The sequence below is a fragment of the Panicum hallii genome, chromosome 9, assembly GCF_002211085.1.
Source record: "Panicum hallii strain FIL2 chromosome 9, PHallii_v3.1, whole genome shotgun sequence".
Taxonomy (NCBI): domain Eukaryota; kingdom Viridiplantae; phylum Streptophyta; class Magnoliopsida; order Poales; family Poaceae; genus Panicum; species Panicum hallii.
Window position 1 is genome coordinate 9,989,815 of NC_038050.1, and position 137,049 is coordinate 10,126,863.

Here is a 137,049-nt window from a genome sequence, read left to right on the forward strand (position 1 = left end):
TACCACCTTTAACCGCATCCGTGAAAACTAGCGACGCCTTGGCGTGCGCATGCCGCACCACCGCAACTCTGGTCCTCCGGCATGAAGCTAACTGTCGTCGTGGAGCCCAGCCGGCACTCCCCCCGCCGCCGTCACTGTCAAGCTCGCCCTGTTCCGATCGCCGACGGTGCGGCACTCCTGAGAGCGTTTTCCTGACGGCTGCGCCGGAGTATGTACATTAGTTTCGCCAAATATTAAGGCCAACCATTTCTTCTAGAAGCTCGGAAATACAGCGACGGAGCTCCACTAATTAAGCCCTAAATGCTCCTCGCAAAAAAATTAAGCCCTGAATACAGACAGATTAGGCATCTGCTACAGAGAACATAACGGATTAACCATGATCTGCAACTCAGCAAAGCAAATTAGAGCGTACCCTTTCATCTGGCTGCTGAGGTTAAAATTATCTAAGGGTGGATGCTAGAATTGGGCCGATTTATTGATGGGGCCGAAAGTGTTGATGGTATCTTTATGGGCCGAGGCCCACTGGAAGGGGGAAAAAATGCGGATGCTTGCTGCTCCTTCCCTCCTCTTGTTAGCGACATCCTGCTAAAAAAACGCAGATAAACGTGACACCTGCAACTGAGATTGCCTCTTGACCAAATCACTACACTCTCGGAAGTGCTTGGTTAGTGGCCTCGAGCTGCGTACGTATGCCGTGGTTAGGCCTAATAATTGCCCCGGGCTTGGAGATTTCGGGCACGCCGGCACGACGAGCGTTCGTGCTTTGCTATTCCAGAAACGGCGGCGACAGGTGCTTTGGACGCGTGTCTTGGATCGAGGACGCGTCGTGCCGGCAGGCTTATATATATACGCTCCGATCCCCTACTAGCACGTCCTAGACTGCTAGACACGGAGAGACAGTATTCCAGTCCACCGATGCATCGAATCGATCCCCATGCCGCCGCCGCCGCCGCAGGCTGCAGCCCTGCGACGCGGCGCGAATCCGCGGGGGCCGCCGGCGCACGTACGGCGTGACGGCGACCGGTACCTTACTCCCCGACCCCCGTATCCACATAGGGCCCCCACGCGCGAAGCACACGTGGCGACCGGGTGTCAGGGCTCGCTGCCTGCCTGCCTGACACGTCGGCCGTCCGCAATAATTTACCTCGCGACCATCTGTCAGTACGATCGCCGAGCCACGCGACGCGACGCGGCCGACGACGTTCCTCGCCGGTCGCCGCCGCGACACCTGCTCGTTGTGCGTGCGTGAGGTCAAGCCTGCACCAGCCAGTCACGCTTCCTCGTTCGTACCGTGTGCGTGGGGCCGGGGACAGACGACAGGCAAGGATCCCCCCCTCCCTCGTGGCGCGCGTCTGTCTTGGTCTCGGATTGGCAACCTTGCCTGCTGCCACTCCGATTCGTTCGCAATCGGAATGTCTGAATTCTTCTGCGACGAGAAACAAACGGGCTTCTCCGATGAGAAACCAGTACTGTGTGTTACTCTAGGGCCCCTACTCCCTACAGCTCAGCGTACAGGCCCCCCCTTATATGTTTTCGTAAACGAAGATTAGGTTCTTGTTATGTCCTATCTGTTTGGCCAGCGACAGCACATTGGCACTGGCAGTCCCTCAACCCTCTATTCTCTTTTCCATGCCTCCGAATTTTTTGAGAAATACAGTACGCAACCGTAGCTCTATGAAAACACGCACGCAATCATACCCCTATGAACATCTTCGATAGAATGAACCGGCAAATCCTCAAGATTAACGAAGTCACCACAGAAGTCTCGCTGCCGACGGGAACATCGCCTACCACTGAAAATATAACGCCTCCAAATTTGTTGATGATCATCTCACACTTTCGATAATGCTTCCGGCCAAACTACACCGTGTGGTGCAGTGCGTGCTTCAAGTTTGGAGTCTTCTCGGAGCTTGTAGGGGCGGTTGCGCCGCCGTCTTCCCGCTCACCAAAAATCGTCTGTGGCATCCCGCGCACGCGAGGGCTGCCATGCCCTCCTCCCGACTCAGGATGGCACGACGTGTCCGCGTTGGATCAACGTACGCCCACGTTCGGCGCCGCCCGGGCTGCCGTGCCTGTATGTACAAGACTGCAACCTAACGTAAGAAGCTAGCTAGCGCGTGTACAGATGCCGGTCCCCGCAGCACGCGCGCGCGGCCACTGGTGCCGATCGATCAGTTTCGTACGCGGCAACGGTCGCGCGCCGTTCCGGCGAGGACGACGCATGCACGTGAGAAGCGCGCAGGCACCGAGACTCCACCCTCTGCTGCTATACGATGGGTGTTGCCAACCGCACCGGATGAACACGAGGACGGAGGAGCGCAGCACGCGTGATGACGAGCATCTATCTATACTCTAACGATCTAAAATAATTGACTACACTCCTCACCTAGAAAAATTCTCCCTACCCTTTACAGCGGACCCACCCGACAGGGACGAAAAACGGCATGCATAAAAATCGACGATGCAAAATGGTTCCGCCAGAAATCCCATTTTTTGTCACCCACGCGGCCTTTTACCCACCCGCCGGTACCCACGCCAATCCCGCCCCGTCAATCATGTTCTCTCTACCGTTTCCTTCTCTGTCCAACCCGGCACCCATCCCCTCCGCTTCTGATGGCACCGCCTCTCCCTTCCTCTCTCCCCTTGCTCCCTAGCCAGTCTTGCGATCCCCTCCTAACTTTCCATGCAGCAGCCCCTTCTTCTTCCCCTCCATCAAACTCGGCCAGAGGTGTGGAGCAGGAGCAACCGGAAAAGCAGAGGTGCGGCGGGATGGGCGTGGCGGCTTGGTAGAGAAAGCAGGGGCGGCCGGATCTCGACAGATTCCTTGTGAATCCGCACGTGGAAGTTGTTGCCAATAGCCTCGCCTGCAGGTCGATGGAGATCCATCCCCAGGCGGATGAGGCGAACGGGGCCGGATATGATGGGGCCGACGGTGGCCGCTTGTGAAGAGGACGAGGAGATGCAGCGGAAGCGGCCCTGTTCCCCGACGGATGACGTGCCATCCTCTTCCACACACCACCTTGCTTGCGGCGAGATAAAGAGAGACTACCTCGAGAAAGGAATTGGAAAAGTTGGCGCTATAGGAGCCGGCCGTCTGGGCGAGCGGCGAGTGGGGTGAGACCTTGCGGGATGCGTTTTTTTATTCTAAACAAATCACATCACGACCGGGTCGAAATTTGCTGGGACAAATGGCCAAACACAGCCCAAGCTCATGCGTTAGCATAAGCTGCACCACGTCGACGACATCGAGGTCGCACTCTGGGACCTCGTCGTTGCCGAGGCTGACTGCAAGGCCCCATCCTCGCCCCCGCTTCATAGGGTCCGCGCCTTCGAGGTCATCGGGATCACGGGCTCCACCTCCATCTCCAGGTCCGCCAGCACCAGGGAGGCTGCCGCTGACTCGCACAGCGGCCCAGGTCCGCGTCCTCGCCCCATCTGCACCCGCTGCCGCTGCCGTCGTCGAGGCCCATCAACCTGGAGGCGCAGGACCCACCAGGCGTCGCCGATGGGTGGGGTGAGAGGATGACGTACGTGCCCAGGTGCGTGATTTCCTTTCTTCAGAGTACATTTCTTCCTTCTCCCAATTTCTGCTAAGTTGATCGCGCCTCCCCTCCTCATCCGTGTTGGCCCAGCTCACAATCTAACTAAATACTCGCTCACTTGGCTCTACCGAGACGACGATGGACACAAGAGAATTATATGGCACTGCACACCAGCACCCAGCCCACAACACTTGTATTTCACTTCAAACACACAAGCACGTACAGACTCTAGACACCATACTGAAGCACTGCGACACACGCACTAGCACCTTGCTTCACTTTTATCACTCGCACACACACTGTAGGATTAAATAGCACACACACTGTGCCGCACACACCCCCACTCACGCACGCACAGCACGCTAGCACTAGCCACACGTCCTCACGTCTCTGGCCGCACGAACCGGACAAAGCTGATGACCACGTTCTGCATGCAGCCTTTCGAGGTGATCACCACTAATCCTACTTGACCAAGTAAGCACCTTCTTGGCCCTGAAGAATAGTACCACCAACTCTCACCTGCATGCACAACACTCTCCACTCAAGAAGATCTCGGGGCTCCTCTCGTGCACACCTGGTCTAGCGCACCTCCTCAACATGCACTAAGCCATGCCGGCAGCAGATCGCTGCATCCGTAGTCTCGCAGCACACCCTGCTGTTCTACACGCATACTGGACGTGCACACTAACACATACGGCTGCACGACTCAGCCGAACATACTAACACAAAAAACACACACTTAACTCACAAACACTCACTAAACTGATCAAGATTAACTCTAACAATCCATCCTCGCCGCCCCTCTCCTCCGAGGGCTTGCAAGCTCCTCCCCCTCCCTGTCCCCTCCACCGATGGCCTATTGCGAGCATGATTGTGGTGGACGCGGCCGCATCCCCTGGTAGAGGAGTCGGGGGGCGACGGTGGCGAGTAGCTGAGGAGGAGGGCGGAGGAATCGAGGCGGCGGTGGCGAGGAGCCAAGGAGGATGCCACACCTGGAGGATGGGTTGCTCCATCATCTCTGGGCTCAATGCCCTCTACAACGTCGTGACGGGCAGCAGCAACGTCTGGATTGCCGCTTCCGCGTCCTCCGCCAGATCGATGAAGGTGGCTTTGCCATCATCTACCTCATCATGGAGCAGCAGCAGCCTCCGACGCCGCGCTCGCCAGGCGTCACGGTGCCCACATCTCAGGTCCGGGGTATGCTCCCTGCGAGCTCATGATTTGTGATTTCGTCTCAGTGAGCCTACTTAGTGCTGGATTAGTTCATGAAATTGACCCAAAATGAATATATCCGTGCCAGCAGACGGAAGTCGGGACGGACGCGGCGGCATCACATTGGAGGAGCGGACGAGGTGTGACCACGTTCCTCGGCGATGACGGAAGCCCGGTCGTGGTCTCACAAGGGGCGCCGGCATCGTGACCCGCGTTGAGATGCGCGGCGACGGCAGGGGACTTCCCCTCATCGACGAGCACTGAACGTGGCCATTGCCTCCACGAGCGTCAGGGCGAGGATGTCACCACGTGATCAGGGAGGCCGGCAGCGGCAGCAGGCTCCGGAGGCGTCTTACAGGTTACAGCGGTTGAGCTGCAGGCAAGAAAAGCGGGCGCACAATGGCGTGTGAGGTAAGCCGTTCGACGGAATGCTCCAAAAGACGCACAGATGCATATGGTATCCGTCGTGCTGCTCTGCATGCTAGGCGGCCATGGGCGATGGGGAGGGGGAACATCGACTGGTAGGGCTGCTCCATGTTGGATTAGTTGGGGCTCCTGCTCGCGGCTGGCCTGCTCCTTCAGGAGCAGTAATTTTGCAGTGATGGACCTCATGTCAGCTTTAGGGTACAGTTTAAATTTTTAGCATCCATTGTTTTTTGGTTAGCCAAATAATTTTTCTATGTAATGCAGTAAAATACGTTTTCTGATGGGAATAATATCAGATGCGGGGAAGTTTTGAGATGATTGGGTATTCTAATTCTGCATGGTTTTAAGATCATAATTAATTGCGTGTTCAATGTTTGAATATTGATAAGATTTCCTGAGAAGTGCACTATTTTCCTAGCATGCCTAACTCTGATCAGAGCTACCAGGACCGAGTGCAGTTATAACTGCGACTGCAATTTATGCAATACCACCAACATCTGCCGTTCAATAACTAACCAATGCTCCAGATTGATAGTACCTCTCCAGACTCTTCCTCCTCCTCCATCCACTGCATACATCCCTCGACGATTTGCCTGCCTCATTCCATTCACACCATCAAAACGAAATCACTCTAAGAGTCCAAGTTTGCACTGCCCTGGCCATAGCTAGGAGAGCGGATGTATGAGCAGCTTGGTCAAAACTCTCTACTTGTGTACAACTTCTTCTTCCTCTTCCCTCCATCAACCAATTCTTCTTTGTTTCTCTATCGACTTAAATCAGAAAAAGAAGAGAAACCAAGAAACATCAGCGGAACAAGATCACCGTCCCCTGTTCCATGCAGTTCATTTGATTGGCCCCGCTCAAATCCATCAGATCACCAATCCGTTCTCATCCGCTTCGTTTCCTCGGAAGATATGATGTGGGTGTTCTTGGAGTCGTTCGTACCTAACCCAGCGAGGCAACTCTTAGCGTTCATCCTGTAAATCTTGAGCAGCTCCAGAGCACGGCCGCCGCGGCCAGTCGCGCTTGGCCTTCGTCATCTTGCCCGCCATGTCCGCGAAGTCCTCCTCCGCGTCTTCACACAACACGGCGTAGTCCTCGGTGCAGGCCGTGCAGCCGACGGCGGACCTGAGCACAGTGAACAGGGGAAGAAGAGTCTTGGGAGGGGGAAGAAGAAGAGGTGGGCCAGCTGTAAATCTGGAGCGTTGGTTCGCTTTTGGATGGCAGATGTCATTGGTACAGCTTAGGTTGCAGTCGTAATTATCACTGCATCCGATCCAGGTCCCAGCTACATATATGTAATATCTTAACATAGCACATTGTTCTTATTTTGATGTGTTCCAGAAGGATTGGATTGGATAGTATGATATTTGTATAGGAGTACTTGTTGCCGGGCTGCTGAATCAAAAAGCAAATAAACTCTACTATCATGATCTAGATGTAATTCTTGACATATGGACAATATCTTTATAGATGCCCAGCTAACCAGGTCATGTTTGGCATGGCTCAACTCTATCTGAAGCAGCTTCACTCCAAAACTCCAGGTGGAGCTAGCTTTGGGTGGAGTTGGAGCTGTCTAAATTGGGTGTTTGGCTAGAAGAGTATTCCAGGGTAGATTGTCATTATTAACCCAACTCATAGCCCCACATGTCATCCTGCACACTGCGTTCTATTTTATTCATGGCACTTGTTATTTGTGGGACCCACCTGTCATCCTTTTTTATTTTATGTTTTATTTTTTTCCATGAGCCTTATCCTTTCCTCACATCACATAGCTGTCAAGCTCACTCGAGCGCCACCCGCCCGCTCCTGGCATGCTTTTGCAGGAACTTGTCCGTGGCCGCCGCTCGTCTACGCTGGCCGTCCACTCGCTTGCGTCGTCCGCGGTTGCCGCTCGCCTGCGCTTGCTGACCGCTGGCCCCTACCCACCTCTCGTCTTGCCTTCGGTCTATGCTCATGCACCTAGCCCCATCCTTACACCACCCGCCTGCCCCTGGCTCTGCTCGGCGCCCCGCCTCCGACCGCCCGCTTCCACGCCGACCGCCGGACCCTCGCGCCCCGCACGCCTGCACCACACCGCTTGCACGCCGGCCGCCGCTCTCTTGCCTCTCGTGCCGGTTGTCGCGCGCCTGCTGCCGCTCTCTCGCCCCCACACTGGCCTGCGCTCGCCTATTACCCACCGCCTCCTCATACTGCGCCGCCCGCCCTCGCGATGCTAGGGAGGGAGGCGGCAGGCAGACACAGAAAGGAGGGAGTCGTGAGGATAGAGTTGGGGGCGACGGGGGCTCGGGATAAAAGAAAACAAACCGTTTTCCGTGTAATGGGTAGCATTGGTGGTTAATTATCTCAGAACTCCATGTCTAGATCTATATTTGAGGGTCTTGGAGCTGCAAAAGAGGTGCTTCAAAACTCCAAACCCATTTTCACTATTGCTTCAAAGTTGGGGACGCTTCATAGAGTTTTGGAGCTAAAATATTTGGCTAGAAAATTGATTGGAATTGGTGGAGTTCAGCTTCAGAGTCAGACCAAACATACCATCTTTACCAACTCTATTCAATTGAGCAGAGACGATGTATGTATCCTCAGTGTTGATCACCATATTTGTGTTTTTGGTAGAGCGCTTCCAACAGCTCCACCGCTGTTTTTAGGAGAAGCTTGACCAAACGTCCAACATCAAAAATGCTTCAAAACTGCTTCGAAACATATGGAAATTATTTTTCTCTTTCCTCTCGCTTTACCTTACACAACTGTAAAAGCCGGTGGAGCCGCTCCGGGTCCGGCTCCTTACTGCTACAGTGCTCGAATGGGCCCTTCCTACATGGCTGTCAGACATTTACCAACTTGGTGATGATGCCGTCGTGTTAACGTCGAGGCCTGCACGGCCGGCGGCCGGGCGCACGAGCACAGGGCCGCCGCCCCGCGCTGCCGCGGATGCGACGCCAGATGACCCACGGCCCGTACGGCACGACAGGCGGCGGAGATCCTCTGCGCTCTGCTGCTCCTGAGCCCCGGTCCTGCTCCGCACAGGCGGCGTGAGGGCCGCCTGTCCGCCTGGCACGCCGCCCTGCCGCGCGGATCCCGTCTGACCAGATCCCGCCGCAGCATAGGAGTAGAATAGAAGCGGCATGGCACGCGCTGCGCCGTTGCGCACCTTCCGCGTGCAGCGGCGAAGGGATCTGGGAAACGGGTTGCTGCGCACCGCACGTGCCGCGGCAGCACGGGTACGGGCGTACACGTACAGCGTACAGACGAGACGGACCCCGCCACGGCCGCCATAAATCTCGACCGGTCGCTGTGCGCGATGCACCTGTAGCCGCTGCGTCCGAACGCCACCATCCATCTCCACAGCTGCTAGCCCGCTACAGCTACGTGAACGTGCTACGCTACTGGTAGTCTGGTAGATAGCGGCCGTTGATTCGTTCCTTCACATGTCTTGCTGGTTAGGAAGAGTAGTTCGGGTTAAGGTGATCCGATGGACAGCAAGTGAGCAGCTGTAGAGGCTAGAGTGGAAGGAAATAAACAACGACGCCTTCCAACCCGGCCACGTTGGCCGGCGGGGCTCGCAACGTGAAACCAAACCACCTCGCCCCGCCGCTTGCCTGCTGCTACTTGGCTTGCCCTGCCCACTTTTCCTCCGCCTGCCTGCCTTTGTCGCTCTCAGCACGCAGCCAGGCAGCGCAGCGCATTTCCCCTGGGTCTCCGCCTCCCCTCGCCCCCTCCTCGATCTCTCCTCCCTCCCCCCGCGCCCCACCCCCACCCCGCGCCGACTACCAACCGCATGCGCCATGCAGCCCGGGCCCACCTCGCCGGACCATCCCCCGTCGCCCGCGCCCGCGCCACCGGACTCCGAGGTGGCGGACCCCGCGCCCGACGCTGACGACGCCGCGGTCAAGGCGGAGCCCACGGCGCCGGCGGCGGGGCCAGAGGAGGAGGAGGAGAAGGAGAGGAGGGAGACCAGGGGGAGGAAAAGGCGGCGCCGCGGCGGGCCCTCCGCGTCCTCATCCTCCCCCGCTGCGGCGGCGCCTGCGCCCGCGGGGCCGCGGGGCCTCGTCATGGTCAAGCGGGACCTGCTCGCGCGCTGCATGACGTGCCCGCTCTGCCGCCGCCTCCTCCGCGACGCCACCACCATCTCCGAGTGCCTCCACACATGTGAGTACTCCACTCCTCCCGAGCCTCGCCGGGCTACTCCTCTCCACGTAAAATCGTGATTCGTGACGAATCCCACGTCCCGGAGCCTAGGATCCGGCCCGTCCGGTCCGCGCACGTCGGCCGGCCGCCCCAACCCCCCGCGCTCCTCCGCGGCGCGCCGCGAGGCTCCCGGACGTGGGGATTTTGACCCGCCGCCGCCGCCTCCCTGCGCCCACGGGACGTGCGCCGCCCCACCACCGCGTCGGGGAGGATTTGGTGGTGCGCGTGGCTTCACGTCACGTGGGCTGGGGAGGACTCTGCTGTTCTTGCGTCCTCTTAACGCTTCACGTCAGTTATAGCTCTGTTCGTCGCAGTAGCTAGCCTCTACGTACACGGGGACCGGGTCGCGAACTCTGGCTCACGAAAATCGCCGCTACCTGCGCAGCTGAACTACGTGATTCCGTATTACTAGTTTCATTCCTTTCGGCTTTGCTTGCCGTGGTTGACTAGCTCCTTCTTCTTCAAGTTTCGTATTACTGACTGTTTGGGTGAGATCTTATTTGTTCTCGGGGCACGTAAATGGCAGCTCTCCCTACATTTCTTCGTCGTTTCTTTTAGCTAAACCTTCTATCTGAGATTCTGGAAAGCTACACATGTTTTCTTTTCCTCGACAGTGTTCTTGCATCGACCTACAATATCCGCTACTCAGCTTTGTTACACGTGTGAGATGATCGTGTTCCAACTCCCAGCGTGTCCCCTACATCCTGCAATGACAGTGTCATACATAGTGTCTCTGTAATTTGGTCACCAGGATTTGCAATTGTGGACTCTGGGGTAACTAGTGCTAAGACGGCACTCGTAAAAAGCAGAGGAAGCAGAGCAAGTCTGCAATAGCTACAGGAAGATGGTACCTTATGATTACAAACGTGGATCTTTGCAGGAATGTTGCAGGCTGCTAGTTCGGTGTCAAACCTGCTTGCTTAATTTGTCGTTGAAATCATCTGAAGAATTGTGTATGTTCATCTTACCTAATGCAATTCGTCTTTAGTTACATACTGGAACGCCTTGAATATGTGTTACTTAGCTGTTCCTACACTGTTGCTAGTTTTGTGATTCCATTTAGTGGAGTTCAACACTGATGACTACTAGCATAGATTCTGTTCCCCCCCTAGGTCTATTTAACATGAAGGTTTCTGACCCATCCTACCAGTAATCGCACCACTCAGTGTATTGTACAATTCAGCAATACAAGCAGCTGGAGCTTGTTCTTTTTTGATGAAACAGGAGGGGTAGAACCCTACTGATTAATGTATATTATTAGGAAGCAAAATTACAAGAGAAAAAAGTAAAAAAGGTTACAAAGCCTCTAGCCAGTCAGTCATCCAGGAAAGTAACTAGCTTTCGCTCTATGGATAACCAAGGCGAATTCATGGAGGGTGAACTTATTAGCTCTACACTCTTGAACAGTGGGGTTAACAATGTTGAAGATCCAATCACTCACTTCAACAGTTGGAGCCTGCTCTTAGTGTAACAATTTCACTTGCTGTGGAAACAGCATCACTGATTCCTTTTAATTTGAAAGTTGTTTTTTTAAACAAAGTAAAGATCTAATCTTTGCATTCTGCTGCAGTTTGCAGAAAGTGTATATATCAGAAGTTCAATGATGAGGAAGTAGAATGCTGCCCAGTATGTAAAATTGATCTTGGCTGCAGTCCTACTGAAAAGCTTAGGTATACTTGTACTCATGATTCTGTACATTTTATCAGCTTTACTTATTCCTGTATGACAGCACTCCAATTTTTTTTACTGCAATGTTTAAGTTTGCCGGAATCCTAATTATAGTGTGACTTTACTCTTGTTTACATGTGCATATCCTGAAAGAGATGCAAAAAGATGCAAATCGTTAATCTTATTTATTATCTGGCTTCCACATTCCATAGGATACCACTGCACTTTGTATTTTCCCATATTTCATTTCACTATGCAGATGTAGTTTGACTTAGACCCCTATTTCGCCTCTATGATTTGAAACAGAAACCCACACTGTACATAATACTCTAATATAAAAAATACTTTCTTTTCTTTATCTTCTGTAGTGTCTGTTAGATTGTGTTGGTGCCAAATTTTGCTCTCATTTACTACTTAAGAGTTGTTTCTGAGATTTCTTGTCACTGTTGCAGCTGATGCAAAGTTCATTAGGATATTGCGAAACCTTATGTTTCATTTGGATCACAAATGCCCAGGACTAGTTTAATTACTGCATGATAGTACATGCCTTCTTTAGTTGAAAGACAAACAGTTTGTGAATATGTAGGTATCATTTTGCACTGCTATATGCCTTTCTTATACTTAACTTTTTTGCGTTTTGGATTTTGTGGTTTTCAGAGCTGACCATAGTTTAGAAGATGTAAGATCGAAACTTTTCCCGTTCAAAAGAAAGAAGATTAAGGCAGAAGAAGTTCCATCTCCTATTTCACTTCCCACTAAAAGGAAAGAGAGGTCTATCTTTTCACTAGTTGTCAGTACATCTAAAGTAAAACCAACAGGCTTGACTGGACGGCGAACAAGAGCAGTTGCCAGGAAAGCTGCTGCAGCTGCTGCTTCTGCTTTGCGAGGCCTTGGTCCAATTATTGAAGATTCTGTGAAAAAGGAAATTGATAGTTGTGACAGTCATTCTCACAGTTCAAGTTTGCCTGCTAATTCGAACAAAGCACCACAAACAAGAAGACAGGTAAATGACATACTCCTTATGATTCGTATCAGCTGCATCTCATGCTAATAGCTAGTTACAACAGATCTAGCTGTAAAGTCATGATTTTGCATCTTAAACTTTCAAAAGGTGCAATAGCTAGAGGAATGTGCATACTAGAAGTAACTTGATCCTAATGGCTGCAGATACCATCAAATTTGGAGGCATCTAACCACTCCAATAAAGATACCGAGGGTGATAGTAAGGAGTTGGCAGACAAGGCTGAGCTTTGGCAGCCTTTAAATTGTTTAGTTGAAGCTGCGAACAGGACAAAGTCCTTTAGGTCAAGTTCACAGAATCCAGTTGTTAAGGGAGATCAACTAAACGGCTCTCCGAGTAGCACATATGCTAACAAAACCAAGGCAAGAGAAAATCTGCAGAAGACGAAAATTGAGGATGACAAAAAAGATGTTACCGTGCCACCGGTGCTGCCAAAAAGGAGAGGTCAGGGTACTACTCGGAGGAGGAGAGAAGTTCAAGCTCCAGCAGATGCAAAGCCTGATGCTGCAGCTGCACAGAATGAGAAGAAGTTCAATTCCATATGGTTTTCACTGATTGCCTCGTTCGACCAGTAAGCATTGCCAATTCGTCATAGAATCCTTTTTTCTTAACATCCAGCAAAGTAAATACTAAATAGCAACACAGTTCTTTCTTATCTTCTTCTTGTGCTCTAATTACTTTCAGGCAAGGAGATCCACCTTTACCACAGATACCTTCCCACTACTTGCGAATAAAGTGAGCTCAACTGTATCCAGCTTTTTCTCAAGATGCATAAACAGCTTAATGCCCTAGATCTTTCCATACTTGACCTTGAGTCAAGTTCTTGTTTATTTATTACAGTTGACTGTTAGTGGATACACTAATGAGAATCAATAACAAAACTATAGAGAGAAAATCTAGGAACTTCTGTTAGAAGGGGAAATAAGAACATGGATACTTCATAGGTTGTATGACAAATACATTTGCATTGATTACCTTTACAGGGACCCTATAGGGAAGTTGAGTTACAAAAAACAAAGAAAAGAATTTTTACACATTGCAGTAAGATGTGCTATAAGCAGCACATCAACAGAAATTGTAGAACATTTTGTTCATAAAATTTTATCTATAAGCCTATGGAGGCATATGTAAATGATGGTCCTAAGGTGGACTTGAATTTTCAGACTATTCTTGTTTCCGCCATTCCTTGATACCTGATGTTCATTTATAGATGTGGCATGTGCTGATAGTGGAATTAAATTACTAGCATTATTTTTACCTATTTGTAAATGTGAATGGTATGCCTTCAGTAGTACAATTACATGATCATATTAAGTTCTGTAGCATCATGTTTATGATATTGATTACTGGGTTTTGTATTATTTTGTGAATTGATATTCTATTATTTCTCACTAAGTCTGATGTGCTAATTGTATTGCCACAGAGATGGAAATGTACCCGCTTCATCTATCCAAAAGTACCTCGTGCATAAGCTTAGTCTTCCAAGTGAGTCTGAGGTGAGATATGAGTCCTGAGTGTCTTGTGCATTGCTGGCTAACTGCTTGCATACACTTATTTTTTCTCCTATTAAGATTTAAGAAATACCAATGCTTGACTGGGATTTGAGTTATCAGTATTTTTTGACAACACGGTTGTCATATGGACTATGGAGGTGAAATAATTGCTTCATTTTTTTATATGGGATACTTTTTTTTTCAATTTGGACAGTCAATTGAACTAGTTAAAGTGGCATCCTGTATTAAGGGGCATCATATGGATAAGTTTTAAGTTTGGGGTCTAGATGCTTTAAGGGCTATCTGGAATGATGAGCGAAACTCGAAAAATATTAGCTTCCCTCAAGTTTTCCCCCCCTAGATACAAATCATACATGGCACTGCATATCTTTAAGCTGTTCTTTACAGTTTCACCTGATGGTCTCTTGGCACGATCATTTTCACCTTTTAGACATATACTTCGATTCTTTTTAATATAGCTGCAATGTTACTCTTCTATTCAGTTGGGCTTTGTGGAGGACTGCTGTAGGATCTACCGGTCATTATTAATAGTCTGAATAGTTCTTAATATATTTCTTACAGGTGGAAATAAAGTGTTGCGAACAGACAGTGAACCCTATGCAACCTCTGCGGAATTTAGTAGAGCTGTGGCTGAAGGGAAAAGCGACACAGACAACTCAGACCATGACCGGCTCCTCCGCGAAAGAGTTTGTAATGGTGCTGACATACGGACGGCCAAAGGCCCCTGCATTGTGAAGGCACCATGCAAAAATTCAACCCATTCCCCCCCTGAGGCCGCCATATCCAGCCATTTGTTGCCCCGTCTCATGAGGTCATCAAAGATAAGTCTCCCTGACAGCCTTACAATATGCAGTGGCTGGCTCAGAGGTGCCAGCCCTTGGTGTCACATTCATGTATTCTTTGATGTTATAGTATATGTTGTTTGATTCCCTTAGGATGTATTTTTCTTATTTATTATACATCGATAGTGGTATAGATAGAAAGTTGTGATTGATGCTTGTAGGTATTATTGATGTTTTGGTTGGACATAAATTATATAGAGAGAGAAACTTGTAGCCTTTGCTTGTAAGAAAGAGATGACTAGAGTTGATGGCAAAGTGCCTTTCAGCTGTACCGTGAATTATTGTAACACCAAATTGTAACCCCTCTATTCATTTTTAAACTTGTGGATGGTCTATTGTTCGGATCAATTCATACATTACTTTCCTTGTTTCTGGAGCTATCGCTGGCCTTGGTTTCACAGCCAGTTAGCTAGGTATGTCAAAAATAAAGAATTGACCAGGTATGATTTGGTTTGTTTTCGTGTACTATGTGTCTTCAAAACTCTTTTTCAGACAAGAATTCTGCGCAATTTGCCAGGCTTGTTATGGTGGTACTGAATAAGGCTGCTCCCAGAAGTTTATCATACGCATTCGAATAATGCGTAGAAGTTTTCCCCCGACTTGGTGTGGAATTAGAAAGAGAAAAAAAAAACCCCGGTCAGTCTAGATATACAACTTTGGAATCCGCATCCAACATCTCAAAGAGTCTTATAAAAAAGAAATATCTTAAATAGTTAAGAGTTGCATAAGCTCAATACTTAGTTTTCAAAAAATTAAGTTCGATCCAACCTCTCGGAGGTTAGAGTAAAATATACCGCCGGATCTTAAACTTTTAAATACACATTCAAATACTTAAACTTGCTAATCGTATCACATAAGCTCCAAATCACAGTTGTTAAGCTAAATCGAAAGTTATATAATTTGTCAAAATATAATATTATATACAAAATATACACGCAAAAAATTATATTTACTTGTACAAATATATTCAAATACAAAATATCCATATAAAAAAATTGTAGAAAAATGAGACTCATATGACAAAATTTGTAAAAAATTTAAAAATAAAATAAAAAATAAATTTTGAAGGAAATATTGAAAAAAAATTTGGATGTAAAGTCTTGAAACAAAATTTTGGAGAAAATTATGATAATATAAGAGTTGAGCTTAAAATTCAAAAATAAAATTTAGACCCACATGTAAGTTCTACATTAGCATAAATATTTCCGCTTTATAATTTAAAATGGTAATTTGTACTTCACAAGATACAATTAGTAAGTTTGTGGATTTAAATGTGCATTTTGAAAGTTTGAGAAACTAGATGACACTACGAGTTAAGTTTGAGGACCGGCCGTGCATTTTACTCTGGAGATTATATGATATTGCATTGTTGTAGTCGAGAAATTCCAATATTTAATATCAAATTTGCAGATCTCATTTCTTTCAATCCTCAATTGGTAAGCCTTCGAATGCGAATTGTTTCGATTTGGAAATTTGTCTCCTTTATTTCGTGATTTTCTTTTTCATTCATTTTCTTTTACACGGCACTCAAACTGACCGTTTTGCCCCTGACCCAATCGGATCGAATCGGTCCAACCGGCCGGGCGCCTCCTCTCCCGTGCTCTCTCTGTCCGTCTCTCAATCGCCGCTGCTCCCCCTGCCCTCCTGCCGGCTGTCGGCCGCCGGCTTCCGCTGCTGGCCCCTCCCCTCCCGCCGGCCCTCCGCTGGTGCCCCCTCGCGCCGGCCCCCGGCAGCATCAAAGGTCTCAAAACCCTTCTCCTCCCCTTGCGGCTCCCAGGCGAATCGGAGATGCAGCAGGTAGAGTGACGGCGGTCAAACCCTAGGCCCCAACCCTGCATCTCCTCCCTAGGCTTAACCTGCTTGCAGTTTTGTTCTCCTTCGTATCCACGCGCGTCTGATCCGAGTGTGTCCTCTTTGCGCTGGACGATTGGTTCCGCAGGGGGACGGCACGGAGGCGCAGGTGACGTGGGAGGACCAGCAGAACATCAACCGCTTCGGCCGCCTCAACAACCGCCTCCACGAGCTCCAGGAAGATATCAAGCTAGCCAAGGTAGATTCAGTGCCACCTTTCTTCTTCTCCATGCACCATCTCCTGGTATTTGCACTACCTGGCCTATTTAAAGTGAGGCTGAAATGAGATTGCGAGTTGTAGGTTCTGAGTGGATTTACTCTTTTAACAACTAGTGAGGTACCGATGCAATTCCTCTCTCTCTCAAAAAAAAAAAGTACCGATGCAATGGGTTTCTAGGTTCTTAGGGTTATGTTACGCTGTTTGTGCTGCACAATTCACTATTTAAAAAAAAATGCCGGAGAGAATATGTGCATTTCCTGATTTGTTTGCAAGAATGGAGACAGTAACTGATAGGAATTTTAGGATCCCGTGGACTTGTGGCATGTTGTTTTTTCTTTTCAGGAGGTAGTATCAGGTAAAGTTGTGAGTCTCATTCAGACAGTCCTTTTCTGAGAAATGAACTAGTTTCTTGATTTGCTTATCTATTCATTTGACTTCCACGACTATTTCTGTCATTAAGACATGGCACTATGTTATTATGTTATCTATGGTTGTATGATGGGCGTACTTGGCTATAATTTGCTCGGGTGATGGGTTTTGTTACAGAAAGAATTTAGCTTTTTCAAGGTTCTATTCTCAGTTACTTAAATAGAAAATACTAGGGTAGTTTGAGGTCTTGCCCAGGAAATCAGGGGCAAATGCTGAATTTTAATTTCTTGGTATTTTGGGTGATTTTGTGTTATGAAAGTCACTGCTTTCATCTTTTTTTTGACCTTTCAGTCAGCTTGTCAACCCCATTGTGGCTTTGGATCCGAATTGGTGTGCTTAGTGCTTCCACCTCATATAAACAGTTGCTAACTGTAGTTACTACATAGTACATAACGATGAATGATACTTTCTTCAATTCATGCTCTTGTACATATCTTGCCTATTCAGCAACAAAAGTTCCTTGCACACGTAATTGCTAGTGCTTCCACCTCATATAAACAGTTGCTAACTGTAATTACTACATAGTACATAACGATGAATGCTACTTTCTTCAACTCATGCTCTTGTACATATCTTGCCTACTCAGCAACAAAAGTTCCTTGCACACGTAATTGCTATAATACATTCTGCCTAGTGCCAGAGAACTCTCAACGAGTATGAACTATGGAGTTTTTTTTGGGTATAGTTCCTTTTTTTTTGCACATTCTTGACGACTGCAATGAAGATTCCATGCTGACTTGGGGATGGTTGAAGGAGGATTTCTATAATTGATGTCTGCATGTCATTTTTCTTAAAATCAGTCAGTTTGCTTTTGGTTGTTCTATGTCATAATGGTTGGATCGAGGTTGGTGATTTAGTATCCCAAGCTGAGGAGATTTTTCAGTAATTGAGGTAGCATGTGTATCAATGCCTGTAGTCTTCTGAATTGGTTATCGTGAGAGGTGTTATGCTAAGAAATTGCTGTGAATGGGCTGCCAGGGTGATTAGTTTGTGTCCTCCTGCGGATAGGTCATTGTTACATGTTGAAATGTATACAAATTAGGTATTTGGCTATATCCTCCAGTTTACCTGATATATTTCTTCTCTGTAGGTTTTCATCAGATGATTTCTAAATCCATGATAAACAGACATGTTTTCACCTTTTGTCTTAATAACAATCTTTGGTAGTTGGTACTGGTTGCAAAGATCACAATGTTTCAGTTTTTCTTTCACTTTGTTCCAGAAGTATATCACTATCGATAAGTAGTGGAAGATCGCGAAATTAGAACCTGACTTCACATCCCTTTATAATCTGGCTGAGTAATTCTTATATTTATATAACAGTACAGCTAATTTCTTATGGAGGGTCCTGTTGCAAGTTTTGTAATGCAACGGTTTTCATGTTTTTTGTGGCATTTCTTGCTAGAATTCCTTTGTTTGAAACAGCCCCCAAAACACTCCTAGAACACCTTAACCTTAAATGCCATTTTCTTGTTTACCCTGCGTTGCAGGAAGCAAATGAAAACCTTGACGATGCTGGGAACGAGCTCATCTTGTCAGATGAAGATGTGGTGCGCTTCCAGATTGGGGAAGTGTTTGCCCACATGCCAAGGGACGGCGTCGAGACTAGGCTGGAGCAGATGAAAGAGGACGCGGCGAAGAAGCTGGAGGGGCTGGAGGAGGAGAAGGAATCCATCCTCGCCCAGATGGCCGAGCTGAAGAAGATACTGTATGGCAAGTTCAAGGATGCCATCAACCTGGAGGAGGATTAGCAGGGAGCAGTTGAGCTGTTGCGCGTTCAGTTATACACCGCTCTTTCTTCTTTCTAGTTCGGGCGCTGCTTTTTGCTAGCTTGTGTAACCGAAGAGAGTTTGAGCTTCAGAAGCTCGTTTATCCCATGATGCATGAACTTGGTCGAAGTGAATGATTTGGTTCGGAGCGTGCGTATGAATTGAAGCGAGTGGCGGCCGTGAACCTGTGGAAGTCATGATCTTTCTGTCTGTTTTGATTTCACTCTTGAAGATCGCCAACCTTTTTTTTCCGAGCAGACATGTCGATCAAAATCTTTGAATCTGTGATCCATGTGTGCAAGAAAACATGACTGAAGCACGTCGTGTGACTCTGCTGTAGTTGCCTGTGGTTGTTGCGTGTGCTAGTTTTGCCGTGTGAATTATGTCCGTGGCAGTCCCGTGCCGGAGCCCGTGCACGCTCGACGCTCCAGCACGAGTGAGAAGTACATAAAATAAGACACGCGTGAACTATAGATACACGCATTTCTGACGCGTATCTTAAAGGTGATTTGAACTGGAGAAGGTTGACGGCGTTGCAAAAGGAAAATGTAGAGGGAAAAAAACTTTTGAGTGAAATTTCACAGGTTGCCAACTCGCCATCACGCACGCGCGGGGAGAGAGAGAGAGAGAGAGAGGGAGGTCGGTCTGTGGCCGGAGGGAAATGCGTGTGAGATTCCAGCCCAGGTCCCTGTCCTTTTCCATTGACCGACCTTTCAGCAGCTCCTCCCCCCCGTGGATGCTTCACGCCTGCAAGCTGCGGCGCTACAGGAACACGTGATTAGATGCAGGGTCTGCCAATAACGCATCTTGCCAATCATATATAGATATACAGATAGATATATATAATCGTATTATTGTCGCGGCGGCGATGCTGTACAGCGAATCAACGGAGCCCCGCACGCCACAGGCTGGGAACTTCCTCCCGACAAGCATTCCAGTCTTAACGATAGGAGCATCCATCAAGTAGTACTATGTTTGTTTTGTCCTAGAAATAATTTTTAGATCTAACTTAAAATGTCGAACATTCTTGGGGGGGGGGGGGGGCGGAATTGTAGAATGCCGAACTACCACGAACAAAATGTAGTATATCAGTAAGAAACAAAATTACGTTCAAGTATTATAAGGTTTGAGACTTCTGAATTTTACACAAGTTCATATAAAAAACATTTTATTTGCAAAAAGTCCGAAGACAAATCCAATACCCATTTCGTTAGTTTTTTTTCTATGTAAGCATGTATTTAGATAAAGAATACTATAAATCTAAAAAAGTTAAAATAACATATAATTTAGAACGGAGGGACTATGTTATAGTATAATCATAGATACATATGATTCTGTTATCACGATAATGCTATACAACGGAGCCCCGCACGTCATATGTTTAGAATTTCCTTTCGACAAGCATTCCCATCCTAATTATTATATTAAGGGTTTATATATTGAGAAACAGAAAGTGCTTTTGGTATTTATATCAAACTTACAATGTAGAAGCATCACAAACAAAAAACTAGACTGGAAAAAAATCCAAATAAATACCATAGTGTTTGTACAAAACATTTCATTCGCACAAAAAGCCATGGAAAATTCTATATTCTAAGCCTATAATAAGCATATATACATAGATTCAAACTTCTTTCTTTAGACCTGAGAAAATGATGTGATCCTAATCCATCTAGATAAACTGACGCGCTTTGCGCAGTTGCATTAGGTTTGAAGTCAGCCAAGTGGACGAGAAATACCCTTTTCCGAAGACAAAATGCATTTGAGTTTGGTAAAGTTTACTCTTGCTCTAGTATCTAAACATAAAGATGCCCTGTCCAAATCTGTCTATCTTAAAATATACTTCCTCTCTCTCTCTCTCTCTCTCTCTCTCTCTCTCTAAAAAAACGAGCCCCAAAGTTTACTACATATCTGCATTCGGTGGTAGTGCTTTCCATGTGAGCGTAGCAATAGTCAACAAAGCCAGCTTTCACACTGACTCATGTCTTTGACATTTTGACCCCAACAGGTCATCAACCCATCCTAAACAAAGCTCCACATGGGCAAACCCACATCTCCAGCCGTCCATCGCCTCCAAAGCTCATCACCAACGGCCAGGATCAGATCAACTGTCACAGTTTTCTAATCCGACCCCGCAATAAACTACTCCGCGGGCGTCCTCCTTTTTCAAAGCGGGAGGGACCCGGCTGCTATTTTATATAAACCGGCGTCTTTGGCTGCGAAAAAAGAAATTGGAAATAAAAAATTTTCCTCCTCCCCTGCGTCTGGTCTTCTTCGTCCCCTTCTTCGCCTTCACACCTCCCTCCCTCCATTACCATCCCGTGGGCGACGACCGCCGCCCTCCGACCGCCGGGTCACGGCCCTGGATTCGCTCCCCGGAGTCCCCGGATCGTCTCTGAGGTGAGCTCTTGAGCTCGGGCGGTGCTTTTTGGGTACGAATTTCGTGCGGTTTGGTGCTTGCCTGGGCGAGTTCTTGGTGGGGGAATCTCTGGGGTGGCCGTGCAGTTGGGGTTCTCGTGTCCGTTTTGATGCGTCTGCACGCAAGAAATCGCTGCCCCGGATCGTTTCTTGCCGCGGCCGTCAACGTCGGTCTCGACGCCCGTTCCACTCCCGCCGCTTCTGGGATTTCTTGCGGAGGTGGCTCCCTCCCGTGATCCGCTCACGAGTTGCTTCCTTGGTTCTAAGCTTGGTGCCATCTCCGATGGCTGTTGCGTGGTGTCGCGATAAAAAGAGCTAAGCTTCTGAGCGTTTCTTAGGATCTGAGTGAATTTTTCCTTCTTTTTTCTGATGTCCAGATCTGCTGCTGAGGGAGTTGCATATATCCCGAGGTGCCTGTGAAGTGTTCAATTGAGGCTTCTGTTTGTTTTTCGTGCGTGTATAATGGAGGAAGTGGAGGAGGCAAACAGAGCAGCCGTGGAGAGCTGCCACAGGGTGCTCGCTTTGCTCTCCCAGCCGCATGACCCCGCACAGGCTAGGAGCATAGCTCTGGGGACGGATGAAGCATGTGCCAAGTTTAGGAAGGTGGTCTCCCTGCTCAGCAACGGAGGTGTGGGAGTAGGAGGAGAAGCAGGACCGTCAGGAACAAGCGGAAGCCATCCTAGGGCTAAGGTTGTCAGCAGAAGACAGAATCCAGGGTTCTTAACTCAGAAAGGCTTCCTGGATAGTAACACCCCAGTGGTGGTGTTGAACAGCGCACATCCTTCTCCTAGCTCCGCGCAGGTCTATCCTAGGACTGGAGCGTTGGATGCACAGAGCTTACATCCTCTTGGAGGACCTCCCAAGCTGGTTCAGCCTTTGTCTGCACATTTTCAGTTCGGCAATGTGTCTTCACGGTATCAGTTCCCGCATCAGCAGCAGCAGAAGTTGCAGGCTGAGATGTTCAAGAGAAGCAATAGTGGGATTAACTTGAAGTTTGATAGCACCAGTGGCACGGGGACAATGTCATCGGCGAGGTCCTTCTTGTCGTCTTTGAGCATGGATGGTAGTGTGGCGAGCCTGGATGGCAAGTCATCGTCATTCCATTTGATTGGTGGGCCTGCAATGAGTGACCCAGTGAACGCACAGCAGGCCCCAAGGAGGCGATGCACGGGTCGTGGGGAGGATGGGACAGGCAAGTGTGCTGTGACAGGGAGGTGCCATTGTTCAAAGAGAAGGTAAATCTGCTGCCCCCCTGTGCTTATTATTGATATTACTATTTTCAATTCAAAATTGAGTATCATCAGTGTTCTTTTCATTTCAGTAGGAAGTTGCGGGTGAAGAGATCAATTAAAGTTCCCGCCATTAGTAATAAGATTGCCGATATACCACCTGATGAATACTCGTGGAGGAAGTATGGGCAGAAGCCAATTAAAGGTTCCCCTCATCCTAGGTATGGACTGAAGTATGAGTAGTCTACATCTTCAATGCATGCATGTTCTTTATTAGATAATGCTTTGAAAATAGCTGCAATGATGCCACAATTAATGCCAACAACATTGACAAATAATATGGTACTAGGACGTATTTCCATGACATACTCAAGTGCCTTCTGATAAATAATGTACCAATGATAATCAGAACAAGCTTTATCCGAGTGAATATTTCTTCAGATGCTATCTGCATTTGTTTTCTATCTCCAAGGCGCTTCGATATAGAAGAGGTGTCGATACCTTAATTGCTGTGACATTAAATTATTGCTCCATGGATGATGTTGATCTTTCTTTCCTGCGCACTTTATGGAAATTGCTCAATCATGGTGCTTAAAGTGGGCACCTTTTTTTATTGAACCGAGATTATGCTGTGATGATTCATTATCTCCATAGTCCCTCCACCATGTCTCTAGCTTTAATATCTTGATGGAAGGTTACACATTAATAGTAACCACATGAATATAGTGTTTTTTGACTTTTTTCCATTGAATGACCCAGATCTTTGGCTCTTTTTAGCTCACATTAGTTGCAGAAGCACCTATTGTATTTCTATTCTTTATCAACAGCCTACCATGATGCTATTATAATACTGGCATAAGACCAACTCACTGTTTGTTTGAATAAAATGCAGGGGTTACTACAAATGCAGCAGCGTGAGGGGCTGCCCAGCAAGGAAGCATGTCGAACGGTGTGTAGATGATTCATCGATGCTCATAGTGACATATGAGGGTGAGCACAACCATACTAGGATGCCAACTCAGTCTGCACAGGCGTAGGGAACTCCTTGATCACCAGACCCTATTCAGGAAGTGCCAACAACCCAGTCCTTGTCAGGGAACAGCTGCGCCGGTCTTGTTAACAAGGATTGCAAATTGACAAAGATGAAGCCGTTCCGAGCTGCTGTTTTGTTGTTTGGCCTCCTCACCTACATGATTTGTAGCAATAGTCCAGTGGGAGAACACAATATTTTCTTCTCCGTGGAGTTATCACAATGATGACAAAGAAGAACGAGCCGTTAGATAGGACAGTTGTGCTGTTGCTCATGGTTAAGTGTGAGGAGTTGGAAGGGAAGATAAAAGTTGGCGGGAAAGGGGCAGTTATCTTAACTTTGTACTAAAAGGGTCGGGAAAGGGCAGAGCAATTTTTTCCTGAGTTACCCTGATTTTTTCGTCCCTTACCGACCGTGTACCAGGATAGTGTCAGAACTGAAAAGAAGTGCACAAAAGCTGCTTTGCTATCATAGCATTTCATTCATTCATTCATAGTTGAGTAAACGGGATTACTTATGGTCCTAAAGTTAAAGATTACGTTGCCTTTTGTATTGTTCCCATTTGATTATATTTTAAGAACAGGCTAAACTATTATGGTTCAGAATGACTTCTTATATTTATTTAAATCCTGTTTCCGATCAAAAGCTTAGTGCAAAACATAGAAAGATGCAGGTAAAATGCATGCTATTTGACCCGTAAAATTGTAAATTGAGATGAAGTGATGGCATAGCATCAATTTTGCATAAATTCTGACCTCCAGATATCATCATCAGGATAGGAATGTGTTATATGCATGGCTGCTGCAATAATTTTGGAATGGTAGGGGTGCGCAAGGGATCTTCTGGGCTCTGGGTTAGTGGCAGGCATGCGTGCTTGCTGCGATTGGCATGTGACTTGCTGGAATGGACTGCTAGCCAGTGGGCATCTAGAGAATAATCGGCACACATGCTCTGACCCTGGGGAAAGAAAATTAAATAAATAACCATAAGTTCCAGGCTGCTTCCTCTTTAATGAATTCATAATATATAGCAGGAACTCCTGCAGTATGAGAAAAGAAATTAATAGCCACTACTATTCAGTTCAGACATGTACACTGGATTTCTATGGGCCATGAAAAACTATTTTGGATTTCTTCAAGTTACCATTTCTTCCCGGCGATAGTTTTTTTAGTTATCCCAACCATATCGCATAATGCACTGGCAACGGTCGGTGGGACCAACTTAAACAGTGCTGAAGTCCTGTACGTGGGGGCCACATCATACATCATTTGGACAGGATCATCTGAGCACGATGGACTCATGCTGATGTTGCATACAGGTAAATAATTAGAACAGTATGTTTTTTAGAGGAATCAACGGGGCAAGAAGCCCATCTAAACTCGAATTCTCAATCAATGGATCGAAATGCAACTCACAGGGAATTTGCCAAGTGGATTCGTGGTAAAGTGTAGTGAGTGGGTTCATAGACCAATTTCGGATTTCTGCCCAAGACTGAATCTCGGATAAGTTTCAGGGAATACAGATTCGATTGAGCTCGGATATCTCAGTCCAAAGTAAGGTAAATCCCATTTTCTTAAATTTTCCGTCAGTATTAACCATGAGTAACAAGGAGTCATGAACCGTATGATTAGGTCAAACTTGGATCTTCTAACCATCTGCTGGTAGTTGCTGTCAAGCGTGAATAATTGTTTTCAGATAAGCATCAGATCTCTTTCTTCGGGGGGCCCTATGTGACATCGACTTGTTAATTTCAATTCGGTCATTTGGTTGATCGGTCTCATTGCGTTCAATCAATGTCCCACTCGTTGAACTCGTGTAGTTGACGAGAAGGCACCTTCTTTCTATTTTCCCCTGTCTTTGCGTGGAGTGGGTGAGGTTGGGTTTGGGGGAGATCAGGCACTGATCTTTAATACGAGATAGACTAAGGCTATCTTTCTTTCCTTATCCTTATTCACGTATGTTTTGTAGATAACCATAGCTAACGTTTAGGTCTATAGACCAACTATAGGACATCCACAACCATTAAACCCAGAAACATCTAAGCAGGTGTGCAAAGGATTTTGCTAGTGGATCACCGCAACACTAGTATTGTTTTAGTTAAATTTGTTCTGCACTCAAGAATTGCACTGCATTTTATCCAAACAAATTAGCTAAAGCATCCGGACGGACACACCTCAATATTTGATTCCTGCATGCCACGCACAGACATTTCGCAGCTAAATCTGTCGATGCATGCGTGCTACGAGGCAGCAGTGGCAGCAGTTTGTGCCTCCGGCTCGGTGCCGTTGGCGGCGGCCGCCGCCTCCTCCGCGGAGCAGATGGCCTCCAGGAGGTGGCACTGCGCCGTCTTGGTCCCGCCGTTCGCGGCGGCCTCCTCGACGGAGCGGATGGCCTCCCGGAGCTGGCGCTGGGCGGCGGCGCGCGACGGCGAGGCGATCATGTCCTCCCAGATGGAGCGGGAGCCGCAGGTGGTGGTGCCGTCGGGGTAGAGGTCGTGCACGGAGGTGGCGTTCTCGTTCAGCCTGCTCACCTTCTCCAGGCAGTCGATCTCCCGCGGCTCCACCAGCAGGCTGCTGTTGAGCCCGTCCTTCCACGCGATCAGCTGCCAGCATTCATCATTGCATATATATATATATATATATATATATATATATATATATATATATATATATATATATATATATATATATATAAAATTCGAAAGAGGAATCCATCAGTATAAAATCAGCTGATCATCAAGCAATCGATGGATCACTGCAGCACACAGTGATAATAGAAATGTTAATTACCTGCGCGGATCCCAGGGAGTTGGTGCTGAAGAGCCTGGCCCCGTCGACGAGGCGGCTGTACCTCTGGAACGCGGCGGCGAAGCGCTTGTGCGACTGGAGCTGGGACCTGACCCTGACGGCCCGCCTGGTGACGATGGCCCTCCTGATCCCCCTGGCCACGGCGAGGTAGGCGTCGCAGACCACCCCGACGACCTCGATCCGGTAGGGCCTCCGCGCCCCCGGCGGCGGCGCGCCGTCGGCGTCGTCCTTCTCCCAGTAGGTCTCGGTGACGGCGCCGCCGTCCCCGACCTTGTAGCCGGCGCCCATGCGGTGGCGGCGGCGGTGCACGGCGCGCGCCATGGCGATGGTCTGCTCCACGAAGGGCTCCCACGACAGGGTGCCGTCCAGGATCACGTCCCGCCCCTCGTTCAGCGCCGTCACCAGCAGCGACGACGCCGCGTCCGTCGACGACTGGTGCACCTGCCGGCCCAAACAAACAGCCCAGTCAGCAGCAATTCAGCTGTGGACCACTCGGACCAGCCCACTTTTACTTTAGCCCGTCGATAGTCCAAACTCACTCCTGTCCAGTTAATTTAAATTTGGGCAGAGCGATGTCGTTCAACTCGCTGGCATAGGCCTTCCAGCAGTCTGTCTGCCACACTAGTGTCTCGGGTACGTGGACCCGGCGTGTGCGTGATCCAATAATGGCGCCTAGCTAGCTTCAGTCTCCCCCGGCCCGTGAAGAGCATCAGATCGAATACCGGCCCCTCCACGTCAGCGGTCCTACGTGGACCCGGCAAAGATACCACAGCTTGCTCCTCTTGTTCCCTTTTGTGTGTCACTGGATTGGAAGGCAGGACGGCTGCACATGCATGGACCATCTCTCAATCAACTAGAAAAGCGTGGACCATCTTTATGATTTGCTAACATGTGAAGCAGATGTAGTATTTAGAAATATAGATGGAGCATAGAGCTTTCAGCGAGTTGATGTGGTCAAGGCCTCATGGACGAGCGTACGTGTGATCCTATGCAGCACGCACAAGCCCATTTGCTACTTTTCAAATCCGTTTCTAGCTAAGCTAGTGTCGGTCGGCCAACTGCGACGACGATGCAACGGCAGCTCCATGTGCGGTGCCGATGCACGCACGGTTGGCCACTCGTCCTTTTCTCGCTTCCAACCATAGTTTTCTCATCAACCACGTCAACAACCATCTAACCTTCCTTCAATCAGCCAGCGACTTCTTTTCTACTACTGGCAGCATGCTTGTGATGCCTACGATCGAGCGACTCGATCCCTAACCTATCGGAAATGTGAAATAATCAGCTGATCGAACAGTTGTTCATCATGCAGCAAGGGAGGAGCTAGGGACAGAGATGGGCAGCAGCAGCAGTGCTGACGAGGACGCCGATTGAATGCAGTAGCAGTGGATGAGGAAGATGGAGGCAGAGGCGGTAGGGTAGGGTATAGGGTGCACGTACGAGCTCGGCGGTCTGGAGCATGTCGTTGTGGTGGCCCATGGAGCTGATGGCGCGGTAGATGACGTCCGCCTCCTTGAACGCGTCCGCCTCCACCACCACCGCGTTCGCCCACAGCGCCTCCTCCTTGATCTCCTTCAGCACCGTGCTCTTGCCGGCGCCCATCCCGCCGCCCATCAGCAGCAGCACCGGGCTCCGCTCCGAGTGCGCCACGGGGGCCATCACGTCCGTGCAGTGCGCGTCGTCGCCCACGCCGCCGCCGCCGGCCGCCGGGATGCCGATCGCCTTCATCTCCTCCACCAGCGTCGAGAACACGCGCGTCACCTTCAGGTCACGCGTCACGCGCTCGAAACGCTGCTTCCTGTCCATACATATTGATCAAGTAATTGATTAATTAGCTGCTTAATTTCATGTTCATTTTAATTGGTTACTGTGAGCTCATGTTTGCACTGAGCTTCAGGTCCAACAACCGAAAGTTAAATGTGACAGTATAATAAGATCACAAAAATCTGGAAAAAAAAACAACTTGATCATGGTGATGGCATTTGCATTGACCCGCTCACTAGCTCAGCTAGGCAAGCCATGATTGCGCCACCTAATCTATTCATCAGCTTGCATTCCATCTTTAGTTTTGTTTTTTGAGGAAATTAACAATCAATTACACCTTACACTTTGTCATCTGGCCACAGACATGCGCTAGTAGGTATCAGTGTTGATCTGCTATTTGTCAGGACATGATGGCAAATGGTCTGTAGGTGTCAACGTACTGTTTGTTATCAGGTCCAGTTCAATAGTATTGACTGAAAGATAATTGATGATCGATGCTAATCTGGGCCCAGATAGCATCTGCACAGTTCTGTGAACAGACCACATGATGCACGCAGTTGGTGAGCCTGGCCTACTACGTACACCATCATGTAGCCCCAAATGGTCCCATCACGCCACTAATGATGACTGCTTATCTTATCTCAAAATTCTTTTTTTGGACTAAGTAAAATGAATTCCCTATTTTTTCCAAGAAGGCCGCGCAGCATCTCTCTTGAGGGTCAAAAAAATTTAATTGGCTAGATCAAATTTTCAAACGAAATAAACATATTGTCGATGTGTCCGTAATAAAATTTTGGTAGACCAAAATGTAGATTTTGCTTTACAGGTACAAATAATACTCCACATAGTCAATTATGCCATATACAACTAATATGCCTTTTGCAACTAAATTATAAAGACTTTGGTGGTAGGGATTTCATTTGGTCCTCCAATACATGGATGCAAATCGTTAGTGCTCTCATCATTCACAGTTATTATTGATGTGGACCTAATGAAGAGCATTGCAAGATGTCATATTGATGCGAGGGCGTTTCCCAGGTACTAAAGATTTGATTTTGCATCAATAACAACACTATTCGCTTTTGAAAAATATCTAGTCAGTCAGTCTTACTGCTGTAAAAACTGAATTTTGTTTTTGTGTGTAACCGTGTTCTTAGAAAATATAGGACAGGGACAATAAAGAAAACAAGAAGCTGCAATCGGGTCTCACCTTGTTGCTTCCATGAAGACGTTCCTCAACTTCTTTGTGGTACCGCAGTCCGCTGTCAGGGCCTGCGTGCGTGAGTGACGGCAAAGTTATGGAGAAGTCCTTTAGACGTACAGCTTGTAATAATTGTGTTCAAAATTTTTTCCGCGCCTCTTTCATTTGACAAGGGGGTTATCAATCATGCCTCTGAACAAAAAGCATCTGAAGTGGTTTCCACACACACACACACTGACACACATAAGGAAAAAAAAACCATGGGAGTTGAGCTTGACATATTCCTTTTACGTACAAAGTTTCTTTTGCGTTTTTTTTAAAAACTTTCATTGTCATTGGAAAATTGTATATGACTATAGGACAAGTAAAATCTATGATACGAAGATGTCATTGTCAGAAATGCACTGGCATTTGTGTAGCCAATTTAAACTTCGACATACGGTATGTTTTTGGGGTGCCCTAAAACCATTCTAAAGTAGAAAAATATCTATTTTCTTTATTTCTTTGAGATAACGTAGCTATGAATATGTGTCCTGGAACTCTTGTGCTATCACTTCACCAAAATGCGGAGGCACTACATACCGAGCTGATGAGATAGGTAGCATGGTCCCAATGGAACGCGAAATATCCCAGGATGCATTTGTCCAGCTCCTCTAGGAACTTGGCATAGAGGGACTCGGCATCCTTGGCATTCGCGAAGAACCCGTAGATGTCCTCCATGCAATTCTTGCTGCTCCTCAGGTAGTTGTTCGCCAGTTTGCAGAGCTGCGGGCACTCGTTGATGTCCTCGAACCCCATCTGCCTAGCTGCGCATACAAAGATGAAATTCTAACGATTTTAACACAGGAATTGTACTAGTACTATTGTGCCAAAAGAAAAAGAAAAAAACCCCCGGAGATGAAAATCGGACAGCCGTGGTGAGCCCGGGCGTCGCCTAGCCTCACCGCTGGTCCATTGCCATGTGCATCTGATCACCATCAACTCGTGTGTCGGATGACGGCGACAACGGGGACCCAACACTCAAGGTAGGCAACTCAGTTCGACGCTAAGCTAATTGCCATGTTGCTCCCTTATCATCGTCGCTCTCCCAACAGACGCTATCCTTTTCCATTTATCGTTCAGGAATCAGGATGACGCGCCGTAGATAGCTACGTTACTATTTACCATGCACACAAACCGCGGTTGGCGCATCACTCCATGTCAGGAATAAATGAGATTTGTAGAATTTGACTATTTCCCATGGAAACATCAGCGCTCAAATAAGTCATTGAAGGAATGATGCTTAGGTTCCAATACCAGTATCTTATTGGTGCCATTAGAAATGGCTACCATTTATTAGTAACTTGAAGTACCTAAATGGTTTCAACAAAAGAAAATCTCTGACGAACTTGACATGGAAAAGGCAGAACACAGCGAGTAAAGAAACATTCAAAATCCCGTTCAAAAAAGAAGAAGAAAATTTCAAAATCCATCCTGCACCTTTCCCGTTTCAGATGAAAGGCATTCTTTGTTTGTGTGCGTTGTGGTGGATGACATGAACTCTGCCCATGATTTTTGCAGAGACTAGGAAAAGCCGCGGCTACTAATTTTGTCGGACGGCCGGGGCTTTGACTTGTTCTGATCATTATTCAAGCACACGAACTGAACGATCCTAAAAGCGTGGCAAGAGAGGCGACTACCGAATCTCCCGCCTCCACGGACAAGAAGAAGAGAGGAAGAAGAGAGCCGCAAATCAGAAGAAGAAGAAGATGGGAAGAAGATCGAGAGAAGGATCACTGACCGACGTAGTGCGAGAACTTCTCGAGGTCCTCCAAGCGGCCGGACTTGGCCACCCGGAGCTTGGGCATTTCGGCCATGACCGCGGGCGTCTCCTCCTTGCTCTTGGGCCCCCTGATCCGGCGCCGCGCCAGGGCGGCCACGGCCGCGACGGCCCCGGCGGTGGACAGCGCGGCAACGTGGAGCAGCAGCGCCTTGGCGAGCCCACCACCATCTGCAGAAGGAAAACACGTACGCGCCGGGGGGGGGGGGGGGGCGACAATAAGAACAAAAGCAAAACAGGCCAGAAAGCCATGGAATCGGAGGAGGAATAAGAACAAATGCCCGGAAGGAAAACGAACTGGTGGGGGGGGGGGGGGGCGCGCGGCCGGTGCTCCTTGCCTTTGCCCATGGCGGCCGGACCGGACGACGGCGCTCCTCGATGTGCTCCCGGACGTGGGGAATCAGGATCGAATGGGCGGGGACGGGGCGCACCAAACCCCCGGGTCGCGATCCCGGGGGCAATCGAAGGGGTGCTGCGTACTACTACTAGTAGAGATGCGGAGGCGATCGAGGCTGGCCCGCTGGCGAGTGGTGCCCGATGGCGCCTTCCTCCCTCTTGCTCGCGCCCACACCGCACGAAAGGGACGGCGCGGGCGCCGCGTATTTATACCGGATCAGCCGGGGGAGGAAGGTATCAGAGGAGAAGACGCCGCCTCTGATGTACTTGTCCTCCTCCTCCGGCGAGCCGAAAGCGATGGCACGCCTGGTGTTAGTTCGTGCTGCTATTTTACTGGAGGTGATGGCTGGCTCCGCAATGTGCAGTGCATGCTGTTGTATGTTTTACTCGAGGGTTAAGTGGTTATTAACAATGCATTAATTGCATGGCGTGAGGTCGTGAGAAATGTGGTGTTTTGACCGGTTCCTCTTTTGGAGGTCGACATGGATGATGATTGATTGGTTCATTAACCAACTGTATTTTTTTTGCGAAATTAACTAACTGTATTTGGCAGATCAGGTAGTTGTGACTGCCTGCTGGTAATGGAGGTGGCATGTCATCTTTAAGCAATGCAATAGACAAGCCATTACATGAGTTGTCGCTTGCTTGGTGATTAGTTGACCTGTGTTTCGAGAGAGAGAGAAAAGTTGGATCAAGAGTATTGCGTACAAGAGCCTGTTAATTTGATTCATAATCATAATATCCATAGGTTGCCATTTGTTTTAACCAAACCGTGTCTAATGTGTGGCTAACAATTTATTCACGCGAAAGTATACATAGCACCTTAGGTTCTGAGTTCGACTACTCGTGGCAGCGAATTTTTAGAATTTAACGGTGTTGTGCTTTCAGCGGTAGACGATATTTCCGTCGATAGCGAGATGCCCGTAATGATTTTGACAATCTCGAGGATTTACCAGCTCAGTCTTTAAAGATGCTCGTCGAAGTAAGATTTGCCTGCTAATAACCAAGCAACTTAAAGAAGCAGCTATGGCATCATATGTAAGGTTTTAACATGGCAATCGTCACCTACCAAACATAAACTTCATACCATCATCCCAAAGTTGGAGAACGGACCACGTATGGTACTGCCCTGTTACACCTTCTCTTTTGCACGGATTTCCATAGGAATACGTACTGGTTGGAGACGAAACCCGTCCTCCTGGTTCTAATTATTCGTCCTCTGTATATATATAATGTATAATATACTCCGGTGTGAATGTGATATACCCAAGAAGGTCGTACTATATACTACTATATGATGTGAATCAGCGCGGCATCATCGGGAGAAAAGAAAAGAAACCATTCCCACTCTGACCCAGAATATACTATAGACAATCTTTTCAGGTTTTTAATTTAAACGGCCGAACGTACCAACTTTATTATCTGTTTTGTATGTATACTAGCAAATATACCCGTGCATTGCTATGAGAACCCATGTAAATATATTGATTACATATAAAAATATATATCATACACTATATATATTTTATAATAATATAATAGTACGTGTCGGTTGAGTACTACAGCCTCCTTCTATTTTACTTTCTATTTTACTTGCCAAATACTAATTATAAACGATTTCGGACCCTTAACCCAACATATGGTTATCTGGATTCCGATTAGAACTCCGATTGACGAATTATTGCTCGCTTTGGTAACAGTAAAGATGGAGATAGAGATACAGATACTGGTCGCTCTCTGCGGTTGCAACTGGCAAACTATAGTATGAAATGATGACCCCGCTGATTATCAAATCTCCCCGTCGCCCCGAAACTGAAATAGAAATGAAAACGACCATCGAGCGAGCCATCGGTGGTTTGCTTTTCACGACGACGAGAAGACTCAATAACCGATCGAACAAGCAGCAGCAGCAGCTGCGGCTGCGGCTGCTTCTCCGGGCACGAGGCCATGGATGGGCGATGGATGGCCGATGGCGCTGTCCGATCGATGGATCACGTTGGGAACGACGAGCAGCCATGGGCGACGACATCGATCATCACTCCAAATCTGCTTACAAACAAACAGACAGACAGACAGACAAACGCACAAACTGGCAGATCCAAGATGTGGACTTGGAGAGGGCATCGCAAAGCGTCGCCCGCGCGCGCGCATCTGCTCAGATGCAATTCATTTTTGTGAATAAAAGAAGGGCTCGTCCGAGCTGGATGGCCGATCCGTATCGCATCATGGCCGATCCTGCTCCACGATATTCATGGAAGCAACAGGCCAGCGACCTGATATAGATATATAACATATATATCCCATCGATAGACCGCATGGCGATTATCAATGCAATTTTAATACTCCGTATAGTGCATGCATGTTTGGTCGAACACTTACTTTATGAGCAGACAATGGGTTTGATCATGCTTGCTGCCAACACATGGGCCGCCTAACTGATGGGCAGGCCCAATAGCCCAACATGTCCATGGATCGTGCTAGCTGGCCAGCAGAGACCATAATGCGATTTGAAATGCACACGTGGTCGTTGACTCGTTTACCTTGGTGCAGCAAGGGTGGACACAGCACAAGCATAACCGCCTGCTTCCAAACAGCCGTGCTTATTTCTTACTAGAAGAAAGGGCGGTCACCGATCAAAGAACAACATAAAAAGGTAAAGCAAGCCGCAAAACTGAACAGTAAACAACATACTCTGAAAGAGACAGCTTAACACCCATAAAAGAATATTCAAGGTGTCCATGTCTCTAAAAAAAATCATAAGAATGCCAAGCAGCGAGCTAGCTAGCTAGCTAGGGCGGCCTGGCCTAATGCCATTATTCTCGAGCCATAGCTTGTTTTAAGCTGAGTTCATCCAAAAACGACGACTAAACTACATGCTGGCTAGCTAGCAGGACTGGCAGAAGTTTTCTACAAAATGTGTAAGCACACCATCATATTGAACTATGTGTACACCTTCAAAAAAAAATGTGTTAAACTATTAGTTAAAAGCAAGTCCTATATTTTTTTTCCTTTTTGCTGAAGCACATATATGCATATTGCAGGAACTTTTTTTTCTTGCATAAGTTCCTACATGTATGCTTGTAACAATTTTTGACAATATTTTTTCCTGAACTTTGTAAGTTTATGTACCCTACCTAACAACAACATGTATAAGGGCAGGGATAATAAATTAAGCTTACAAATGCGTTCCCCCCTAATTTGCTGGCTGGGGTACTTATGTAGAGGAGCCTGCCTTTTCTAAGTTATCGACATGAACTCTATCTGTCTGGATGGGCATCTGTAAACGACATCATTGTGCTAGCTAGCTGGCCAGCAAGAGGTGCACTTTCTGTCTTTCTTGGTGCATGATGTCACACTCACACCACCCTAGCTGCTTAAGAATGATGGTCTCCAATAAGAGAGATGCTCACGTGGTCGTTGACTCCTAGCTAGCTATAACCTGTATGGGCCCATGCAAAGCATGCAGGAGAGGGATGATTAAGTAGTGCGAGCGATCGAGTTAGGCTTCTAATCACGGCATTTAATTTTTTTTTCTCTCTCTCTCTCTCTCCCGGCATACACGTTTGGCTAGCTAGCGAGCTAGTGATAACTGGTGTGAGTGACGTAACGGCATGCGTCTTCTTGAGCTTTGTCTGAAAAATAGAGACACATGTTTGAATCTCAAAGAGACCTACTAGCTGGCTAGTGTCTGAAACTCTGAATGGCACTGCCGGTACGGTGGGATCAAAGGGTTGGCAAATTACGCACATTAATGCTGAATCCATGCCGATTTTTAATTCACCGAACAACATGTACAAGATCACACACACACATGTATATATATATATATATAGCAAACTTATATAATGATAACAATAACTCACCAACAATATATTCTTAAAAAAATCACCAACAAAACGAAACGCCACGGCCATCTAACAGCTACATGTGAAGCGCCATTATTAGTTCGGCAAGCAATACGTACTGCGAACGACATGATCAAGATCAGGTGGATGAGCATGAGCTAGACTACATGCATGGACGCAACGCAAGAGCGAGAGCTAGCATGCGCAACATGTGTGTGCATAATGCATGTGGCATGCACCCTATACATATATATAACCTCACAGAAACAAAAAAAAGAAAAACAATCAGTGACGAGCAACGACCGAAGAACAAATGAAGAAAGAGATCGATCAGCCTCTCTGCACTCTGCAGGCGTGCATGTATGCCAGGGCGGCCGTCTAATCCGTCGTCTGGATTGACGAGTTATTGCTGCTCGATGTTGTCTGGCGGTGCGGGCACCGGCCGCCGCCGTTGTTGGGGTTGCTGCTGCACCCCGATGGTCCAGCGGCATCGGTCGTCGCCGCCGTCTGATCAGGCTTCGTCGTGGCAGAGATCGCCGCCGCCGCCGTCGTTGCGCGCACGACCGCATGCGGATCATCACCGGGCGCCGGCCTCCCGGCGGCGACGCTTCGCACGGCCGACGAGGCCGCGACGAGCGCCAGGACCAAGGCTGCAGCAAGTGCCGTGGAGCTTAGCCGGAGAATAACCTTGTTGGCCACCATGATCGATCACGGCCACCACCCTTGCTTATCACACCTCACTGTACCCGTGAGCTTCTCTTGACACTCCAACAGGGAAATCAACTGTTTCTTATGACAGACGAGGTTCGTTCCTGTAAAACTCCAAATAACCTCTTAAAATACTTTCCTGAGAGGGGCAAAGTGTGGCGATCAAGAGCAAGCTAGGGTGGAGGCTGGAGAGGTCTTGTTCCGGTTTAGGGAGCTAGCTAGTAGCTATGCATGTGACCCGGGCCATCTATATATATGGCCGCAAAGGGAGCTACTAGGATGATCACAGTTAATTGTTTATGCGTCAGATGATTAACGAGCTGGCTAATGGCCATCAGAGACAGAAACGGTCAGAGCTCCGTACGCGGGGATTAGGAAGCCAAAAGCTCGAGGACCGAGGAAAAACTAAGCCTGATCGGTGCGTGCTCAGTGGGTGACTCCAAATTTGCGGCAGCCACAACTGCTACTCACTCACTGGCGGCCTTTTCTTAAGCTCGACAAAACCCTCGCCCGTGTCTCTGTCACGCGGTTTAGAGCTTTGCTTTTGCTCCCCACCGACCTGGCAGGAGACCGACCTGCGGTAACCTTGCCAGTGGAAATGGTACGGTTGAACCACACGAGAGATCAAACTTCGTTCCCTTTTCCATTTTCTTTCCTTCATCAGAGACCAGAGTGACCGAAAGAATTGAACATGGCAGGAAAAAAGCATGCGGATCAAAACGTGAATGTATAAACAAGGAAAAGGTGGCAGATCCGGGTTGAATTTAGTTTACATGAGTGTATGCATGGCATGATCGTTTGGGAGAGGCCTTGTGGTAGATCATGGTGTTTGGGTGAAACAATTTTCTTTTTTGTAATTTTAGATTAAAAAAAAGGTGTCTTAAACAACACTATCTTTGTCTGCAAATTAAACTTCAGCTTCTCTAACACATGAGAACATAATACATTTATACGTTAAATAAACATATAATAAGTCAAACGGTTCTTCAACTTCATCTTCAGTGTCCGCAGCAATATCATTGAAGATATGGCATTAGAATTCGCTTTCAATTCGTTGTCTCGTGTCCATTATTGTCGATAACATGTTCCAAGCTCTAGGCTCTAGTGTCCATTGTTCATCGATGGGTATGTTAACTTGCCGAGTGCTAGCTCTGCTTTGTATTCAATCAACTGTGCAATAGTCCCACGCACATATATTTCTTCTGTTTCACGCAAGCCATACTTTTCTAGTAGTCATTTATTCCCAAAATTTCCCAATTTCATGCTTTGGTAATAATTTTTTATCCAATATAGTTGAGTTCCTCGTGGAGTTTTAGGTTTAGAGGGTGTTTGGACCCAAATGCTTATATCTAAAAGTGCTAAACTTTAGCCCTACCTCCTCCAAACAGGAGTGGTAATGGGGTGGATTAAATTTTAGCGAAGACTCAAAAATTTTAGCATGGGGTATGAGTGCTAATCGGTGCTAAAGTTTAGCATCAACTTTAGCCCTTAGTTGCACATCCTGTATTTCAGGTGCTGGAATTTTTTTTCTATTGTCTGAAGCAATGTAATCAATGTTGATCCCTAATATTGCACATGTTTCGATTTTCTCTCCGTTGTTCTATATTAGCTCATAGGCAGATGTTGCAGAAGTTATCATTCGATGTTTCAAATGTAGATTTTTTGTACTACGGACCGTCACCTGAAAATTACACTTGAAATATAGTAACTCTCTTTATACTGTGCAAGACAGTTCGATGGGATTGCAATCTTCACAACTGTGTCTGTGCCTTGGTCGGTTATGGCACAATTGTGTTATTTGAATGTTTTGAGCAGACAACCCAACACAGTTCGTCGCTACTGTTTCATCTTTTTGCAGACCAGAACTCTTGAATAGCCGTCCGAAAGTTGCAAATTGCTTGGAATGTTCCTCAGCAATAATGCCCTGTGATCTGAAATGACGGGAAATTTAGTGGAAGGTCGGCACATGTTTCGTTCTCCAGTTGTAACAAACCTTTCACGGTCACATCTCACCGATCAAAAACATTTGAGCATCTTTAGTTTGTTTTGTCCCCAAGTTAGTCGCCCATACATATGTGCAGCCCGACAGAGAAACATGCGGATAGTCTCCAAGTAGCAAAGCTATGCGGTCTGAGGCAACGGGTAACCAGTGGCCGCACCACCATGTAGCGGGTCACGGTCATTGCAGTCTCAGTATCAGCTGGCGGTACGTGCTCCATGCAACAGAAACATTGGTGTCGACTGCATGGGTGGACCACGAACATACCCCAGAACACTTATCAAACATGCACCACATAAACGTGTCTCTAATGTAAATAGTCTTTGTCAGACACCAAGGTAACAGGAGGGCATGCCGCACTGCGCTGTCATTATTCGGCAACAAATTCCTTACCATAACACAAGAAGAAAAAACAAACCCTTGGCTTACTGCTAGTGCCTAATAACCATAGCTGGGAGGGTAGGTCGGGCCACCGTAGCTCCCTCCGTTGTACTGCGGAGGTGGCCCGGCGGCAGCCGAAGAACCATAGGACGGAGCACCTCCATATGGTGGTGGGTAAGATGGGTAGCTCGGATCTACTGGTGGTGCTGGAGGGTTAGAAGCCGGTGGTGGGCCTGGGGGAGCAGCTTCTGCCATGAAATTCTGCAAGTAAAGGGTCAAATTAGCTAACAGAAATGAGGTCAAAGGAATGTGTGAAACATGTTTTCATAAAAGCTAATTACGGTGCAATATAGCATACTGAAAATTCCAAAAATTAAAAGCAGATTAGCATACACAGTACCTGGACCAGTTGCTGGGCCGTTTGAACTTGGGATGCAGTCCCAATTATCTCCACAGTCATCTCTCCAGGTGCACCTCTGCTTTCTTGAATAGTTACAGTTGCGCCACTGTGCCTGCGGATATAGCTGATACTAGCACCAGCTGCCCCAATCACAGCATCAGCATAGGCAAGGGGAATGTGCATGTTATGTGTCACCTTCCAAAATACATAAAAATCAGTAGCTGATTAACCCAAATAAAAGCACATATCATCTTGAGAACAAGTGCAATAGAACCAACCTGAGAACCTGCATGAGAGGGTGGTTGATTTCCTGCAGCAGGAACACCGCTTGGTGGGGCCTCACGTCCATATGCAGAAATACCATAGTGTGGCTGCTTTTCCATAGGCACAGGGGGGACATCAGGAGGAGGATAATAATTGTCTTGCGGCCTTGGAGGCATGAACTGCGGATTTCCACCGAAACCTGGACCACCTGGAGGTAGGTTTGGAGGAGGGCCCCAGGGTTGAGGAGGGCCCCAATGCTGGGGAGGTGGCATTGGTTGCTCCCTCTGCATACTGTGCATTTTCATCTGCAGAGATAGAAACTTACAATCGTCAGACACTGCATGCAAGACACTTGTTGCTGACAGGAATGCAAGATACCACTTACATGTGTTTCAAATAGTGGAAGAACACTGCGGTCGACAAGAAACTTTCTTAAGTGACCTGCTATCAATTCCACTGCTTTGTGGACACCAAGAGATTCGCCTTGTATCTCCACAACTCTGTCATCATTTAACGCGACAGGAGGAACATTCTCTGAAGAAAAGTATAACACACTGAATTAAAACCACAGACATTAATATTCACATTGAAGGATCAAAGCACAAGTATTTACATGTACTGCAATTGAATTGGTATCACTATTTTCTCATACTCACTCAACTGAGTTGCAGGTCACAACATATAACTACGAATGCAATTCAGGCAACATATCATATATCCGAAAGAGGAAGAAATCCAGCATATGTAGAATAGAAAAAAATGCAAAAACTTACCAACAATTCGTACAGCAGACTTTGAAGAATCTTGTATGGATTTAATAGTTGCTCCCTGCTTTCCAATAAGGCTGCCAGCTTGCGAAGCTGGCACTAGAAGTCGTGTCGGTCCGATATTACCAGCACTTCGTTGAGGCTGACCAGATTCACCATCTGAACTATCAGTTATTCTTTTATGAACTCTAAGTAAGCCATCCATAGCTGGAGATACCGGTGCATCTGGTTCATCCTTTGCTGAAATCATTACCTTGAATGGCAAAAACGATAACATTCACAAAATTAATTAACAGTTAAAAAGAGATATTACCAGAGAAAAATATTAATATTGCTTAATGATTAGAACTAGATGAACTCAATGAATGGCATACAGTATGATGATACTATCATTCACAAATATATGCGTCAGGAACAAGTATAATGAAACTTTACCGATTGGGTTATTTACTGGTACATAATCAAGAGATCACATTTGCACATCAGATGCATCCAAGTTAAATGATGTCTCCCTCCACAAAAGAAATAAACTATGATTTTACTGGAGTATGGTTAAATAAGGACGTCAAGTATACATTTACCACCTTGAACTGCATAAAGTTATTCCCAAATATCATGAGATGATATCCTACTTAATCTCAGGTTTACTTAGTTCATACTACAATAGTAATTGTAGCAGTCAGCACACAGCAATAGATGCATCTGATGCTGAAATGGCTTTACAGACAGGAGCTCCCAAAAGTTCAGAAGAGCATTCCATCCTATGCATTTAGTCAACAGTGGTGTGCAGTGTTCAAGAAGAATGGATAATCAGAAGAATCGTTTGTTATTCAGTTAGCAACCTTCTTTATAAAATTTACCCCCTTCACCAATGGCTATTGCTTCATTATTTTAAATGTGTCAACTTGTTTTATTTGTCCTCCACCAATGTCCAATGAAAGAATAAATGTGTTTCATTCTCTTTTACTCACTTGTTGGATAATGTATATAGCATGGTATTTACATTTTCTTATAAAAAACTTAATTCCAGAAGACAAAAGAAAACAAAGAGTTCCATAACAGCACTTCTCCAAATGTAGGCATTTTTATACTTTTCAAGGCAAATTTAGTACCAATAATTTTAAAGTTATGAAGTGCATGTGGTATATTCATTTACAAAGCAACTCTTCATGCATTTTTATCATTTTCCCTTTTCCCTTTAGTAATTCACTTGTTCCTTTTAGTTCAAAAAAATAAAAAAAAGGACGTGGAATTACCAGATAGCTTATGAAGCATCTTGAAAGGGATCTTCATCCAATACTCAAATGACCTATTCATATTTGCAGCACAGGAGCATAAAACTGGACTTTCAGAACCATGTCAGTTCACCCATTTCGGAAAGGTTGTTATGTTTGGGACCTTAGACTGCAGTCACAACCTGCAAACATTAATCTGTGTTATCATTATCAAAGCTATTCAATTTTGGCCTTTGGTGGATGGTCATATTTTGTTCGAAGTCAGTTTTTGAGCTACTCCCTTTATAGTGGATAACTTAAATATTTTTAGCTTTTTGAGTGTTGTCAAGATATTAACTATGTTCCTAAGTTGAATTGTGGCACAGCTATTAAGTTCCAATTAGGAAGTAAGGATACTCTTGACTAAGTCTTAGCAAAGATGTAACAAACTATAAAAAAGAATCATGTGACAGCTCCAGTGTTTGATAAACTGTGTGACATTGTGATTATCAAGAAAAACGGGTCCACGTAAGTATTGCTCTGGACCACTGGTAACGAATTGCTTAGGGTAGGACAAATTTTCAGCACACAACAAATGCTAGACTACATAGTGTTTGTTGCAGATTACAGGCCATCTCTACTGCTCATGGATATACGCATATAAAGAAACAAAGGTACAGATTTGAGTAGAAGTCTGAATGGAAAGGGCACCTAAAACCTGCATCCCTATTGAGATACCTAAAACCATGTTACCATGATGCTCCTTTGCATCACTACAATTTAATAAATTTTAAGTATTTGGACATTTGTTGTGAGTAGGTTAAAACTTTATGTAATGTATCTTATGAGATATGACATGCTACGTGCATGGTTAAGACCTGGTACCCAATTGTATCCTACAGTTCAAAAAGATGGATTCAATTCATAAAGTATTGAAGTGAATGTCAGAGTTGATAATCATACGCTAAATAATTGTCATTCAAATGCTTTTTATTCCTATGTAAATACTATGAAATGTGTGTATGCATATATTATATCCACTAAAGACAATGCAATCCAAATTAATTCCTGAAAATAGATCGGATAAGGGCTAAGCACCACTGCACTGCATAATGCATATCCCTTGACGAGACATAGAAGAATCAAACCCATTCCTTACACAAAGATGTTGATTGCTTCCATTATTTCCATTATTGTGAAACTTTTCCAATATAATGAAGCACATTTGATACAATATTCAAACCCACACTAGGTAAGGAAATAATACCAGTTACAGTTAGTGCTGCAAGCCCTCAGCTAAGATGGAACAAAACAGTTCTTAAATTTTCAAGAAAATTGCAGATTTTGTTTTTAAGATTCACTAAAGGAAATTCAGCTGTTCAACTAACAGCTTTCTTTCTGTTTTCCCCCATTACCATGATGCTTTAAGGTGCAACAAGAAACAACATAGTCCAACTCCAGCTTTCAGGCCTTATTAAGCACACAAAAACCCTTCCAGAAACCCAGATACCAAGATGAAATGACTAAATGTGAGTTTTAATTACTAAGTCAATATATCATATATTTGCATATGTTGGGCCACTAGGAAACTAAGTAGAGGAGTATCAGCATGTACTTAGCTGATCACTTTGTACCTAAAAATGCATCATCCAAGAAAACAAACTGAACTTCATGCATGAACCTGCTACACCTAATGACACCACGACATAGTTACCTAAAAATATATCACTTAGTAGTTTCATTGCTGGCTGAAGCAATGAGACTACTAACTTTTAATCAAATACACGATTCCATGGGCACTTACTGCTCTTTCTGGTACACCAGGTGGGCCATCAAGTATTTTGATGCGCGCTTTGGACTCCTCACACATCTTCTTGATAAACTCCCCTTTGCGGCCAATGATAGCTCCTACCTTCTGGGCTGGAACCAGTATACGAAAAACACTCTCTCCAGGCCAACCAGGCCATCTGTTATCTTCAACATTAACCTGCGAGTTGTCCTGTTGACTCGCATCCCCACTGTATGCATTCTCCAGCTCTTCCTGGTAAGAATTTGCCGGCTCCTCATTGTACTGATTCCCGGTTTCCTCACTGTACAAGTTTGCCTGCTCTTCATTGTACAGATTCCCAGACCCATCATCATATTGGGCACCAGGCTGTTCATTGTACTGGTTACCCAGATCTCCACCATATTGCTTGTCTACATCCTCATATGGGCTTGGCTGTTCTCCGTCGTAAGGATTTCCAGGCATCCCGCCATCATCGTGTCCAGCAAAGTTCTCTACTGGCCCATCCATATTTTCTAGCCACAAACGAAAAGGCAAATCAGTTAGAAATCACAAGTCATGTAAGTATCTAAGTTTGAAACGGATCCAAACATATAAAACCACATCAGAACAGATAGTGCCACCGGCATCAGAACAGACACTGGCACCCGTTAATCAATCCGAATAGCAAGTATCAGGCTGCGGGCGCATAAGCAACTCATGATTACCACAACAGGCACTCGGCCTTAAGTCCAAATCGAGTTCATTTCTTCCCCCCATAAAACAACTTCCCCCGAACCTGCATCTCGCCATGGGCCCATGACCAAACAAAAATCTGGTGCCCCAAATCAACGCAGGGTACACTAATCGGTACACGCCGAACCCTAAACCCCAAGCTGCGCGACGCGCCGTCCCGGCAATAGTCCGATCCCTTCGCTAAAATCGCACGCACAAGCCACGAGCGCTCGGAATCTGCCAAATCGCACCCGCACGCGCACGGGCACGGGCACGGGTCCGAATCACGAGGGGGTAAGTGAAAGGGGGAGACCGGGAGAGGGCGGTACCTGAGGGAGGGGAGGGGAGGGGAGGCCCGAGGCCACAACCCCGGCGAGGAACTGCCGCCCGGGAGGCGAGCTAGGGCCCTAGGCAACGACTCGGGGCGGCGCGGGATTCGGGTGCGACGAGAGGAGCGCTCGTGTCGCGGAGACCGGAGGCGGAGCGGAGCCGTGCGGCGTTTATCACCTGCTGCTTAACGGAATAAAGGTAGACGGCCCGGCCCGGCCGCAGTACGAAAAGTTTGCCTGGGATGTCAGGGTAGGTGATTTCCCTGGCCGTTCGATCACGGCAACGGACGGCCCTGGTCCATTCGAAATCCTCTAGGGTTGCAGTCCGTCTGATCAAAATGATTTATGCAGGTGTGCAGACGCCACGCGTTGTTAGGCGAGCTTTTTGTCAATTTACTAGTTTAAACAACTGGCCTCGTCAGATTACCATAATAAGCATTGTCATTTCTATTATTCTTACTACTTATCTTTTTACCCTTCATCTCTCCATCTTATCTGATCTTCAACTTCTTATTCCTCTCCGTCCAGACCAAAGTCTCCATCGAAAGCCAGCCATCCTCCGACGAAGAGCGCGACGAGGAGGTGCCTGCAGCCGCACACACCCAAGCTCGTGCGTGCCGCCCAATCACACTTGCGCCGCTTGAGCTTGAGCTCACCCGGGAATAAGCAGCTAGCCGGTGACACTTCTCTTCCTTCCCCGTCATTCCTCTTCTCCTTCTATGTGGTTGTGCCACCGTGCCGAGTCGCCTATGATCCTCCCTGCATCCCTCCTCCACCATGGGGCCGCGCCATACCCTCACGCGCCTCCCTCTTTTGTGTCACCCATGCTCCATCCTCTGCGCGAGCTCGCACCCATGCCACGCGACGGTTATGATGACAAGCAAAAATGAAGAGCGGGACACGCTGTTCGATTTGCCGCAACAGCCGGCGGAGAAGAGGCTTCTGTGCACGACAAAGGTCAAGCGCCGCTGCCTTGTGTGTGCCATGGCCGCTGGGAACAAGGTCGCCTTCCAATTCACGCGGCGCACAGAGGAGGAAGATGGGGAGGAGGTGGAGAAGAAGAATCTGACAGGTGGGGTTAGGGGCAAAATAGTTGTAGTAGTTGGATAATCAAAATGGCAATGTTCCAGGTGGTAAATGAGCGAAGCTAACCTTTACATAGGTGAAGCCGGTGGTTTGGACTGGCAAATCGGTAAAAAACACTTTTTGAGCTGTGAGTAAATCCACCACGTCAAGGAATGTCTCCATGGAATATGATGCAATGGTCCTTTCCCTATACGACTATACATGTCGTCTGAAGTAAAATAATTAGGAAAATTAGGGATTGCTTAGGAGGGGCTCCTCCAAAATGACTTAGTCAAAATCGACGAAGTCGAAAATACTTACTTCATCTAGCTTCTAGCTTATTTTAGTCTGAATCTATAAAATACCTTAATGAGTGTCTTAATTTACACAAAATTAGTAAAATCAAAGTTGGAATAAGCTTGCCAAACAGTATTTAAATCTTGTTATGTTCTCCTCGCGTAAGCTCATGATAAAGCTATGTCCTGACAAATACAACACCCTCATGTCACATTACCGCTTTTCATCCATTGAGTTATTGGTGGGCTACCTTTGCTGCATGTTTGATCGATCCTTTATAATGCAATATGTTGGAGTCATCAGTCCTGACTTTTTTTACCCCTTTGTTGATCCTGTCCCAACCAGTACATCCTTCAAAGGCCATGCTTGTCGAGCAGTTCCACTCTAACTAAGCATTGGATCGGATTACCTCCATCGCCACAGGGCCGGGGCGCGCCTCCGGCGCCTGTGTCTGCTCTCGCCACAAGACGTCCCTTTGGCTTAGCGGCGGCACCAGGGTTGACGATCACGTCCGGCTTCAGCACTCCGGCCGACGACACGAGGCTCGGACCCCGCGACGAGAAGCCGACGACCACGGGCGCCGGCTGGACGCCCGTCAGCGTCACGCCGGGCGATATGATGGCCATCGGGTTCGCGTCGGACTCCCCATACATGAGCCACGGCGCGCCGTTGGCCAGCGTGCCTATGCCCGGGCGCCCCTTGTTTCCGGCGGAGCATGCGAGGAAGACGTCCTTCTCCATGGCGCTGTAGGCGCCCGCGGCCATGTCGTCCTTGAAGTAGGCCGCGAGGTCGCCGCCATCGACGCCGGCGGAGACGGCCGGCGTGTGCACGTTGACACCGTCCTCCACGGCAGCCTCCATGGCCGGCCGCCAGGATGTCCGCGCTGTTGCACCCCACGGCCCAGCACGCCTTCTACGCCGCGACGCGAGCGCGGGGCGCCATACCATCCTCCGGAGTCACGTATGTCGAATAAGGGGGAGAAGCTCTCTCTGTAACTGTAACCGTATCCATGTCCTCCAATGACCGGCCTCTGCCGAACGTTAAGATCAACCAAGGCCTGTTCGCTTGCAAAAAGAACAGGAACGAGAGTTCTTCTTCTTCCTTCTTGTTCCAGCGGTTGTGTTTTCTTCTTCCTCGTCTTGTTTTCCATGGTGGCGTCCAGGAGCGGGTGAGCAGGCAGGTAATAACACGCTCCAGTTGAAAGCGCGGGGGCTTGGATACGGAACCCGCCGCGCAGGTGTGGCCGGAGGAGCCGCCGCCGGAGCAGAGTTTTAGCGCGCTCTGTTGACGGATGAATCCGCCGGTTGCATAGCGACGGCCGCCTGTGGTAGCGCGGCCTCATGCGCCGCCGTCTCGCTGGCCTCGAGAGAAGGGGGTTCCTAAAAATACCCAACCAGATAATTTGCAATAACACCCCCAAAATGGATCGCGATTATGGATCACGATCCAAATCAGGGGATTTTTCGAAAACGTAAGAGTAAATATTTATAATGATACCCCTAATTTGGATCGCAACTATTAATCACGATCCGATATTGTTTTCATAAAACCCCCTACTTATTTACAAATAGGCCCTCCGTCGTTGCCATGTGGGCAACTTCACCCTCCTCTCCTCTCCGCGATCCAGCGCCGCCACCGTCCATCCGCTCCGCTGCAAGCGCAAGGCTCGATATCCCCTCCCCCTCCTCAAGCGCTAGCTCCAGCTCTTCGCTCCCATCCATCCCCTACCTCGCGCCAAGGAGCCAAAGTGCGCGCAATCGCCGCAACCGAGTCCGCATTCCAGGTACGCCGTATGCGTACGCCTCGCCGGTGCTGCTTTGATCTGTGCGCCGCGCTGAGATGCTGCCTCCGGTGGCGGTGGGTGCCGAATGGTGTGGGCGTCCAGCGAACATCTTAATTTGGTTTACTTGTGGACATTTGCACTGAAAGAAATTTACGCATTCGTTTCTTTTGCTTCACACTACATTGTTTCAGCTTAGCAATTGTCTGCAGTGACATACTTCACCATTTTCAAGTTCTATCCTAAGATCATTGGTTACTTGGGTGCATTCATTGCCCAGAAAATACATAGAAATCAGCAGCAACTCCTGTATCTGTGTGGAAGGATCTGATGGAGAAAAACAAAGTCCTGTGTGCCTGACTGAATATTGAGCATTGCCAAACGTAAGAAATATACTATTGATCTCTATCTCATCAGTTCCAGACTTGCAGAGCAATGAGCCCATGACTAGCATGGGTGCCAGAAAGCTACAGAGTTGTAAAAATCCCTTTGAAACATGAAGATATTATTTATGGCAAATCTTACAAAAAAGGATTCAAAACTGCGGATGCACGTGAATCATGTTTGCTTCTTTGCAACAAGATGTCCGTTGAAATTATCCAACAGCCTTTCTGCAGAAGCGGCGAATCTTGTTGGAGGAGGGTTTGTCTCTTGTTGAATGGGCATTTGACCTTTTCGTGGGAAGGGTCCTGCACTCCTGCAGTGGTCAGTATGTGTTTCTTCAGATGTAATGGTCGTCTGAATCCGGAGATATATGCGTGCAGGTGGTAGTCTAGGGTCACATAGTATGTGATTCCAACTCTTTTTTGCTGGTAACCCCAATGGAATTGTAGAAGCTCTGTTATAGCATTATCTGTAAAAGCTGAGATGGTTTTCTTATCTTAAGGAAAAAAATATTTTGTTCGTTATATGCCCAGAGAAGTAGAGCTTTTGTTAGTTTATGGTAGGCCGTGGCAACAGGTTAGATGGAGCTGGTGAGAGTGTAGGTCTTGCAAGACAGCAAGATGATGAACTATGAATTGTAAAGCTGGTGTCTTTCAGTTTTGACAGGTGCGAATGTTCAGTTCGCTGTTGCGAATGTTAAGCTCTTCTTGATTTCTAAGGGAAAAGAACAAACAAAGCAGAGCACCACTGCCTGCTTCTGGAGTCGTTTGTGAAGCCATGTGAGCTTCCGTGGTGCCAATGCACCCACACTAAAACAAAATATCAGTGCTAATAGCCATGCATCTGACGGAAATGCACCTCTCAGCTAAAAACTATGCACCCAGCACCCCCTCTGCCCAGCCTGTCAACCGTCCAGCACAGCACCAAGTCTCATGACCAAGACCAATCCCAGGCTGAATTTTGTGCACAGTCATGACATCGATCAATCACAGGCTGCGAATCATCTTCGTCCATGGTGGATTGGTGGTTGTGGGGGAGGAGGAGGAATTTGGGTTGTCTGACTTGTTCTGGACGCTGAAAGCTTCAGCCCGACTGCAGGTTGATGCTTTACTGTCTGAACCTATCCATTTCCATCAGGGATCGTATCATCGAAGATCATCGTGGATCAGGAAGCGGTGTGAATGCTCGCTCCGCATGCCCAACAACTGTCTTCCTCGTATTTTCATCCATGGTGGTGGCGGCGACCAGGCGAAGGTGAGCTCTGACAGTTGGAGGCGGCTGCTTGGGTGACAGAAGCGGCAGCGCGTGTGTAGCTGATGGTGCCGGCGTTGGATCCGCAGTTGATTATGCTCTGTATACGACCGGAGGGGCTTGATGCATCGCTGCGGCGGCCGGACGCCGGCGGCATATCGCCGGCCTGGACATTTTCGGAACCCCCCAATCGCGATTATTAACCGCGATCCAATTTAGGGGTTGTGTGTAAAATATCCGGACCATCATTTTGCACCCAGACCTCTGAATTGGATCGCGACTATAGATCGCGATCCGAATTGGGGGGTTTTTGTAAAATACCGGGTTGTAATTTTATATAAAGCCCCCTGATCCGGGATTGTTTTATAAGCCCTTTCCTCCAGATAGGCAGCCGCTCCTTCTCCCCGTTCGGCGATCCGCCGCCCTCTGTCCACTGCAAGCGCAAGGCTCGGCCAATCCATGCCCTGCCCATCCTCAAGCCCTAGCACCAGCTCTTCACCCACCTGCCCCCGCAGCAAGGATCGAAAGCTCGCGCATTAGCCTCATCGGTGTCCAGGTACGCTTAGGCCTCGCCAATCCGCCACGGCGCCGCGCCGGGACGATGTGAGGCCTCCGGTGGCGACTTCCGCCGGTGGAGGGACGCGATGGTTATTCTCCCTTAACCCTCCCAAGACATACTATGTTACAGAATACCTGAGTGATTTGCTTGATCATACCTGAGTGAGGCGTCTCCCAACGCAGAACCAACCGACGAGCAATGGCGTGCGCATAAAACGATTTTGACATGTGCGGCATTATCATTTTGAAAACTAGTGATAGCGAAAACCTAATGAAACTAGCGACATGGCCATTACGTTGCTTTTAAGCAAGGTTTTCAACATCTCACCATGCCACTTGTCCACAACCGGCACTCAGCTTTCAGCTGGTCAAAATCCATCAAAATTTGGCTATCCAAAACCCTAGCAGTGAGTAAACCAATTGACTCATGGCAGATCAATGAAATAACCTAGGACATGTTTAAGCCAGAGGCAGCATGTGGTACTCGGGGCATTTGACATCGCCTAAAGATATGCCGGAATTTAAACAGGGTGAAAACTGAGGTCACACGTGCGTGTCAAAGGCACCAAAGCATTATTTGAGTACAAGTTCCAGTACAGCTACTTGCAACAACACTCTACTTATCAGTACAACATTCGCCGGCATAAACACAAAATAGTTAGACAAGAAACAGGGCGGCCTGTGTCCTCAGAGCAAGATTTCTGGGCCCTTTTGTCGCTCATTTGCTAGCTCCTTAAGCCTCTCAGTCACCTTCTCAGCAACATGTATGTACGCCTGCGCCGATGCAGAGTTTGGTGAAGATATGACGATAGGCTTGCCTTCATCTGAACATGTTCTGATGCTGATTTCTAGAGGTATCTATTGAAAAAAAAGTGGAGTTTTGTTGATCAGATATCATAAGTATATTTACAGATGAACATAGATAAACTATTATCTTCAACATTCATCAGATCTAAATAAACAACAGAATGTCCCCTATATCGCAAGTAGTAATAATTAAAGCAACAGTTGCATGCTCCCAAAAAAATCAATATTTTCTAATAAAAAAAGACACAGAGCACAGTGGCCATAACTGAAGAAATTTTGTGCATATTCTAATCAATCGTAACAAGATTCACTCACCTCACCAAGTAATTTCATATCCATTTCCTCCGCAGTTCTCTTGGCTCCACCTTCCCCGAAAATGTACGAATTCTCACCGCATTTTGGGCACTTAAAGCAACTCATATTCTCTACTAATCCCAAAATCTGCCAAAACAAAAAACTCAGTTCTGCTGGGAAGACTAGACATACTGGAGAATGGTAAAGGAAACATGAAGCTAAATATTTTCCATTTGTAAAATGAAATATGCCCTTTTCAGGTGAAAGTGTGATGCCTTCAGTTGTTGAGCTGGTATGCAATTGACTACAAAATAGCATCATGTTGAGTTTCGCAATGGAAAAAAATGAAGAGGAAAGAGAATGTAAAGTTGTAAGTTAAAAATAAAAATATATCTGAAAATAATATTAAAATAGGATATGGACAAGCAGTTAAGAACTATACAGGAACTTGAACTTTACGGAACATGTTGGCTCCTCTTCTAGCATCAATTAGAGCAATATCTTGAGGAGTTGAAACAATTAATGCACCTGCAGAAAACACATGGGAAAAATTCAAAAAAATTCAAACCAACATTTGCAACTTCATAGCCAGATGTATATATACCAGATAACCGAAGCCTTTGTGACATTGATAGTTGAGCATCACCAGTGCCTGGAGGCATATCAACAACAAGAACATCAAGATTTCCCCAAGCTACTCCCCTTGTCATCTTCTCGAGAGCACTCATTACCTGATACAAAGGGGGAAAAAGCAGCATTGAGAACATAGAACTTAAACGTGCCAAAAGAACACAAAATTCGAAATAAAAAAATCACAGTATAATTTACAGGAAAAATGTCCAGTAAGGATACTGAAAAGTTAACAGAAGCACATGGAAAGACAAACCATAGGACCTCTCCAAACAATTGGTGCATCTTTGTCAACCAGAAAACCAATAGACATGCATTGCACTCCGTGGTTCTCAGTTGGAATCATCTTCATGTCTGTAAACAAAATATAGTCACGAATTTACAATGAACCCACAAGGACAGACCATGGTTGCAACCATGAGCAAAATGACACATTTGTATTTTTTTTTTAGAAAAAAGTCCATCTTTTTCATTGACATGTTAGAATGATAGTATCCAGGAATTATAATGATAGACAGGGAATCATAAGGTCAGGCTTGTCAGATTAATTGGCAGACATCTTTTGAAAATAATGCAGAATGCTCTTCCAAAAAGCTATATTCAACTTATAACTCAGGTAATATAGAACTTGAGACTGTGATGGATGCAAAATGTTTTTGTCATGTAAATTTAAGAGTGCCTGGAGTTTAGTTATTGAACTGATTTGTTCAGAATGTAATAAATTTGATTTGCAGTTTCAACTGAACCAAAACTACTGCAATGAGCTAAATTTCAATCATTTAAGTAAATGGAGCTACCTGTATTGTCTAGTCAACATTTAGGCTAAAGAAAGTAATTTGAATACTAAAAGTAAACAAAGTAAATTGTTTTACTTCACCATATCTGGACACACCTAAGCAATCTGGCTGCAGGATGAGAAAAATAGACTACAGAACAATAAATAACCACTAACCACAAGTCTAGAAAACAGACCTCTAGCTGATTCTTTCAGCATAGAATTAACTTGTGATTTTACATGAGAAAGGTTACATCAAATCGACCTTTCTTCAATTTCTCTGGTATAATTCAGTTTAGATAAATAAAAATTGCAGATGGGAACTGAACAAACAGCATATTTATTAGTTAGAATATGGAAATATGACGCAGCACCATGATAAAAAAAAGTACCATAACATTGTCCGCTTTAATATAAAAATGTCCATTTTGTCTACTCTATGAGACTATGACTTGTTTTGAAAGAGATTTAACTGATACCTTCACTTACTTCAGGCTTGGCATGGAGATTCATCATTGTGGGAATTGATGGACCATATATGTCAGCATCTAGTAAGCCAACCTTAAGCTTAAACTCCTTGGAAAGTGCTACAGCAATGTTAACTGCTCAAAAAGATAAGTGCCAAGATGAAGGTAAAATTTGAGGTAAAATGTCCCATGCCATGATGTTTACGCACGAGCACTGTAAATTCACAATCTTTAATTAGATCAACTCATGAAAAAAGTGGGCTTCCCTATGCGTGTGGACTACCAAGAAGAAACATTGCAATCGCTAGCCATATAGGGATTACATTGTGCAGTAAAGCAGAAATTATGCACCTTAACCATTGGTGTCTATCCTCTCCATACACCTATTCATATCTAATGGACAATTCGTCTAGCACCATTTCTGATTTCTCATTCAAGATAGTCAATTGGAAGAGTCTTCAATCTAGCGGTATTTCTGCATCGATGTGAATTCACAAATCATAACTCTAACTCATCGCCCTTCACAACCTTGCCCACTAAGACCATGTTCGGATTGGGGGTATTGCTTAGGAGACTTTCAAGATTTAATTGGATTTTGTACCAAATTCCATGGATTTGGATTGCGGAACCATGTTCCCAGGCAACTCCAGCGTGCAGAAAAGAAAGTTGGAAACCTGCAGTGGTCGACTTGCCGACTCCGCCTTTCCCGGAGGCGACCGCGATGATGTCACCTACGCCGGCGATGGAGGGGCCGCCTTTCGCCAAGGCGCTGTAGGATCCCCTACCTCCAAGCGAGCCCTAGACAAAATGAACTTTAACATTTGGAGAAACTAAGCAAACAATTTCGGGGTCGAACGAACACAAAAAAAAAACTGCGGATTTGCAGAGCGCTTCTGGTGACTCCCTGGCCTCACCGCGCGACGAGAGGCGATCCGGAGCATCGAGAAGATATTATTATTCCACTGCACGGCGAACAGGGGGGCCAATCGGCAGTGGCTGTAGGCAGCGCGGAAGAGGAGGAACGGTGGCGGCGCGGGTGGCGGAGTTAGGCTGAGCCCTGAGCCGTGGAGGAACTGGATCGGCTGCCGTAGCCCGTAGGCCGGTAGGTAGTTGCCGAGCCAGAGAGACCGAGACCGGGAGACGTCTGCGTGTATCACGAACCATCCGATCTCAAACCAACGCCTCGGATCCTGCAGATACTGCCAGGCGCCGTGGGGTTTTCGCGCAAAATCGCCTGCCACGGATAGCAAACCGTTTGATCATGGGCATCGTGAGCTCTTTGTTGCTACTGCTTGAACTGCGATGTGTATGCTCCACTATTTTGCTCAATGCTTATACGTGATCCCTCGAAGCCGCTTCAAAAATTTTCTTTAAAATAGACGTTGTGGTTCCTTAATTTTATCCCAACTTTATTCTGAAGATCAATTTCGTCAATTAACTTTCAAATTGGCCATTATAGTTCTTCAATTTTTATTTTAAGATCAAACTCGTTCTTATACTAATATTATACTCCATAATAATATGATATAAATAAAAATATCGTTTTACCCATGGTTTCCTTTTCCCCTCCTCAATTTTCACCGTGTCACTGTTCGCTTAACTTATAGTGCTACGTAGTTACGCAATAAGCAACTTTAATTCTCTCTATGCATTTGCAATATAATACGATGCATGGGTAAATAAAATTCTATGTTCCAAATTAAACACTTGTGATGTTTAGCTCTTAAATAAATTTAGAAGGGGAAGGAGCTAAGGGTAAAGAGGACTTTTTGCATAATATTAGCTTAAGGATGTGTTTGACAAAAATGAAAAACGAAAGTTGGAGGACTATATTGGCCAATCTGAAAATTGAGAGATGAATTTGACCCTTGGCTCAAAGTTGGGGGACTAAAACGGCTATTTTGTCTTTTTTTTTCTAATTAAGCTGCATTAGTGATACTAATCTGGATTTAAAGTGAGCAAAATGAATCAGAGTTGCCGGATCCTGTCCAAATCTGAGGGAAAAAACAACTTTAATTTGCAGGACTTGGCCTTCCATGGCTGCTGTCGCCTCTATTGAGGTTGAGGCTATGCAAGGAAGACCTGGACACGTTCACAACTTCACATGAGCGGGTTGGAGTTCATTTCGTTCCCCGGGAGACAATGGGTGCAAAAGAACACTTCCTTCGCTAGATTTGGAAGAAGAAAGTATTATTTGCCCAACACAAGTTTAGCCTGGCATGAACTATCAATCGTGCAAAAGTGCAATGCCCCATCAGGTTTGATATCCTTGCCCAGCTGACCTGTCCTTGCCGAACACATGTTCTTTGCAACCGAACAAACCAGAAGTTGACCCGTCTTCCAACCACTCCAGTGACCATGTCATGCATCCATCAGATCAGAAAATAAATTTCAACAAATCTGCATACGAGCAGTCACGTACAGAGAAACTGACTACAACTTCCATATGAACCGGGCAGGTCTCAATTATAAATTGCAAGAATTAAACAGAACAATAAGGTACCTGTTCTAAAAAAGACAGTCGCCATTGTACGTATGACAACAGAATTAATCGAATCGGACTTGTCTCAAGCAGTCGTTAAGTATAAATATACAATATAATACTTTCATGAGTAAAATACAATTCACTAAAGGGGAAGTTCAGCTGCAGCTTTGTACACCAAGAAACGTTGAGTCAACAACCAAATTCAAAAAAAGAAAAAGAAGAAGAGGGTGGGGAGGGGAGGGGGATTTCAGCCAGAATTTTGAATAAAAACAAGAAACGAAGCGTTATTAACAACAAAGGGTTTGACTTCCCAAAATCATCATGCAACTTCGGAACGCTATGGCATATGCTGAACCTTCAAGCTAGCATTGGAAAGCTTGCTTAACAAAGCACTGGGACTACCTTCTGATGTTTCATTGGGGGCAAAAATAGGATCTCATAGCTTCATGTATCATCAACCTGAGAATGGAAGACAAAGCTTGGAAATGTAGTTGTGATGTCCCTGCCCAGCGACATTATGATTAGAATCTGAATGTGAACTTTGAGCTAGGCAGAGAACAATAAAGAGCAAAAAAGAAATAATTACCAAGACCGAGTTAGAACATAACAATTTCTCATGCCTCAAAGTTAAAAGTAAAAAGTAAAAAGATATGAGATGATGACTAGATAACGGTTTGCCATGTCCCTTCGAATCAAGCACTACCACAAAACAATTTGGTTGAAACTGAACCATTAACACTAATTCCTAAATCATTATTCAATGCCTGTCCCTTGAGTGATAATTAAAGGCCAAATGCCATGGAGAAACCAAATACATGGCTTCTTTTTTGTGGATGATGTTATGGCCATCGTTCATTACTTCATCGTTGACTGAATTTGATATGTCAGCAGAACCCTTCCTGTCATTGACAACTTCAGAATTACCAAATTAGAAAAATGTTTAGCTATGCCAATCAGCTGCTTGTCCAGAGGATTTGCTGCCTGCCAAAGTTGCCTAAGTGGAAAGGCGATTTACTCTCACCAGGTGGAAGATAGTGGTCAAAGCATTCCCTTCAGCCATGGCGATTTATCAATTATTGGCTATGAAAAGTGCATAAATGGGTGATTAAAGTATCTTATGACTAAGTCAATAAGGATGGCAAGTCCTCTTCATGGAATAAAGTTTGTCTGCCAATTGAAGTTGATGACTTTGGTGTCCCAAATTTTTCGATAGATCATGGTTATGCGCTAAGATTGGGATGGCCACAGACCGTAGTTCAAGCTCCTCTCCTTTCTGTTTCCATTAATTTTTATTTGTCAAAGAAGTTCTTGGAAAATTTTGTCGAAAATGGTTCCTAGGTAAATGTTTCCTATGTCTAGAAAAGTTATACAAGATGCATCAGGTACAAGATACTGCATGTGTAATGCAGCAATAAACTCTGCTGTCTTTGTAAAAGTTGCAAGAGCAAGTCATAATTCTTCCGGTTAGTCCCAGGAACAACTGACCCATTCAGGCCACAGGACTGTCCCAGGCCAATGAAAAGTCTAATAGTGAATAAGGATCTAGAACCTAGTTGGAGAGGAAACATCTTGAAATGGAAAAAGGATCCCTCTAAAATAGGGAAGGTAAGGATAGGTTACTTAGCAACCCACTTAGAATCTCCTCAATATATATAGAAGCCTCCTGTAACCTTTGCAACATAAGCATAAGTAGATTGAGGGCGTCTCCTTCTCTCTGCTCCTGGCTTGGGCACCAGCCCTCTGTGGCTACCGCTCTCCTGCACTCCCCAAACCCTAGGTCGCCGACCACCTCCTGGCCACCGCCTTCCTATCTTTATCCCCCAATTCTCCCCCAAATCCCTGCTCCAATCTCTAAGAATGTATGCACATAATACCGGGTCTTATCTCAAGTATCATTCATCAACATCAGTACGTTACTATCTATTTTCAGGAAAAATAAACGACCAATTAAAAAGTAAACAGTCAACTGTGCACAAACAAGTTAGTATTTCTTACTTGAGGTACTGAAGTGTCATGTTTTTTAATAACGAGGGATGCCTCAGTACTAGATTGCGCCATTCTTCTTTATCGATTTTCCCATCATGTTTTGTGTCTGCCTCCTCGAAAGTCTTGTAGCAAGAGAAGAACACAAATTTAACAAAACAATACAATTGCACACAATGGGTCAGTCAGTTTACAATGTGCTAGTACTTGTTCAACAATGTGCTATTACAAATCCACCTTTTGCAAAAGACACTTTATAGTAACTAGAATGTTTTGAAACTACGTCATAACCCAAGTCTGTTAACTCAATCAACACTGCAAATCAAATAGGCACTAGTGGTTATAGCCATCCATTTGTGTTATTACAAAAAAGTGTGTTCAATGTATCAACTAAAAAGTAATGAACACAACCTAAGATCTTTATTCAATAAGCATCGACATATATTACTGAATGACGGCCTCAACTTAGCAGGACAGGTAAAATCATGTGTCAACAGAAAGATTCTGTTATGGTCATTCATTCACAATGACACTACCTTACAGATAAAAGCCAAATGGCATTGCTTAAAGAGGTTAGTGTGTAAGGAGTTCAAACATGAATTGGGGTGAGAGGATATCAGGGACTAATTCTTCTTTAATCAACAAAAGGAATACAACCAAAAACAATACTAATCTCATTCTTTTATTACCTAACAGGTAGATGATAGATCCAACAGAATTATGGATTATATAGTCCAATAACTTGACAAGATTAGCAGACATAAACTTCTACCAAGATTAGCAGACAACCAACTAGGAATCCTCTACTGACTTGCCATAAGGTGATGCTGCTGTCTAGACTCCCTTCTTAATCTAATTTCAAACCTCCCTAATAAACTAAAAACGCTTAACTGGGTACGGATTCTAAATGGCAAAAAGTAAATGGCTAGGCAGTATGTGAAAACAAAACATTTCAGGTGCACCTTGTCAATGATGCTCTCTATAACTTCATCTGAAAGATTCATTCCTGACTCAGCAAGTGTAGCAACAACCATTTGCTTAACCTAACAGCAAAAAAGAACGAAATCATTAAGATACAGCATGAAAAAGATGATGATCAGTGCATTTCTTTTATAAGCAAGCATAAATAAAAGCACAGGAAAGTTATTCTGCTCAAATGAAATAACAGCAACTTTTAACAACAAAAAATGTAATTCCTCAGCGAAACAAAAAGTAAGTGTAACTGTGCAACATATGTCTCATAAACCATGCCAATCTATGGAAAATTTGCAAAAGAAAAACAACACCTAGATTAGATTTTCACTGTATGTTGGAGGCAAACTAGTTCAGCTCTATGGACCAACCAAGCTATTTTGGTAGACCAAACAAATCCACTTCCAACAACTTTACCATAACACAAGCCCCACATCAGCACATGAGACAGCTGGTTGGCCAAGTGACAGAAGTCAGATTAGACCCAGCATGGTATAGTTTCAAACAATGATATATTAGTGGGGGATAAAGTGATAAAAGAGTTGCAGGGTTAAATCAAACTCTGACATACTTCCAGGTGCAGGGTTAAATCAAACTCTGACATACTTTCAGGTGAATTATTGCAATTATGTTTTTATTTGTAAACCAAGACCAAGCCACCGCGTGCTGTTGATGTAAATATGTGGCCATCCGTTTCGTTAACACCTCCCAACACTCTATATTGACTAAGCCTCCCTTAACAAGCATGACAGGAATCCAAAGCTCCTAACTTTTTTATTCACAAGTAAAACATAACCGCCCAAACCCCCAACCAGCAAAACCAAAAAAAAAACAAAAAACATGAGGGTGAAACCAGTATACAAGCAACAACAAAGTCTTGTCCCAGGGATGCTAGGTAAGGCTGGAGATGAGATACAACAAAAAAAAAACAAGTATATAGGATGGACACAAAAAGGTTGTGTATCAATTTGAATACAAATCTGATTAATGTTAACCAAATCCATTGCAATAAAAGTTCGGTAACCAGTATTTAACCGGATATAATTGGGTGACTGTTTGGTAGTTCTGGATATATGTGACCATCACTGACTAGAGAAGAAAAATGGAAAACATAAACTGGTCAAAATGCAGAACAATAAATAAAGAAAACTGAGTTGAACAGAAAACAAATGGAAACTGACAGGGTAGATACCCAGTGTACCAGCTAATCACCCAGGTTGTTAGATGTGCTACCTAATAACCCTTATCCTACCAACACGTTATGTTTAGTAGCAAATACCTCTTGTCTTTCAATGAAGCCTTGTTGCTTGAGGTCATATAGCTGGAAAGAAACTGCAAGGATTGTAGAGACAGCTCTAAGATTTTTTCCCCCCTCAGTTACAAACATATAAAGAACAAAAGCAAGAGCAATACAGATAGGGCACGAATGTGTACTAAAAACAAACACACGGAATTCTCTTATTTTTCTGCATCGATATGCAGGATCAAAGAACCGAACTAGAGAGAGTTACAGCCTATATTGACATTCCATCCGAGAAAGACCAAATATTTAAAGATAGCATGATGGTCCACATAAGGGAAAACTTTTCAGTATGGATTACAACTAGTAGCTTCTTGTTGCACTCGTAAGTCTGAATTACTTGTCATTTCAGCAAAATGCACACGGAACGAGGCAGATGAGACTTTGCCAAATGCTTGACATGATTTTCAGCTAACATCTCAAATAGCACTATCAAACAAATAATGGACAGGGCATTTGGTGGCAAATATTGCATCAAAACCCTGAGCATCTACATGCAAGGCAGAATCAAATTCATAAACTGGAGAGTACTTAACTACTTTTGCAAATTAATCACACTAGGTAGCAACTAATCTTCACTTTGAGTTGTTTAAATGCAACTAGTGGTCACATTCTGGCAATTCATTAGTTGTTCAAATAACTAAATTTTTCATGCAGAGTGGCGGCAAAAATGAGTAGTTCTTCTATAATAAACCATGTTCATGTCACCTTAAAGGTATCTCTTTGTTGTTTTGAACAGAGTAACATAGTGCGTGGCTACCCTAGTCTACTGCTTTATTTTGGACTCAACTGTGGAAATGCCCTAATTTTTTTTTGTGAACTTACAGTCAATCTTCTCATCAAGAGGAGCATTGGGATGGAATACTGAGAGCGCACGGGCAAATTCCTCGAATCCTAGAATTCCGTTGTGTTTTGTGTCAAATAAATCAAATACCTGCAAGAACAGGGGTAATGGTAAGGGCAGTGTATTGTCATACAAGATGAAATAAATGTTATGTATCAACATCCTTCTAACTTGAATACTTTTCATATTGGATACAGTTACTGGCATATGAACGCAGCGTGCACAAATGATTATTGCAAATTCTGTTTGGAGGGCTTATGCCAGGGTTTAGATGGTACAGATGGTTCGGATGGGACATGTTTTTGTGAAGAAAAAGAAAATTTTAGCAAGTGTAGTGTTATGTTCTTGGCATTATAGCTTCAATCCATACATGATTATTTTTTAGCAACTTGTAGTGGACATTCTATCTGCTTGTTTCACTGATCATATGGGAGTGATGAGAAATAAAATACAAGTAAAAGATGAAGGCAAGAACGAAAAAACACATTGCAGAGAAACCTCATATGCTAAGAGAACCTACACGCCCAATCAATAAGTCGACTTTCCAGTTCCCACCAACCCCCAAGATCTCGTGCTCCAGAGCATTGAGGACCAATATACAAAATGGCGCTATGGTATTTTTCATGCACAAGAAGTACACTGAGCAAACAGTGAAACAGAAAAATGCAATGTAGTCTTACACGATCAGCAAATAAGCTCTCCTTCTTACTAGTCTTGAACAGCGCCAACTGAAACTCCTCCTGCCATGACAAGACAAGATCATCAGGAACCGATCACTCGTCAAGATCATATGTACAGACACACATCGTTCTATTCCCGAGAAAGTTCCCGGCCTTTACCCACTAACCTTGTTGATCAGCCCATCATCAATCACGGCACTGCTGATCTTCTTGAACAGCTCATACAGCGCCTCGATCTCGCTCACGCTAACTGCAAGCACAGCCGCACACGCAGACCACGCCGTCAGACAGAGGAGAGAACACAACTGGAAATGTAATCGATCGCGCTGCCCGGAAAGGAGCGGCGGCGAGGTGGGGGGAAGCGAAGAAGCGGCCTGGACGTACAGACGGTCTCCCTGGCGAGGACCTCCGGATCCTCGAGGCCCTTGGGCTGCTTGAGGTCGATGTCGCAGCACTTGAGGAGCACGCCGCAGAGGTGCTTCACCCCATCCAGGCACTGCAACATGGTGACGCCCGCCTCCTCCGCGAGCCAGGTACCGGCGGGCGGGCAAGGGATCGAGGCGGAGAATCCCGGCCGGATTGCGGCGGCAGGCGCGGGATCGGCGTGGCGGGAACGGATCGAGGCGCGCGGTTCGACGGGTAGGGTTTGGAACGGGGGGGAGCCCGGGGCTCGTCGCGATTGGCCGCCGGAGGAGGGGCTCAGGCAGTCGCCGGGCCGTTGCCGCCGGCAGGTGGTGGTGCGATCGCACGGATTGGGGGATTTAGAGGAAGAAAGAAGAGGATGAAACGGTGGAGGTCTTCGCGTTTGTTTTGTTTTTTTTTCCTTCAGAATTTCTTTCTTTTCTGTTCTCCTCTTCGGTGCTCGGTCTGCCACTCCTCTCAGTTCCGTGCTGTGAGCCTATTGTTTTTTCTCCTCTTGTTTATTTTTTTCCCTGTTCGGCATGTGATCCCGAAACGGACGGAGGGAGATGTCTTGACTTCCTGCTCCCTGATCCAACGCTGACGGTGCTCTCTCTAATTAATCACGTTTGATGCAGAGACCGGGAAGGTGGTTAATTAGGCCGAAGCTGGATTGAGTTGCTTCCTTTATAAAACAAAGTAAATCATATTTGGCGTTCTAGAACTTCTTGGAATGTTTGGTTTGACAAATAAGATCGTGCATCGTTATCTCACTTCTTAAATTCTTTTTGATTAGAGAAATGGAATGGTTTAATTCGACTCCACCTCATCCGTCCTATGCACATACTTAGTAAAAATATGAGTTGCACTAAAATTTTGTGGGATCAACTCGCGATGGACCACCTCGTCTATCATGAGGTGATTGCCAAACTAAAGACGTACTCCTCAGATGTTCATTGTTGGGGTGCATCTACTACCATGTATACGGAAGAAAGAGGGGAGTTACTGCCTGTCATTCGGGTGATTCCTCATTGAATTGTCACTCACTTTTTGTCCCATAGGATCTTAACACCTCAACAGCACAACAAATAAGAAAAAAATGATTGATACAACCACTAAAGAACATCCAAAAACAGAATAAAAATCAGAAATGAAAACTCTACCCGGATGCTCATAAGAATGTGCATGCGTGTTTATACACGACTTTTGAAGAAAAAACAGTTGAAATGACACAGATCATGGGATCATGAGAAAACGAAAAGCAATGTTCGGGCCCAGCCCAGTAGTACAGGGCTTCCCACCGGCCGGGCCGGTCCACTCGCAAGCAGGCCCTCCGGGCGCATTGCGTATGCGTTCCTTGGATGCGCCTTGTGCTTAATTAAGTTAAGCTGCACGCTAATCGCCACCTTAATTACTTGGTGAGTATATCCGTAGGACGAGCCCGGCCGTGCGCAAGCGCACATTGTACGAGAGACGGCCGTTCGGTCGCCAAGAGCAGCTGTGAAGCTGCTGGTTGTCTAGCTTGCCTTGTTGTATTTCCCCCCTTCTTCTTCTTCTTCCTTTATTTTAGCTTGGTTTTTGTCCAGTTCTAGTTGCTGGCCTTTTTGATTGAACAGGTCCAAAAAATAATTAAAGTAATGTCTTACTGGCCACGACAGCAGATTCTGCGCGTCTCAAATCTGCGGAGAGACAAGCCCGATCGCCTCGATCTAACCATCCAAAAATGATGAAGCTAGTGATGGACAGGGATAACAGTATACGAACAGACAAAATTAACTAGAGGAGGGTTAAGCAACACGACGACGAGGGCAGAGATGACGTGTCATGGGCCCATGGCTGCAGGGCGCATTTTATTGGCAGCTGGATTACATTAATCCACTGATCACGGGTGCATTTTATTGGGGGGCTAATGATCGGGATAAAATGATTTCCACGGATCCATTGATTGTCCCGTTTCTTCCGCGAGCAGATTACCTGCAAGAGGACTGAACAGAGAGAACCTAATCCGTGGTCTCATGGTGTGGTTAGGTAAAGGTGCTACTTAACTATATACGCAAATTATTTTACCATAAAATTAATTTGACGTTGCACATAGATATTTCTACAAACTTGATCAAAAATCTGTGAAGTTTAACTCAGAACAAACCTGCTAAAGTGAACTATAATTTAAAACAGAGAGTGTCCGCGATGGCAATAAGCCACGCATTCATGCAAACGCCCGTAAGTTTTCCCCTCACGCTGGAGTACAAGTTACGCTGCCACTTACGTACGTGAGGCCGTTCGCCCACATCAAACGGGGAAACTGGAGCTCCCTCCAACGACGTATGAAACTACTCCATCGCTCGTGTCGTGTGACACATAAAACTGATCGGCCGACGAATGGCCGGCCGTCGTCTTCGTTCTCGATCAAAGCGTGCGTGGGTCCTACTACCCCTCGATGGATCCGGTGCAAGGACACTCCGGCGTTGGTGTGATGTGAGTTCAGACGCTGATCTATCTAACCATCTGTTCTCTGCAAGCAGGTGCTCATCGGACCGGGAAAGGAGAGATGCTTCTTCGCGCCGCACAGCTTGCTCGATCTCGACCGGTCTACGGCGGCTGGTGCTTCGCCATCCTCCTCCATCGATCGCTATAGCAACACCAGCACTGCCGGAACGGCGCGCGCCGGATTCCACCCAACCCACCAACAGCCCAGCCCAGCACACAGCACCAACGCCGCTACCACCACCAGGGCTCTGAAAGCTCGGGTGATGCGGCGCGGAGCTGCCGTGGGCAACGGCGGCGTTCGATTTGTATGGCAGAACGCACAGAGCACCAAGACTTCCACGCATCTGTCACTGTTGTGCCGCATAGCCGGATCGATCTGGTGGATGTGGATGCGACGCCGCAGGGCCAACCAGACCCCTGCCCACGGCCGTCGCGTTCGGGGTTCCTATCTTACCAACCGTCCGCTTCTGCGGCGATTGACCTTACCACGCCGGCGACGGCGACTGACCCCGACCTGACCGACCTTCCCCGGCCGGAGCAGGAGAGCTAGCGCATCTCACCGCAGGCCCCCAACCAACTCACCTCAGCTCGCCCTCACCCGACCTCCCTCTCTCTGGCTCCCCTCCCCAAGGCGCGTGGTCGCGAACAGAACCACAAGGAACCGCGCCCCGCCACGGACCGAAGTCGCGTCGCGTCCTGCTGCGTCCGTGCTCGTTCTCCAAACACAGCATTTACCGTCTATCACTGATAATTCCTCCTCGCCATCTTAATTATCTCACTAGTTGATGCTAACCACTCTTTTACCAGAAAAATACCGATACTTAGCTTGATCAGGTGGTATCAGCACGGTCTGCAAGAAGGTATAACAATTAAATTAGCAATTTTTATAATATGGCATTTGAAATAAAGATGAGAAAATATTACGTTTCATATGCATTGATGGTTGAAGTTGAACAAAATTTGACTCGTATTCTCCGAAAACGACATATGCCTTGAAGCAGAGGTACTAATTACGTACACACGGATAAGCCCAAATGAATACCATTTCAAAAAAAAGTTTAAAAGGAAACTCGTACTTGTACAAAACTAGCTCTCTTGTGGTCGTACACGTACGCCTACCAACCCTCGCCCTTCCAAGCAGCATTTATAGCCGGTGCCCCTGCCTTCACTCAAACACACTCCTCTCCACTACCGGACTACCAGAGAGAGAGAGAGAAGCCTATATATAACGCCCAATTCTCAGCTGCTGCCAGAGGCCAGAGCCCCCACCCTCTCCCTCCCCCGACGATAGAAGGCGGCCGGCTAGCTAGCAGCAATGGGTAAGGCGGTGCTGAGCAAGAGCTGGCAGGAGTCGAAGCTGCTGTGGCACATCGCCTTCCCGGCCATCCTGACGGCCGTGTTCCAGTTCTCCATCGGCTTCGTCACCGTGGGCTTCGTGGGGCACATCGGCTCCGTCGAGCTCGCCGCCGTCACCGTCGTCGAGAACGTCATCGAGGGCTTCGCCTACGGCGTCCTGGTAATTAACTGCCCGTCGTCGTCTGCCCCCTTATTGTGAACGCCGCCGCCAGCTCGGTCTGGTAATTAAGTAGGCCCAGCTACCTACCTGCTGATGACACGCACGCACGCAGCGGTAGATATATACATTGTAATACACGCTGGCTCTGTGTGTTTCCACACATGGAGTACCACGCAATGCTAGCTACTAGGGGCCTATGCAATTAGCTCATGTGTAATCCTTCTATTTGATATAGAAAATCCGTTACGGTCTGGACTAAAAATTAGTCCGTAGATCCAAATACGCCCTAGCGCCCTAAGCTGATGTAGTCGTTCTTATTACCGCTGCTGGTATTCTTCCTGCTTTTGGATTTATCCCGGTTAGCTAGTTATCTTATCATAGAGCATTTTAATACTATATATACACTAATACACAGTTATATATGGTAGATCGAATTAAAAGAAATATTATATATATCTACGGACACATACTTATAATTGCACGTATGTTTCTTGCTAATCGAACGATCGACCGGTGGTGATGGGGTGAAGTGGTTTGCACGTCTCCATCATATCGCCCGTTCTCGCAGATAGATGCGATTTGTTCCCTGTCATATGCGTGCGTCCACCTAAAGAAACAAAACCACTTGTTCGTATATCACTCCGCTAGCTCTTTAACAAGCTTATTAATTACGGACCTTGGCGTCCTGGAATAAGTAGTAGGTAATGCGCGTGCGAGTGCTTTAGTTTTCACGAGCCTAGCTGCATGCCGATCATTGTTTGTTTGCTTTGTCAAAAGGACAGTTGAAACTTTAAAGTGACCAGGGATCAAACACCGAGGATTCTAGCAGTGGTACGTGATGTGTGTGGCGGATGGAACGCCAAGTAAACCCAACCACTGCCGATCGAAGCACGGGTGTAAAAGCAAAGCAGACGGGAGCCAGATGATGATAACGCTGGAAAAGGAAGGCACAAGGCACACCAGGAGGACGGAGATGGATTGCGTCTCACCCAAATTATCTACTTATCTATCTAGAATCCGCTGCTGGCTCCACGCTCTCCGGAAGTTGGTGGAACCAACAAACAAGACGCTCGATTAGCACCGAACTCAGTCAAGCATAATAAGGTTTCTGTGGCAGCGCCGCGCTCAAAGTGTCCTGCCTCGTGCTCACGCACCATCTACCATGCATCAGTCACGGGCCAAGGTCAAACTTGCGTGCGCGCGAAACCAAGCTGTGCGCTATCTGGCTACTAGCTAGTTGTGGCGTCTCATCAGCTGCGAGCTAGCTATGAGCAAAGGCCAAAGAAATTCGTGCGTTTGACCGGCAAAGCATCCATCGATGGCGACGGCGACGACACGCCGAGAGAGCGCGCACCATGCATCATCCCCCGGCCCGGTGGTCGTTTTCGATGGGTAGGTGCTGGAGGAGAGGAAGTGGCCTGCTTTTATTTTAGATGCATGGTGGGATCCGATGAGAACGAGGCCCCTTCTTCTTCCCAGCTACAGACAGCTGACAAGCAAGTAGCTAGAACCCCTACGACGGACCGGATTTCCTGCCGCAACGCAACAATGCACGGGGCATTGTTTCCCGGTTCTTTGACTTTGTCCACACGCCGCTAAGTATAATATATGCCGCCCGATATGCTTACACATTTACGAGTGAACTTGCTCTTTGTTTAGTTCCTTCTTTTTGAAGGCATATATAAAAATTTGCACGAACCAGGTACTTAGCAGATAGGAAAATGCTGAAACTTCACTTGATTTGGTTACCTTATTGATATTTAGTGAGAGGATGCAAAGGAAAATAATAATGAATTTAATTGATGCTGCAAGATTATTATTTTTACTGAACAATGGAACCAATATTATTGCGATGATTATTATCTTGGGATGGCCGGATGAGGTCAGGCTTCTTCTTCTTCTTTTTTGAAGTGGTGATTAGCGCTTATGCCAGCTAAGGTTTAATCAGATTAACAAAGCTTGCGGATTTATTTTTAGAAGTTTCAACTTTCCCGCCGGCGCGCGCGCACCATCTGATGACCAAGCATCGCTGTGTTGATCCATGGCATGCAGCTCGGCATGGGCAGCGCGCTGGAGACGCTGTGCGGGCAGGCGGTGGGCGCCGGTCAGGTGGACATGCTGGGCGTCTACATCCAGCGCTCCTGGATCATCTGCGGCGCCACCGCGCTGGTCCTCACCCCGGCGTACCTCTTCACGGGCCCCATCCTCCGCGCGCTCCGCCAGCCCGCCGACATCGCCGCCGTCGCCGGCACCTACTGCCGCTGGGTGGTCCCGCAGCTCTTCGCCTACGCCGCCAACTTCCCGCTGCAGAAGTTCTTCCAGTCGCAGAGCCGGGTGTGGGTCGTCACGCTCATCTCCGGCGCCGGGCTCGCCGTCCACGTCGCGCTCAACTACATCTTCGTCACGCGCCTGGGCCACGGCCTCCTCGGCGCCGCCATCGTCGGGAACATCACCTGGTGGCTCATCATCGTCGCGCAGATGGGGTACCTCGTCTCCGGCTGCTTCCCGGAGGCGTGGACGGGCTTCTCCATGCTCGCGTTCAAGAACCTCGCCGCCTTCGTCAAGCTGTCGCTCGCGTCCGCCGTCATGCTATGGTTGGTACACCTGTCCCTTGTTATCTGTGGTTAATTACTGAAGCAGCAATTCAGATTAAACTCATATAATTAACCCATTACAGCTTAGAGCTCTGGTACTACACTGCGGTGCTCATCCTTGTAGGTTTCCTGAAGAACGCACGACTTCAGATTGACGTCATGTCCATTTGGTGAGCAACCCCCAGCAATTATCCTCGCCGTGACCTATCCTCACATAGATTCAACTCAATTTATTTACAAGACAATTTAACCAACCAATTGGTGTGAAAATTTACAGCATCAATTACCAGCTCTGGACCCTGATGGTTGCACTGGGATTCAACGCAGCAGTCAGGTAATTAATTACCACAAGAACTCGACTAGCTACTCGAGCACCATTCAGCTCGGCACTCGATTGCTTGAGATCTGACGCCCAAACTGCGTGCTCTGTCGCAGCGTGAGGGTGTCGAACGAGCTGGGCGCGAACCGGCCCAAGGCGGCCAAGTTCTCGGTGGTCATGGCGGTGCTGACGTCGGGCTCCATCGGCGCCGTCTTCTTCGCCGTGTTCATGGCCTGGAGGACCGGGCTGCCGCGCTTCTTCAGCGAGGACGAGGACGTGCTGAGGGAGGCCGCCAGGCTGGGCTACCTCCTCGCCGGCTCCATCTTCCTCAACAGCATCCAGCCCGTGCTCTCGGGCGTGGCGATCGGGGCAGGGTGGCAGGCGCTCGTGGCGTTTGTCAACATCGGCAGCTACTACATCGTCGGCATCCCGCTGGCAGCCCTCTTTGGGTTCAAGCTCAAGATGGATGCAATGGTACGTCAGGATGAGTAGACAAAATTCAGTTTGATTATCAACGTTAACATCTGGATATTCAGAAACTATATATATGTAGTGAAATGTACTTGAAATTCTGCAGGGGATTTGGGTGGGCATGACACTGGGCACTCTGCTCCAGACGGCCATACTCCTCTTCATTTCCTACAGAACCAAATGGGATAAACAGGTGAAGTCCTAGACTGACGAAAGATTCACTTCACTGTCGATTAGTCAGAGAGATTATTATCTGAAGAAATTGTCTGAACCGTGAATGCTGCAGGCAATGCGGGCCGAGGAGAGGGTAAGGGAGTGGGGAGGAAGGAGCGACGCCCTGCCGTCGGCGACGCAGGTTGCGCCGGCGATCGAAGACGCGGATCGGTTGTCAAATGGTTCTGGAGACTTGCAGCTGCAACCGCAACACAGAACAGGGTAGATTTTTTTTAGGATTAATATGTACAGATTGATTGAGTGGAGCTTAATAGTGCCGGAACCCCCTTTAAGTTCCCTTTCCAATCTTGAACGACTTTTGCCCATTTTTTGTCAGAAGATCACATGCTGTACTTAGATTCATTTTCAGTTTTTAGATATTTAGAAAGAAATTCTTATTTAAATTTCCCATTTTCTTCTTGTATCTAGAAATGCTAGCTTGCCGAAAATAAAGGAAAGGTGAGTGCACATATCCACTGCATTGAGTCATCGCTTCTGTCTTTTCTATAATATAAGAAATTATATTATGAAAGCAAATGTAATACAATGTTTCTGCAGTAGCGAGATCACCATAGCATTTAGCAGTACTGGTGAAAAATCACCAATCTGTTTTGCTCACGTAGTCACGTGTGGGCCGGGGCATTGCCTCATACTGTTTCTAGAAAGCCAGATGCACAACAATATTTTATTTCTGTTGTCTTAGGAAACCAGACTCCATGAATAGATTCAAGGGGCATGTTTAGTTAAGGCTACGTTTACTTCAGCTTTCTGAATCTGCTTCTGCTTTCACAAAGCAGAAACTGAACCAAAGGTGTTCAGCTTTTCTGCAGCTGTTTTGAAAAAGCTGCTTTTTTCTGTAGTACAAATTTGAAAGCGGATTGTACCCTGCAACCTTTTGCGAATTTATGAAAACTACACACCTACTATTGGTCACATATATACCCTTTCAATTCTTTTTTATATATAAGAAAATAAAGATTTTCATATATAGAAAAAAATAAAAAAGAATAAAAAAAAGTTAACTCCAAATATTTTCATATATATATAAAAATAAAGATTTAAAGGAAAAAGAATTTGGTCATCACAAAGAAATATTGTATACTATCAATTTGCATAAAGATAATATATAACTTTTTCACAGTCGACAACTCACAGCAGTTTTTTCGCAGCTCACAGCTGAACCAAACGCACCATATTTAGTGCTGAACACCTAATGCATCCATGGCGTCATCTTATGATGTAGTTGTTGATATCACTTGCATCGTCCTAGGGACCAGTCAAAATGACGCTTTATGGTTTATTCAGCATGAAAGTCCTGACGCTCTGCAACAATTTGCTGCCATTGATTTTTCTTTTCAAAGTCGAACCTACCACGTGTCCTAAATAGGATGTGTATAGATCTGCTACCATTGCTTTTAATAGCGATATTGAACAAACTTCTCTCTCTTTGCACATCAAAAAAGAGATGAAAAACTTTTTTCGAGGAGTAATAAAGTCAAATTCAGTATTGCAGTCCAGCTTGCAAACAACTACCTAACCCGATCAACCAGTACGTGTGGATTAAGTAATCAAAGACGTTTTTTACACTGGTTAACCTCGTCCATGAATTGCCCTCTTGCGGACTTCCCTATCAACAACGGAAAAATGAACTCATTTTTCTCCACCTGCTCCGATTCTGGCGTCGCAATTAGTCCATCGGTTCTTCACGTTTCTTCGGAAAAGGACATCGCTACTAGCTACCTTTCCAAACGTTGGAAAGATAATGGGAAATATCCAAGTGATAAGGATTATTTCAGCTAATTTCAGAGTATATGCGGATATCCATCCGGCGCTTTTGTTAAGATAGTGGAAAAAATTCCGGCTTCAAGAAGTGTCATTAGTGCAACATTATTACATAACGTAGCGAGCACTAACAACATCACCACATGTGCAAAATTTGGCATCCTATGCGATTCTAAGTATGAAAGACCATCTACAGGAGGTCAAAGAAAAAAAAAATCTGATTTACACTCTCGAACTATCGTAAAAATCCGTTTCTCAACTTTTAACCAGAAAATCGGATAACAATGGTCATCCAACTGTTAAAATCAAAGTTTGGCCCTTTAGGTGGTTTCGAAGGTGGTTTTATATTTTTTTAAGATAAAAATTCTAATTAGATTAAAAAATTAAAACTATTATTTTAAATTAGAAAAATATGAAACTAGCACCAAATTTTTTCTAAAAATATAACCTGCCTATTATTGATCTATTTGAATCTTATTTATTTAAAAATAATAGGCATAACTACAAGCAACAAAATATTATTGATCTATTTGAATCTTAAATAATAGGCATAACTACAAGCAACCAAACACTATAAATATGGAAAAATTGGATCCGAATAGCTAGTGCCGATAGATAGGTTATATTTTTAAAAAACTTTTTGATACCCATTTCGTATTTTTTGACTTAAAATGAATTACTTATGAATTTTTTTAGTTTAAATTTGAATATTTTTAATTTTTATAAAATAAAAAATAACCTTTGAAACCACCCAAATAGCTAAATTTGTCCGCTTTTGAAAGTTGGATGGTCTTTGTTATCTGGTTCTATAGTTAAAGGTTGAAAATCGAACTTTTATGATATTTCAAAGGTTCGAACCGAACTTTTTCAAAAAAATGCGTAGCGCGTCAACTCTAGCTAACGGCATGATCGAGTCATCAACCTCATTCCCTTTTTCATCACTTTGCAGTAATTGTGCATAGAAATGGAGCCAATGCATACCTTGAATAATAAGACCTGCAAAAACGTAGCTAGCACTGGGGATTCATTATGCATATGCTTTATTTTTTTCCCTTACCAACTACATTGTATATGTGTAAACATCTACTAATATATACGGTTTGTTTTCTATGCTGCTACTTGAGGGAGAAATTAGCAAGAACCTGCAAGACATGTTGGCATATTTTGTGCCCCTCCAACTGCCCACGATAGCTCTGTTTCACGCCAAATATACACCCATATCTAGGTCAAACAATTATCTATTTTTCTTCCCGTAGACCATTATATCCACAATGAACTGATAATAAATGGAAGCAACCTGACGTAATAATCTGGCTTAGTTTCCGGCCTTGTTCATCTTGTCCCCCTCATTTAATTTCTCACTCGGCCACATCTATCCCCACTGGTCCAGCTAGTGACCAAGTTATCAAGTGAGTAGGTAGCTGCGTCAATCACATAGGTCAAATAGATGATGCTCTGTGTTCCTTGACAATGCATGAGGTAATGAGTGTTCCATATATAGGACCCTATGTTCAGGCTTTATCTGTCTAAAACAAACCCAACATGTTGTTTCTTTACTGGGATCTTTTGGGAGGAGGCTTTTCAACCAATAAATAAAATGCGTAGAGTTTGTATTTTTTTTTTTAAAAAAAGCGATAGAATGTCTGTTCCATGAAATTCCTTTTTTATAGTTAATGTCAAGTCAGAGGGCATCTCTGGATATTGTTGTATAAAATGCATTAGATATCTCTGGATATCTCCTTCAGTAACATATCTTTTTCAGAAGTAAATTTTTTTTTGCTAGAGTCGACTTCTTAAGTCTAAACCACACTGAACCTCACGGAAAAGAATTCTGAACCACACCAGAGCTACTTGCACTCGATTATATTGGTTCCTAATGTAAGAGCAGTGTAGTCAACAATAATCTTATCTGGCAACGCGATCGCGTGCTACCAACTCATCAGTTCATGAGACTTGCAGTCTTTGAGGTGTCACCTACCCATCGACAGAGACACAATCCTAACATGAAGGCACCGATCTTTTCTAGGGCTGGTAATTACGTGAGCGTGAGAGAAACACTGCCGCGTCACACGACCGCTGGTCACCGGAGCGATGGCAAACGGCCACGGAGTGCTGGAACGCAGAGAGTGATGCGGCAACCTGTTTTGATTCTGTTTTCTTTTCCAGCTCAAGAGTTGCCTTTTGGGGTATCCATCAGATCAGGATCAGGGTTTACTACTTTACCGGTTGAAAAATAAAATGCGAAGGTCACCACTAAACACGAAACACTGTTCCCTAAGCCGGTAGATTTCAGTGTTTCAATGAGAGAGCATTTGGGGGGCAAAGAAGAAAAAAAAGAGGCTTGCCTGCAGTGAAGCTCTCCTAATCTGACTAGGCATGCTTGTGATATGGTCATATGGAGGTCGGTCCACAGTTTCGTTTAGCTCACCTCGTTCCTTGCTTTTGCCAAAGCATAATACCGTTTACTAGTTACAAGAATTCAGCATAAAGTTGGAAACTTGGTATTATCATACAACCATTATGAAAGTAATAGTAAACAAAAGATCGAAACACTGGAATCTACCGCGACACAAAGAAAAGCAAGAAATTGAAAAGAGCAGAGCATTCAAGCACTTGCCTTCAAACACAGGAAAGTGTATACTATGTTCGACTTTCTTTTGCATTAAGTGATAACATTTTACATGGCTGGTCAAGCTAAAGACCACATAAATTCATGCGTGAACTGTGCAATTATAATTGTATAAAAGGAAAACAATATTGTTTCTCTAATGGACCGTATAACTAAATCCTTATTTCTCTTCTCGCCTATACTTCGTGTACTGTAGATGCTATATACCCTTAGGTATGTGTAACTGGAACCAAGAGTTCTCAAAAATCTATACCATGTTTGAACTTGAGGGAAAAACCCAGCTTTAGTACGGAAAAGACCCCGTCAGCTTGATATGATCAAGGGTACTTCTCAATCCGTACCGCTCAACAGCTCGCATGCCTGCTCGAAACCCATCTCCGTAGGCCGCAGAAGAATCTGTCTCAATCTGGTGCTTGAAAAACTCGCCAAGTCTCTTTTCAAATTCTGTCTTTGCACCTTTTTTTGATGAGGAGGATGTTGAAGAGGATGATGACCCTGCCGAGGTGGTTGCCATGCTAGCGGAACCTGATGTGATTTCTGACTCAAGCCACAGATGAGCTAGAACCTGACAGATGCCTTCTTCAACCTCTGGACTCAGGGTTCGGTATCCTACCGAAAAAAGGTATTACGATAGTAAATATTGTTGTTCTGGAAACACAGAAGTATGAAGAGGATGCTGCAAATGAAAATAAACAAGCAAAACTGGAGTACCTTTAAGTCGAAGGTAGGCATGCATCATCTCATGAGCAAGAATTGAGCCAGTTAGCAGCCTGCATGCAATCAAATCAATGAAAATGAAAACATGTGCGCATTCTGATGTATTGGTAGTAGGCATTCATCAAAGGAAAACAAAAATCAATTGTAATTAGTTTGTTAAATAATGAAAAAAATACCTTGGCAACCCGTACAGTATAAGAATTGCAGTCACTTCACATCGTCGAATGAGTTTGTAAGGTCCTGTGATCATATCTATGATTTTGTTGTCTGGTCCAATTATTGGCCTTTTTAATATCTGTACAATATAATTATGTTATTTTATATTAAATCGTAAATGCCCTTGAGTATCACCAAATCAGGAGATCAATTTAGCAAAACAAGGAAATGTTTTAAGATCTTACAGTTCTGACAATCTGTTCTTCAGATAGGCAGAGACCTCTGGTTTCAGGAAGGTGGTGTCCCTAATCAACGAGAGTAAAAGGATAATATTAGATTTACGCTATGTATACCACAAGATAATGGATAGATATATCACTTACCATTTTCTCTGCTTCCATAGCTTCATTTAAAGCTTGTCGCTCAACCAAAAGCAAGGGAACTTGTTGTTCTACTTTCATGTTCATACCCTCGTAGAATTCTTGAATATCAATGTATAGTGGCTGACACTCGTTGGTGTCCATAATTGCAGTATGCAGACACTCCAAGCAGAGTCTCCGGCCGTCATCTAATGTTATATATTGACTATGCTTTGGCTGGGGTTGACAGCAAAACAATAAAAGAAGGAAATGTTGTTGGAATCACCAGAGTCATGAAGATGTGCACTATAGATGGCACAAGATAATACAATTCATCAAATTCAGAAGTAAATTTCTGAAAACAGGCACACAAATGCAGCTGCTGAAGTATTTAAATGGCATGCTGGAATGGAAATTCCTTTTTGACAAATCCATCAATACATATATAACTGTACATAAACATAACACTAACCTCCATTCGCTCACAACTGCAGCACCTAGGTGTACCATCATTTTCATGGGAAGGGCAATACTTCTGCATCCAGAAAGGATGGGCCCGGTACTCAATGAGGCCATTTTTATTTGTGGGAATCTGGTTACCAAAATGCCATCAGTGGTAAGAAAACCTCAATGGATAATCAAAATTAAAGAATTAGTTACTACTAAAATTTCAAGCTCATTTATCAGACTGAAGTGAAGAATGCTTACGAAGCTATTGCAAACATCACATTTAGGATGGAAACGCTCCTTGTAGCAGGACCTGTGGTACGCATGGTCTTCATGAACAGCAAACTTCCAAAAAGAAAGGTTGGTGTTAATTATCTTGTGAAGTTGAAGGATGTCATGTCAGGGACGTTCTAGTTTTATACCTCGTACTCTGATATTGGTCTATCACAAGCGTGACACCTGAAGCACTGGGGGTGCCAAACAGAGTCCATACAACTGAGAAACCGTCCATGACCAATTGGAGTTTTGCATCCAGCACAAACCCTATAGAAGGCAGTGGTGCAACCCCAAACAAAGGAAATTACAGAACGGAAAAGCTTAACAAGAGAAAATGGAGAGAAAAAAAATCAGATAATAAGATTCCACATCACACTGTAAAGAAGGTTCAGATAACCCGACAAAACAATCGATCCATGTTGCATATCAGTGAAGATAATTCTATACTATTAAATGTATAGATTTTTGAGAAGTATCATCCTCAAGATAATTCTATACTATTAAATGTATAGACTTCTGACAGCACTACCACTGGATGTCAGTTAATTTCGGATCTGGTCGTGGCAGTTTTTCAGATTTAGCACGGGCGTGAACGTAATTTGTGATACCTGGGTGTGCGTGCGTGTGGATTTGGATAGTTGGATGTGTTGTAAGGGTTCTCTACCCTTTTTCTTCTTAATATAATGATACACAACTCTCCTGCTGTCTTTTTTACATTTTGGCCCTTTTCGCAAAAGAAATTCACATTTAGACCTCTGGGCGAAGTATTTCCACGTTTGGACCCTAGGGGTCGGCGCCATGACCTATGGCGCCGAGGTAACACGTCTCGGCGCCGTAAGCCATGACGCCGAGGTGACAGCCCCACGGTAAACGTGGCGCCGACGTGGCAGGGAGCTTGGCGCCATAGGCCATGGTGCCGAGCTCAACGCCACAGATCTCGGTGCCGAGCTTGGCGCCATGGCCTATGGTGCCGAGCTTGCTTTCAAAAATCCCACCCCCCTTCTCTGCCGGGCGTCGGGCGGAGGCGGCGCCGGCGCCGGCACGGCCTCCCCGCCGAGGGCGGCCAAGGGCCCCGCGACGAGCAGAGCGGGGGCGGGAGCCGAGACCCGGCCCCGAGGCCTGCGCGAGGTGCGTAGGCGGCAGCCGCGCCGGTCAGCGGAAGCGGCGGCAGCGGTGACGACGACGGTGAGGAGGTGGGCGCCGATGAGGGGAAGCTGCGGCGGCGGCGCCTGAGATCCGAAAGAGAGAGGGCAGAGGGAAGAGAGAGAACCGAGAGAGAGATGGCGGAAGGGAGTGAGTGAGAGTGAGAGCGCAGAGAGAGGAGGAACCGGGGACCCCACGTGGCAGGGAGCTCGGCGCCATGGATCTTGGCGCCAAGCTCCCTGCCACGTCAGTGCCACCGTTGCAGCCACGTTTACCGGAGGCTGCAACCTCGGCGCCATGACTCAAGGCGTCGAGACGTGTTACCTCGGCGCTGTGAGTCACGGCGCCGACCCCTAGGATCCAAAACCGAGAATACTTCCCCTAGAGGTCCAAACGTGAATTTTCTTCAAAAAAAGGGCCAAAATGTAAAAAGTACGGGCTCCCCTGAGTGTTCGAGAGAAAAAAAAAGTTTGCAGCCATAATATGTTTGCAGAGCAAATGATGCTTCTCCAAACATTTTCCAAACTCAAACCCTAGACCTACACTAGAATCCAGAGTTGTTTTTTCTCCTTGTAATATGAGAGACAACAAGCTACTGCAATGGAACCAAGTCTAATACATCTGATGACTAATGTCTCAGGATGGTTTTTCTCCTCATTATCAGAGGTATCCTCCTAAACTGTCGTTCACCGCATTAATGTGACATGCAGAGTGTGTTTATGCTTACTAGTATTTTAAAAAGATAAATAATAAAGAAGCTTGTGCTAAATGGAAGGTAGATTATGTAAAGTGGCAGAAGCAACTAGTGAAGCATCATAATGTACCATTACGAGAAATACCTCAATCCACTTGTGGGGGGAACATTTGGGGGCAAGTTACTTGCTGGAGCACTTTCTGAGTGAACATCTTCAATCGGAATATGCCGACGAGGAGGAGGTCCATCGTTCATACTTTCTTGCAAAGCCCGTGCAAGCTGTTCATCTTCATCTAGAGTATGACCAGCATCTGATTCATAATTACAAGACAGAGCGTTAAAATTCACGGTTCTGACCAACAGTAGTCGTTTTCATATGCTCATTTGTCAATCAAGAACTGCTATACGCTATTCTTTTGGTAATCACTAAAGAGGCAAATTTAATATTACAGAAAAACCCTGTCCAAAAAAAAGTTATGTTATTTTTGGTCCCTGAACTTGAGAACAACACATTTAGCCTCTGAACTTGTATATGCTGTCAAGGCACGTCGAAGCCTTCTTTAATTGGTAATTAGAGATGAAACGAAATTTCAGGTTGTTAATTTGAATTTGCAATCATAATGTGAAATCAATTAACAGTTATCTGAATGAATATTCTGAAGAGGAGGTCCATCATTATACTTTCTTGCAGAGCCCGTGCAAGTTGTTCATCTTCATCTAAGTGGTGCTCAGTATCTGGTTCATAATCAAAATAAAAATGGCAAAGCATTAGCATTCATAGTTCTGGTTAAATATGCATATTTGCACATGCTAATATTTCAATCTAAAACCAGCTTTCTGCTACTTCAGGTAATTGCTAGAGAATAAATTTTAAAATCATATAAAAACTCTGTCTAAAAATGAGTTGTGTTGTTTTTGGCCCCGAACATGACAACTCCATATGTAGTCCCTGAACTCGTATATGTGGTCAAGGCAGGTATGCACTATTTAAATGGTAATTAGAGATGACATGTCATTTCAGGTTGCTAATATGACTTTGCAACCGTCATGCAAAATCATAGAAAAGCCAAAATTTTGAATTTATAAAGAATTATGATGTCGTTTACTAGTTTTCAATTAGTATTGCTTCACAAAGGATATCGACATACATTACCATTGATTATAGAACAGTGCTCTGTCATCACTGGTTGCTAAATTACGTCAGGTTTAGAACTGCTCTTAGGCCCCGTTTTGATCCCTTCATTTTAAGGAATTGGAATCTACTTAATAGAGTAGGCTATTTGTCTTGGAATGTGGCATTCCACAACTTTCCAAAGTATATATATAAGCTTATCTTAAATTCATGGGGGTGGGAGATGGAAATTGATTCTATAGATCCTCATGTTATGTTTCTAATGTACAACTTATAGCACACTCTTCGACTCACTTCCCTATAGCAGAAGTGCAATACATAAGTATCTCTCTCATATGGCCAACATAATATACAAATATATTCCACATACAACTATATTAGCTTAATTAATTTATATCTAAATTATGATTATTAGAATGGAATTCAATTCCAAGGATCCAAACGGGGCCTTAGTGATAACAGTTTAGCAGATCTGAAATTTACTCTCAAGTTTAAGGACGCAAGTAGCAGAACCACACAATACAATAGAAATTTTTTATGCACTTTATTTGCCTCTAAATTAGAAATAGCCAAAAACATGCAAAAATGGGGCAGCGTAATACAAACCAATGGCCTTTCCCTTCCTTTGATCTTCCTCTGATAAGGATAATGCAATAGCATGATCCATGTCTTCATCCTCATTGTCATGCGTACCCTATTTTTTGTTATAATCAAGTAAGGAATAATTAAGTATGCAAAAAGCATATCCAGTGCTATTCCTTCCTCTCAGGACTGAGGAACATGCCCTATGTTGTGAGTCCTGATATATATTAAAAAATACTGTGGCTCTAACTAATGAAGCACAAATCGATAAGTTGTTCGCAGACAAACCACCAAAATCAACATGACATCAGAAACAGGTAAAGATCTATTCCAAATTAAGAGAGTAAACAAAATATGGGAAGTACACTGAGCAAGTGATGGTATATGAAATCAAGGAGCTTCTTCACTTTTGTTACAGTAGATATTACTTAAAACTAATTTGCATCAGTAAACATAAATATTAAGAGGATAAGATGAAAGCAGAGCAGTACATATGATTTAGTGTGCTGAGTGGAATAGCCTTCATGGGAGTTCCCGTTGTAATGTCCTCTTGAAACTCTATTTACTGAACCTTTAAATATTTTACTCAACCAACCCATGTTTATAATCTGGAGGATCAAGAGCCTTCTTCCTGCACCGCAAAACAAGTCCATTTAGATTCATATTTAGAGGAAACATGTGCACATGAGTTCTTCATATTTAAAGGCCATTGATGGTCTGTGTATATCACATTCTAGATTTCTTATGCAGCAGTTGACCCATAGAATTTAAGTTCTATATCTCAAAGATTTCCCTCTCTATTACATAGTCCCTACCCCCTTCCAAACACCCACCAGCCACCAAACTATGTTCAACGTTTGCCCCCCACTCCTTCAATACCAGCTCTTGACGTGCCTCTCCCCAACTCACCTGTGGCCCTGACACTGGAATAAATACAAAAGAATCTAAAAACGTTTTCATAGATTGGGAACATAAGCACATCCAGCAAAACAGGCATCAAGTTGTCGTCGCTGAAGGTACGATGCAAGGCACATTGACACTCACTAAGCAAGAGGTGAAGGTGGAAGAATCAAGCACATTCACAGGCTAGAAATTCTCTGTGGTCCCCAAAATTTTCATCCACTGATTTATAGCAATTTCATCTTCCTTGCCAATTTTTTAATGTGTATTCCAATAGTAGGCACAGACCTCAGAGGAAGAGGTGAAGGCGCATGAATTTTCAACAGTCAAGCACGTTCATAGGTTTAAATTCAACCACAATCCTCAATGTTTATGACTCAGGAGAAGTATAGCAATTCTATTTCCTTATTATCTTCTAATGTAGATTCCAACATTAAGCATTGGTGCATACAGCCAGAAAACTGAAAACGCCATCGCGTGTCTAGCACTAATCACTCCTAAAATTTGCTTGGTACTTATACAATGTTCAGAGTGCTCTTTGCTTTGAAACTGAATACCATCAACTATGTAGAAAAGGGCCAGGCTCAGTAGTGTACTCTACATTACTTTAAAAGGACGAGATCACAACACAAACAGGATTGTGGGACACCGCAATGATGAAATATTGAAAATTCCATATGCATGGCATCCTGTATGCAAAATGCACACAGCTAACCGCAAAAAATAACCTCTATTCTCCAGTGGAATGACAACTGAATTTTCCAAGGACAAACTATCAGAAAGAATTGTAGTCGCATTAGAACTAGAGTAAGAGATCGACTGGCTTACCTTGAGGAAGGTCAGATATGCTCCACTGTCCTTTAATTCAGCAAAATACAATTGCAGATGAAAATGTCATCAACGATGTTATATAAACTACGACGAAGAGACCAGCAATTGGTCATCTACACAGCTATACCTGTTGTTTATTTTCCCCTGAGTTCATAAAGGGGGAAAAAATCAATCAATACAAGTTATTTATGGTCTGGAGTCCTTAAATCGAAAAGTATACTACAAATTCAACAAAATAGCTTAGCATGTCTCTTAAATTTATTATACATGGAAAACATTTTGAGAGCCTCAAATACCACAAAATGCAGATCCATCCCTGCTTGTATAAATGTTTTTTCAAGCTGTGCAGAACTGACTGGTGACCGACCAAATCCACATCAAGCTGTCATCATGGTATGATGAATCTAAATTCTGCTAGCCAGTACAAAAACAGTCAGTAGAGAATGCAAGTGTGCCTTCAAAGGAGAAGAGACTTCAGAATAAACTAAAATGGTTCATGTCAGTTGTCTTATCCTTACCTGAGGAAGCCTTGAAAGGTTAAGGAGGATCTTGGAGATAAGGGGTATCCCTAGTTCCTGTTCCGCAAAAATGAGCCATCATGAGGCAAAATGGAACAGTAGAAAGGGGAACAATTAGAGCTTTTGCCAAAAGTAGATGCAAATTAGTTGAGCACCAAAAAGGGTAAACAGCAAGGTATAAGTACCTTGATCTCAGCATCAAAGGGTACAGATATTTGACTGGAAGAACAGCAGGGACCGGCGCGGAGCTCACTGCGAACAACCCCCACCTTAATGTCCCCAATCAGGCAATGATCACACTCCCAACTCCTGCACATGAACATAGAGAAGGCATTATGGCAGTCCCCACAAGGCATGGAAGTACAAGCACCGAATTCAGCACAGCAGTTCACCACAAAAAGACATCAACTACCAAATTATACTTGAGTGCCGGTGAAGCAAGTGAATTACGGCAAAACAACCCAAGATCATCGTAATTCAACTAAAAGAAGCAGAGAGAACGAGACTAACCAGTTCAGAGCTTTCGGATTCAGGAAAGATCCCCACTTGCTGGCCTTCTTTCACCAGAACCGCCGTCCGGCTGGAGAGGGAAGAGCCGACAGAATAGAAGGGAGAAGAAACGGGGAGAAACGATGGAGATGGAGGAAAGAAGCGAACAAAGCGTGACATGGACGGGAAGGCGGAGGTGCGGCGACAGGGAGGCCGAGTCCAACAGAAGGCAAAAAAGAAAACAATGAGCTGAGGGTGACATCTCTCTCCCGCTCCCACTGTCACTCGCCCACCGCCCCGCCCGCGCGCCCGCGTCGCTGTCGCGGCGACGTCAACACCCCCACGCGCGCGAGGCCGGCGGGAGGGGGAGGGGGGAGGTGGCCCACGTGGAGCTGAGGCTGGCGAGCATGCCCGGCGGCGTCTGGCGCACGCATTCCGTCGAGCGCCCTGCCTGCGCATCCAGGAAATTCCCTGGCGGTTGGGCTTGGGGTGGGCGGGTGATTGGAGGCGGAGGGAAGACGGGAGTGGGGTGACCGGTGACGGGTGAGAGGTCGCTGCCAGAGTCAATGGCAGTGCAGGCCAGGTTGTTTTTGCAGAAAACCCCTCTTTATAGTAATTAATCATTGAAATGGTTCTTCCCTTGAGAAGGATGTTTCTATTTTTTTTCATTTCTAAATAGAAACCATAAAACGGTGCTTCTGAAAGGTTTACGGATAATTGATAAGTCATCTTATTTTCACTGTAAATCTCTGTGAACCTTGCTCAGTGTCTAAATCCATATCTTTAGGAAGCTGCTCAGGAAAAACCCAACCATCTTTTTAGGAAATCAACGAAGGGATGAGTCCTAACTCCTCACTCTGAAATTTTACCACCACCAATTACAGAAGTTCAGACCCAAAGGACCTACATTTACAGGCAACTGAGAAGATCAAAATAGTTTACTCATGTATTAAATGACATGTATATGTTCAACACGTAATCTCCGCTGCAAACACTCAACAGTAAGGCTCACCTTTGACTATTAGCGGTGCTTTAGTTTCCTTATTGCCAATACAAAATAAAAAACATTGTCGCCTAACAAAATGTAAGAGCGTTATGTGGTGATTCCTATTAAGTAACTACCATGGAACGTTATTAACTCATTAGGGGTTAGGAACAAAACATGGGTATGTAGGTGAATTGGGTATGGCATGCGGTGGATTGAGCAAGTACAGCAGTTTAGAGGAATGATTGAGCAAGTACAATGCGTCTTCTAATCGACACCCATGGGCTCTCGCCTGACCCCATTAAGCAATGATTCAGTGCACGAGGTGTTACTCATATTGTACTGTTAATCTGTTATAAAACTTAAGAAGTACAAACTAAGTATGGTCCGTTTGAATCAAGAACGGCATTGGGGAAAGATTGTGAAGCAGCAACTTTGAGTCAAAACGGTCACAGTTGACGATGCAATAACACAATAGGTCCCGGGGTGGTGCATGCAAAAGGACAGGGGTTCGTTGAAGTAGAATAATCTGGTTGATGCATCAGCACGTCAAAAAGAGGACTGGTGGTGAGCCGGCCAGCCACATCTATGGACTTATGGAGTTAGTACTAAACACGGTGTGCTTAATTAATTAGCACAGCCGTTAGTGCTTAACTGCTTGTAATGTTTTGAACCTGTCACTTTCTCTAGATCAGGCGTGTCATGGATTTCTTGCGCCTCGGCTAAAATGGCTCGCTTTCCGCTCGTGGCGTCACACGATTCTGATTTTCCGCATCGATTAGGACTAAACTGCATTTCCAGAGCTTAAACTTTACGCGACACAACAAACCAAGTTTTTAGAAATTTCACCCTTTTCTTTACAGGGAAGCTACGTATTCTAAATGAGTACAAGCCAAAATGCTCCAATATTATAGAACAGCCCGTTTGGCAATCTGACACGTCCGGTGCGTCATTTTCACTTTATTACCACATAATAACTCATTGAGCATACACTGCAATAATCAATATGATAGAATAAAAATCATTTGTTTAGAAATACGGTACGGACAGGCACACCACAACCACACGCTATCTATTGGATAGATAGATCAGCGAAGTCATTACAATTATCTCATTGTCAACATGTACATAGTATACCGATGAATAAGTCTCCATATTTGTGAGCCACAGTGACGGGTACAATCATCTCTACTAACCACTCAAGCAATGCTTGGTTCTTATACGGATGCATGATTTCTTTTCTCTAGGTCGTTGGGTGGATCTTAAAACTTATCCAAACAAACTAATACAGATTTCAAAGCAAGAAAAGTTAAAAAAAAATAACTAAAGGACCAAAGGATAGGGATACTCCCTTGAATCGCCAAGAATGTAGGTCACGCTCGTGTATATCTTTTGTCAAGACAACAACCAACACTATGAAAACTATTGTAATCCATAACGATCAAATTTCATCATAGATCACTGAAAAACCGTCATAAAATAGTATCTGCGACGATCTCAAATTTCATCACGTATTGAGCGTCAGAGATTACACCTCGTGATGTTTTTAACGAAATTGTCACAGATTAACTAAATCCATGACGTTTTGAAAACATCATAAAATAGCCTCAGGCCCGCGTAACCCAACCCAAGCCCATTATTTATGACGAAAATAAACGTCACGGATTCAATTACCACATCACGCGTGGATGACATAGAGGATGACGGGGTTAATGATGTGGATAGTGATGTTGACGTGTCTGGTGATGTGGCCAATGACATGGCTGCTAACATGGCGATGATGTGGATTGAGGGCATGATGTGTGCAGAGCAGTATGTTCTTTTTTTTTGTTTTTTATTTTCTTATTTTCTCACCCTACAAGTGAATATGTGGCCAGTGGTAAAGCATGGATGGCTGTAGCTCTTAGTCTTGGGGTTCAAGCTCTGCATGCGCCATTTTTTTTTTCTATTTTTGGTTTTAAAATAAATTTTTTGGTCCACAAGCTTGTTATAAAAGTTTTGGTATCTTAAGCTGATAGGTGGGCCCATGTTATTATAATATATTTTTCTTTATCGCCATTGTGGTTCGAGCATGATATTAAATCCATGACGATTTCTATTTTCATTCTATGATGTTTTCAGAGATTTGTCACAGAAACTGGCCCAAATTAGAGCCCATATGGGCTATCTGCAAATCTATGATGAAAATTCATAAATCTTCATAGATCTTATCTATTTATGATGATTTTTGTAAACGTCACCGAAAATTTATCATGGATTAAAGGATTTTTTTGTAGCGTGCAAGATCAATGGGATGTCATCCAAACCTCAGCAGCTACCGAAGCTTCCAATCTTTACTTCAGCTACTATTTGTCAGTAATTCAGCAGAGGGTATATTTCACTAAACCAATTACATGTCATCACAACTGGAAGTCATATTGCGCCTATGTGCTTGGTGATAATTTCACACTTATTGAACTTTATCGTATTTATCTGCTGGCCTAAGAGAATGAACAGTTTGCTAACTTCTTTATTATTTTCATTTCATTTCTAGGAGATGGCCCATATTGGCATCATAGCATGGCAACATTCCATGTGATTCAGAAAATAACATTGCAGCAATCACCAGTTCACCAACCTTGTATACACATTTTTTTTCCGGTGACGAAAAGGAAAAATAACACCAAGAGGTTTAGTTTACATCGTATTTCACATCTCTACAGTCTTATGAGAAGAAGTCAATCTTTCTAAATGGTATACCTGCTATGTCAACTGGAGAAATCAATCATCCCCACTGCGTACTTTCAGACAAAGATGCGCTTTAACAGGCTTGTGATCGGAGCTCCTAACACAATCGAGGGATTCATATGAGCTTAATACTGCATCCAAGCCTGAAGAATGGTCGACCTTGAACAATATCCTGTCTGTCCAAGAAGGCACTCTTATCTGCACAAGAGATGATCACAAGCATAAATCATCAGATTTCAAAAGCTTCAATAGGCTAATATATCTGTAAATTGGCATCTGGCAGTGATGTTAAATTCAAGATACCTTATGACTTGTATCATAGATGCTACTTCCGACATCGTATTTGTATGTTGGCTTAAACGTCAGAGTCCCTTCGTAGTACCCATTGAACACTTCACCCTTTTCAGCTTCTTGCAGAAGTTGATCTTTGCCTCTTAGCTTCTGAAAGAACACACATTATATATGAGGCACTCCTACAGTGTAAAACTTACTGTTGTCAACAAACACTTACACTCTGACGATTCTCCTCAATCATCTTCCTTGCAGGTATCGAGCTTATTCCTTCGAGTCTATAATTGAGATCACCAAGCCACACTGTTATATCAGCCGATTGGGCATATGGGATGCCATACTTGGAGAAGAGTGACTGTGAAATACGCTGGAATTCTGAGTTCCTCTTCTCCACCTTGTGTTCATGAGCTACACTTTAATAATACCATGTCACTTCATAATGGCACTTGATTAAGATTAACAGCTATATCATCCCTACATCATATTATATTTCAGTATGTGTTGACTTTAGTATCAGAATATGAGAAACCGCAAGGGTTAGCATCTGAATCCCCGAAAACTTTTCTACAATCATATTTTCATTGTCTGGGGTTTTCTAGCATTTCCATAGTCTGATATTCTGATGCTTGAACCATTATAGTAATGTTCTAATGTATTGGTATGAATTTTATTAAAAACAAGTGACACTGACGAAAGCATAAACGTGAAATGAAAACCAACCTGCAAGATGGCAGGACACAAAAACCATCCGGATCCCACTGAAATTGATGTACATGGCCACAGCTCCCTTCTTTCTCCCAATCATACCCCCAAAACCTCCAACTGCCTGTTTGTCCACCTTCATCTCTGTCCAAAATTAGAGAAGCACGTTTATACACCTCTATCCAAATTAGGAAACTAGTTTGACAAAAGAGGAAACATGCAGCTGGCATCAAGCAATTTGGGATGCATATGATAAAAAAAAAAATATTTAGAATCACCTCTGATGTGGTTCTCTGAACTCTTTGATCCGAAAATAAGCATCTGAAGAGACTGCATGCTTTTCTGACCCAATAGACTGAAATTTAATGCGCATCAAACAATTTGAGAATACTGCAAAAGGCTCTGGTGTGTTCAATAGCTGAAACATGACTGGAGAGTTCCTTACATGTGTGTGTCAGCCATGGTTTCTTGCAGAACTTGTGAAACATCACATTTTGGTGCCTCTTGCAGTCCAACAACTAGCAAATCAAACTTTCTGTTGGATCTCCCCAATTTTGTTATATCTTCCACAGACATCTTCACCACAACACACATAAAATCAGAGCAATAGACCCGGTCATCATCGAGAAGAAAGCAATCGAGTTACAAGTATGTACCTTGCCATTCATGTTCCAAGTGATGATACACACACAGAGCACAGAGTTGGTGGTGAATTCACAAGCTTTCTGAATTGGAATTGTCTTTATGCCATCGTGAGTCCCACCCTCATCAATAGAAACCAGGCTGTTACTCTGTAGCTGGCTTCTCCTGCGGTGTTACATATATCAAGACCAAGAAGTGCAAGCGAATCGTACCAAAAGCAACTTTTCGAAGTTCAGATAAAATACCATGTTGGAAGAGTAAGGCTGCTGCAGTTGCCCATGCCGACGTACTGAATCCTTGTTGCTGATCATACAACATGGAGAAGACAGCAAAGGAGCCCTTTTTATACAACTATATTCTGAAAGTTCAAAGTTCCAGCCACAGAGAGAATCAATTGTGTTTGGATATGGATACTCTTGGTCTCCAACATTTCTTCGAGCAATTTATTTGGATCTTCCATGTGCTCCTGAAGATTTCAACACATTACGAAATAGCGACAAGTGGAATGCCAAGAACCAACCATTTGGGCCAGCTGGATTTGATGGTTAGCTACTGCGTATCTTTGGTTTGACAATGAGGTCTCGTTTGTCTTCCCATCATTAGCAGGCGGCTGCAGCAAGTCCGCGTATAAGGGGAAGTGCGAAAGAGACTGCACGCATGAACAGAACCACCGAAGTTGCTATCAATAGTTTGGTACGCCTGGTGATAAGGCAACATTTTTCTCAGCAAGTAACCTTGGCGGCCATGGACTTCAATGGAGAAGTTCTGTTCCGGAACATGCTGGACCTTCCTGAAGTTTCACACCTCCACGGAATTCTGGACACCTTGGATTGTAGTAGGCATCTGCAGGAAAAAGAACAGTGAACATTTATCTGATCTACACAGGCTTGTTTTCTAGTGAACATTATGAACTTGACTTGATATTCTGACATCAATTTATCCATTTGCTTACTGAAAAAGCATCAATAATTTTTCCAGAACGGATTACCAACGATTTAAAAAGGAAAATAATGGAATATACATATACCTTGATTTTAGCAGGATTTCAGTTAATAACCTAAGAGTTGATCAAGATTTCTAGGACTTGAGAATGGCGGGATTGGCCCTTGGCAGTTGGAAGTAGCAATCTGTGAGCCCATCGCTGACCCTGAAATAACTGAAAAAGGCCTCGACAGTAACATTGTACCCAGGATTCTCAAAAGTAAGCATCAGAACCATCCCGTCCCTTCTTCTTGCTTGGGTCACGTGCCAATCAAAAAATGGTCAGTAAAAGGGGTGGAACCATCTGTTTCTTCTTGGATGAGTTTTTCCCGATCAAATTCCCGGCCGCCGCTGCATTTTAGGGTAGGCGGCGAAGTGGAGCCGTTGATGGCTGGGTGTTGCCGAACTTGTTGCGCCAGGAGAAGCAAAGTGGTACTCCTCGCTAGCTGGGCATTGGGTCGACGCGTCAACGAGATCCTTCCGTGTCCCCATGCCAACGGAAGACGTACTGGCGCATCGTGGCCGTGAGAGTGACAGGATGGCATCAGGCACGTGATGATCATTGGAAAACCACAAACCCCAGTGCCAGCTCCAACCTCTCGAATCTCCACGTAAGGAAGCTGCACGTGACTGGCATGATCCGCCCGCCCTGCTAGAAACTAAACCCAAAATTACAGCCATTGTCAGTTGAGAACTAAGCAGGAGAGGGACAACAACATCAGAGCGAGCATGAACGGTAGGCAGGGCAGGAGACACACCGAGGAGAAGAAAATCTGCTGCGGCCTGGCTCCCCGGTTTGTCCCTTCCCTTCCCGACGGCCGAATGCCAGCAAACGCATCGGCCGGCCACCTCCACTGCTCTCCGTATACCGGCGACACACGGAGTGCTTCCGGCCAGCCGCTGATCGACGGAAACATATTCGCACGACCGTAACGGTGCCTTCGCCCGCTCAACTCCGGCCACGTTTTCCACACGCGAGTCGCCGCCGATCCGGCGTGTAGGACGGCAACCGTTCATACATGGCTAATTGCTTGGAGAAGCGAGGGCGGGCCAAGCGTTCACACATAAATAAACCGTGAGCACACGAAACGTAGGATGGCAACAGGTGAAGGGGGCACAGCACGGTGGGTCATGAACTCCGGAAACTCCCGATGAAATGTGACTACATCATACGGCCACGCAAAACAGAATACCAGTATCAGGAAACACCAAAGCTAACAACTACTGTACCGTCACCGACTTTTGAAGAACATAGAAAGAGTTTAAGCAAGCACTCTGTGGCCACTGGATCCATGTTTTGACCGGTACATAGGAAACTCAACGCTGGACATGACTTTGTAGAGACGATCAGCTCATTCCAGTAGCACCTATCAACAATAGGAAACACATTAGTTATCCATGTACTTCAATTAAGAGTATACTTTTGAATTAATGAAGTAGGAATAAAGCATGCCAATAGTCCGTACAATTAGCACATGGCAATTGTAAACATTGTGACCACTGCAATTATAAAAGCTCACTAGATGCATCCATTTTTCTCAAAACTAAGAATGAAAAATGAAGCTGCAAGTTAATATTACACAATCTGTGTATTAGCAACTAACCGTTGATGTTCCACAGAATTTTCTACAAGGTTATCCACAAATGCCTACCAGGGAGGGGAGGGGATGGACCACACAAGGAAACTAAATCATGAGAGGTGGCGCATGTCACCAGTTTGGAGACCAAACTTGTCAATGGACTAATGATTCAGTTAAACATAGTATAACAGATATGAGCAACTCAAGCAGAAAACTTCAACCTATGCATCACCAGGAAATGTTCAACTAATATCAATGCTAACAGTAAAAAATGAATGACACGCAAGCATATCCATCTGCCATCAAGATCCTAATCTTAAGAGTTCCTCGGCAAATATCTTTACAACCATTGCAGATCATACTTGCATGGCAATATCAAAACCACATCAGATGCAGCATACCATTTCCATAAGCAGATCCGGAAAGATAGCAATGCATATGGAAGACTTAGGTTAGGACACACCGACAGTGTGATGATTGGCCATTATCAAAATTGAAATTCAGAATTTATAACGTCCTTGAAACAACATACAAGAAATAACCAGAGGCTCATATTAGCCAACACTAATCCATCACCACATCAATAATTCTGAGGGTCAGGGCTCAGGATACCACACAAAATAGAACAGCAACAATAAATCATAAATGTGACTACCATTGTGCACATCAACCAAACTCACACTGATTTGACTTTTCATGTGTGAGACATTGACACAGACTGAGAACAGAGAATCAGTTGCCATTTAAGGTAAAAATGAATCCATGTTAATATTAACATACTGAAAATACATGTCCACTCTTCCAAAAGAAAGTAACCCCCCTTTTGGAGCAGCATGATCTGTTCCTCAACTGCATACTCCCATGATGTGATTGTGATTATGTTTTCAAATCCCTAGGCTAATCAGTATTCCAGGTCCGTCACATTTAACTACTTGGTTTTAAAACTCAGTTCAATGTTCAGGGTAAGAACAGATCAAATTTAGCCTTTAGGTATTCTTTCAAAAAGTGCAATAGACTAAGCAGGAATCTATTCCCAATGATTGAAAATAGGAAAAGCTTCCTTTTGGTAACCCAGTGCACCACGTTAGTTGCTACATCGGGGGTCAAAAACGACCTGGATTACTCTGAGCACTTCGCACTTCAGGAAATCGTGTGCCAGCCAATAATTTGAAACCCTGTTTGTGATAGAAAATATTATTTACTTTTCATCCCTACATTTAGTGATACTTGTTTACTCTCTTTCCCAAATCCAACCTAGTGTTCTCAAAGTTCTAACAATTCATGCATAAGTGTACACACAAAAACATATCTCAAAAAAAACTATGCATGCAAAGATCCTAATTAGCCTGATAACCCATCTGGCGAACTCATAGTACCCCACCAGGTGACTGCTATTCACCCCAATAAAACAAACAACGATCATCGTATTCACCCTTTGCAAGTTTCTAGAAATCTCAGAATCAAAGCTAGGATGACAAGTGCCACGCTGATTTAGCCAACCGCCGTGATTCATCCGCGCGAACACAGAGCAAAACAATGTTATTGTCCAGTCATCATCAATCAACTATATTAAATCGCAAAGACGCATCTATCACAACCGTTCAAGCCCACTAAACAAAGGGGTCAAACGCCCGCAAGGTAACCGAACGTACCAAAACCAAGAGAGGAGAGGAACAGGGGGGGCGGGAGCTCACCTTGTGGGGGACGGGAGGCTCTAGAGCTCGAGCTTGAGCTCCTGGACGTCGCCGTCGCGGGTGAGGAAGTGGAGGATGTAGGGGGCGGCGCGGATGACGGCGACGCAGGTGGCCATGACGGTGAGGTGCGACCGCAGCTGCTTGTACGCCGCCTCCTTGCTCGGGCGCCGCGGGATCGAGCCGAGGAACATCTTGATTCGCTTCTCTTCACCGAATCCGGCCGGCGGCGAGGGGTTCGAACTCTGGAAGCGGCGAGGCGCTTAAACCCTAGCGATCTGATGCGAATGGTTCTGTGGCGGTGGGAGGAGCCGCCGGGTCCTTTTACGCGCAGGTCCCTGGAAAAATGCAGATTCTCGAAGTCTAGTGGGCCTCCGGCCCAGTTGGGTTGACGACGGCTTTTTGGGATCTGATTGATGTTCGCCGTAAAATTGGCCCAAGGCTTCTTCTAGATCAAATGGCCCAGGGCTTTCTAGATAGAACAACAGAGCTAAAAAGAAAAGCCCGTCTCGTCGGAGACATCCGATAAAAAAGAAAAGCCCAGGGCAACTCTGAAAGTGCAGAGGAATTTAGGAGTGCAATGAAACTTGAGAGCACGAAAAATTCATACGGCCATTTTTGTTGGTGGTATTCTTTTAATTTCGGGAAAATTTTCAAAATTACACTGGAAACAACATTGGCGATTGAGACCATTCTAAATAGGGCAATGCTAAAACATGAGCATCCGGACTCAGCAAAAATATCAGACACCTTCTCCTCCCCATCCTAAAAACCACCTGCTAAGCTATTATTTTAACCGTTCATCTCGCTCTAGCTGCTGCCGGCCATCCCTTCCGTGTCATCCTTGCCACACGAGCTTAGCTCCACAGCCCAAGCACAAACAGCATCAATGGTAAGAGCAGACATGCACAACCAACTCCTCCTCATCATCCTTGCCACCATGCTCTCCCTTCACGGCTTCACAATGTGTATACCGTGCCCGCGTTCCAGCTATCAATCTCTATGGTGACCGCAACATCAAGGATGATGACCCCCAACCTTCTTGAAGCTCACAACTCTCTTAAGCCTGAGGCCGTCCAATCCAATGCACTCAAGATCCCATTCATGACATTCAGTGTTATACAGCCACACGAACCATCAACATACGGAGGTGAGGAGCCGACCGGCGGGACAACGACACACCGAGGTGAGGCGAATCCTAGCGGCGTGTGCAGGAGATGATAGGGAAGAAGAGCAGTGGAAGCAAGACGAAATATGTTGTCGGGTGTTGAAGAAAAATAGGATGGAAGTCTCTAGTTCTCATGCGTGCAAAAAGGTAAGCCATATTGTCGCAGTAGAGATAGAGTGATGCTGCATAGTGCTGTGTTGCAGATGTTGCGGTTATCTTTTTTAATTTCAAGATGTTGCAAGAAGCGATATTTGTTGTGTTAACCTTTTTCGATGTTGCATAAGGTGTTCTCATGTGTTAGCTGATTGATAACGTTATGATTCTTAAAAAAGAAGAGGATTCGAATTAGAAGTTGCATGGAACATGTTCATTTTTTCATTTTTTGGAATTTGTTGTTGTTAGGATCTCCTGTAGGGAGCTATTATTTTCCTCACTTATATGGATGTTGCAAAAGGTAAGTTTTCAGGTTGCAGAACCTATTTCTTTCATGTTATGGCAGTAATTTACTTTGTTTCGAGGTGTCAAAAATAAAGGAATTTACTTGGTTTTGACGATGGACAATTGGTCCTGTTGCATGCAACATTAGTAAATGTTGCAACAGGAATTATGACTTTGATAGTAGGAAACTATCGTCCAAACCATCGTCCGTTCTAAATAAAACAAACCATCGTCCACAACTGTTAATACAGTTCAACACCCAGCTGGACTTGCAGTATGGCGGCCAGGCCAGCCACGCGCGGCCATCAGGCGGCAGCTTAGTCGTCGTCCGACGCCGTCATGCTGGAAATTCGCTGGCCGTGCTGGGGCCGCCGGGCTGGTACGACATGATGGACATGGGCTCGACGAGCATCGGCAGCAGCTCGTCCTGGATGCAGCTGTACATCTGCCGGCACAGCTTCTCGACGGTCCCGGTGAGGTTGATGGCGTGCTGCCTCACCCGCAGGATCTCCTCCTCCTCCGGCAGCTCGGCCGCGTCGTCCGTCGCCAGCAGCCTGGACAGCCGCTCCACGTTAGCCTCCACCTGCTCCTGGTAGTCCTCGAACAGGTCCTGCCGCTGCGCCATGGACAGGCTCCCGGGCTCCAGCGGCCGGGTCGGCGTCTCCTCGCCGTCGAACATGTAGTAGGCGAACACGTACGAGCGCGTCAGCGCCTGGCGGCACCCCAGCAGCCTCCGGTACGCGTTGCCCAGCCACGACGCGTCCGTGATCAGGGAGCCGCCGTGCGACTCCAGCCTCGCCGCGCGCGCCGCCACGGCCGGCCCCAGCTGCTCGCGCTCCGCCCGGCACGACACGCCGTGGCTCTGGAACCGGTTGTAGTAGTGCTCGTACCGCCGCACCTGCCGCTTGGCGTCGTCCACCTTCTTCTTCTCCTCCGCCTCGAAGCGGTTGCAGCTGTGGTTGGCGATGCTGGTCCAGGTGTGAGACAACCCGGTGGCGCCGCCGCAAAGCCAGCTGCATTGCCATTGCATCGCATGGGTGCATCAGGAAAAAGAAACAAAATGCTAGTACTATTCTTCATCATCAACAATGACTACTTAGATTATATTACCAGAGATGCTGCCCGCACTTGCAGGTCACAAGGTTGCAGCCGCCGTCCTTGATGATGGGCTTGAAGCACTTGGGGCAGCTCTTGGTGTTGGCGAGCAGCCACTTGATGTTCTCGGCCTCGCCGCGGCCCTTGGCCTCCCAGCGCTCCCACATGGCGCACGGGCACGGCGAGTGCGCGGGCGCCGCGCACCGGAAGCAGAAGCTGGCGCCGCAGGGGCACTCCACCTCGCACACCGGCGGCTCCCCGTCGGCGGCGGCCAGCCGGACCGCGCGGCCGCAGTGCGGGACGCTGGGGCACCACTTCACGGCGCTGTTGTCGTCCACGTACGACCGGAGGAGGAAGTCGTGGAACCGCTCCGCCGCGGCGGGGTCCCTCCGGCCGAGGAGGCGCCGCACCATGTCCTCGTCGCAGATGGCGGGGCACTTGAACGCCATGCACCGGATCTGCTTGTTGCCGCCGTCGAGGGCGGCGACGAAGTGTCCCGTCCAGCAGTCGTTGCAGAAGGAGTGCCCGCAGTCCATGGTCCAGAAGGCACCCGGGGAGGAGTCCTCGAAGCACACCTCGCAGGTCACCTTCTTTCGAGAGAGCTTCCTCTTCTTGGAGGCAGCTGGTGGTGGAACCACGCTGTTGCTCTCCTGCTGCAACACGACGCCTGCCTCCATGAGCATGCGGTCTTGCCCTTTCCTCTCCAGGTGGTCGTTGAGGCGATATGTGTCCCACCGGTAGTGGATCAGGAGAGCACGCGCGTGGTGCTGCTTTATGTTGAACATGCCCATCACCATGGACAGGTCTTGTTGCTGCAGACAGATCGAGTAGACAAGGAAGACTGTATTAGCTATTCACTAGATTACAGACAGTTCCGGACAAAACTTATCACTGAATTGAAATGCAGGATTCCGCCAACACAGAAACAGAAAAGAATGATTACAAAACCTTATTGGCAACTCGAATCCTATGGAACGGGGAAAAAACAAGAAAGCTGGAGGAATGACCGCCATAGAAAAAAAACAAGTTATCAGAATACAGATATAAGGATCAAAAGATTTTTTTTAAAGTAGAAATCATTCAAGATTTATATGGAATGAGCCATCCCAACGAATTCAGTAGGAACTCTAGAGATTCAAACCAGTTATTCCAAAGGGCTCCATAGGAATTTTCTGATAGGATTTTAGTCCTATAAATTCCTTCATTTTGCCTTTGCCCCAAAGGAAGAAGCTAACGATGAAATACATGTAGGAGGAGATGCATTTTAACTACTAAAACAAAAATAATAATTAGTAAACTCGCAAGAATAATGGCAGTCACATTACCTGTGCCACCGAAAGGGACTCCTTTTTAATGGCCTGCATGCAACAAGAGGACCAAAACTGACTTGGTAATCTTCTCAAAGTAGCATGTAACAATAGTAACTGCGTAAACAACACGAACAAATCTTCTAATAGAAACCAAGATTGTGACTAATTGTTGAGGTCACAGGTTCAAGTTTGAAGTTTTTTCTTCTCTTCATTATTGAGCTTTTTTTTGTGAATTCCCTTTTTTCCTTGGCATATATATAGATCACAGTCAAATTGTCAAACTTGTAAAGCAATCTGCTCAAATATATTTTAGTCACTAGACTGAAGTATAAATCCTAAAGCATATGAAAAATTCTATGTGCGCCCAATGAGATACCGCGAGTTCATTACTTTGAACAAAACTGATAAGTCTTTTATGCGCAATATAATATCTAAGGCTGCTTCTTCTAAAGTATTAAGTTGGCATTAAGCATAGCTCACAAGGAAAGCCGAGCCGACAAGAGTTCATCCATATCTCAAAGCGCGAACATAACGCATGACAAAAATCTTGAAGGGAAGAAGAGATAATATGGAATTTTTGTACTGAAAGACGAATGACCTTAAGGACATCGTCAGATTCAATCGAGAAATCTAAGTTTTTTGTGGGCGATGGATCCGGTGAAGATCTGCCCATGCAAGCAAGAATCAATCGATCGAGACCACGACGGACTTGTGCTGGCTCCTCCGTCGCTCGCCATGACTCACCGAGAACTCCAGGGGGCGCTCCCGCCGCACGGGGTCCTCCTCATGGCCGCAGTCGTCGACGTAGAAGTCATCGTCACCGCCGCCGTCGTCCCCCTCCATCGCCTCATCCTCGTCGTCGTCGCTGTCCATAATGGCAGGCGTGCGGGGCGCGATCGCCGGCGGCGCGGCGGGTTTGTTCGGGAGTAGCTCGCGAGTCACAAATCTGGGCAGGGTTTAAGGCTGCGCGTGCGGAAACTCTTGCGATGCCTGGCAGGCTGCAGTGTTGCGGTGTGGAAACGTGTACGATACGAAGCGGCCGTGCCAGGTCGATCGGTACGGTATATCCAGGAGCTGCAAATCTCTCTCTTTTTTTGCGAGGTACAACTCGGGTACAGATAGTTCGTTCATAAGCACAAACTGTACAATCAATTTAGACATGTGCAAGACTCAACTCACACGCACAGCACAATGGATCACTCCAGTACCACGAATTCAGCAAGACACAAGAAACTTTTTTCTGAAGAGGCATGCTACGGTGATTAGAAGGTACCAAGCGATACCATCCGGTACTATTTTTGTTTGAACATTGTAGATCTTTAATCTGATATGTGAATTAAAAAAATAAATTAATGTCGGTACCGACCTCATCTATTTTCGTACCGATCCCACATATTTGATACTTGTTTTTGGTACATCTCAGTACCTCCTATGTCTCAACCATTGATCAAGAAACCACAAAGTGGGTGCATATTCAATTAATTAGTTTGGTGCCATTGTCACAAAATTGTTTTGTCTCCGCAGCCCTTACTAATCTTACGTGTGGCATACATGTTAGCATGCATATGTTTCTATCATCTCAAATTGCACATTTGTTTATGCTAGATATCATTAATTAGTACAAGGGCTTAGCTTGCTAATCTAGTTTCCCGTTGCGTTCACATTGCCACACCGTGTTCGCATTCGCACGTCCATCCCGGTACGACCGAAAGGAAAATGAGCTGTATTGTTCTTACAAGTTGGGTTACCTCATTTTCCATGCTTTTGCAGTAGGGCTGGGCAGTCGTTGTCACCGACGAGTTTGGTTCGTTTCATTCGTGCAAAGAAAGTTCGGTGTTGGAAGCAAAATCGAGTGTCGATTTCTTCAGTGCGTTGTTCAGTCTCCACCTAAGTGGCTAAGTTGATGGCCATTCCTCCTTGTTCCTCCCAATCCTCGCTCATCACCCATGCAGCATCCAAATCGAACAACCAAGCAGGACGGAAAGCGAACCAAACAAACAAGCGAGCGCAGTAAGCTTCTCACTCTCGCCCACGTGGGCCGCCGCCACGAGCCCATGCCTCGCCGGCTCGAAAGGGCTAAACTTTGTCAAAAAGAATCTTATCATTTAGAAATATTAACTAAAATTTAATTACAAAATTAATTGCAGAATCTCTGTGCTAATTCGCGAGATGAATCTAATAAGGTATGTTAATCTATAATTAGCAAATAGCTACTATAATATTACTATTAAAAATTATGGATTAATTATGCTCATTAAATTCTTCTCGCAAATTAGCACCCATATATGAAAAAAAATTTGTAAATAAATTTTATTTAATACTTCTAAATATTAATATTCTCTTTGATGTAACGGAACTAAAATTAAAGGAGCATTGGACCCGTTCTCTCCATGCTCCTATAGGCGACAGCGGCGTCCACGGGCTCACGGCGGCACCACCGTCCACGGCTGCGAGACCACCGTCGACCATCCCGGCACTGTTAAGATCAGATGAATCCGGTTCCAAGAAGGCAAGAACAATGCAGTGAACAGACACCGGAAATATACTTTATGCACGAATCCACGAGTGCTTCGCTTGTAGCTTAAGACTGCTAAGGTCAGACCTTTTTTTTCTTTTTACCTCAAGTACTGTGAGGCCTTCTAAAGTTAACCAGCCTAAATCATCTACTCTATATAAAACGCGTCAACTGCCGATACTCGCACTGGGATTACGCCGGCGCAAGCCGACCGGCTGGCCGGCCGGCGAGGCCAAAATGTGGCGCAAGCCGACCGCCAGATTACGCCGTGAGCTCCTCGGCCTTGTCGGGGCCGTCCGGCCGGTACGCCGCGATGGTCATGGGCTCGACGAGCAGCGTGAGCAGCTCGTCCTGGATGCACTTGTACATCTCCCCGCACAGCCTCTCCACGGTCTTGACGAGCGTGACGGCCTTCTGCTTCGCCTGCACGATCTCCGCCTCGGGCATCGCCGCCGCGTCCGCGCCCGCGAGCAACTCGGACAGGCGCTCCACGTGCTGCTCCAGCTGCTCCTGCTGGTCCTCGAACAGGTTCCGCGCCACGGCCAGGCCCGCCCGGCCGCAGGGCCTTGTCCGCAGCTCGCCGCCGAACATGTAGTAGGCGAACGCGTACGACCGCGACAGCACCTGCCGCGACACCAGCAGGCGCCGGTGCGCGCGGATCAGCCAGTCCCCGTCGCGGATCGTCAGCGGCCGCTTGAGGTCTGCCTCCAGCAGCCTCACCCGCTCCAGCAGGGTTGGCCCCAGCTTCTGCTTCTCCACGCCGTACGAGTCGCCGTGGATCTTGAACCGGTCGTAGTAGTGCTTGTACCGCTGCATCTGCTCCCTGCTACTGTCCGCGGTCTTCCCGCGGGTCTCCTCCTTGTAACGGTTGCAGCTGTGGCCGGCGATGCTGGTCCACGTGTGGTCCAAGCCGGTCCCTCCACCGCAGAGCCAACTGCATCCATGAAAAGTCGGTAATCCAGGGTCGGGACAGGATACAAGCACCAGGTTATTGCCCAGTTCTCTCCAGTGAGAACTGAGAACTTGTGAATGCACATTTGAGCAACGCCAATAATGTCGGAGAGAAACTACTGGGCAGAAATCTCCCCAACATACATCCATTGGCATGTCGAGTTGCTGACGAGTTCAAATGTTTTCACCGAAAGATTGTACTTCTAACCATAATGCCCTGCCCGCCAAATTAATTGCTCCAACCAAAGGCACTCTACATGTAAGTGTGTACCAAAAACTTACCACATACACTGGCCGCAGTTGCAGCGGACAAGGTTGCAGCCACCATTCTTCTCGATGGCCTTAAAACATTTGGGGCAGCTCTTGGTGTTAGCGAGGATCCACTTGATGTTCTCTCCCTCCGTACGCTTGGCATTCCATTTCTCCCATATGGTGCACGGGCACGGCGAATGTGCATGTGCCATGCAGTTAAAGCAGAAGCTTAAGCTGCAGGGGCACTCCACCTCACAGTACCGCTCACCAGTGCCCACACGGATTGCGCGGCCACAGTTTGGGGCGCTGGGGCACCACTTCACAGAGTCGTTGTCCTCAAGGTAGGACTCGAGCAGGAAGCGATTGAACCGCTTGGCCATTTCAGGGTATTTCCGGCCAAGGAGACGCCGCACGTGGTCCTCATCACAGAAGGCCGGGCACTTCACCTCCATGCACCTAATCTGCTTCTTGCCACTTTCTACGGCAGCATAGAAATGCTGCGTCCAACCTGAACAAAGAGTGGAAATACTAAGGTAAGCAAATGCACTGGTGTTTTTCTCTCAATATAAGAAATTTCTTTTTATCTTTTGCAAAAGCTTAGGAAACTATCGGAGATATCTTGTTGATGAAAGATCACAAAAAAAAAATCACAAACCAGAAATAAATTAGCTCCTATTAAGGCATCAACACAGATCAAAAGATAAACACATTGAAGTGGAGCTGAAACTCACAATCATTGCAGAAGCAATGCCCACAGTCCATGGTCAAGACTACACCCATGGGGATGTCCTCAAAACACACATTGCAGTGCATAATTCTCCATGGCATTGTTGAGCCAGCTGCTGCCATAATATTATTCTCCTGCAGCACAATTCCTGCATCTCTGAGCATGCGCTCTCGCCCCTTATCTAAGCGATCATAGACGCCATCCATCCTCCACCGGTGGTGGATGAGGAGAGCTCGTGCTTGATGTTGTTTTACGTTGAGCAAATTCATGACTGTAGACAGATCTTCTTTCTGTAGGTAGAGCAGATTGAAAGGAAAATGCCATTGATCAAGAGGGTTAGGACAGATAGAATCTGAACACTGAACACTCATGCTTAGATCAGTTCCATTACCTGTGCAGTGGGAAGGGACTCTTGTGTAATGGCCTGCAACAACAGTTATACATGTAATTGTGTTTTTTTAAAAGAAAAAAGATAGTACAGTAAGAACACGGCATGAATAAATCTAGTTAGATAAAGCAAGTAAAGAATCTTGGGAAACAAATGTGCAATCCACCAATCTCAAAGCTGAAATCCCAAACAATGCAAAATGATATGTATGTATATATGATTGCACAAAACAAGACCACTAATATGAGCAAGAAAAATAGAAGTTGTTTACACCATAGATGAAACCTTTGGGTGTCAACTGATGAGAACTGAATGACAAAGATGAATGATTGGTTGCTATAAATGCCTTGTTTGTCCGTTACGAAGTTACAGCGAATGCTAACTCAAAGTTCATAAGGTTCTTAGTTATATCCAGCGGTAACAGAAGCTTGCATTCCATCGAACTTTTATGTAAACCAAAGGTTTTTAATACAAAAGGATGGAACAAACATGCATCTTAATACGTTCTAGTTCAGCATACTAGAGAACTAGGAATTAATAACCTCAAAGGTACGATTCCTCTTGCATATGTCAGTAGCTTTGGGCAAAATTGATAAATTTTTACTCCCTCCAGACCCTTTCGACATCAACATGTCTCAAGACGCAACTTTGAGTAGAAAATTATATTATCAAGTATTTATAGAACGTAGCACAAGGATATGTTTGTGAAACTACAAATGTACTCGTATCATTTGAAATATCTAAGTTCAGCACATAAAAAGTAACAGGCAACCAAAGTTTGGAATTAAGACAACACAAAAAAAAGACTGGAGGGAGTTCAGTGTGAAGACGAGGGTGCGGACGCAGTAGGAATACACAACAAACTAGTTTGATTCTTTCACCACACTGAAATTACAAAACCACACCATACATCCCACCCAAAAAAGACCGTACCGACCCAAGCCGATCCAGTGAGGATTTTCGACATCCGAGCAGATTTCAGCCAGATTCCCCGGAATTGGCGCATAACACGACTCGAACCGCGCAGGTTGGGAGTAACACAGACTGCCTGTGCAGAATCAACGGCGCAATGAATCGCCCTCCTTTTCCCTTCAACTTTCCCCTCACGGTGTGCTAGGAAAAGGATTTGGCGAATCGGGGTACGCAGGTGGTGGGCCGAACCGATCGGCGAGGTCCTCCCCGATCCCGCCGACGCAGAAACCCCAAGACGGCAAGCACGCATTCGTCGGAACCGGGCTCGATCGGGCCACTCACCCAGTAGTCCGCGCGGCGCTCCGGCGGCGGCGCGGCGGCCTGCTCCAGGCCGGCGGAGGCGTCCTCCTCGGCGTCGTCGTCGTCGTAGAAGTAGCCGTACTCCTCCTCCTCCTCGTCGCTCGCCATGGCGGGTGGGGATCCGTCGATCGCTCGCCGCGCGCGCGGCGTGAGGGGAGCGGAGAGGCGAGGGTTCTCCCAACGAGTAGGGAGGAGGAGGGGGCAGCCGGGGCACTGATGACGATGCTAAGGGTGAACTCGAACGGCGAGTCCAAGTGCGCGACGCGGCGGGGGTTTATCGGGGGCGCGGGGTGGGGCCGCGCCACGTGCCGCGCGGGGAGGGGCGGCGTCCGGTTCGGCTCCGGCTCGGTTGGTGCACGGACGGGTCCGCGTCCGTCAATTGTAGCTGGCGGTGCCTACTCGCCGGGTAGATTCTACGTGCGCTCGCCGCGTGCCCGCGGAGGAGGTAGTACTCAGGCGCTCAGCCGGGCCGACCGCCCGAGTGACTTTGGTCCAAATTATCGAGAACCTTTTTTGTCTTGTTTACTCGCATGTATACCAACAATTTTTCCTTTTAGCAAAGGCTACGAAATTTGTTTTATGATAACTCACGAGCCGGGGAGATGCGCATCAGGACTTTTGTCTATCAAATTTGGAAAAGAATAAATCCACGTAATACGGAGAATATTCCAACTCCAAACTTACATAACAGTTATAAACCCACCTAGAAATCACGTTGCCTCTGGACAATACTATTGGAGTCCGTCAACACCTAACTGGCTAGGAAACTTAGATCATTCTCGGTGGGAGTTTCATAAGAAGTTTTATAGGTATTAAATGATATTGTGCCACGTTAGCAAATTTTCTATCATGTCAGCATAATTATGAAAAGAGAGGAGAAAGAGAGTTTCAAAGGATGAGAAACGAGTTTCATCGCTATAGCACTCCTCTAACTCGGCTACTAAGTTCTCAGTCTTGATAACAGTATAATAAAACCATGCACTGAGACTGGCCTTAGTGATCACTCAACTCTTGACTTTATTCCACATCCCCAGAAAGCGCAAATCTTGATATCAATTTAGCTATATAGTCTTTCTATCCTAATATAGGAAGCGTAATCACTTTCTCTCGAGTCCAAAAATACAAGCCGTCTCTCCTCCTCCTCTCGTGCATTTATTCATGCAAATATCTTTTGGACTCCTCCGATCAAGTCCGTGCATGCAAGCATTGATTTTTCTCTCTCCTCGACTCCCACAACTCCAATTAGAAGCACATGCTCTAGTAGTACCCCTCCCTCACCCTCTCCATCATGCTTTGAGAATCGAAGCAACACGTACGCGCATGCTTAGAGAAGAAACGTTTTTATCTCGAACGTGTGCAGGAGAAAATACACTCTTTGGTGTCCACGTCTCCAGATCGATGAAACGACATCCATTTTAGGCGCGGTATATGAATTTGTCGAGAAGAAACACTCCCATTCGTTTACACAGATGTGCTGCTCCTTACGGTTGACGGGGCTCCTTTAATTTGTGCATTGCTTGGAGCCTTGGACCAGATCGCTCGCTCGGCTGCTCGATGCTAGCTGGCCAAAGTACGTACTGATTAGTGGGCCGGGTGCGTATGCTGCATGGCGTGTATATGCAGGTACGTGATGGACGGGAATGCATCCATGAAAGGCACGGATGGCTAGTGCAGTCTATGCAATGCAATCAGTGGCTATTGACGGGCTAATGGACGGCCACTCGTGTAGGCCTCGATCGAAGAAGACACAAAAGTCAAGGAATTCGTTATCGCAGGACGTGGATCTAGTGTGAAGATACCGGTGCTCCACGCTGGGGACCGTGTCGTGTCCTTTTCGTACCTTAGACGTTGATCTTCAGTTGATGATGGCTCGTTCTAGTGAGGCAGAGGAAAGAAGCAATATGTGCATTTTCATGTTTCGGCTTAGCGTTTGTTTGGATAGGCTAAAGTAAGTATTAAATTTTAGCATCTATTAGCTATTAGCACTCATGCTTTTGTGCTAAAGTTTTATATCTTGGCTAAGATTTAGTTCACCTTATTAGCACTCCTGCTTGGATGAGTTAGTGCTAAATTTTTGTACTCTTGATAATTATTAGCATTTGGATCCAAATACCCTCTTAGCTTAGTCTGGATACGTATAGCACTATTATATAAGGGTGGCATACAAAACGGCTGTCAAATGCATTAGCCAGGTGCAATACAGTATTTTAGTCGCTGTATACTTCATCCTCTAATGGCCGAGAGGAATATAGTATTTTAGTCGGTATATACATCATTTGGCTGGTGATTTCTCGTAATCTCATCGCTAATAGTATGTCACAGATTAAAAATCGTCACTTTCGGCAATTACATGTATCATCCTCTAGCCCGTCGGCCACTAGTTTGATAAATTTGTAAAGATTCTCAGCCCCCGTTGGCCACCTGTTGGAGACGCTCGGGGAAAAAATGTAATTTTTATTGTGCTGGTAATAAAGGTTGCAATGGCTACTTGACAGAGTCAGAAATAGAACTCAAAGCCAATATCTTACTCCCTCACCCTCTGTTCTAAAATGTATTCATTTTAGTTTTTTAAATTTATAGATTCTAATATACGTCTAGATATACATTATATCTAGATGCATAGCAAATACTATAAATCTAGAAAAGTCAAAAACAAAGTACAAATTACATTTTATTTTGTAACGAAGGGAGTATGTTAGTGTATGTAAGGTTTGCAGACCAGATAACAAGTGTTGGCGATAGGCGGTGGTCAAGATAATATGGCAAATAACTATGGCATAAATTATTATTAAGTACGTAGAATATTGGTGAAGGGAGAAAGGAAGAGGACAACCATAAAAATAAGATAGTATTACTTGGCGTCCTTATAAGACTTAAACAAAGGGTGCTTTGCTACTCTCATTGTAGTAATCTATGCTTTTGAAATAAAATTGTAGTCACCTTTCGAAATTATGCATTGCAATGCCCCAAACCAGGCATGCCGGGCTGCATGCATCGTTTGCCATCCACTAGTTTAGAGAAAAACCTCCTCTTTTCGCACGGAGACTATACATAGTGCGCGATTTATCGCTGGAAGCGTGCCACAAGCTCATTTCGACCTTTTGCGGCCCAACCAACACTCCTTCCTCCTCCACGTTGCCAGTGGAGCTTTGAGGTTCTAGGTTGTCAGGATGAAATTGTCTCCGGTGTAGCTGGCTATAGAGGAGGTCGCCGGCGGCAACGTGTAGCGAATAGTGGTGGCGGGTTGTGGAGGACAACTGGTGGCCTATGGAGACGGTGGGAGTAGGATGCTTCTCAACGACCTTGTGGCGGAGCCGGTGGCAACGGAATAACGGTGGGAGCCGCCGGATATGAGGAGAACGGCGGCGTAGGGGTGTGGAATTAAATTTGCAAGGGCAGACGGCGATAGCGGACGCGGGTGACGGAAACGGTCAGAATTTATGAGGATGGTGGCACAGGGGTGAGGAGGACGACACTCTTCGTGGACCTGCAGAGATATTTTTAGGGTGATGAACCTATGCTTGGAGGTTAAATGTTAAACTTTAATATATATTAGCAATCATACCCATACTAAGGTTTTTTAAATCTTAGCTAAAGTTTAGCAACTTTATTAGCATTTTTGTTTAAATAAATTAGTATAAAGTTTAGTACTTTTATCTATCTAGTTCTTGAACCAAACGGATCCTAATCTCCCCTTCTTTTCGTGCTGGAGGAAGGAGAGAACGGATCGGACGAATGGAGCGACCGAGCGACCCGCGGCCGCGAGGCGCGCCCGGTTCCGGTTCCACCGCAAGTCCCACCAAGTCAACCAGACCGAGCCCAGGTCCAACCCACCACCGCCCGCCCACGCGGCCCGTGTGCTCCGCTTCTCTCCCCTTCTCCCACCGCGCCGGTGCCGCCGGTAAAAGTGAAAACCCCAGTAAAGTAACCGCAGCACCCACACAACCACTGTACGAAGAAAAGAAAATGATTTGACTGATTAATCCCTCCTCCCTTCCTCTTCCCCCTGAGCCTAGCCGACGCCACCGTCACGCCCCACCACCAACCTATCCCCCGTCCACCGCGTCACGCGCGTGCCCTCCCTCCCACCTCAGATCGGCGGCGAGCCCGGGGGCCCGGCCAGCGGGGGAGGAGGAGCCCGAGCCGGGGCGCGGCCATGGCGAAGTCGAGCGCGGACGACGCGGAGCTGCGGCGCGCGTGCGCCGCCGCCGTGGCGGCGTCGGGCGCGCGCGGCGAGGAGGTGGTCTTCTCCATCCGCGTCGCCAAGGGCCGTGGCATCTTCGAGAAGCTCGGCAGGCTCGCCAAGCCCCGCGTCCTCGCGCTCACCGGTCGGTGCCCCTCCCCTCTCCCCTCTCCCCTCTCCCCTCTCCCCATCCCGTCTCGTTCCTGCTTCTGTCTCTGCTTTGCTTTGGCTGCTGCGCTGCGCTGTGCTGCGAGTACTGAATCGTGCAGCTTGGAGCGGATTAGGTGGCTCAGATAGGATTTTGCGGAGCTGGTGTTATGCTGCTTGATCTCCTCCTTTTGCGACTCCTGCTTGCCCAGACGGTCGTGATCTGGGGCAGCTTGGATCCCACCAGTCCACCAGGGGCTACTCTGGATTGTTATACTTTGTGCACTTGCCGCTGGCTTGACGAGATCCGTTTTCCTTATCTGATGCTACTAGCTCTAAATCACGAAATTCGCTAGATATTTTTACTTGTGCCACTGACATTATGAACACCCCATCGCATGCATTAGAACAAGCAATTGTTGTAATCTATAAATTGAGCTGATAACTCCTGCTACTGGAATTGGAAGTAGCCTACATTTAGAATTCACATCCACTCTGCATAGTTTAAGTGCACAGAACTTGCCTATTAGCTGTCACAATTCAAAGCTCCAGACCAAGAAAATGCAAACGGGAGAACACAAACCTTGTACGTTGACCGACTGCAACAACTAAGGGGCAGAAAAGAGGAGCAATTGCTACCCGCCAAAACTGATTGGATGATGTGCTGGTGCTACTTGATATGCCCTTGCGAACTGAGGTTAGCTGGAGCTGCCAAAGTTGGCTAGAGGTGATGATGCACTGTCTCAGTTTACATACTGAGGTTGGTGGCGTTAATGCGTTATGAGACAGCCTAGCATAACCTGCTGAAAGGGAAATGTGGTGGGTAATTATGTTTTGTCCCCTGGAAGCGGGTTAATGAACCCGGTAGCTTCCCAGTCCAGATCAAGACATAATCTCTTTGTCTCATCGCATAGTTTTTGTAATGCTGGCTGCTTCCATCTGGACTTTGTCGTATCCGCAACACAGGCGTTGCTGAACAGGGTCATCATATAACTGCCATAGCTTAGTTGTTGTTTCAAACGATTTCTTTGTGGGTATGAGCAGAAAGTGGTTGCTTTGAGGATTGCAGGAACACTGATTTTCTTTTTTCAAATAGATGAAGCCTGACAATGTAGGGGCAGGTTCTAATTCAAGCGAGTTGCTCTTGAAGATAATCCCTGATTTTACCGCAGTCATTACATCTGCCCGAAACATGATCTCGTTTACTTTGGATTTATTAGCTGTGTCCTGTGGAGATTCGCTAATATTTCTGTTTGGTAGCTAATTGTTTCAGAAAGTGCTAGGCGTTAGGCAGGCAGTCAAGGTGCGCCTAGCGCCTAGGCGTGCCTAGGCGATTGTATCTTCTTGATGGCTAGGGTAATGTCATGTTAAGTGGAGAATTTTGGCATATCAAAACAGAGAATTTAACATTATAAGCCACCCATGAGTTCTATAACTGTATTTCATCACCTACCATCTTTATTTCTCCCACATTCATATATAAATCAAATGCTCTAGATGGAAAAAAATACCTAGAAAAAATGCCTAGGTGCTCCATCTAGTGCCTAGGTGGAGCTAGGCATGCCTTTTGAAACAGAAGCTATAGCTTGGGTGGCATATGATTAGAATCTAAAATTAAATATATGCCATTATATGCTTGGAAACATAATGTAGTAACTTTGTTAATATAAAAGATATATGCTTGCGACATCTGCTGAACAATTTTAGCTTTGCGCAGTTAAACAATCTTCAAGAGGCGAGGCAAACAAAGCTTTCCTCCGAGTATTAAAGTATTCATCTGGGGCAGTGCTTGAGGTTTGTTTTCTGTGCTGACAATCTTGCTAGCTAATAGCTGTTCAGTACATGACAGGAATGGGTTATCTTGTTCATCAATGCCTTAAGGTCTCATTAGGGTATATATGCTGTTGTTGAAAGATGGAACCCTTTTTGGTCATTGTGTATTTTCATTGCATTCATAGTTAAATAAACTTGTCTTTCTTTTCCTTGTGTTGTTTCTATCACTCATGATATGAATACATGAACATTACCTTCAGCTGGTGTTGTGTATTGTAATACCCCTGCATCTATAAAAAAAATATACTAGTTTTTCTTTTCCTGGTGAAGGTTACTGCTTAGTCTGCTGCTAGATCTAAACCTTCTCCTTTTTCATTTCAGCCAGCCAAACTTTACAAGCTGAAACATCTAACAAAGGTTGAGGTTATTTCCAATGATCCCAGTGGTTGTACATTTGTTCTGGTATGTACTATTGTACTTTAATCTCTTTCGCCTGCTTCTTGAGGTTTATTTGAAGAAACCATTGGTTGTATCCATTACTAACTCTTTATGCCTCAACTGCAGGGATTTGATAATCTTAGGAGTCAAAGTGTAGCGCCGCCACAATGGACAATGCGTAATATTGATGACAGGTTGTTGCCTAGAAAGTTGTAGACTCTGCTATACTGCTATTTTTATCCATCTTCTTTTGTCCCCTCTCTTTACCTATCATTCTTTGCTATATGTTTTGCAGAAATCGTCTGCTTTTTTGTATCCTGAACATGTGCAAGGAGATACTTAGTTATCTTCCGAAAGTTGTCGGAATTGATATTGTGGAGCTAGCTCTTTGGGCAAAGGTGCATATTAAAACCTTTTCCATCCATGGCGAGCGGTGTTTGTTTGTACCTGATCTCTCTTTCATTGCTTTCTAATATATAGGAGTAAGACACTGATATTATCCTTTAGTGATTTAATAAAACTAATTTAACCCAAACTGTTTATCTATTATACTTTAAGATCGAGACTAAATTTAGCTTCTACAAGCTAGTTCATACATCTTTAATTATTTTTATTGATTGGGACATCTGGTGAAAACCATAATGTTGGCAAGAATTTTAAAAATCAATTTGGTTTATCTTCTGGAAGGTTGAGATCGTTATTCACTTCTTTGGAAAATGATATGAGTAGATTTGTCTTGAAAACCAGTTTCAAATTGCATATTATTGTATGTTATGTAAATAATAATAGGAATTACTGATCAAAGTTACGTTTGAGGACTGTATATGTCCAACAGAATTTTGCGGCTGGAGGAATATAAGTTAAGGAAAATGGAGAAGATATAAAGTTAAAGTTTGACCTTTTCAAATCATAATACACTCTAACATAAAGATAAGGAAGGAGTACTATTCAGGGCGACCTTCTTATTTCTGTAATGCATAACTCTACATAATGATGGTTTTGCTTGATATGTTCCGTTCATGCCTTGCTATGATGCTGTCTGGATATTTTTTCTAATGAACCCTTTTCAGGAAAACACGTTGACCATAGATAATCAAGTGAGCACCCAAGATGGACAAGAAACATCAGTTGCTACTCAAACCGAGAGGAAAGTAACAGTAACTGTCGAAAATGATCTGGTATCCCAAGCAAAGGAGGAGGAAGAAGACATGGAGGCACTTCTTGACACGTAAGTGCATGCATCTTATATGTAGATTTACCCCCTGATTATTGCAAAAATACTCCAAAACTGCATACATCAGCTGTTTATTGTATTAATTCTTTTAGCAGTAACCAGTATCATTCTAGTAATTAAATCTAGAGTTTTTGAAGTTTGCATCTACTATTTTATTTAGAATACAAGTAGCTCATCCCTAGTTCCATTGAAATGAAACTAAGACTTGGTCTGTGTTTACCATGTTACACCAGTTGAAACATAAGGGGATTTAGTAGCTCATGCTGCCCCATGCCCCCATCAATTCGTGCTCATGGTCTACAACCTCGATACTTTCACTGTACCATTATGTACACAAGAAATATACAAGGCGCAACTCCCTTTTCACAAAGACCAAGAAAGATATTTAAGGTGGAGTCTAGTACTACTTGACAGAGAGAGAAAGGTGCAGTAATGCTTGCATGCGCTAGTGGTAGGAGCCTAAAAGGTGCTTGCATGTACCCAATATTCATGTATGTGAACGGGAGCCAAGGAGGAGGCGCCTTGTATTTCAGGACTTGACAAAAAAGTGGTTACGCCTTATATAGTGGGATGGAGGGCGTAGAAAATATCGCGCTCCAACAACTCGTCTGCCCTTCCAATCTTCCCTTGCATGATTAGTCTGCATATCACTCAGCTTTCAACCTTACTACTGCTGAAATGATTTTGGTGGCACTACAATCTTACTAGTGTAAATAATGCAGGTATGTTATGGGTATAGGTGAAGCAGATGCGTTCTCTGAGAGATTGAAGCAGGAGCTTGTGGCTTTGGAAGCAGCAAATGTGTATCAATTACTGGAAAGTGAGCCGTTAATAGAGGAGGTATTGCTTCTATGTTTTTTTGTGATGTATTATTAATTTTTTGTTCACTAATAATGATATACTACAGCATCAGATTGCCATTCTGCCTCTCACTTTTACTCTGGAGTGGTAATTGTTGATGTTTTTGGTGTGGAAGAGATAATTGTTGATGTTCGGAGTGATAATTGTTGATGTTTTTGGTGTGGAAGTTTATTTCATCGACTGATCTGGTTGCTTGAATTTTCAGGTCTTGCAGGGTCTGGATGCTGCTAGTGCAACTGTAGATGATATGGATGAGTGGTTACGGATTTTCAACCTGAAGCTTAGGCACATGAGAGAAGATATTGCATCGGTATGCTTGGGAGTTCCGTCAATTAGATGCCTAGTGTATTCGATTTACTTGTTAGATGCATAGCTATGAAAAGTTGAAAACCAGAGAAACTACTCAGTTTGAACCCGGAAAAAAAACAGGATCAAGGGGTTTATCGATTAGATACAGGAACTTAGAAGTATACTGATATGGGGAAAACAGTGGAAAATAGATGTTAGTTGAAAATATTCTTCTGCATCTCCAGAGATCAAACCCATTACCTTCCCTTCAAAACTCAAGGATCTTACCACCTGCACCATGCTTCGCATATGTATGCTACTGTGTTGGACTGCCGTTATCCTGTGGTAGCATGCTGTTTAGTTCAGTCATGCATTCATAATTCTAGCCCCTCTGGTCTGACCCTTTTAACAACATCTAGCTGGATGTAACACTCGCTTTGACCTTGAAGATCTTGAACTCTTACTTCCTAGTTATAATCATTTTCAGAATTTTGGTAGGATTCTACCTTTGCCCTTGCCCCGGTCTCCTAGATTTGCCATTCTGAAATAAAAGTTTCATGTTTGTTTTGTGGATCCCTGATCCTAGTGTGGTCAGTTGTTACCAGAAGAAACATATTCTTCTAGATGCTGATAAGAAAGAACTTCACTTAACCGAGTCGTATGGTATGTTTGCAGATTGAATCACGTAACAACGGCTTGGAGATGCAGTCTGTAAATAACAAAGCACTTATGGAAGAGCTAGATAAATTGCTTGAACGTCTACGGATTCCACAGGAGGTATAGTGCAGAGAAGAATAATGTTCATCTGCCTAAATGTCATGTATAATATTTTTTTTATATCCAATGCAGTTTGCAGCATCGTTAACTGGAGGCTCATTTGAAGAGTCAAGGATGCTGAAAAATGTTGAGGCATGCGAATGGTTGACAGGGGCCATCCGCAGCCTTGAAGTTCCAAATCTGGACCCATGCTATGTCAACATGCGCGCTGTAAGCTATCTCCATCATTCTCATTTTCTGCTATTAGTTACAATTGACTAGTGCCAGGTCACATGCATGGAATTGATAACGTTAAGCTGTTAACATTAGAGTTGTAGCACTGTGAACATTGAATGAAATCTTCTTTGTAAAGACATTTACCTGTATTGGCTAACGAACAAGTTTGCAGAGCTACCATCATAAAATGTTGGATTTCATAGAGCCAATGATGCGTATCACTGTTTCCTTAACAAACTCTATTTAAGTTTTCCTTTATGAAAGTTAATGTTGAGATCTGTGCATCTCTGATAAATTACTTTGTTATAAAAATCCTTTCAGGTAAGAGAGAAAAAGGCAGAACTGGAGAAACTGAAAACAACTTTTGTTCGACGAGCATCAGAGTTTTTGCGGAACTACTTCTCCAGCTTGGTAGACTTCATGATAAGTGACAAAAGCTACTTTTCACAGGTTTCTTCATAGCTCTCTTTTCAAAGTAAATATTTCCTTTTTCCATTTTATAAAGCGAGATGACTTACAGAGTTCACTTTGAACTGAAAGTAGCGAGGACAATTGAAGCGGCCTGATCATGCCGACCTTAGGTATAAGTGCAGGACATACGCCCGGCTTCTACAGCACTTAAAGGTAATAATTGTCTCAATCTTGCCATGGGATTTGCCTCATACTACATATTTTACTCCAGTGGCATATTTACCATTTCTTGCTGCTGATTTACTGCAGAGTCTGGACAAGAGCTGCTTAGGCCCCTTAAGGAAGGCATACTGTCATTCCCTTAATTTACTACTACGTCGAGAGGTCAGATATGGATATTGAATGCTTTTTCTTTAATAGCCATAATACCACTTCACTTCATGCTCTTTATCTATTTCAGATGTATTCATTGTTTTTATCTCACATATAAAAACTCATAATTTATTTTGTTTTGAGTCTTCTATTAAAGGCTAGTGTTGTTTCACAATCCATTTGTCTTCTTTATTCAATTTTGAAGGATTCACAATTTTAGAATTTACTTTCTTTAATTTGATTCAGGCACGTGAATTTGCCAATGAACTTCGTGCAAGTACAAAAGCACCCAAGAATCCTGCTGTGTGGCTTGAAGGTTCAAATGGCTCTGGTCACAATGGAAGCAGTGCTGATACTTCAACAGTATCGGATGCATACTCAAAGATGCTCACAATATTTATCCCACTTCTTGTCGATGAGGTTACTCCTTTTTTCAATTAAATGTAGCTCCATGACCATCTGTTTTACTTGATAGACAAATTAATAGCTATTACATTTACAGAGTTCCTTTTTTGCACATTTTATGTGCTTTGAAGTACCTGCACTTGTTCCAGCTGGTTCTCCTAATGTTAATAAGAGCAAATCTGGAGGAAATGACGCAGATGATGATCTGGGTCTTATGGATCCAGATGGCAATGATCTTAAACCTGGTACCTTTTCTTGTAATGACAAATTTGCATTTTATGGGTGGTAGTGCTAATGCTCCATTTCTTATGTGATAACCCAATATGCATGCCATGTATGTAACGTTGTTGCTCCGTTTCTTATGTGTGATTATCCTATATCCAGATAGTACATCTGCTGAACTGGGTACATTGAACGAAGCTCTTCAAGAACTACTTGATGGAATCCAGGTAAATTCCATGTTATATAACATTGTAACCCTCACTCTTACACCCTGGTGGAAAGAAGAAGATTTTTTTTTTTGATGAGGCAAAAATGAAGTACTTTGTAGATTAGGCTTCCTTCACCGGTAGATTGTAGTGAAGTATTGCGGCTTCCTTCAAATGATAGTGAATATTTTATCCCTTCTATTGCAGGAAGACTTCTACGCAGTTGTAGATTGGGCATACAAAATCGACCCCTTGCGCTGCATCTCCATGCATGGGATCACAGAGCGCTACCTTTCTGGACAGAAAGCTGATGCTGCAGGATTTGTTCGCAAACTACTTGATGACTTGGAATCAAGAATATCAGTACAGTTCAGCCGGGTTAGTTCCCTCGCTGATCCTATTCCTCTCTAACTATTCAGTACAGGCTGTCTTTCTGTCCACTGCTTGTTTTTGTTTATGCATTTATTTCTCCTCTCCTTTCAGTTTATTGATGAAGCATGCCATCAAATTGAGCGTAATGAAAGAAATGTTCGTCAAACCGGAATTCTAGCCTACATTCCAAGGTAATTGCATGGGATAACCCCCCTCCTTTCTTTTTATACGGCATATGTGTACTTTGAGTCTTTGAACATCAATTTCTCTTACAGTATATCATTGATTACTACAATCTGTGTAATAGTCTATTGATATAACTTACGTAAACTAAGCATGCATTTAATTTGATTAATTATTGGTCAAAATCTATGAAGTTTGATATTTTCATATCCTAATACGCCCTATAAACACAAACAGAGGGAGTAATTGTGTATATTTCGATACAGAAATGCTGACAAAACATTCCATGCGTGCTGTCGCCCCTTCTGTGTATTTATATTACTAAATGCTAGTCTTGCATGATTATTTATTGAATTATTAATTCAGTTGCACTTAGAATGATAAGAAATTCTAAATATTTTGGATATTAAAAAGATACATAATAGCACATATTCTTCATAGGAACATACATGTTAAAACATTCCTGTTGGAAATTGGAAAAAGCCCTGTTTATATGCGGTAAAGCATAGCTTATAACCCTATACTATTGCATTCTCTGCGTGAACAACAGCAAATCAAATCAACATGATGTGGCAGGTTCTCACATATGTTTTGCCTAAACTCAACACCCCCCCCCCCCAAAAAAAAAAAAAACTGGCAATAAGCAACAGGCCTCCAGTGTTCTCATTCTTGGCACTGGTGATTATGATTAAATTCTGCTAAAAGATAACAAGATCATTCTGGAAAAGTATGCTTATTGATGGGTATATGTGACTAGTATTTGTCTTGAGAATCCCTTCAGAAGTAGTAAGCATAGACCAAGATCTGACTGTTATGTGTTTCATTTTTAGATTTGCTGTCCTTGCATCACGGATGGAACAGTATATTCAAGGGCAGTCCAGAGATTTAATTGATAAAGCATACACAAAGCTAGTGAGTTTCATTGCCTTCCAATCTTGCACTTCTTTACATTCGTGGTATTACATATGTTGCAAAATTGGGTCATAAATTTCAAATTAGTACTGCATATGGCATATACTATGCTGCAGGTTGTTGTAGTAATGTTTACTATGCTGCAGGTTGTTGTAGTAATGTTTACTATGCTGCAGGTTGTTGTAGTAATGTTTAAATGTGCCCACTGAATGGTGTCTTTATTGAAGAGATAAACCTCTGAAAATATAGACACAGTTTTTACATTTCCATTGCACGAAATGTTGTATAGTAGTTTTTTTTAATCCTAAATTCATGGGAATGGGATGAGCTGTAATTTAGAGATTAGATTACATGGCATGATGTGTTGCTGCATAAGTTAATTTAGAGTAAACTGTAAAGGAGTTACTCCTAATATTTGGTTTGGCGCAAGATTTCTATTTTACTTCATATCTGTATTTGCTTACATTATTTTGTAACTTGAGTGCTTTAATTTTCACAATTTGACTAAGGCGCTGTTGGTATTATGGAATAGGTTAGCACAATGTTTGCAACTTTGGAGAAAATTGCACAGAGCGATCCTAAAACTGCAGATATTGTGCTGATAGAGAATTACGCTGCTTTCCAGAACAGGTTATGTTTCTTCATCTTTCTTAAATATGGGCTCATTTTATGATTGAGCATCTAATCTTACACTTATATGCATGTGTGCCTTGTCATTCTTTAATACATAGGTGGTTCTACAAAATTAACAATATATTCTTGTTTGATGCAGTCTTTATGACTTGGCTAATGTTGTGCCAACACTTGCAAAATTCTACCATCAAGCCAGTGAATCATATGAACTAGCTTGCACTCGCCATATCAGCTCCCTCATTTACCTTGTATGTAAATCTACTCAAATTCTACTTGCTGTGGGTAATAATGTATTTGCCCCTGACAAATCTAAGATTTTCTTTTGGACCTTTGGCAGCAATTTGAGAGATTGTTTCAGTTCAATCGTAAAGTTGAAGAATTGACATACACCATTGCTGCTGAGGAGGTGAGCTAACTTTATTATATGATATATGTTGCAGTGTATTACCAGTCTACCACTTTATCATGGTTGAATTCTTTGTAGCTTTGGTTGATGTATATTCTCTGTATCCCCCGTTTACTCCCTTAGTCCTTTAGACCTGTGTGTTTGTTGCGACCAGTTTTTAAGAAAAACCTATGCCCCCCCCCCCCCCCCCCCGCGTACAAATACAAAACTGGGGATTTTGAGTGGGTATTTTGGGAGGTGAAAATGAATGAACTTTGAATATTCCTTTTTTTCAAGTCGTCTAACTTTTCTTTCCTGAAATTCTCAGATCCCATTTCAGCTTGGATTGTCGAAAACTGACCTAAGGAGGGTTCTGAAGTCCAGTTTATCTGGGGTAAGTAAACGGGATCTGTTCCATGGTTCAGCTGTATTTCAGAGTTTTGTACCAAGCTACCATATTAACAGATGCGCCCAAAGGGGTCAATTTTCTTGTGGTTAAAAACCAATAATACAGTTTTACTTGGCACTCAGCTGAATTCAATTTTTCTTATGCGGTTTGAACTTATTTCTTTGCAGTGTTTCAGACTTATCATCTTTCATTTCATATCATTTATAACAGTTCGATGCCCTATATTTTTTGTATTCAAGAGGCCAAGTGAATTCACACAATCGCAACATTGTGCAGATTGACAAGTCAATTGGCGCCATGTATAGGAGGTTACAGAAAACACTGACCTCTGATGAGCTGTTTCCTTCGCTGTGGGACAAGTGCAAGGTAAGCTGCCTAACCAATCCTATTAGTATGGATGTTTTGTTCAGTATTGGCAGCACATGTCATCGTCTCGAAATGAAGACCAATGCCCTTGAAGCTGAATTTACATAATCTGCTCCACATTTGCAGAAAGAATTTTTGGACAAGTACGAGAGCTTTGTTCAGATGGTATCACGGATCTATGGGAACGAGCCCATCATGTCGGTCGCCGAAATGAAAGAGATCCTCGCTAGCTTTTAGATGCAAGTACAGTGCCATGTATTACTTGACAGTGCAATAGCTATGTATTCCATTCATTTCATTGAATTTTGCAAGCTGACTTGTGTTAGGCCTTTTTGGGTTATGTGTGTATCTGTATGTGTATGCCCTCTGTATAGAAGTGAACGCGATGTGCTTTCCTTAATTATACATGTTTCTGGGTCGAGTGGATGCATCAATCCATCAATGTGTACTTAAAACTGCTGCTGTCTGTAGATTCCTCAATATGCGAATGCAACACAAAGTATTGGAGAGTATCTGAATGTTTTATCGTTGCACTGTGTCACTGTCCAATTGCCATTCGCGTTATGCCTCAGCAGCAAGGCTTCCATTCCGGATTTACGTTCTCCGTTGTATCCTTGATGTTACTCTGTATAGTAATTCTTTTCGAGGGTTGTTGGCTGCTTTGGAATCGGCTGCAGTGCAGGTTTTTGACAAGTTATTCCATGTCGGATTCGAGTTGGCAAATGCGACCCATCTGATCATCTGTTTCAACTTTTTGTAAAACTAATCTGAAGAGTTTCTCGGTGTTCGGTGAGAAACTTGAGGTTCGTTGTGACTGACCTACAGCAAATCTAGTCATCTGGCCAAAACAAACAAGCCTGCGGAAAGCTTGCATAAGATGAGGAAAGAAGAGCTTGATGCAGCTCAACAGTGCTTGAAAGTAATCATGGTTTGTACTTTTTTAGAGCACGAACCTCATGATCGTAGAGTCATTCTTTTACTATCATTGCTGCATCAGGGGTTGCTCCTCAGAAGAAACGAATCCACAAAATTTCAAAAGTACTTCGAATCGAAACAGAGTTGTACCGTGCAGTCTGAGCAGAACGAAGTAGATCCTCAAAAGCCGGAGACCCATCGACAAGGAAAACTCATCCCCACGCCCCTCCAAAACATAAACAAAAACCATCAAAAGGAAGAACGAATTGGAGCATAGCCAGGAAAAGAGGAGCCATTTCTCTCGGACAAATGCCTCGATTTGTCCTCACGGGAAACTTGAATGGATTTCGGACTCGTCATCTATAGATGTGCTCGTCATCAAGAAACAATAAACTCCTCCAGGCACAAAACCAAAGCCAAACAGAACCAACAAGGATTCAGATCGAGATGACAAGTGGAAAACGCTGCTACCATGAGCAAATCAGTCGTGAACGGGGAAAGCAGCTGCTGCAGAAGAGAGCTGGCGGCGGAGCTGACTGCAGACTGGCATACGGGAAAGGAGAGCTCTATTATAGCTCGAGGAATCTAGGGTTTGGAGCGATCACCCGAATTTACATTTTTGCCCGTCATGCGGGCACGTGTGTTGAGCTACTCGAGACGGGCTTTTAGTTTTCCTTTAGGTTTTTTTTAAAAAAGTTTTCCTTTAGGGACAACTGCATTTTTCTACCGGCAAATAAAGATTTTAGTTACTGGATCGGAGAAATCCTAGAACCCATCACATCGAGCGAGCTGATGGTTTGTGTTTGTAGGAGCAAAAGAAATTCCACGAAGAAAGAAATAAAGGAAGGGAGGAAGGAAGGGAGGCAAAATTTAGCTATCGGACACCATTCAAATATGATTTTTGCCACAAGCTGCTAAAAATGATGTCTTTACCAAAAACACTACGCAAGAAACGTCTCCCATCAAACCAACTGTCACTTGCTACTCATCAAATAACATGTATCAGATTTCCAACCCTAGTCACGTCACCTGGAGAAACCCTAGGTTGAACCGACCTGGGACCTCCGGACTGCGCATCAACCATGCCGTTCGGCGTCGTGTTCTTCACACCTCCTGATGAGCTAATGTCTACCCTTCTCATTTTGAAATATTCCTGAAAAGTTATATTCTTATGGATTTCTTGAGTGCGAAGCTTGAGGCTAAACGAGCTTGCGCCGGTCGACTCATGGGTCTGGGTTGCATGGTGTGGCGCCGAGCCTTCTTCATGCTTGGTGGCTCCACTCTGGGTGTGGATAAAGCCAAAATGGCATGATTTTACAGAAGCTAGAGCTCACTTCATTGTATTCTTGCCTACTCAGAAAACATGCCAAAAAGATCCGTTATAATCTATAAATATGTGTTAAATTAAGCATAAATATCATGACAAATAGGCGCTAAAAAGATTGCAATAACATGCGCCAGCAGGTACAACCCTTTAATCAAGTAGAAATGCAGGAAATCTTTATGTAGGACTGAAAATACTCGAAAATCCATATGATTATCTTGCTTCTAAAGGAAACCCTAGATAAGGAAAACAAAAAAACCCTCCAAGAACCTCCTGATAAGAAATCACTCAAAGGAAAGTTAGACTGAGCAGAACCGGAAGTAAAACAAACGGGTACACGCAAGCATTGAATCTGTGCCATCCCCGACGGAGCCGACAAGCATCAGCATAAAGCAAGCACTCAGGCGTGGGGGCCCCTTGTGCAGTTTGTGACCTTCATTCCGTTTGCCCCTCACTATATAAGCAGCAGAAGCAGCGACCCTCTTCCTATTGAAACGAACCGGATTCTCGAGGAATCCGACTCCCTATATCATCGTGATAGTCCCTGGATCAAGCGCTATCAGATACAGAACTCATTTCAGGCATAATATCACAGTCATACTTTGCATAAGGTCAAACACAGGTTTAATTATTACATAAATCTAAAGGATCTGTAGTACGGAATTTATTACAAGCCTCTCGGCTAGGACGAACAAGCAGAAGGCGCAAAGCGGTAGCCAGCTCTTCGGCCATCCTTCATCTTCGGGAACCTTCTCCACAGGCGACTTGAGCGTAGCTCGGGCCTCAGTCGTACCATCCGTCGTCGTTGGGGTCGAACTCCAGATCGGATCCTGCATCATACCAGGCTATCCCCAAGGAATGAGATAGATTCACGTCACCATCTGAATGTAAGCTTTATCATGGTCTATACTATGCGTATAACAAAGCTAAAGGGATAAAGCTGAGGTTTCCCTATGCATGCAATATATATATATATATATATATATATATATATATATATATAAGTATACACATCTCCTTCCATTCCCGACTCGGGCCTTTCCGGCATCCCGGACTCCCGGTCAACGCACACCTTCCAAAACCACCAAGTCGATGCGAGAACTCCCTCTCCTCGCATCTCAACTGCCCCCCGGCAAGAAGTTATTCTAGAGGGACGTAGAAATCATGAGTAACACTAACTAATAAGAGCAACAGAGGAGTAGGGATGTCCATGACCGAGGACGTGGCTATACGTATAGTTTTCACCCTGCAGGGGTTGTACACCTGGACCCACTCGAATCGACACTAGCCGGAGATCAGCCGACTAGCATACGAAACACCGGTCTACTGAAACGGAACTAGGAGCCACGGCACCATCCGGCTTTCCCGGGTCTTGGGCGCATCCTCCCACGGGAGGTCGCTCCGGGACTGTGAAGCCTCCCATGCGTCTCGGGGAACGTGAGGTTAGCACCTCCTTCCCCTGCACTGATACTCGATCCTCCCACCGGCTTGGCACCGCGCTTGCTAACCGTGGACCGGGCCCACCCTCATAATGGGTAAGTGGTGTGCACGCTTAACAGATTCCCACAAGTCATAGTTACCCGGTCCTTAACTGCCGAAGCGGGCATCTTCGTCAAAAGCGTATCCACCACGGTGGTCCGCGACTGCACCCTTAGCGGGTGCCTCCAACAACTCTAACTCGTAACCAAAACTGTACCCGCCATAGGTACTCCGTAGGGTGTGCCAAGATACACACCCCAAGCCCTCGATCCACGATCGAGTTAGGTTGCCCACTCCCGGCTAAAACCCTAATCACCAACTCCTGAAGAGTACCACTTCGCACACGCCAAGACTATCCATCCATTCCCACATATACACATTGAAAGATTTACAAGGCATTTCTTATAATAAACAAGTGAGATAGGATGGCAAGGAGTAAGGTACATAAAATAGGCCATGCAGGTTCATCTCAATGTAAGTACACATACAGCGATAGCATATCTACAAGCAATGCCTAATGGGAATTCAAATCATAGATGGGCGTGAACGTGGCGTCTCTTTGAAGTCCTCCTGGGCATCCGGGTAGTCCTGGCCGTTGGTCAACTCCTCGTGGTCGGGTCGTATTCGTAAATACGAGTAAATACGAGTAAGACTAGGGACCAAAGTGAAAAGATGCACAAAACTCTATAAATAAGATCCAAATCACCACAAAGCCTACTCTAACGGGTGGTTTATGATTTTAGAAGAATTATGGAACTGGTTTCATAATTTTCGGAAGTTCGGTTGATTTATTATGAATTTTCTAAGGAAAAACCTATTTCTGAAATTAATAAAGAATTTCTGGAAAAGAAAGTCAGTCAACAGAGACACGTGGCAGCATCCGGGGCGTGCCACGTGGCAACATGACATCAGCGTTGACCGGTCAATGGTCAACGGTCAAGGGGTCCACGGGTCAACGGGTCCCACTGGTCAGCCCCACCCCGAGGCTGACAGGTGGGGCCCTCGGTTCGGTTGGGAAAAGAAAAAGGAAAAAGGCTCGGGCTGATTCTGGGCCCAAAGGAGTTGGGCCGGCTCGTTTGGCCCAACAGGCTCGGCTTGGCTCGTGGGGTCAGCTCGGCCTGTGGTTCAGCAGGCCGGCTCGGTTCCTCGGGCTGGCTGGCTCATCTTCGGGCTGGCTGTGTTCGTGGGCCGGCTTGGGCTAGCTTCATTTCGCGGATTGGGCCTGCTTCCTTCTCCTTCTCGCTGGCTGGGTTGCCTCTTCACCTTCTCCTTCTCGCTGACAGGACGGCCCCACGCGTCAGCCTCGGCGGGATCCGGTGTGCCGGGTCCGGATCTGGTGCGGCAGGAGGGCATGCGCGTGTGCGTGCCAAAGTGTGTGTGTGGCGCCCGAAGGGTGCTCGGGGAAAGGCCTCAAAGGCTTGGCCGCGACGCGAATGCGACGTCGCGGCCACGTCGCGGGGTTGACACGCACGGCGAGGCCGTGGCCCAGGCATGGCGAGGCTGGGCGCGGTCACGTCACGCGGCACGGGTGCGCACGCACGCGCGCCGGTCCTGGCATCCCAGGGCCGCGGCGTGTCCGTGCCGTGCGCGGGGCACCGGCATCTCGGGCCCGCGGCACGACGCAGCGGCGGAGAGGCGACGGTGGCTACGGGGATGACGGCGGCGCGACGGGTCCCTGCACGAAAAGACGGCACGGCGGCCGAAGGGGAATGGGAGGTCCTATGGCTAGGCTACGGAGGGTCCATCGTCATCACCGGCAGCAGAGGGGGAAAGGGAAGGAGCGGCGGCAGTAGAGCTCATCGGCGGGGCTGAAGGGGGTGGTGCTCGGTGCGGTGGAGAGGTGATGCCGTGGTGAGGTGGAGCAGGGCGCTCAGCGTAGGTTCGCCGGTGTAGTCGATCGGGGCGCTGGCTCGGGGAAGTTGCTCCGGCGGTGGCGGCAGCGTCCTCCTCCTCGGGCTCTCCTCCTGCTCCTCTTCTCCTCTCTCTTCCTCTGGTGCGGCGACGACGGAATGGAAAAGGGGCACGGGTGGCTAGGGTTTCGGGCGGCGACCTGGGGGTTTTTATGGGGCGACCCTAGGGCTTGCGGCGCGGGCCCGAACGCCAAGGGCGGCGATGCCCGGCGTCCATGCCACGGCCACGCGGCACGCATCCGGCGGCTGCGGTGCGGGGGTTAGGGTTTGCGGCGCGGGAGGCCGGGGCGCGCGGGCGGTTACGGGGCTGTCGCGGAGCGGGCGGCGCGCGAGCTTGCGGGTGACGCAAGCGAGTGGGGCCGCGGCGGGGAAGAAAAGAGAAAAAGGGGAGGCGCGGCGGTTGGAGCTCCCTGACGCGGAGCGGGCGACGCGGCGGAGAGAAGCGAGAGGGAGCCGGGGTCGCGGCGACTGCGGGAGAAAGGGGAAAGCTGGCGGGTGGGACCCGCCCATCAGCTGCCCCGGGCGGATGGAAAGGGAAGGGTCGCGACGCTTTGCGATGGTGGGCTGGGCCGGTGGTGCTGGGCCGTGTCATGCGGGCTGGCTCGCGGGAAAGAAAGAGGGGGAGAGAGGGAGAGAGAGTTGGGCTGCACGAGTTGGGCCGGTCTCTGGCTATTGGACCAAGGGAGTTAGGAGGTTAAAGCTTGGATTTGAATTTGAATAGCCCATTCAAATTCAAATCCCACTCAATTGAATCAAGCAATTTGAAAATCCAATCAAATAAAATCCAACAACAATCTCAAGTTAAGATAATCCACAAAAGTTTTTGAAATTCACAATTTTTTTACTATCTAAACACCCTAAGGTACAAACATGGAATGTTACAGACTCCTCCCCTCACAAGAATCTCGTCCCCGAGATTAGAGGTTTACCTGGTCTTCAAAAAGGTGTGGGTACTTCTCCTTTAGATCGGACTCTTTCTCCCAAGTGGCTTCCCGTTCTGTGTGATTACTCCAAAGAACCTTGCAGTAAGGAATGGAGGTCCTCCTGGTCTCCTTATCTGCCCAGGCCAGTATCTTCACGGGATACTCCACATACTCAAGTGTTTCTTGCAAGTCCACTGCCTCTAGGGGTATTGTCTCATCCGGCACTCGCAGGCATTTGCGTAGTTGAGATACGTGGAAAACTGGATGTATCCCAGCAAGTTCTTCTGGTAGCTTCAGCTTGTACGCCAATCCTCCAATCCTTTGGACGATCGGATACGGTCCAACGAACCTCGGAGCTAGTTTCCCATTGACATGGAACCTCTTGGTGCCTCGGAGCGGTGACACCTTCAGGTACACGTGATCTCCGACTTCAAATGAGAGGTCTCTCCTTCTCTTGTCGGCAGAGCTCTTCTGTCTGCTTTGTGCTATTTTCAGGTTTTCCCTGATCTTGGCGACATTCTCTTCAGCTTCTACGTTTGAGTCAGGACCAAAATACGACCTCTCCCCGGTTTCCGACCACATCAGCGGTGTTCTGCATTTCCTGCCATAAAGGGCCTCGAAGGGTGACATCCGCAAACTGGCCTGATGGCTGTTGTTGTACGTGAACTCAGCATAGGACAAACTCTTTTCCCAATCACTTCCGTAGGCTAACACACATGCTCTTAGCAAGTCCTCGAGTATCTGGTTCACTCTCTTGGTCTGCCCATCGGTTTGGGGGTGAAAGGCGGTGCTGTAATCTAGCTGAGTCCCTAGGGACTTGTGTAAACTCTGCTAGAATTTCGCGGTGAATTGAGGGTCTCGATCTGATACTATGCTTCGTGGTGCCCCATGGAGTTTTAGAATGTTCTCCATGTATAGTTCAGACAGTCGACTCACGGTGTAGGTGGTCTTGACGGGGATGAAGTGTGCCACTTTGGTTAGACGATCAACGATTACCCAAATGGAGTCATTGCCCTTCTGAGTCCGAGGTAATCGTGTTATGAAGTCCATACAAATGTCATCCCACTTCCATACGGGAATATCAAGTGGTTTCAGCAGACCCACAGGGCGCTGATGTTCAGCCTTGATTCTCCTACAAATGTCGCACTTAGCCACGAATTCAGCTATGTCCGTTCTTATGTCGTTCCACCAGAAACGGTCCCTCAGGTCTTGGTACATCTGCGTGCACCCTGGGTGTATGGTGTACTTGGAGTTATGCGCTTCATCTAGAATCTCGGTACGGATCACTTGATCCTGGGGTACACATATGCGATCTTTCAGCCATATGGTCCCTTGGTCGTCGACCCTGTAGTCAGTCGCTTTTTCGTCTCGCATTGCTCGCTTGAGCTGCTGGAGTTCTGGGCATTGTCGCTGAGCTTGCCTGATTCGATCCTCCAGATTGTACTTGACTGTCATTGCGTTCAGGTGCCCTTGCTCTACTATTTCTAATTTCAGCCTCTTGAGTTCATCGCAAAGTGCAGGTTGCTCGTCACGAACCATCAGGCTGCTGCAATAGTGCTTTCTACTTAAGGCGTCTGCTATGACGTTAGCCTTGCCGGGGTGGTACTAAATGTTCAGGTCGTAGTCCTTAATCAGCTCTAACCATCTCCTCTACCTCATATTCAGCTCTGCCTGAGTGAAGAAATACTTCAGACTCTTGTGATCAATATAAATATCGCACTTGTTGGCAATTAGGTAGTGCCTCCAAATCTTCAAGGCGTGCACTACAGCTGCGAGTTCAAGGTCGTGGGTAGGGTAGTTTTCTTCGTATTTCCTCAACTGCCGGGAGGCATACGCAACAACTTTGCCGTCTTGCATCAGCACACAACCCAGGCCTGGACGAGAAGCGTCACAGTAGACTACGAAGTCCTTCCGGATGTCCGGGAGAGTGAGGACTGGGGTAGTAGTGAGTAGGGATTTGAGCTCTTGAAAACTGGCTTCACACTTGGGTGACCAAACGAACGGTACGTTGTTCTTGAGTAGCTCGGTCATAGGCTTGGCAATCTTGGAAAAGTTCTCAATAAATCGCCGGTAGTAGCCTGCCAAACCCAGGAAGCTTCGGATATCGGTAACACTCTTCGGCTGCTGCCACTCAGACACTGCTTCGATCTTCTTGGGATCTACAGCAACACCATCTGTAATCAATACATGGCCTAGGAAAGCTACCTTCTCTAGCCAAAACTCGCATTTACTGAACTTGGCATACAACTGGTTCTGCCTCAACCTCTCAAGCACTATCCTCACGTGCTCAGCATGTTCTTCGGCGGTCTCGGAGTAGATCAAGATGTTGTCGATGAAGACTACGACGAACTTGTCCAACTCTTTCATGAACACCTTGTTCATCATGTTCATAAAGTAGGCGGGAGCATTGGTTAGTCCGAAGGATACTACGGCGAACTCGTACTGGCCATATCTTGTCACGAATGCTGTCTTCGGAATGTCACACTCTCGGATCTTCATCTGATGGTACCCGGATCTCGGATCAATCTTGCTGAAGAATTTGGCCTTTCTCAACTGGTCAAGCAGATCATCGATTCTAGGTAAAGGATACTTGTTCTTGATGGTCACGGCATTCAGCTATCGGTAGTCGATGCATAACCTCATGGTTCCATCCTTCTTCCTCACGAACAACACGGGTGATCCCCATGGCGATGCACTAGGCCTGATGTACTGTTTATCTAGCAGGTCCTTCAGCTGTTTCTTCAACTCGGTGAGCTCTTCTGCGGACATGCGGTAGGGTCGCTTCGCGATTGGTGCCATCCCTGGCACAAGGTCAATCACGAACTCGACATCCCTGTTCGGTGGTAAACCTGGCAACTCCTCGGGAAACACATCTGGATACTCGCAAATCACTGGCACGTCTCCGAGTGTCCTCTTCCCCAAGTTGTTCAAATTGTACACCCGAGGTACATCTCGGGACTTCAACGATTCCACCTCGATCTTCTTCCCACTAGGGTGTTCCAGTGTCACCAACCTGGGCGAGCAAGATATGACACCCTTGTGTGCAGTCAACCAGTCCATCCCCAAAATGACATCTATCCCCTCTGATGGCAGTACTGTCAAGTCAGCTGTGAACGGCAATCCTCGTATCATGATTCTCACTCCCTTACAAGCTAGTGTGCAACTATGATCTCCCAGCGGGGAGCTAGTGATGATAGGATGGCTTCTCGGGGTCATCGGAAGGGATTTTTGTGCAACACATTTCGAAGAGATGTAGGAGCAAGTGGCTCCTGAGTCAAATAACACCAAGGCCTTAGAGCCATTGATAAGGTACTCACCTGTCACGACGTCGGGAGCATCCCGGGCCTCCTCCTCAATCAGGTGGGTGAGGCGGCCACGGTCTGCAGAGCGCGGAGCTTGAGCAGGCCTGCCGGCGGAGCCAGGCGCGCGAGCTGGAGTCGAGGTCTTCTTCTCAGGGCACTCATAGGACTTGCGGCCCGGTTTGTTGCAAGTGAAGCAAACAAACGGCGTCGAGCCACTGTTGGTCCTCTGTGCCGGTTGCTGGCGGTGGTAGCTGCCTCCTCCTTGGTTCTGTCCTCCGTGGGTCTTGTTGCCGGAGTAGTGGTTGCCTCCCCCACCGTAGTTCCTGCTCGGCTGACTAGAGCTGGAATGGAAACCGCTTCTCGGTGGCAGGGGTGGCGCGTTCCTTGCCTTCTGGAAGGGCCGGTCTCGTACCTGGTGGTCGGTCTGGCGCTTCTTGTTGCGCTGACGGTCTTCCCATCCCAATCTCTCCCTCTCCACAGCAATGGCACGGTTGACCAAACTGCGGAGCGATGGGTACTCGCATTCTGTCACAATCTGACGGATGACGTGGTGTAGTCTTCGGAGAAACTAGAACTGCTTCTTCTCCTCGGTGTTGGTGTCGTCTGCAGCGTACCTCATCATCTTGGTGAAGTGGCGCTTGTACTCCTCCACCCTCATCGTACCCTGAGTCATGGTACGGAACTCCTAGGCCTTCTGAATCATCACTTGCCGGGGCACGTGCTGCTCACGGAATGCCCTGGCGAACTCCTCCCATGAGATGTGTGCAGGGTCATGGTGGGAGTCACAGTAGCTGTCCCACCATGACTTGGCGGTACCCTCAAGCTGGTGAACGGCGAGTGCGACGCATTCCTCATCGGTGCAGTTGGTGAGGTCCAGCTTGGTCTCGATCACCCTTAGCCAGTCATCGGCCTCCAAGGGGTCTTCGGCGTAGCTGAAGGTCGGGGCCTTCAGGCGGATGAACCTCTCGATCTTGCGCTGGAGGTCCTATTCAGGCGGGCCATGATGGTGGGCCCCGTGGTTCCTCTGTTCAACTGACTCGGCCAGGCGCTGGAGTAGCTGAGTCTGCCTGTCCATGATCTCCGCGAGGGTTGGCGGTGGTGGCGGTGGCTGCTGTGCGGGCTCGGCATCGATTTCCTCGTCGACATCTTCCTCGTCGACTTCGTCCTCACTGTGTGCCACACCAAAGGTGCGGGGTGCGGCACCTGCGGCAGGTCCTCTGCCTCTTCCACGTCCCGCTGCCGGGGCACGTGCTGGGGCAGCACGTCCACGTCCACGGCCAAATGGGCGGCCACGTCCGCGTGCCTCGGCTGCGGCTTCCTCCTGTGCAGCTTGCTCGAAGCGGGCCATCAAGATGTCGGATCTCCTGATCGACATCTCCTGTATAGGATGAAGGGGGAATTCCCTCAAGTAAATGTCGGCACTCACCACCCAAAGTAAGAGAGTACACACAAGGGCAAAACATGCCAATTATCTGAAGAGATGCAAGAATAAAAAGCAATAACATTCAGAATAAAAGCAATTATCCAGAAGATGCAAGAATACAAAGGTATAACATCCATCCAATTAGACATCATTCAGGTAGTACAAGGAAACACCGGTGTTATCTCGAGGTCAACACATAAGCCTTCAAGATAACACCCCCAACTCACACTCTATGAATACATCGTGAATGTTTACAAAAAGGTGGCGACCCCTATCGTGTCTACCTAAACTCGTGACATCATAGGACGCTAGCCGGAAACATGACATCTGCTAAGAACAAGACTATGAGGACTCACGCCGGAACGGATCATCGGCGACTACCTATCCTACATCTATCCCTACCCTAAGACACTGACTCACTCCCTAGTAGAAGGTGACGCGCGGCTTCTTGTAGGTCAGCACACGCTTGTAGTCCTCCGGGTAGTCTTCCGGGAAGATGGCATCGATGGCTGCGACGGCCTCCACCACCTCCTCGGTCTCGATCGCGGGCGGCATCTCCTCGTGGGGGCACAGGTGTAGATGAAGCTCCGTGGGGATGAGCTTGAAGTCCTCCTTCCTCACCATGGGCTGGCTCTCCTCGGGTAGCTGGTTCCTCAGCTCGTGGATCTCGTCGACGCGGATCGAGTCGGAAATCTCCCACGTCTGCAAGGCGCGTGCGGCCTTGTCGCGGAGGTACACGGCAGTGCGGGTCAGCAAGGCGATGTTCTTCTTGTTCCTCTCCAGCCTGATCTCGAGATCCTTCACCCTGTCCTCCACCTTGGCTTCGAGGTAGCCGTGAAGGGTCATGAAGTTCTGCTGATCGTCCACCTGGGTCTGAAGCTGGCGGCACTCGGCCTCACTGTCGGTTGCCCGATCCTTGAGCTTGCTGATGGTGGCGAGGTAGTCCTTCTCCTTGAGCTCCCACTCGGCCTTCTCCTCCCGGAGCTTCTGGAGCTCAGTCTCGATCTGGAGTAGCTTTGCTTCGGCGGCCATCCTCTGCTGGGTCTGGGTCTCACGCATCATGTTCGCCTCCACATAGCACACCCGGTTGCGGCGGGCCTCTACCCGGGCTGCGGTGTAGATCCGGTTCCACCCCTGAATCTCATGCTACAGAACGTGGATGTGCCTCACACTCTCGTAGAACCCCTGGTGGAGCTGCTCGCTCTCTAGGGAAAGGTTCACCGTCAGGTGGTCCAGGTCGTAGAGGTAAGAACCGGTGGTGTGGACCATGGGCTGGTCCCCTCCGGTCTCCTGAACCGGGGCAGTGTACATCTCCAAGTAGACGGCCTCGGGATCCTCATTGGGCAGGACGGCCCGAGGTAGCAAGCGGAAAGGGGAGTCCACAAACTTGGTCTGCCAGAACTGGGCGAGTAGCTCCATCGTCATCTTCCGAGCGGCTGACTCGACGACTATCTCGGTGAGTACACCGAAGCTGTAGACCATCTTACCCTCGAATTCGGGTACTGCGGGGTCTGGCAAGACGACGAGTGTGGCGATCTTGGAGTGGTATGGGTGGGCGGTGGTTGACTTCAGGGAGAGCTTGACGCAGATCAGGTCGATGCCGATGTGCTCCACCACGCGCTCAAACCACTTGAGGACACCCCTCTGGTGGTACTGCACGTACAGCTCGGGGTCGTGGTTAACCCTCTCCATCGTGGTCGTCATCGCGGATGCTACCCTGAGTAGGAACGTAGGAACTGAGTCAGCGTAGGTAAGAGAATAACTCAAGAGTGGAGGAAAAACTGAGTCAAGGTATCGATGAAAATAGTCCAAGGTGTTATAGTAAGTAGATAGAATCGTATAGACTCCTCTAGGTCTACCGACCATGTCTAAGGCTCGTGCTACGGTCAAGTATGGCTCTGATACCAACTGAAACGAACCGGATTCCCGAATCGAGGAATCCGACTCCCTGTATCATCATAATAGTCCCTGGATCAAGCGCTATCACATACAGAACTCATTTCAAGCATAATATCACAGTCATACTTTGCATAAGGTCAAACACGGGTTTAATTATTATATAAATCCAAAGGATCTGTAGTACGGAATTTATTACAAGCCTCTCAGCTAGAACGAATAAGCAGAAGGCGCAAAGCGGTAGCTAGGTCTTCGGCCGTCCTTCATCTTTGGGAACCTTCTCCACAAGCGACTTGAGCGTAGCTCGGGCCTCAGTTGTACCATCCGTCGTCGTTGGGGTCGAACTCCGGATCGGATCCTGCATCGTACCAGGCTATCCCCAAGGAATGGGATAGGTTCACGTCACCATCTGAATGCAAGCTTTATCGTGGTCTATACTATGGGTATAACAAAGCTCAAGGGGTAAAGCTGAGGTTTCCCTATGCATACAATATATATATATATATATATATATATATATATATATATATAAGTATACACATCTCCTTCCATTCCCGACTCGGGCCTTTCCGGCATCCCGGACTCCCGGTCAACGCACACCTTCCAAAACCACCAAGTCGATGCGAGAACTCCCTCTCCTCGCATCTCAACTGCCCCCTGGCAGGAAGTTATTCTAGAGGGACGTAGAAATCATGAGTAACACTAACTAATAAGAGCAAAAGAGGAGTAGGGATGTCCACGACCGAGGACGCAGCTATACGTATAGTTTTCACCCTGCAGGGGTTGTACACCTGGACCCACTCGAATCGACACTAGCCGGAGATCAGCCGACTAGCATACGGAACACCGGTCTACTGAAACGGAACTAGGAGCCACGGCACCATCCGGCTTTCCCGGGTCTTGGGCGCATCCTCCCACGGGAGGTCGCCCCGGGACTATGAAGCCTCCCATGCGTCTCGGGGGAACGTGAGGTTAGCACCTCCTTCCCCTGCACTGATACTCAATCCTCCCACCGGCTTGGCACGCGCTTGCTAACCCCGGACCGGGCCCACCCTCATAATGGGTAAGTGGTGTGCACGCTTAACAGATTCCCACGAGTCATAGTTACTCTCACCCAGTCCTTAACTGCCGAAGCGAGCATCTTCGTCAAAAGCGTATCCACCACGGTGGTCCGCGACTGCACCCTTAACGGGTGCCTCCAACACCTCAAACTCGTAACCAAAACTGTACCCGCCACAGGTACTCCGTAGGGTGTGCCAAGATACACACCCCAAGCCCTCGATCCACGATCGAGTTAGGTTGCCCACTCCCGGCTAAAACTCTAATCACCAACTCCTGAAGAGTACCACTTCACACACGCCAAGACTATCCATCCATTCCCACACATACACATTCAAAGATTTACAAGGCATTTCTTATAATGAACAAGTGAGATAGGATGGCAAGGAGTAAGGTACATAAAATAGGCCATGCAGGTTCATCTCGATGTAAGTACACATACAGCGATAGCATATCTACAAGCAATGTCTAATAGGAATTCAAATCGTAGATGGGCGTGAACCTGGCGTCTCTTCGAAGTCCTCCTGGGCCTCCGGGTAGTCCTGGCGGTCGGTCAACTCCTCGTGGTCGGGTCCTATTCGTAAATACGAGTAAATACGAGTAAAAGTAGGGACCAAAGTGCAAAGATGCACAAAACTCTACAAATAAGATCCAAATCACCACAAAGTCTACTATAACGGGTGGTTTATGAGTTTAGAAGAATTATGGAATTGGTTTCATAATTTTCGAAAGTCCGGTTGATTTATTATGAATTTTCTAAGGAAAAACCTATTTCTGAAATTAATAAAGAATTTCTGGAAAAGAAAGTCAGTCAACAGAGACACGTGGCAGCATCCGGGGCGTGCCACGTGGCATGCTGACGTCAACATGACGTCATCAGGGGGGTCCGGGTCTGCTGACGTCAGCAGTGGGCCCTGCCGACGTCAGCATTGACCGGTCAACGGTCAACGGTCAAGGGGGTCCACGGGTCAACGGGTCCCACTGGTCAGCCCCACCCCGAGGCTGACAGGTGGGGCCCTCGGGCCGGCTGGGAAAAGAAAAAGGAAAAAGGCTCGAGCTGATTCTGGGTCCAAAGGAGCTGGGCCGGCTCATTTGGCCCAACAGGCTCGGCTTGGCTCGTGGGGTCAGCTCGGCCTGCGGCTCAGCAGGCCGGCTCGGTTCCTCGGGCTGGTTGGCTCATCTTCGGGCTGGCTGTGTTCGTGGGCCGGCTTGGGCTAGCTTCATTTCGCGGATTGGGCATGCTCCCTTCTCCTCCTCGCTGGCTGGGTTGCCTCTTCGCCTTCTCCTTCTCGCTGACAGGACAGCCCCACGCGTCAGCCTCGGCGGGATCCGGTGTGCCAGGTCCGGATCCGGTGCGGCAGGAGGGCATGCGCGTGTGCGTGCCAAAGTGTGTGTGTTTGCCCGAGGGGTGCTCGGGGAAAGGCCTCAAAGGCTTGGCCGCGAGAATACATATCATTGCAATTTTCATGAGCTAGCATTTTGAAGGAATCATACTTAGCTCTAAACAAGTGATATTTTTGTTCACGAACTTTGATGGAACCTTTATGTATTTCAATGAGCTCCTTCCAAATATCACTTGCTAGGTCCATGCCATTTACTCTAGCAAAGACCTCCTCACTAATAGCTTCGAAAATTGCATTTCTAGCTCTAGCATTCCATTTTAATTGGTCGGGGGTGGGATCTCCGGTGAACCCGACCTTAGTTGCCAACCACACTTCGGGGGCAATCGCATCAAGGTATGCGGCCATGCGAACTTTCCAATAGGCAAAGTTCTTGCCCTCGAAGTGAGGCGGCGAACCACCCATCTTGGCCATAGCTCTAGGCGGTGAAGCCTAATGATCCAAATGAGCAACGAGGCTCTGATACCAATTGAAAGGATCGATGGACCAAGAGGGGGGGTGAATTGGGCCTTTTTCAATTTCTAAAACAAGATAAAACAACCTTAACCTATGCAAAAACTAGAAAGGCTCCAATTCACCAACCGGATAACTAAACAACCTACACAAGCTAGTTAAGATGAAAAGAGATAGAGCCTAGCAAGGTAGAGCTAACTAGTGATTCCTAAATCAAGCACATGAATGAATTGCATGAAAGATAATGCTTGAAAAAGTAAAGTGGACAAGGGACAACCGGATTTTTTCCCGTGGTATCGATGTGTTGGCACACACCCCTAATCCACGTTGTGACACTCACAAAGAGTATTGTCACCTCCCAAGTCACCAAGACGAGGGCGCTCACTAAGAGTCTCCGTTCACCATCCCGGTGTGGTGGAGATCAAGCCACGTACAAGTCTTTTCTCCGGGCTTCCACAATCTTTGGCAAGCTCCGCGAGAATCACCTCGATCACCAAGATCGCCTAGGTGATGCCAATCACCAAGAGTAACAAGCTAAGGCCTTCACTTGAGCAAGAGCCAATCACAAAGAATGGATGCACACAAGCTTCTCTCTACTCAAGTCCTTAATCTTGCTTCTTGAATGATTGAATGAACAAGTGTATGAAATGTTGAAGCTCAAGGTGGCTCTTGACTATAGTATGTGTGTTTGGATGTTGCCTGGTGTCAAGAGTGGTAGAATGACCCATTGGAGGGGTATATATGGGCAGCTCACACGAATAGAGCCGTTGGAGAAAAAGCTGCCAGAAAACTGCGTAGCGCCGGTTAATCCGACGTCCCTCCAATAGTAATCGTCGGTTTAACCGGTGAATGTAAACTGCCACTTCTGAAAACTAGCCGTTACAGCTTGGGCAGATTAACCGTCGTTGCATCGGTTTAACCGGTGAATGTAAACATCCATTGATCAACAGAAATACCAAGTCACTGGACAACTGCACCGACGTCCAATTTCAAATAGCGTCGGTTTAACCGGTGAGTCTATTTGTCCACTGATCAACTGAAAACCGAGTCTCTGGACAACTGCACCGACGTCCAATTTCAAATAACGTCGGTTTAACCGGTGTATTGACTTGTCCAGACCTGGTGACCTCGTTTAACCGACGTATAGAAAACTTTAGACGTCGGTTAATCCGGTGAAAAGGATTTTTCTGATTTTGCCTTTTCTGACTTGAGTCTTGAATGAAATCCAAATATTCTTGAGATATAAGTTGAGAACCACTTATTTGAGCTTCTAGAAACCTGAGTGACCAATGTGTGCATCCATTTTCAAATGACCATGTCCATGCTCAAGTTACTAAGCCTAAACCCCTCTTAATAGTGCGATCACTATAAAACTATAAAACCTATACTAACCTAAGTGTCCTTCTCAACCTTATGACACTTAGGACTAGAAAGATCCTTAGTCTTGACACATTATAGAGTTGAATGCCGAGATCGCCTTTTTGATTAATGAGAATTAGGGGCCTCTTTTGACATATAACCAAATGAGCAATAATGATCTATAAAGCTGCACAAACTCATTAGTCACAATAATGGTTGTCATTAATCACCGAAACATACCTTAAGGGCCTGGATGCTTACAGCGTCCTTCTCCTCGGGCTCTCCTCCTGCTCCTCCATCTCTCCTCTCTCTTCCTCTGGTGCGGCGACGGCGGAATGGAAGAGGGGCGCGGGTGGCTAGGGTTTCGGGCGGCGACCTCGGGGGTTTTTATGGGGCGACCCTAGGGCTTGCGGCGTGGGCCCGGACGCCGAGGGCGGCGATGCCCGGCGTCCGTGCCACGGCCACGCGGCACGCAATTGGCGGCTGCGGCGCGAGGGTTAGGGTTTGCGGCGCGGGAGGCCGGGGCGGGCGGGCGGTTACGGGGATGTCGCGGAGCAGGGTGGTGCGTGAGCTGGCGGGTGACGCGAGCGAGCGGTGCCGCGGCGGGGAAGAAAAGAGAAAAAGGGGAGGCGCGGCGGTTGGAGCTCCCTGTCGCGGAGCGGGCGACGCGGCGGAGAGAAGCGAGAGGGAGCCGGGGTCGCGGCGACTGCGGGAGAAAGGGGAAAGCTGGCGGGTGGGACCCGCCCGTCAGCTGCCCCAGGCGGATGGAAAGGGAAGGGTCGCGACGCTTCGCGATGGTGGGTTGGGCCGGTGGTGCTGGGCCGTGTCATGCGGGCTGGCTCGCGGGAAAGAAAGAGGGAGAGAGAGAGAGAGTTGGGCTGCGCATGTGGGTTGGCTTGGGCTGCACGAGTTGGGCCGGTCTCTGGCTATTGGACCAAGGGAGTTAGGAGGTTAAAACTTGGATTTGAATTTGAATAGTAGTCTATTCAAATTCAAATCCCACTCAATTGAATCAAGCAATTTGAAAATCCAATCAAATAAAATTCAACAACAATCTCAAGTTAAGATAATCCACAAAAGTTTTTACACAATTTTTTTACTATCTAAACACCCTAAGGTACAAACATGAAATATGTTACACCTACTCCCACAGCTTCATTCGTTTCCGTACGCTCCGTGTAGAAGCCAGAGCCCATCCGCATTCTGAACTTTTGATACGCAGTGGCTTCATTGGGGGCTTCGTGGATTTATCGTAAAGATCGAACAAGAAGGTGAGGGTTGCAGCAGCAGCAGCCGCCATGGGCATGGTGCGAGCATTGCTCTCGGCAGCAACCAGGGGGAAAGTGGATGAACTTCGGCAGCTCGTGGCCCGTAGTGACGCAGAAGTCCTCGGCTCTGTGCGGACACCCAAATTCGACACGGCGGTCCACATCGCCGCGTTGCACGGGCACAGCCGCTTCGTCAGTGAGGCGCTGAGCCTGAACAGGGAGCTCCTCGTCAGTCGGAACAGTGACGGCGACACGCCGCTGCACCTGGCGGCGCGGGCAGGAAAGGAGCGAGTCGCTCGACTTCTCGCCGGTCTCGCGCAGGGCTGGACATTCGACGCCTCTTCTCGGGACGACGGTTTTCAGGTGCCCCCCTATACCAACACCCGTTATTCTCTCTCTATGCGTATTTTGCTCTTTCAAACCGCAAGACAGAGGTAGAACTTGCACTTGCTGGAAGCTCCAGTTTCATTTTAAATTTCACGGCATCTCCGGTTTTATTTGACTTGAAAGTTCATCCATGGCTGCTACCAGATTTGGTCAAAAGACATCGTTGTTTCCTCTTCTAGCTAGTGTCGTCATCATTTTCTTTTCCTGGTCAGAAAAATACATAAAAAGAAAGGAGGTAGAAAAAATTCTCGCAAAGTTTTTTTTTTACCCCAGAGCGTCCAATGAACTAGCACCTGCCGCTCTTTTTTATTTGTTGCATGACATATTGTCCTACATTACCTGCGAGTCGAAGCAACAAGCAGATAATATGTCTATGTATTTACTTTTGTTGATTTAGGGCCAATTTTATGTGGTATCTGGTATGCATGACGAAATAAAGATGGTAACGTACTCCCGTTACTTGTAACAACTTAAACAAATCACAACAGTTGATTTTTAAAACAGATAAAGTATTTAACTAATTAAAATAATTAGGAAAAAGGAAAATCCCAGCCAGGCCTCACTGGAGCGCCTCTTTCTTCTCGTGTCCAAGCTACACATTTTGCATGGTTCAAGATGCAATTGGTGACCCTAGATGCACCTCCAAGCCTTTTTAGTTCAAAATTTTGTACTGCTTCTCTAAAATAAAATCTCAACGGCCCATCAGTTCTTCCCTCATCCCTCAAACACAGTGATGTTATTCAGAAATACTATTATAACTCCAAAATTTCCCACCACCCTCTCCTGCACCGAATAAAATTTTAGTCAGTTTGTAATCCAAATTTTTATTGTATCAAAAATAACAAAATGTATCAAATATTAAAAGAATATTTTTTATATTTTTGTGCCAATTTGTTTGTCATGACCGTCTGCCTTGCAAATTGCACTCAGAACATCTTTTTTTGAGGGCCAATCACGTTCACGTACACTAGGGGAATAAAAGAACAACAATGATACCTCACACGACACCCATGTCACGTACCCGTTAGAAAAAAACTAAACCGGTTTCAACCTCTCACATTAGAGTTACATCTGATTAAATCATATATGGAAGTTAGATTTAATATTAAGATATTTCGCATATTTTCTCTATTTTTAGAATTAAAAATATATAAATAAATATTTAGTCTATTACCTTATAGAAGTAATAAGCCATCATGGCCATGTAGATCTATATATGTAGATAGACTATCCACAATTACTTGGAAATACCGCAGCAAAGTCCTGTAACAATACATAATACATGTACGGGTGTCTGCCACCAAATATCACTGACCCTTGGTGTGTTCCATTGACAGCATCCTCTTGAAATGGAGAACAATGCAGGGGACACACCGTTGCACGTGGCGGTGAGGCACCGCAGGGAACCCGTTGCACTAACACTGATCGAGGCTTCTCCGTACTCGGCATTTCAGTTGAACGATAGCATGGAGTCACCTCTGCACCTCGCCGCCAGAGAGGGCCTCTCCTATGTTGTCTGGAAGATTCTGGGAATTGCAACGGTGGAACAACGACCGTCCATCTCTGACAGAGGCACACCCCTGCATGAGGCTGCTCGTGGCGGTCACTCCTGTAAGCCATTACTGATAACTGTGTATTAGAGCAGTTCCAACCTCCACCTTAGCTGGTGTCTATAGAATTAATATAATGCCAATTAAGTAAAAATCTGATGTGGTATGGAAATTAACGAGGTCTGAGAATGAAAAATAAGAAAATCGGATTGCATGCCAGTGTTTAGAGACACCATCTATGGACACCAGCTGAGGTGGAGACCCAGTTTTCTCGTTTTTCATTCTCTCACCTCATTAATGTCCATGCCACATCAGATTTTTATTTAGTTGGCGCTATATTTAATTCTATGGACACCAATTGAGATAGTTGGCACTATATTTAATTTTATGGACACCAATTGAGATGCAGGGTTGGGACTGCCCTTAGGAGCTTTTTTTTTTAAATAGCCATATGCATCTCAATCCCTCACAATCTAACACCTCAAAGTCTCTGCCCATTGACAACCGGATGTACTAGCTGTTTCATAGTCACATGGGCAATCTAACACCTATATTGCAAGGTTAATGACCTCACTTCTAGCAAACCACTTTTTGCGAAGGAAAAATTAAGCATTGATCAACTATTGGCAGTATACTTTTTTGATGCCGTCATTGTTGTCATTCTTGATTTCACAGTTATCCTAATGCTATTGGTGCAAAAGAGACCCGAGCTGACGGAGCTGGTTGACGCATCGGGCAGTACCGCCCTGCACTACGCGGCCGAGAGGAACGAGAAGCGCATGGTGAAGATACTCCTGCGCAGGAGCATCTTCGTCGCTCTGAAGAGGAACAATGATCTCCAGTCCCCGCTTCATGTCGCCAGCAGCTGCGGCTCAACAGAGGCCATCATGGAGATCCTGAAACAGTCCGCTGGC

The 137,049-nt window shown here is 46.0% G+C and overlaps 16 protein-coding genes, 1 long non-coding RNA gene and 1 other non-coding gene across 23 annotated transcripts; 7 read left to right on the top strand and 11 right to left on the bottom strand.

Annotated features, from left to right (window-relative positions):
* The first annotated feature begins 4,332 nt into the window (after positions 1 to 4,332).
* LOC112876910 lies at positions 4,333 to 5,493 on the top strand. Of its 2 annotated transcripts, none has more exons than XR_003225394.1 (2): positions 4,333 to 4,732; positions 4,843 to 5,493. It is a non-coding gene; the product is annotated as an uncharacterized LOC112876910 (long non-coding RNA). The 2 variants fall into 2 exon arrangements; XR_003225393.1 differs by having other exon boundaries at positions 4,846 to 5,493.
* A 3,299-nt stretch (positions 5,494 to 8,792) lies between these two features.
* LOC112877199 (E3 ubiquitin protein ligase DRIP2-like) lies at positions 8,793 to 14,793 on the top strand. The gene is made up of 7 exons (XM_025941420.1): positions 8,793 to 9,329; positions 10,939 to 11,038; positions 11,694 to 12,039; positions 12,204 to 12,628; positions 12,742 to 12,792; positions 13,481 to 13,553; positions 14,133 to 14,793. The coding sequence occupies exons 1-7, from the start codon at positions 8,966 to 8,968 to the stop codon at positions 14,304 to 14,306; spliced, it is 1,533 nt and encodes a 510-aa protein (XP_025797205.1). The 5' UTR covers positions 8,793 to 8,965; the 3' UTR covers positions 14,307 to 14,793.
* A 1,189-nt stretch (positions 14,794 to 15,982) lies between these two features.
* On the top strand, positions 15,983 to 18,936 carry LOC112877715 (probable prefoldin subunit 4). The gene is made up of 3 exons (XM_025942072.1): positions 15,983 to 16,210; positions 16,353 to 16,463; positions 18,404 to 18,936. The coding sequence occupies exons 1-3, from the start codon at positions 16,202 to 16,204 to the stop codon at positions 18,662 to 18,664; spliced, it is 381 nt and encodes a 126-aa protein (XP_025797857.1). The 5' UTR covers positions 15,983 to 16,201; the 3' UTR covers positions 18,665 to 18,936.
* Positions 18,937 to 20,905: 1,969 nt separating this feature from the next.
* Positions 20,906 to 23,903, top strand: LOC112875695 (protein WRKY1-like). Of its 2 annotated transcripts, none has more exons than XM_025939632.1 (4): positions 20,906 to 21,082; positions 21,478 to 22,335; positions 22,422 to 22,550; positions 23,222 to 23,903. In XM_025939632.1, exons 2-4 carry the CDS (start codon positions 21,563 to 21,565, stop codon positions 23,364 to 23,366), a joined length of 1,047 nt encoding a protein of 348 aa, XP_025795417.1. In that variant the 5' UTR covers positions 20,906 to 21,082; positions 21,478 to 21,562; the 3' UTR covers positions 23,367 to 23,903. The 2 variants fall into 2 exon arrangements, with proteins under 2 accessions (XP_025795417.1, XP_025795418.1); XM_025939633.1 differs by having other exon boundaries at positions 22,425 to 22,550.
* A 1,503-nt stretch (positions 23,904 to 25,406) lies between these two features.
* LOC112876823 lies at positions 25,407 to 31,525 on the bottom strand. The gene is made up of 7 exons (XM_025941001.1): positions 31,289 to 31,525; positions 30,912 to 31,121; positions 29,714 to 29,937; positions 29,141 to 29,202; positions 27,607 to 27,964; positions 26,149 to 26,607; positions 25,407 to 25,961 (listed from the first exon to the last, which is right to left on the bottom strand). The coding sequence occupies exons 1-7, from the start codon at positions 31,296 to 31,298 to the stop codon at positions 25,599 to 25,601; spliced, it is 1,686 nt and encodes a 561-aa protein (XP_025796786.1). The 5' UTR covers positions 31,299 to 31,525; the 3' UTR covers positions 25,407 to 25,598.
* Positions 31,526 to 38,149: 6,624 nt separating this feature from the next.
* On the bottom strand, positions 38,150 to 43,933 carry LOC112875207 (flowering locus K homology domain-like). Its single transcript, XM_025938970.1, has 7 exons — positions 43,754 to 43,933; positions 42,729 to 43,225; positions 39,717 to 39,963; positions 39,329 to 39,477; positions 38,958 to 39,248; positions 38,680 to 38,874; positions 38,150 to 38,540 (listed from the first exon to the last, which is right to left on the bottom strand). The coding sequence occupies exons 2-7, from the start codon at positions 43,218 to 43,220 to the stop codon at positions 38,337 to 38,339; spliced, it is 1,578 nt and encodes a 525-aa protein (XP_025794755.1). The 5' UTR covers positions 43,221 to 43,225; positions 43,754 to 43,933; the 3' UTR covers positions 38,150 to 38,336.
* Positions 43,934 to 45,468: 1,535 nt separating this feature from the next.
* LOC112872738 (subtilisin-like protease SBT1.7) lies at positions 45,469 to 45,975 on the bottom strand. Its single transcript, XM_025935802.1, has one exon. The coding sequence runs from the start codon at positions 45,973 to 45,975 to the stop codon at positions 45,469 to 45,471; it is 507 nt and encodes a 168-aa protein (XP_025791587.1).
* A 3,605-nt stretch (positions 45,976 to 49,580) lies between these two features.
* Positions 49,581 to 53,191, bottom strand: LOC112877518 (iron-sulfur protein NUBPL). Its single transcript, XM_025941839.1, has 8 exons — positions 52,976 to 53,191; positions 52,736 to 52,859; positions 52,074 to 52,196; positions 51,076 to 51,173; positions 50,794 to 50,920; positions 50,632 to 50,717; positions 50,211 to 50,336; positions 49,581 to 49,946 (listed from the first exon to the last, which is right to left on the bottom strand). The coding sequence occupies exons 1-8, from the start codon at positions 53,000 to 53,002 to the stop codon at positions 49,776 to 49,778; spliced, it is 882 nt and encodes a 293-aa protein (XP_025797624.1). The 5' UTR covers positions 53,003 to 53,191; the 3' UTR covers positions 49,581 to 49,775.
* A 1,417-nt stretch (positions 53,192 to 54,608) lies between these two features.
* On the bottom strand, positions 54,609 to 61,203 carry LOC112875078 (calcineurin B-like protein 3). Its single transcript, XM_025938775.1, has 8 exons — positions 60,710 to 61,203; positions 60,493 to 60,575; positions 60,326 to 60,385; positions 59,627 to 59,735; positions 58,781 to 58,833; positions 57,492 to 57,572; positions 56,542 to 56,654; positions 54,609 to 55,048 (listed from the first exon to the last, which is right to left on the bottom strand). Exons 1-8 carry the CDS (start codon positions 60,828 to 60,830, stop codon positions 54,991 to 54,993), a joined length of 678 nt encoding a protein of 225 aa, XP_025794560.1. The 5' UTR covers positions 60,831 to 61,203; the 3' UTR covers positions 54,609 to 54,990.
* Positions 61,204 to 64,452: 3,249 nt separating this feature from the next.
* LOC112873504 (protein DETOXIFICATION 33-like) lies at positions 64,453 to 68,800 on the top strand. Its single transcript, XM_025936463.1, has 7 exons — positions 64,453 to 64,727; positions 66,780 to 67,321; positions 67,405 to 67,491; positions 67,599 to 67,655; positions 67,757 to 68,114; positions 68,218 to 68,304; positions 68,398 to 68,800. Exons 1-7 carry the CDS (start codon positions 64,527 to 64,529, stop codon positions 68,548 to 68,550), a joined length of 1,485 nt encoding a protein of 494 aa, XP_025792248.1. The 5' UTR covers positions 64,453 to 64,526; the 3' UTR covers positions 68,551 to 68,800.
* Positions 68,801 to 72,739: 3,939 nt separating this feature from the next.
* LOC112875091 (protein DA1-related 1-like) lies at positions 72,740 to 81,223 on the bottom strand. 4 transcript variants are annotated; one of them, XM_025938795.1, is made up of 18 exons: positions 81,001 to 81,223; positions 80,676 to 80,799; positions 80,491 to 80,547; positions 80,269 to 80,383; positions 80,100 to 80,116; positions 79,970 to 79,999; positions 78,733 to 78,872; positions 78,266 to 78,353; positions 77,209 to 77,262; positions 76,673 to 76,838; positions 74,837 to 74,957; positions 74,676 to 74,759; positions 74,440 to 74,559; positions 73,992 to 74,204; positions 73,854 to 73,913; positions 73,629 to 73,747; positions 73,447 to 73,505; positions 72,740 to 73,344 (listed from the first exon to the last, which is right to left on the bottom strand). In XM_025938795.1, the coding sequence occupies exons 7-18, from the start codon at positions 78,838 to 78,840 to the stop codon at positions 73,019 to 73,021; spliced, it is 1,518 nt and encodes a 505-aa protein (XP_025794580.1). In that variant the 5' UTR covers positions 78,841 to 78,872; positions 79,970 to 79,999; positions 80,100 to 80,116; positions 80,269 to 80,383; positions 80,491 to 80,547; positions 80,676 to 80,799; positions 81,001 to 81,223; the 3' UTR covers positions 72,740 to 73,018. The 4 variants fall into 4 exon arrangements, with proteins under 4 accessions (XP_025794580.1, XP_025794579.1, XP_025794578.1 ...); XM_025938794.1 differs by adding an exon at positions 79,057 to 79,164 and having other exon boundaries at positions 79,970 to 80,116; XM_025938793.1 differs by having other exon boundaries at positions 79,970 to 80,116; positions 81,001 to 81,222.
* A 3,293-nt stretch (positions 81,224 to 84,516) lies between these two features.
* Positions 84,517 to 86,755, bottom strand: LOC112876364 (type IV inositol polyphosphate 5-phosphatase 11). The gene is made up of 8 exons (XM_025940458.1): positions 86,572 to 86,755; positions 86,341 to 86,491; positions 86,130 to 86,260; positions 85,963 to 86,039; positions 85,703 to 85,828; positions 85,203 to 85,390; positions 84,995 to 85,132; positions 84,517 to 84,889 (listed from the first exon to the last, which is right to left on the bottom strand). Exons 1-8 carry the CDS (start codon positions 86,604 to 86,606, stop codon positions 84,725 to 84,727), a joined length of 1,011 nt encoding a protein of 336 aa, XP_025796243.1. The 5' UTR covers positions 86,607 to 86,755; the 3' UTR covers positions 84,517 to 84,724.
* Positions 86,756 to 88,413: 1,658 nt separating this feature from the next.
* On the bottom strand, positions 88,414 to 90,884 carry LOC112876365 (mitochondrial import receptor subunit TOM6 homolog). The gene is made up of 2 exons (XM_025940459.1): positions 90,582 to 90,884; positions 88,414 to 88,674 (listed from the first exon to the last, which is right to left on the bottom strand). The coding sequence occupies exon 1, from the start codon at positions 90,770 to 90,772 to the stop codon at positions 90,602 to 90,604; it is 171 nt and encodes a 56-aa protein (XP_025796244.1). The 5' UTR covers positions 90,773 to 90,884; the 3' UTR covers positions 88,414 to 88,674; positions 90,582 to 90,601.
* Positions 90,885 to 92,521: 1,637 nt separating this feature from the next.
* LOC112872739 (probable E3 ubiquitin-protein ligase ARI2) lies at positions 92,522 to 95,462 on the bottom strand. Its single transcript, XM_025935803.1, has 4 exons — positions 95,334 to 95,462; positions 94,605 to 94,637; positions 93,295 to 94,091; positions 92,522 to 93,197 (listed from the first exon to the last, which is right to left on the bottom strand). The coding sequence occupies exons 1-4, from the start codon at positions 95,460 to 95,462 to the stop codon at positions 92,522 to 92,524; spliced, it is 1,635 nt and encodes a 544-aa protein (XP_025791588.1).
* A 1,646-nt stretch (positions 95,463 to 97,108) lies between these two features.
* LOC112873635 (probable E3 ubiquitin-protein ligase ARI1) lies at positions 97,109 to 100,925 on the bottom strand. Its single transcript, XM_025936651.1, has 5 exons — positions 100,677 to 100,925; positions 99,426 to 99,458; positions 99,039 to 99,324; positions 98,338 to 98,815; positions 97,109 to 98,038 (listed from the first exon to the last, which is right to left on the bottom strand). Exons 1-5 carry the CDS (start codon positions 100,800 to 100,802, stop codon positions 97,366 to 97,368), a joined length of 1,596 nt encoding a protein of 531 aa, XP_025792436.1. The 5' UTR covers positions 100,803 to 100,925; the 3' UTR covers positions 97,109 to 97,365.
* Positions 100,926 to 104,644: 3,719 nt separating this feature from the next.
* On the top strand, positions 104,645 to 116,010 carry LOC112875226 (exocyst complex component SEC3A-like). Its single transcript, XM_025938997.1, has 25 exons — positions 104,645 to 105,022; positions 106,742 to 106,818; positions 107,179 to 107,259; positions 107,362 to 107,429; positions 107,531 to 107,633; positions 108,306 to 108,463; positions 109,192 to 109,309; positions 109,536 to 109,640; positions 110,294 to 110,395; positions 110,468 to 110,605; positions 110,933 to 111,061; positions 111,155 to 111,235; positions 111,332 to 111,406; positions 111,641 to 111,814; positions 111,897 to 112,044; positions 112,184 to 112,248; positions 112,435 to 112,605; positions 112,711 to 112,790; positions 113,613 to 113,694; positions 114,227 to 114,324; positions 114,467 to 114,575; positions 114,665 to 114,733; positions 115,041 to 115,106; positions 115,398 to 115,487; positions 115,614 to 116,010. The coding sequence occupies exons 1-25, from the start codon at positions 104,851 to 104,853 to the stop codon at positions 115,722 to 115,724; spliced, it is 2,670 nt and encodes an 889-aa protein (XP_025794782.1). The 5' UTR covers positions 104,645 to 104,850; the 3' UTR covers positions 115,725 to 116,010.
* Positions 116,011 to 116,698: 688 nt separating this feature from the next.
* On the bottom strand, positions 116,699 to 116,786 carry LOC112878394. Its single transcript, XR_003225723.1, has one exon. It is a non-coding gene; the product is annotated as a small nucleolar RNA SNOR75 (small nucleolar RNA).
* Positions 116,787 to 134,228: 17,442 nt separating this feature from the next.
* Positions 134,229 to 135,051, top strand: LOC112872741 (protein ACCELERATED CELL DEATH 6-like). Its single transcript, XM_025935804.1, has 2 exons — positions 134,229 to 134,561; positions 134,983 to 135,051. The coding sequence occupies exons 1-2, from the start codon at positions 134,229 to 134,231 to the stop codon at positions 135,049 to 135,051; spliced, it is 402 nt and encodes a 133-aa protein (XP_025791589.1).
* The last annotated feature ends 1,998 nt before the right edge of the window (positions 135,052 to 137,049 follow it).

Bases quoted from the DNA above. Each gene is read 5' to 3' on its own strand.
- LOC112875226 (XM_025938997.1), top strand. From the start codon at position 104,851: ATGGCGAAGTCGAGCGCGGACGACGCGGAGCTGCGGCGCGCGTGCGCC. The intron at 105,023-106,741 runs GTCGGTGCCCCT...AGCTTTGCGCAG, and splicing joins CCGCGTCCTCGCGCTCACCG to TTAAACAATCTTCAAGAGGC. The intron at 115,107-115,397 runs GTAAGTAAACGG...AACATTGTGCAG, and splicing joins TGAAGTCCAGTTTATCTGGG to ATTGACAAGTCAATTGGCGC.
- LOC112875091 (XM_025938795.1), bottom strand. From the start codon at position 78,840: ATGGGTTGGTTGAGTAAAATATTTAAAGGTTCAGTAAATAGAGTTTCA. The intron at 78,354-78,732 runs GTACTGCTCTGC...AACAAAAAATAG, and splicing joins CTCAGCACACTAAATCATAT to GGTACGCATGACAATGAGGA. The intron at 73,506-73,628 runs GTATTTTTTTCA...GATTGCATGCAG, and splicing joins ATACTGTACGGGTTGCCAAG to GCTGCTAACTGGCTCAATTC.
- LOC112877199 (XM_025941420.1), top strand. From the start codon at position 8,966: ATGCAGCCCGGGCCCACCTCGCCGGACCATCCCCCGTCGCCCGCGCCC. The intron at 12,040-12,203 runs GTAAATGACATA...TAATGGCTGCAG, and splicing joins CACCACAAACAAGAAGACAG to ATACCATCAAATTTGGAGGC. The intron at 12,629-12,741 runs GTAAGCATTGCC...AATTACTTTCAG, and splicing joins CTGATTGCCTCGTTCGACCA to GCAAGGAGATCCACCTTTAC.
- LOC112875695 (XM_025939632.1), top strand. From the start codon at position 21,563: ATGGAGGAAGTGGAGGAGGCAAACAGAGCAGCCGTGGAGAGCTGCCAC. The intron at 22,336-22,421 runs GTAAATCTGCTG...TTTTCATTTCAG, and splicing joins TGCCATTGTTCAAAGAGAAG to TAGGAAGTTGCGGGTGAAGA. The intron at 22,551-23,221 runs GTATGGACTGAA...AATAAAATGCAG, and splicing joins AAAGGTTCCCCTCATCCTAG to GGGTTACTACAAATGCAGCA.
- LOC112877518 (XM_025941839.1), bottom strand. From the start codon at position 53,002: ATGCTCCGGATCGCCTCTCGTCGCGCG. The intron at 50,921-51,075 runs GTTTGTCTTTCC...CCTTTGTATCAG, and splicing joins TTGTTTGGAGAGGTCCTATG to GTAATGAGTGCTCTCGAGAA. The intron at 50,718-50,793 runs GTATATATACAT...TGTTTTCTGCAG, and splicing joins ACAAAGGCTTCGGTTATCTG to GTGCATTAATTGTTTCAACT.
- LOC112872738 (XM_025935802.1), bottom strand. From the start codon at position 45,975: ATGGAGGCTGCCGTGGAGGACGGTGTCAACGTGCACACGCCGGCCGTC.
- LOC112873504 (XM_025936463.1), top strand. From the start codon at position 64,527: ATGGGTAAGGCGGTGCTGAGCAAGAGCTGGCAGGAGTCGAAGCTGCTG. The intron at 67,656-67,756 runs GTAATTAATTAC...GCTCTGTCGCAG, and splicing joins GGATTCAACGCAGCAGTCAG to CGTGAGGGTGTCGAACGAGC. The intron at 68,115-68,217 runs GTACGTCAGGAT...GAAATTCTGCAG, and splicing joins AGCTCAAGATGGATGCAATG to GGGATTTGGGTGGGCATGAC.
- LOC112876823 (XM_025941001.1), bottom strand. The intron at 29,938-30,911 runs GTCAGTGATCCT...TTGTATGCGCAG, and splicing joins GAAGTTCTCGCACTACGTCG to CTAGGCAGATGGGGTTCGAG. The intron at 26,608-27,606 runs GTACGTGCACCC...TTGGGCCGGCAG, and splicing joins TGCTCCAGACCGCCGAGCTC to GTGCACCAGTCGTCGACGGA.
- LOC112875207 (XM_025938970.1), bottom strand. From the start codon at position 43,220: ATGGATGGGCCAGTAGAGAACTTTGCTGGACACGATGATGGCGGGATG. The intron at 39,964-42,728 runs GTAAGTGCCCAT...TTGCCATTCAAG, and splicing joins CTGGTGTACCAGAAAGAGCA to GTAATGATTTCAGCAAAGGA. The intron at 39,478-39,716 runs GTAAGTTTTTGC...ACTTTTCTTCAG, and splicing joins GTCTGCTGTACGAATTGTTG to AGAATGTTCCTCCTGTCGCG.
- LOC112877715 (XM_025942072.1), top strand. The intron at 16,464-18,403 runs GTAGATTCAGTG...CCTGCGTTGCAG, and splicing joins AAGATATCAAGCTAGCCAAG to GAAGCAAATGAAAACCTTGA.
- LOC112872741 (XM_025935804.1), top strand. From the start codon at position 134,229: ATGGGCATGGTGCGAGCATTGCTCTCGGCAGCAACCAGGGGGAAAGTG. The intron at 134,562-134,982 runs GTGCCCCCCTAT...TTGTTGATTTAG, and splicing joins CTCGGGACGACGGTTTTCAG to GGCCAATTTTATGTGGTATC.
- LOC112873635 (XM_025936651.1), bottom strand. From the start codon at position 100,802: ATGGCGAGCGACGAGGAGGAGGAGGAGTACGGCTACTTCTACGACGAC. The intron at 99,325-99,425 runs GTAATGGAACTG...CTCTACCTACAG, and splicing joins AGTCCCTTCCCACTGCACAG to AAAGAAGATCTGTCTACAGT. The intron at 98,039-98,337 runs GTAAGTTTTTGG...TCATGGATGCAG, and splicing joins AACTGCGGCCAGTGTATGTG to TTGGCTCTGCGGTGGAGGGA.
- LOC112876365 (XM_025940459.1), bottom strand. From the start codon at position 90,772: ATGTTCCTCGGCTCGATCCCGCGGCGCCCGAGCAAGGAGGCGGCGTAC.
- LOC112876364 (XM_025940458.1), bottom strand. From the start codon at position 86,606: ATGGGCAACTGCAGCAGCCTTACTCTTCCAACATG. The intron at 86,261-86,340 runs GTACATACTTGT...GTTGTGGTGAAG, and splicing joins CTTGGAACATGAATGGCAAG to ATGTCTGTGGAAGATATAAC. The intron at 85,133-85,202 runs GTAAGTGTTTGT...GTGTTCTTTCAG, and splicing joins TTGAGGAGAATCGTCAGAGT to AAGCTAAGAGGCAAAGATCA.
- LOC112872739 (XM_025935803.1), bottom strand. From the start codon at position 95,462: ATGGACAGCGACGACGACGAGGATGAGGCGATGGAGGGGGACGACGGC. The intron at 94,638-95,333 runs GTGAGTCATGGC...TGTTGCATGCAG, and splicing joins AGCGCCCCCTGGAGTTCTCG to GCCATTAAAAAGGAGTCCCT. The intron at 93,198-93,294 runs GTAATATAATCT...ATGGCAATGCAG, and splicing joins AAGTGCGGGCAGCATCTCTG to CTGGCTTTGCGGCGGCGCCA.
- LOC112875078 (XM_025938775.1), bottom strand. From the start codon at position 60,830: ATGTTGCAGTGCCTGGATGGGGTGAAGCACCTCTGCGGCGTGCTCCTC. The intron at 59,736-60,325 runs GTAAGACTACAT...CTGTTCTTGCAG, and splicing joins AGAGCTTATTTGCTGATCGT to GTATTTGATTTATTTGACAC. The intron at 57,573-58,780 runs GTATTTGCTACT...TTTTGCTGTTAG, and splicing joins GCTTCATTGAAAGACAAGAG to GTTAAGCAAATGGTTGTTGC.